The sequence below is a fragment of the Plecotus auritus genome (assembly GCF_963455305.1).
Source record: "Plecotus auritus genome assembly, chromosome: 6".
Taxonomy (NCBI): domain Eukaryota; kingdom Metazoa; phylum Chordata; class Mammalia; order Chiroptera; family Vespertilionidae; genus Plecotus; species Plecotus auritus.
The window spans coordinates 84,783,898-84,923,679 of record NC_137773.1 but is presented as its reverse complement, the minus strand read 5'-3'; the positions used below and the strand labels follow the sequence as shown (position 1 = coordinate 84,923,679).

At 51.2% G+C, this 139,782-nt stretch overlaps 5 protein-coding genes and 1 pseudogene across 8 annotated transcripts in view; 4 read left to right on the top strand and 2 right to left on the bottom strand.

Moving 5' to 3' along the window:
• SIRT6 (sirtuin 6) overlaps nt 1–1,796 on the top strand; it is a 12,194-nt gene extending 10,398 nt beyond the window's left edge. Inside the window, exons 6-8 of the mRNA XM_080677037.1 lie at nt 40–120; nt 678–801; nt 890–1,796. Of these exons, the coding sequence (XP_080533163.1) occupies nt 40–120; nt 678–801; nt 890–1,231 (547 nt within the window). The 3' untranslated portion in view covers nt 1,232–1,796. The remainder of the gene's footprint in view (nt 1–39; nt 121–677; nt 802–889) is intronic.
• A 652-nt stretch (nt 1,797–2,448) lies between these two features.
• Nucleotides 2,449–24,605, bottom strand: CREB3L3 (cAMP responsive element binding protein 3 like 3). Of its 2 annotated transcripts, XM_080675831.1 has the most exons (14): nt 24,473–24,605; nt 22,117–23,365; nt 15,914–16,056; nt 15,244–15,312; nt 12,656–13,079; nt 11,783–11,911; nt 11,085–11,385; nt 10,099–10,211; nt 7,899–8,036; nt 7,238–7,344; nt 5,356–5,424; nt 3,755–3,839; nt 3,440–3,536; nt 2,796–3,236 (listed from the first exon to the last, which is right to left on the bottom strand). In XM_080675831.1, exons 5-14 carry the CDS (start codon nt 12,680–12,682, stop codon nt 2,923–2,925), a joined length of 1,380 nt encoding a protein of 459 aa, XP_080531957.1. In that variant the 5' UTR covers nt 12,683–13,079; nt 15,244–15,312; nt 15,914–16,056; nt 22,117–23,365; nt 24,473–24,605; the 3' UTR covers nt 2,796–2,922. The 2 variants fall into 2 exon arrangements, with proteins under 2 accessions (XP_080531958.1, XP_080531957.1); XM_080675832.1 differs by lacking the exons at nt 15,244–15,312; nt 15,914–16,056; nt 22,117–23,365; nt 24,473–24,605 and adding an exon at nt 2,449–2,578 and having other exon boundaries at nt 2,961–3,236; nt 3,440–3,492; nt 11,085–11,382; nt 11,812–11,911; nt 12,656–13,189.
• Nucleotides 24,606–27,401: 2,796 nt separating this feature from the next.
• LOC308251301 (ferritin light chain-like) lies at nt 27,402–27,920 on the top strand (annotated as a pseudogene). Its single transcript has one exon. The product of its transcript is annotated as a ferritin light chain-like (transcript).
• Nucleotides 27,921–48,259: 20,339 nt separating this feature from the next.
• Nucleotides 48,260–74,949, top strand: MAP2K2 (mitogen-activated protein kinase kinase 2). Its single transcript, XM_080671725.1, has 11 exons — nt 48,260–48,655; nt 52,100–52,310; nt 57,941–58,087; nt 63,803–63,880; nt 64,905–64,956; nt 65,039–65,163; nt 65,772–65,985; nt 68,894–68,958; nt 70,343–70,404; nt 71,393–71,438; nt 73,464–74,949. Exons 1-11 carry the CDS (start codon nt 48,564–48,566, stop codon nt 73,572–73,574), a joined length of 1,203 nt encoding a protein of 400 aa, XP_080527851.1. The 5' UTR covers nt 48,260–48,563; the 3' UTR covers nt 73,575–74,949.
• Nucleotides 74,950–90,380: 15,431 nt separating this feature from the next.
• Nucleotides 90,381–108,611, top strand: ZBTB7A (zinc finger and BTB domain containing 7A). 2 transcript variants are annotated; one of them, XM_080674881.1, is made up of 3 exons: nt 90,381–90,622; nt 100,334–101,619; nt 103,701–108,611. In XM_080674881.1, exons 2-3 carry the CDS (start codon nt 100,349–100,351, stop codon nt 104,197–104,199), a joined length of 1,770 nt encoding a protein of 589 aa, XP_080531007.1. In that variant the 5' UTR covers nt 90,381–90,622; nt 100,334–100,348; the 3' UTR covers nt 104,200–108,611. The 2 variants fall into 2 exon arrangements, with proteins under 2 accessions (XP_080531007.1, XP_080531008.1); XM_080674882.1 differs by lacking the exon at nt 90,381–90,622 and adding an exon at nt 91,437–91,887.
• A 3,885-nt stretch (nt 108,612–112,496) lies between these two features.
• On the bottom strand, nt 112,497–136,955 carry PIAS4 (protein inhibitor of activated STAT 4). Its single transcript, XM_080674868.1, has 11 exons — nt 136,780–136,955; nt 129,928–130,354; nt 122,303–122,387; nt 121,497–121,538; nt 121,047–121,137; nt 120,808–120,936; nt 120,587–120,692; nt 117,654–117,727; nt 117,403–117,563; nt 113,800–113,930; nt 112,497–112,953 (listed from the first exon to the last, which is right to left on the bottom strand). Exons 1-11 carry the CDS (start codon nt 136,804–136,806, stop codon nt 112,685–112,687), a joined length of 1,542 nt encoding a protein of 513 aa, XP_080530994.1. The 5' UTR covers nt 136,807–136,955; the 3' UTR covers nt 112,497–112,684.
• Nucleotides 136,956–139,782: the final 2,827 nt, after the last annotated feature.

Sequence of the window (139,782 nt, the reverse complement as noted above, 5' to 3'; positions counted from 1 at the left end):
GGTCTCCATACTGACTCCCCCTAACCCTCACCATTGCAGAGGGGAGCTGAGAGACACCATCCTGGACTGGGAGGATGCTCTGCCCGAACGGGACCTCACTCTTGCTGATGAAGCCAGCAGGTCAGACCCCCAGATGAGCCCAAGGTGGGGCAGGCAGGGAGAGGGGCAAAAGCACAACCAGCTTCAGCAGAGGGCAAGGAACTCCAGCTCAGAGGTGGAGTCAGGAGAGGCTTCCTGGAGGAGGAGGCTTGAACCCTATTTGGGCATTGATTTCCCCTAATAATGGCAGCAACTAGGTACTAGCCCTCTTACCTACCTGACCCTGGGCCAGGAGCTTCACAGACAAGGTACTCACCACAGCCCAGGGGTTATACTGGGCCCATTTTACAGGCAAGAAAACTGAGACTTTAGCAAGGTGACTCCTCTGTCCAGTGCTACCCAGCCAGGATTCAACTCTGGAGTTCCAAGTGTGGAAGGTCCCGCCCACATCAACAACTCCCCTCTGCCAACAGTGGAAGGGAAGCCACTGGGGCAGGATTCAGGGAAGCTTGGCCTCCCAGGGTGCACCTGGGCATGTTGCAGTAGAGTTTGAGACCCCACCCCCAAGGGTGCGGCAGGAGGAGGGCTGCAGAAACCCTTGTAGAGAGGCTCAGCCTAACCCCGCCTCCCGGCCCCAGGATCGCGGACCTGTCTGTCACACTAGGCACCTCCCTCCAAATCCGGCCCAGTGGGAACCTGCCGCTTGCCACCAAGCGACGTGGAGGCAGGCTGGTCATCGTCAACCTTCAGCCCACCAAGCACGTATGTATTGAGCCCACCCCTGACCTTTCCCCCACCCCAGGACCCGATGAGCCCTCTGCCTCCACCTCACACGTCCTTGCCCCAGCAGGACCGGCAGGCTGACCTACGCATCCATGGCTACGTAGACGAGGTCATGACCCGGCTCATGAAACACCTGGGCCTGGAGATCCCCACCTGGGACGGCCCCCGCGTGGTGGAGAGGGCGCTGACGCCCCTGCCCCGCCCGCCCGCCCCTAAGTTGGAGCCCAAGGAGGAGTCCCTCACCCAGTTCAGTGGTCCAGCGCCAGCCAGCCCCAAGCAGGAGCCCACAACCGAACCCCCCGCTCAGCACAATGGTTCCGGGCCCGTCAGCCCCAAGAGGGAGCAGCTGGACAGTCCTGCCCCCCGCAGGACCCCTAAAAGGGTGAAGACCGAGATGATTCCCAGCTGACCAGAGGGCATGGGAGGGTGGGGCTTTTTGTAGAAACCGTGGGTTTGTTTTTTTCTTACCGGTCTCACTTTGTTACTTGCCTCTGTCCTGGGGCAGGAGATCTCAGGGCAGTGAGAGCTGTGCTGCAGGCCCGGGGGCAAACTTGCCCTCCTTTGGGGCTTCCTTTAGCTCCAGGGGCCTCTGGTAGGGGTCTGGGGAGGAGCAACCCTGCTCTGGACCCTGACCTTCGAGCTGACACCACAGGTACCTTCTCTGCTCCAGCCCACGACTCAGGATGTTTTTGGGGGGAGATGTGGCCATGCCCTCCCTCAGTTTCCAGCCTAAGCAGAAATTAAATCCCTCTGCTCCCTGGGCCTTCACACCCCCAACCCCTGCCTCCCCCAAATGGCCTTCACAGTTCCTCCAGAAGGGAGGGGCATCCTCCATTTAAGAGCCAAACTTCCTGGTGGGACACACAATTGAGTGTTGCACTGCCTTTGGACTGAAGGGAGAAAGGTGGGCCCACTGGCTCTTCCACGCTTCCAGAAAAGTCTTTAGTGCAATAAAAGCAGAATTTCTTGCATCTGAGTCTGTGTGTAACACCCACAACCTTGCACCAGGTCCTAGGCCCTGGGGAAGAAACGTGTGGTTCCCTCCTCCCCCCACGGGACGTCAGCCTGGGCTTCCATGCAATCCAGACGAAGGGCAATACCAGCTGCTGGCATTCCTTAAACTTTCAGTTTGTAATTGTGTACCTATTTGCATGGTTTTTAAGTATGTGCTCTCACTACTAGGCTGTGAGCCACGCAAGGAATGATCCTTTGGTCGCGATTGCATCCCTCAGACACCTATGCAAAGGGGCAGGGCTGGGGTGACCCCTTAAGAGCTCAGGTGAAACTGGGTTCCACCCCAACCCAGCTGTTACCTTAGAATGGTCCCTTCACTTGCTCAGTCTCCATGGGTGAAAGCAGGGTGGGCAGCCTGTCCCTTGGAAGGCGGATGCCCTTGAAGGGCCTCTGGAGGCCGCCAAAGACACCAGGACCTCGCGCTCCGTCAGCTGCCGCTCTCCACGGTGCTGAAGACATGTTTGGCGCCTCACCGGCCGCTTCTCCAGCCTGGGTGCCTGGGGTCCCCGCACCTTATTCCCCCATCCCAGGCTTGCCCAGCCCCACCTTCTGGGGGTTGGGGAGCCCCAGACTCCAGCCTCTACCCAGTTACATTTCCACACCAGCCGTGTTCTGTCGCAATATTTTATTAAGGATCACGGCAGTCAGAGAAGGTGGAGGGTGGCCGCGGCCATCCCGAAGTTCAGAGCCCAGCCACAGCTTAGGGGCCAGGCTCCCTGCAGTCTCAGTCACTTCCTCCTCCCTGTGTGTGAAGGGACAGGGATGAGGAGGAGTCCCCAGGCAGCGCAATTGTTGAGGCATGTGTGTGTATGTCAGGGTCTGCGGATCACTCTGTATCTGCCTGTTCCGTTCTGTGCCTGGGTCTGTGTGTATTTCTCAGGCTTTGTGGCCTTAGGGTTGCCCTGGGTCTGAGCATCAGTTTCTGCTCCTGTGTCTGGGTCCCTGGGTATGTAGCTGTGAGTTTGTGCATCTCCATCCTGGCATCTCCACAGGGGTCTCTGTCTCACCTCCAATCCCCTGCCTCCGCTGCAGCACCCACCACAGTGCCCCTGAGCAGAGAGGCCTGGAGTCACATCCAGGTGGTACTCACAGCTCCTCCCCCACTGCCTCCAGCCCCACGAGACCTGGGCTGAGTGCTGGCTCAGATGAGGCCCAGTCCAGCAGGGTGGCCCGGCTCAGCTCCTCTGCCCAGTTGCCCTGGACCAGGGTCGACTTGTTCAGCTCCTCCGTCGAGTTTTCCAGAGGCAGCATGTCCTGGGATTTCCAGTGCACCCTGGGGTTGCCTGGAGACCCTCCCTGAGGTGCGCCAGCCTCGGCCTGAGGTCCTGGGGCCTCGGAACCTGGCATGGTGTCGGGGGCCACACGGGAAGCAGCGTCGTTGTGCAAAGTTCTGGAGAAGACTGAGTGAGAGTTGGGGGTTCATGAGGGATGGGGTAGGAAGACTGGTGTTCCTACTTTCCTTATCTCCCAGCTTCAGGGAGCAGTTGCATGGGGGGCTCCTTCCCCCTCCCCCAGAGGCCCAATATTGGGACGTGAGGAGCCATGGGGATGTTGCCCATGATGCAGCCCAGAGGGGACCCCAAAGTGATCCTGGCCCACCTACCTCGCACAGGTGTGAAGTCTCCGGCGCTCTCGGCTTTGTTGAGGGCAAAAGGGCTGATGGAGGGGAGGACGATGAGGGCAAAAGAGAGCAGCAGGACCTGCCAGAGATGGGGGTGCGGTCACCCCATCCCTCCACTATCCCTGTAAGCACACCCATCTTATGGGCAGGGAAACAGGCCCAGAAGGCTGGATTGTGCTTGAACTGGGGCCAGGGCCATGCTACTCACACTCACCTTTCCCCCTCCCACAGGCCAGTCTGCCAAGGCTGAGGAACCCCTTTATCCTGGGGGCCATCAGAGCAGGGGGTAGGACTCACCGCTATGCAGGTGCCTGCCTGGGCTGACTTGCTGGTGGACTGGACTACAATGGCCTGGAGTTTCTTCAGCTGCTCCAAGAGGGACCTTAGTGGAATGAGCAGCCTTGGCTGAGCCCTACAAGGCCTTAACCTGGTTCTCTGTCCATTTCTTGGGTTCCCCAGCATAGCTGATGTCTGAATTCTGTCCTCCCCTCAAGGCCCCCCTGCTCTCTTACAAGGCCCCCCTCCCTCTTTGCTTTGGTAAATCTCCAATGGCATCGCACCCACTTCTCTGCCACCCATCCAGGCCTCCAGGATCACACCTGGACGCCAACTCAAGCCTCCTCTCTGGTCCCCCTCATCTCTACCCACCTGTTCCCCCCCGCCCCCCGCTTCTCCTGCCCTCACTCAGCAACCGGGGGACGCTTTCCAAATGTAAAACAGCTTCTCCCAACCCTCTCAGGGCTCCCACCTCCCTCAAGTCCTCTCTGCAACTGAAGCCCTGAACAACTTGCCGCCCTCACTCACTCTGCTCCAGCCACACTGGCCTCCTCACCATGCCTCCAGCATGCTGGGCCCCAGGACCTTTGCACAGGTTATTTCCTCTAAGGACACTGTTCCCCCAGGTCTCTTGGCAGCTGGTTTTTGTCTCATCCCATTAGGAGGCCTCGTCTCAAATAACACTTTATCTGATCTTCCTGTCTAAAATAGCCCGACAGCCCTGGCTGGGTAACAAAAGTTGGTTAGAGCGCCATCCCAATATTCCAAGGTTGTGGGTTTGATCCCTGGTCAGAGCACATATAAGAATCAACCAAAGGCCCTAGCTAATTTGGTTCAGTGGATAGAGTACTGGCCTGTGGACTGAAGGGTCCCGGGTTCGATTCCAGTCAAGGGCATATGCCCGGTTGTGGGCTCGATCCCAAGTAGGGGGCGTGTAGGAGGCAGCTGATCATCATTGATGTTTCTATCTCTCTCTCCCTCTCCCTTCCTCTCTGAAATCAATAAAAACATATTTTTTTAAAAAAGAATCAACCAATGAATGCATAAATAAGTGGAACAACAAATCAATGTTTCTCTCAAATCAATATAAAATAGCCCTTCACCCTACTTTGTTTTTCTTCCTACAAACTATCACTATTTGTGTGATCTTTTATGTATTTTTGTTTGTCTTGAGTATGTCTCCCACTAGACTGTGAGTTATTTAAGTGGAGGGACTGTGTCTTCCTTGTTCATTTGTGGTCCCAGTGCCCAGAACTATGATGCAGAGTAGATGCTAAATAAACGGACTAAGTGGATGCACCCCTTAGATGGAATTATGTGTAGTTCTCCAATACACCATGTTCCTAGCCTCAGGCCATTCATATGCCATTTCCTCTACTGAGAGTAGCTTCCCCCCTGAACTCTTATACATCTTTTAAGACCCCAAATCCAAATCCCCTCCACTATGCAGCCTGCCTCCTTTCTAGGTGGAATCCTTACCCCCACCCACCCCCTTTTCTCCCCACCCCCGCTCTGCCCTGCTATCACAGAAGTTGCCCCCTCCCCCACATTGTTCACCTCTCCTGCAAGGGATTTGGGGGCTGGTTCCCCCTGTCCTCTGCCCTGGCTGGACCAAGACTCACTGGTTCTGCTTCTCGAGATGCAAGACTTTCCTCTGAAGCTCCTGGTTCTGGGCAGTGCAGGCCGACATCCTGCAGGGACAATGTCACAGTGACATTCAGAGTATGCCTGCCACCAACTGTCCCAGTCACCTCTTCCTGTGAGGCTCCACTTTATAGGCAGGGAACCCAAGGCCAAAGAGGAGAAGTCACTCATTCCAAGTCACCCTGGCAAGTCTCTGAGGGCCAGAATTGAACCCATGTCTGCCAGGTTTCTAGGTCCCATCCCTGCATTGGTGTGGGGGGCTTCATTCAAGTCTGAGCCCCCACGATTGGAATGGAATGCCAAAGTCAGGCAGTGATGCTTCCAGAAGATGAAATAGCAGGGAGGCTGGGCGTCCAAGGAGAACCAAGTTACACTCCTCACCATCCCTGTGACCTTGAGCCACGCAGCTCTCTGACCGGACCTCAGTCCCCTCACTTGTAAAATTGGGTTACAATTATTTAGTTCACAGAGGGGTTGGGAGAATGGCATGAAGCAAAGTTGAGTAGGGGCTTGGCAGATTGCATTTGAGGAACAAGACAATGATTATTGTTCCATCTAGGGTTCTGATGGAACACCTTTCCCATCTGCATCCATCTGTGAACATGATAGTGGCCCAGACCACTCAGATGTGGAGTTTAAATACTCAGATCACAGCATGAGGATGTGTCAGTCCTCACATCACAACCAAGAAAGAGAAAAATCCCCTCTCTGAAAGGTCCTCTCTAAATAACTCAAGAGATAAAGAAGAATTAGAGAAAACCTAGGGTCCACATGGCAATGACAGTAGTACAAATCAAAATGTGTGAGATGCAGCTAAGGTGGTGCTGAGAGGGAAATTATAGCTTTAATTCAGCTCAATGAACTAAACAACAGCATAAAATCCACCACCCCACCCCCACATACAAAAAGCCAGTCTAAGAAGGACATAACAAGCTTATAGTAGAGATGAAAGAACTCGAAAAGAAAAATACAATTGGATGGGAGGGAAAGCCAGAAATCCATTCTTTGCAAAGAATAATAAAATACACAAACTTCTGGCAAGATTGATAAAAAAGATAAAGAGAAGGCATAAATAAACAAATGAATTATTAAGAAGGGCATAATTATAGCCCAGCCAGTGTTGCTCAGTGGTTGAGCATCGACCCATGAACCAGGAGGTCACAGTTTGATTCCTGGTCAGGGCACATGCCTGGATTTCAGACTCAATCTCCAGTGGGGGGTGTGCAGGAGGCAGCCAATCGATGTTGATGTTTCTCTCTCATTTATGTTTCTCTTTCTCTCCCTCTCCCTCTAAAATCAATAAAAACATTTTAAAATAATAGGAGAGGACTATAAGCCATTTTATGTCAATAAATTTGAACTCGGCATCTTCACAGAAAAATATAACATCCCAAAACTGACCCAGGAATAAGTCGGAAACCCAAATAGACCTGTAACATTCCATAAAGTCATTTTGGCAGTCACAACAGCACTGAGGACCAGTGATCTCAACCAGGGAAGTGAGCATCCTATGTCCCATGTTCTGGCACAGAGTCAGACAAGATGGATAATACCTCCCTCTCTTTTGGTACCACCTATTCTAGGGGACAAAGGGACCCTGAAACTCTTCCCTGAGCTGACTCTATGCATATTCCGTCCTTGCAACTCACATGAAAAAAGGTCTCTCCTGGAGAGGGAAGACGACTCTAATTTTGTCAGGCCTTAAAAACTGTGACGTTGGGAGATATGGACACATAATACCTTAATCAATAAAAAAAATGAAAAAATAAAACAAACAAAAAAACTGTGACCTTAGGCCCATTACATTCCTTTCTCTGGGCCTCAGTTTCCTCCCTGAGTATGCCCAGGACCCAGCCTTACCGAGTTTCCAGGCCATCAATATATTCCTTCTTCTTTTTACGGCTTTCTTGGGCTGACTGTTTGTTCCGGATTTTCCGGCGGATTTTTTTCAGGACTCGCTCCTCATACTGCCACGTGACATGGGGAACAGGCTGAGTCAGGCTGGAGGGTCTACACTGTTGTCTGGACCCCACAATTTCACCCAATCTCTTCCCAGGGGAGCCATCCCAGACCCGGGGACGTGGGAGCAGACTCCTGATGATTTCAAGACCAGCTTTCCTACCCCTAAATTCTTGCAGAGTCTCCAGGAAAGTCCTGGGTCCTGGAATCTATCCAGCTCCTATTCCCAGTTAGTAACGTGCTACCAAACTCTGTGTACGATGCAATTGCGCCACCTTCTGGTCATATCTGAGATCGGTGCTTTTCATGGGGGCCAGCTGATACCAACACTAATGTCTTCCAATTGGAATGGCAAACTCAGGTGTTGATATTACGTGAAAGGGCTGGGTGAGAACTGTGGCGAGATAGAGAGATCTCGCTAAGTTGGCTTTTTGGATGACTTTTTTACTCTGGTTGTAGACACGTCCAACCATTTTAGTGTGGGAGGCCTAAAGGTGAGACTCATGGGCAGCTAGCTGCAGGAAGTGGGGAAGACTCGGAGCCAAGGGCCTCACCATCTCACCTTGGTGAGGGGCAGCTGGGTGGGCAGTGTGATGCCTTCTTTGGCCAACAGTTTCTTCTCGTCCTCTGTCAGCACTAGTTCCTGGCAGTGCCCAGTCCCCGGTCTCAACAGGTGGGGGGCTGCCAAGGAATGCTGTTGCTATGGAAAAAACAGGGGAATTGCATTGGGGGCAGAGAGAGCGACAGCCTTTGGGAAATGAAAGAGGCATCAGATTTGAGAAACAATCAGTCCACCTGCTGTAGAGTCCCCAATGGCCAGCACATAGCCCTTTGACCCAGCAATTCCACTTCCAAGAACTGATCTTACAGATACCCTCCCACATATGCAAAAGAAGGGGCATACAGGATTTTTATTCACTTAACAAAGTCACTAGACAGCTATTTATAGCCACCTATTACATTCCAGGCACCATTCTAGGCTGTCCACATTCATTGTAACACTGTCTGCAATGGCAAAGGATTGGAAGCAATGAAAATATCCAGTAAATAAGGCAAGGCCCATTTGTACAATGGAGTATTACACAACTCTGAAAAGGGATGGCTCTCCATGTCATGCTATGGAGCAATCCCCATAATAAACTGTCAACTTAAAAAAGGTGGGGGGGGGCAAACTATTGTTGCATGTGGCCTGCTACTTGTCATATTAAACTTTTTAAAAAAGGTATCTCTTTGGAAAAAAATTGAACCTGTGTGGGGAGCTGGGTGTCTGGGAAACTGGGGTGAGAAGGTGCTTCTCCCAATCTACTCATTTGTTCCATTGAAACTTGGACTGTGTGAATGCACTTCCCTATTCAAAGTAGTTTTAGTTAAATTTAAATTATTAAAGATAAACATTAAAAATGAAAGAATCTTGTCATCAGAATGTCCAAGTCTTAGAAATGTCACATTTCTAAGGAATGGGAGACTCAGGCATAAAGGAGATTGGGGGCAGTCTGTCATTCTTTAGATCAAACTCCACTACCTAGAACTCCAGTTCATTGATTAGTCCAACCATTTTCTCTCCAGGGTCCAAGCCTCAGTGTGCTCATCAGTAAAATGGGGATAAGGTCTCCCACATCTTAAGGTTGTTGACATGAAGAGCAATGATACTGAACTTGATGCGTTTACAAAACCCAGTTAGCATTTCCAAAGCAATCCTTCTCCTTTCCTATGCTTCAAGGCCACTAGAGTTTCACCTCCTCTATGATGCCCTCCAGGACCTGCAATGACCCTCCAGCCTCTCTCCCTTCTTGGTACACTTTCATGGGCAGTCAGTCAGTTTTCCCATCTTGACCATGAGATCCCCAGAGGCTGAGCACAGGCTGGTGCTCACCCCGCATCTTTCAAGCTGGGAGGGGCATTTCGGTCTAGCCTAGAGCTTGTCAGGATGACTTTTGGTATCAGACAAACTGGAGTTCAAATCCTACTGGGCGACTTGTTTGCTGTGTCACTTGGATCTAACCTCTCCGGGCCTTGACTTGCTCTGGGCCTTGAGGAATGAGGGCACTAATTGTGTTGTCAGATCTGGTTTAGAGGTACTTGAAGCCCTCAGTCAGCATGCAATAGGCCCAACAGGCCAGCCCAGGGATAGAGCCTGCAGCAGCTGGGTGGCTAAAGGCAAATTAACTTCTCTATGCCCGTTTCTTTATATGTAAAATTAAGATAATAGGAGTCCCTGCCTGGCCAGGGTGGGTCAGTGGTTGAGCATCAACCTATAAACCAGAAGGTCACAGTTTGATTCCTGGTCAGAGCACAGGCCTGGGTTTCAGGCTTGATCCCCAGTAGGGGGAGTGCAGGAGGCAGCTGATAGATGATTCTCATCTCTTTCTCCCTCTCCCTCTCTGAAACCAATAAAAATTATTTTTAAAAATATATAATATGATCCCCAATCTTCATGGTCATTGTGAATTAAAAGATTATACATTTAAAGCATTTAGAAGAGTGCCTGGTCTATAGTAGGTGCTTAGTAAGTTTTAGTTGTTTTTTGTTTTTGGGTTTTTTTTGGGTTTTTTTACTACTACTATAGTAGAAAATGTCCCAGCTCAGGAGATAGAGAACTCAGGCCTGGAACCCACAGACTTGCTTTGGATGTGACCCTGGATAAATCCAGCCTTTGTCTGTGACTCAGTTTTTCAGTCTCTGAAATGGGGATATTGGGGCTCCGTGCAACCCAGCGGCCCTCCCAGCTCTGATGCTTGGGAGTTGGGGTAGAGGCTGCTCACCAGGTCTCCACCACTGCCGGAGAGGAGGAGGTCTTTCACCGTGAGGTTGCAGCTTGGGGGCGAGACTGCCAGCTCAGCCTGCTCCTCAGGATAGAGGCCCGGGTTCCACATTTCTAACCAGAGCAGATGGGGACAAAGACAGGGAGAGCGTCAGGTGGGGGGCGCTGACCTCCCAGCTTCTGCCTGCCTCCTCCACCTAGGCTTCCAGGATTGACTCCAATGTGCTAAGGATTTGGGGTACAACTTGGGGCCCCAAGGCCTGGGTTGAAGGGGACAGACACAGCTGTTGCCTCAGTCTCCCCTCTCTGGAAGATTGAAACCCAGATTCATCAGGATATTGTCGAGGGACCCACTGCCAATCAGGAGAGAGCGGCTGTTATCGCCCAGGATCCTAGACCAGATTTACAGCCAGCCAGGCCTTATCTCCCTTTGGGGCAGGGACCAGGTCTGATTCACCTCTGGTGTCCTCCCACCTGTGCCCGGCCCACTGTAAGTGAGCTGCTCTCCAGAGCACAAACTTTAGAGTCTCATTCTCACTGGGTGAAACGTGTGCCCTTGGGCAAGTAAACCTCTCTGAGCCTCCGTTTCTTCAACTCTCCAGTGGGATTCAGAAGAGCTCCCACTCCATTGCAAGGCTCAAAGGCTCAAAGGACAAAGGATGCCCTACTGGGGTGTCTTCTGCAAAAGGCCTCTCCCAAGAGGAGGCCCTGACCACTGGGATCCATGACCTCTCACTTTCATGGAGCATCTACTATGACCCAGGCAGGGGAGGTACGAAGACAAGGTTGGCAGCATGACACCTGGTGTCACAGCCTCACAGCCAGCCTGTCGTGGGTGCATCCCAGCTATGTGGCTTTGACTTGTTGCTTAACCTCATGGGAACCCAGTTTCACCATCTGGAAAATGGGCCTATGAGAGCATCCATCTCAAAAGGGTGGGTATGTGTGTAATGAGGTAAGGGCAGTGAGAAAAGACACAGAACTCACCCAGGTCTATGGCCACAGAGGCCTCGAGCACTTGGGCCACTGGCCCAAGAAGCCTGTTGGGGCTGTGGGGGAGAGGAACGTAGGAGGGGCAGAGCCCCTTGCCAGACTCCGAGAAATGGCAGCCGGCCGGGGTGGTGGTGGGCACATTGTGTGGAGGGGTATCCTGGGGGTCGGAGGGCAGATCTTCAGAGATGCCGCTATCACTGTCCGCAGGAGACCAGAGAGGAGAGCTTGGTGCTGAGTCTCCAGAACCCAAGATACAGTTGAGGAAATCATCAGAGTCCGGGGCTGGCAGCACCTGCTGGGATGAGGGGGTGGGGCGGGAATGAGGAGGTCTGTGCTTTGCTCTGGATTGCTGTGTGACTGTGGGCAAGCCACTGACCCTCTCTGGGCCTCACTTGTCCTTTCTACCAGAATGAAAGCTTGTGGGGCTTGAACACAATCATGTACCATGAGAACACCATCCGGCCTGGTTAAGGCATGAGCCCTGAGTTTGAGTTTGGACCCAACTCCAAACTGCTGTGTGACCCAGACAAGTTACTAAACCTCGGGTTCATCACTTCTAAGGCACCGATGCTGCCTGCCCCTTGGGGTAGCTGAGAGGTTCGACGCAATAATGTGCTTTGCTGAAAGTACACACCATGAGCCGGAAATGCTACCAAGCTGAGTGGAGTTCTATCTGCAGTGGGGGGCCTCACCTGGTCTCCAACGTGGCCCCAGTCCTCACCCAGATCTTCATGTCTCAGAATTCCATCCTGTCGATCAAACAGGAGGTCCAGGAGCTCCAGGCTGTCGATGGGGCCCATGGGACAGGTGGCAGAAGCCATCTGGGGAAGGACGGGACAGGCATGAGGGTCACACAGCCCCTCTCCTCCCCATCTCCCACCTGCATACACCCCAGGCCTGTCCAGCTCAAGTTCAATTTCCACTCAATCCCTAGGCCTGGCTTCCACCTCCAAATCAGTGCTGAGGGGCTGACCCAGAGTTCCCAGGGGGGGATGAGAGCCAGTTTCTTTCTTTTCTTTTTTTTTTTTTTTTTTTAATTGATTTTTTACAGAGAGGAGGAGAGAGGGATAGTTAGAAACATCGATGAGAGACATCGATCAGCTGCCTCCTGCACGCCCCCTACTGGGGATGTGCCCGCAACCCAGGTACATGCCCTCGACCGAAATTGAACCTGGGACCCTTCAGTCCGCAGGCCGACGCTCTATCCACTGAGCCAAACCGGTTAGGTCAGAGAGAGAGCCAGTTTCTTTTAAAAGTGCTAGACAGATGTACACACGGGGACAATCAGCCTGCTCACTACCTGGAGGCTGATAGAATTGGCCCTCTCATTCTCAGCCTGCCCATGTCCCCCTTCCTGGGAGGGGGGGGGGCGGGGGGAGGGGGCGGGGGCTGGGAGAAGTAAGAGCAGCCCTGGAATGGAGGCATGGCTTTGGTCACTGCATTCTCTCTCTGGGCCTTTCTTCCCGTCTGTGCAATGTGGTGGGGGTTCCTCCCAACTCTGGGAGCTTGGGGAGAGTTTCCTGGCACAGACCTCCCCTCCACCTACGGACCCAGGCAGGGCTCACCTTTCCAGCGGGTGAATCTCCATTCATGAGCCCGGCCAGCTCTGCCTCCAGCTACTTTCCGTGTCTCTGATCGGTAGAGGCTCACCCCAAGTCTTGTTCCTGTCTGTGGCTCTGTCTCCCCACCCCGAAAAGATGCTGAAATAGTCCTGGGGTGCTCCCAGCCCACCCCCAGCTGCTGATTGGGGGACAGGCAAGATGGACAGGGTAAAGGGCCAGTGATACCAGGGCAGGCTAGGGGGAGGGGAGAGAAGACCCGTTATCTTGATGTTTTGTGCTTTTCCTGCAGGCAAGGGGCAAAGGCCAAAGTCTGGGGTGCCTCCGCTCTGCCATGACCTCTTCCCTACTTTGAGGGACTGTTTCTTATCAGAGTCTTAGACATCGGGATAAAGGAGAGTCCAGGGCTCCTGGCCGGTCCAGTCCACTCCTAGGACAGAACAAACAGGACCACCGAAGCCTTTCTCTCTGCAGGAGCTCCCTCCCCTCATCACAGCTGGCAACCTCCTACCACCCTCCAAGCCCTCCAGGGCTGAACCCCTGTAACCAATTCCTTCTAGAATCTTCTGTCGTTAATTTATTCAACAACTATTTACTGAGCCAAACTTGTTTCCACCTCAGGGCCTTTGCATTTGCAGTTCCCTCTATCTGGAACTCCCCTCTCCTCCACCCCTGACTCAGTCACTGTGCCCACTTATTCATGAATGTTTGATATTTGTGAATCAGCCCAGGTAGCTGAGAGCCCATCTCTGACCCCAGCAGAGAGAAGACTCCTCCCCATGTATCTTTATCAGATCCTTGTTTTCACTGAACTCATTATTTAAAATGTTCTTACTTGTGTATTAACTTGCTTGGTGTCTTCCCTCAGTTCTCCCCTCCCCACTGCACCCAGAATGGAAGGGCCTTAGGGGCTAGAATGGAGTCTCTGTGTTCTCTGCTGGGTCCTCAGTGTCCAGGAAATGCCTGGCACACAGTACGTGCTCAATCAACTCTTCCTCATTGAGCACCTCCTATGTGCCAATCACCATTTTAGGCACTAGGGGTGAGGCAGTGAATGAGCTAGACCATAAATGTATAAATAAACCAGTAAACAGATAAATGGGTTAAGTACTACTGAAAAACTAAGCGAAACCATGATAAAGGGCAACTGAGGACTAGAAAAAGCCCCTTTTAGAAGGTGACATTTAAGTACAGCCCTTAATGATGAGAGAGAGACAGCCATGGACGATCTAGGGGAAGGAGGTTTCAGGCCAAAAAAATATATATATATATATAGCACATGCAGAGGCCCTGGGAGGGCTGTGCTGGCAAGTGGGAGAAGAGTGAGGGGCTGGGGTGCCTGCAACAGAGTGAGGAAGAGGGAGGGAGGGAGCGGTAAGGACAGGAGCAGGTTGTGCAGGGCTCTTTGGGCTAAGGCAGGAGTCTGGCTTATACTAAATAGAGCAAGAAGCTGGCTGTTGATGCCCAGCCGGGTGGCTCAGTTGGCTTAGCTTTGTCCCATGCACCAAGAGGTTGCTGGTTCGATTCCCAGTCAGGGCACATGCCCAGGTTGTGGGTTGGATCCCTGGTAGGAGGCATTCAGGAGGCAGCCAATTGATGACTCTAATCAATGTTTCTCTTTCTCTCTACCTTTCTCTATAAAATCAATTTAAAAATTTTTTTAAAGACAGAGATTCTTAAAAAAAAAAAAAAAAAGGAAGCTGTTGAGAACTTAGTGAATACATGACTACATCAAGACTTCTGTATGGCCCCGGCTGGTTTTGCTCAGTGGATAGAGCGTTGGCCTGCGGACTGAAGGGTCCCAGGTTCGATTCCGGTCAAGGGCACATGCCTGGGTTGCGGGCTCGATCCCCAGTGGGGGACGTGCAGGAGGCAGCCAATCAACGATTCTCTCTCATCATTGATGTTTCTATCTCTCTCTCCCTCTCCTTTCCTCTCTGAAATCAATAAAAAAAAAAAAATTAAAAAAAAAAGACTTCTGTATGCCAGGCATGATGCTAACAGCTAGGTTTACAGAGTAACTAAAAAAACCTCCTTGCTCCCCAAAAATTTAAATCCTGGTGTATATTTCTCAATGCATCTATCATTACTTATTCATGCAATAAAAATTTAATCAGGACCTACTATGTGCCACACATGATGTGTTTCTTGTATCCAGCAATAAGTTACATTGCAGCAGTTGCCCCTCCCGCGGTAGGGGCACTGAGAAATGTCTGGGGACATCTATGGTTGTCACAACTGAGGGATATTCCTGGCATGGAGTAGGTAGGGGCCAGGGATGCTGCTTAGCACCCCAGTGTCCATGACAGCCCCACAGAGAGTGACATGGCCCCAATGTCAGCAATGCCCGGGGGGAGACCCTGTGTTACAGTAGCTGTCCCCTCTGGATGCTGGCATCATTATCTTGTCCTTGGCTCCCAGATCTCTCTCTGAGGTGGATCTTTAAGGGATTTGTTTGGTTTGGCTTGTCTTTAGTGATCCAGTCATAATATTTACTCAGCTTTCGCTGTGGAGGCACTGCGCCAAGCCTGTCCTGGCAGGTGTACCAAGTAGGTGAAATCTGATTTCTGGACTTCTTTCTGCCTCCCCCTTACCCCCATTCATGACTCTCAGGAGTCCAGGTTCCCTTGAGACAGAATTCCTCCTCCTCCTCTGGTGAAAACCTGCCAGAAAAAAAGGATGTGGCATTACTCATTTATATCTTCATGTAGATTAAGACCCCCCTACTCCCCTCCCCAGAATATTTGTATTTCTTTAAATTTTTATAATTATAGACTTCAGAAGGCTTTCATAAACCACAATGAAGAAATATCTGGCCCTAACCGGTTTGTCTCAGTGGATAGAGCATCGGCCTGCAGACTCAAGGGTCCCAGGTTCGATTCTGGTCAAGGGCATGTACCTTGGTTGCGGACACATCCCCAGTAGGGAGTGTGCAGGAGGCAGCTGATGGATGTTTCTCTCTCATCGATGTTTCTAACTCTATCTCCCTCTCCCTTCCTCTCTGTAAAAAATCAATAAAATATATATATTTTTAAAAAAGAAATATCTGAACAAGTAGGATAAGGATAAACATTTGAGGGAAAGCAGGACTTTTTGATACCCTTGACATCACATTATCCCATTGACTAAACACAACCACCTAACTTCAAATTTCCATAATAGATCCCACCAATATGTTTAAGTGTGAAACACAACCCCAAAAGGATGCTGTGGCCAAACCAGATGAGGGAGCACTGCGTCAATAAACAGCTTTGCAAAACTTACCAGAGCCTTTACACCTTTGGAGCGAAGAGTCTGTAGCACTTCCCAAACATAATTGTATAGGTGTGTTTTGTTTTCATTTTTACTTTATTTGTTCTGAACCATTTCTGACATATGAAAATGTTGGGAGATAACCACTAGAATGACTAAAATAAAAAGATAGACAACATCAGAAGTTGTCGGAAGCTATGGAGCAATTGGAACTCTCACCCCCTGTTGGTGGGAATCAAAATGGCCCAATCACTTTGGTAAACTTTGGAAAACTGGCAGTCTCTTACAAAGTTAAACATTTATTCACCATATGACTTAGCAATTTCACTCCTGGGTATTTACCCAAGAGAAATGCAAGTGTATGTTCACAAAAAGACATGAAAGTTCATGACAACTCTACTCATAACTGTCCCCAACTGGAAAGAACTCAAATATCCAACAAGAGAATGGATAAACAAACTGGTATATCCATACCACACAATACTACTCAGCCAGCACTCATCAGATTGAACACACGTAAGACCTGCATTATTATTGTAAATTAATTCTACCTCAATAAAAAGTATACAAAATATATAATAAACAACCATGCACATAAAACATTTAGAAACAACTAAAACATTATAAACAACCAAAGTATCCATTTAAAAAAATCCATCAATAGGGCATTGATTAATAGAGTCTGAATGCATTCGCATAATGGAATATTATGTAACTGTGAAAATGAATAAGGATTAGTTGTACATACTGATGGGGACAATATTATAAACATTGCACCATATATTTTCTTTATTGTGGTATGCATTCAACACATTTATTACTAGAGGCCCGGTGCACGAAATTCATGCACGGGGGGGGGGGGGGGAGGGGAGGGCGGGTCCCTCAGCCCAGCCTGCACCCTCTCCAATCTGGGACCCCTCGAGGGATGTCCGACTGCCCGTTTAGACCTGATCCCGGTGGGATCGGGCCTAAATGGGCAGTCAGACATCCCTCTCATAATCCAGGACTGCTGGCTCCCAACTGTTCGCCTGCCTGCCTTCCTGATTGCCCCTAACCGCTTCTGCCTGCCAGCCTGATCACCCCCTAACCACACCCCTGCCAGCCTGTTTGCCCCCAACTTCCCTCCTCTGCCGGCCTGGTCACCCCTAACTGCCCTCCCCTGCAGGCTTGATTGCCCCCAAATGCCCTCCCTTGCAGGCCTGGTCTCTCCCAACTGCCCTCCCCTGCTGGCCTGATTGCCCACAACTGCTCTCCCCTGCAGGTCTGATACCTCCTAACTGCCCTCCCCTGCTGACCATCTTGTGTCCACATGGGGGCAGGATCTTTGACCACATGGGAGCAGCCATCTTGTGTGTTGGAGTGATGGTCAATCTGCATATTACTCTTTTATTAGATAGGACAGAGGCCTGATGCACGGGTGGGGGCCAGCTGGTTTGCCCTGAAGGGTGTCCCGGATCAGGGTGGGGGTTCCCTTGGGGCGTGGGGTGGCCTGGGCGAGGGGCCTGTGGTGGTTTGCAGGCTGGCCACGCCTCCCGGCAGCCCAAGCAGAGGCCCTGGTATCTGGGATTTATTTATCTTCTACAATTGAAACTTTGTAGCCTTGAGCGGAGCCAAGCCTCCTGCTTGCTCCATGGCGACAGCCATTTCTGTTGGGATTTATTTATCTTCTATAATTGAAACTCTGTAGCCTTAAGCGGAGGCCTGGGCCTGCCAGGGTGTGCGGAAAGCTTGGCTTCCTCCATCGCTGGGGAAACCCATGCCTCCCTCTTGCTCTCTCCATGGCCACAGCCATCTTGGTTGGGGTTAATTTGCATACTTGCTCCTGATTGGCTAGTGGGCGTGGTTAGTGGGCATGACTTGTGAGTGTGGTGGAGTGATGGTTAATTTGCATATTACTCTTTTATTAGATAGGATCATTATTATTTTTTTAGTCCTTACCCAAGGATATTTTTTCCATTTATATTTTCTTTGAGAGAGTGGAAGGGAGAGGAGAGAGAGAGAGAGAGAGAGAGAGAGAGAGAGAGAGAGAAACATCAACTGATTACCTCCCACACACGCCCTGACCTAGGCTGGGGGATCAAACCTGCAACCGAGGTACATGCTCTTGACTAGGAATAGAACCTTGAGACCCTTCGGTCCACAGGCCAATGCCCTAACCACTGAGCTAAACTAGCCAGGGCTCAGCACACATTTATTGTCTATTCTGTGTTAGGCAACAAAAATGTCTTTTGCTCCTTCCCTTCGTCTATATTGGTTCAGGAGCTTAGCTAGTCAGAGAGAGGAAGAGGTGTGGGGTGAAGAGCTAAAAGGTCTCCAGCTATGTTCTGGCCAGTATGGCTCAGTTGGTTAGTGTTGTCCCGTGCACCTAAAAACGTTGCTGTTAGATTCCCCATCAGGGCACATGCCCAGATTGTGGGCTCGATCCCCAGTAGGGGGCATGCAGGGGGCAGCCGATTGATTTTCTCTCCCTCTCTCTCTAAAATCAATAAAGACATATTTAAAAAATAAAAATAATAAAGTCTCCAGTTGGGATTCATCTGTAAAATAGGGACAATCATCATGGCAAGACCTACTGTGTGCAGTATCCCCAGTGCCTGGCACCATGCCTGCCATACAGTAGCTGCCCACTCAATACTTACAGAAGGCACAACTGAACGTCTATAAATATAACTGTTGCAGCCTGTAAGCCAGTTCTGGCTCTCTGCTTGTTTTTGTAAATAAAACTTTATTGGCACACAACCACACCCATTTGTTTATGTAACTTCTGTGGCTGCTTTATATACAATGGCAGAGTTGAGCCGTTGCAACAGAGACCCTGTTGCCTGCAAAGCTGAAAATATTTAGTATCTGGTCCTTTTCAGAAAAAGTTGGAACTTGCCATTATTAGAAATAGCAAGGTTTAGCAGATTAGACCTGCACTGCCCAATACAGGAGCCACAGGCCACTATGGCTATTGAACACTTGAAGTATAAAGAGTGTAATCGAGTACAATGTTATTTCATTTTTGTTAATTTAAAATTTAAAACTAATACTCAAGTCACTTAATGGACAAATTTTGAGTATACATGAAACAACCTGGGTTTATGAATCTATGCTTTTTACTATAAACTTTCTGAACTCCATAAGTACACATCAAGGATTTCTGATAAAGATTTAGTGACCAAATTGATAAGCACATTGGATGTCCAAGATTAGTATGAAGAAAAGTGAAGTACCATATTCATAATTTTTATATTGACCACATGTTGAAATGAAAATAGCTTGGATTTATTAATACAATATTTAGATTAACAAAATATATTCAGATGAAAGTTTAATTTTACTTTGTGCTTTTTAAAATGTAGCTGCTAGAAAATTTAAAGTGATACGTGATATTTCTCTCAGACAGTGCTGAGTTAGAACAGGGCCTGTGTTCAAATCCTGACTCTGCCCCTTGTCACTATGTGACTGTGCTTCTCCCTGCCTCAGTTTCCTTATCTGCAAAATAAGGGATAAAGGACCTGCTTCACCGGGTTGTTGCGAGGATTCAATGGATTAAAACATGTGAAATGCTTGGAAGGGACCTCTACAGAGTCAGGTCTGAAAACCTGGCAGTCATCATGGTTGTTACTATTATTACTGTATGTGTCTCTATAAGAAATATGTTGTGCTCCAGTCCTGAGACGCTTGGCAGATGCCCACCCGCCTGTCACTTTTGGATGGCCACAGCCCTTTGGCCATAGCACAAGCCTGGTCCTAACGACAGTCCCCATTTTGCACAGGCGGGCAGAGGGGCTAATAAGGGGTTATGACTCACTGTGGCCACGCCATGAGTCAGCCACCGTTGAGACAACGCCCAGGTCCTCTGCTCCAGATGGGGGCTTGCCCCTTGTCACCATGTCACCTCCCATTTCTTTTGGCTTCTCTCTACACTTCTCTTTAAGGTCAGTTTTGCAGGGAAGAAGCGAGGGGTTCGGGAGCAGCAGCTCCTTGACCAGCTCCTCCCCCACCCTCTTCCTCCTCCTCTCCTCTGGGTCCCTCCCTTGGGACATGGCCTTGCCAGGGAGTGAGTAAAACCCTTGTGACATGGGTGTGGCAGGGGCAGGCCAGGGGCTGGGGGAGAGGGGGAACTCTGATCTGCCTCTTGGGCAATGCTAACTGATTAGCACCTAATCCTGGAGACCGCCCAGTTCTCTCTCCTCTTACATCATCCCCTGTGGTGGCATTTCCAGAAAGTTCTGGGCTCCTGGGAGTGGGTGAAGACAGGGTGTGAACCAGGGTCTCCAAACACCACGAAGGAGGAAAACTTGGTGGGGAATGGGCTCCCTCTGCCCTTCCTAAAGATTGAAGGATGTTATGTCCAATAATTCATTCATTCATTCCTGCGACCACTATTTATTGAGCACCTACTGTGTGCCAGTGCTGGGGACACAGCAGGGGACATAAATATTCCCCACTCCCGCCCTAGCCGGTTTTGCTCAGTGGATAGAGCGTCGGCCTGCGGACTGAAGGGTCCCAGGTTCGATTCCGGTCAAGGGCATGTACCTTGGTTGCGGGCACATCCCCAGTAGGGGGTGTGTAGGAGGCAGCTGATCGATGTTTCTCTCTCATCGATGTTTCTAACTCTCTATCCCTCTTCCTTCCTCTCTGTAAAATATCAATAAAATATATATTAAAAAAATCAATAAAATATATTTAAAAAAATATTCCCCACTCCCTATCTCAGTGGAGCTTATTGGGGGAGACAGATGCTAAATAATACCATTGGTGCATAAGCAAGAAAATAAGTAATATTAAGAGACCATGTATAGAAATAAAGCAGGGCCCAGCCAGTGTGGTTCAGTGGTTGAGCATTGACCCATGAACCAAGAAGTCACCAGTTTGATTCCAGTCAGGCACATACCTGGGTTGTGGGTTCAATCCCCAGCCAGGGGGCGTGCAGGAGGCAGCCGATCGATTATTCTCTCTCATCGTTGATGTTTCTCTCTCCCTCTTCCTTCCTCTCTGAAATCAATAATAAAAATATACATTTAAAAAAAAAACATATTAAAAAAAGAAAACAGCCAAAACCGGTTTGGCTCAGTGGATAGAGCGTCGGCCTGCGGACTGAGGGGTCCCAGGTTCGATTCCGGTCAAGGGCATGTAACTTGGTTGCGGGCACATCCCCAGTGGGAGGTGTGCAGGAGGCGGCTGATCGATGTTTCTCTCTCATCGATGTTTCTGGCTCTCTGTCCCTCTTCCTTCCTCTCTGTAAAAAAATCAATAAAATATATTAAAAAAAAAGAAAAAGAAAACAGGAAAGAGAGATGGAGAGTGTGGGGTGACTTGTAATTTTATATAAGGTGGTCAGGTGGGAATGTGGAAAGACTGTTGGGAGCAGAGAGCAGTGGTGTAAAGGCCCTGAGGTAGGAGGAACAGCAAGGAGGTGCACGGGGTTGGAGCAGAGTGAGCAAAGGGGAAGTAAAGAAGGGGACTGAGGGCTTTGTTCCCCTTGGGTAAAAATGCTGATGGTCAGTCCTGTGATGGCTCTAGAAGTTTCTAGAAGGGTCTGGGTGGGACATGTGTGTGGACAGGGTTAAAAGCCCTGGGTATCAGGATACTGGTGTGTGTGTGTGTGTGTGTGTGTGTGTGTGTGTGTGTGTTTTAATCCTCACCCAAGGATATTTTCCCATTGATTTTTAGAGAGAGTGGAAGAGAGAGGGAAAGACAGAGAGAAACATTGATATGAGAGAAACACATCAATTGGTTGCCTCCTGCACGCACCCTGACCAGGGCTCAGGCTGGAGAGGAGCCTGCAACTGAGGTACATGAGCTTGACAGGAATCGAACCCGGGATCCTTAGAGGAGCCTGCAACTGAGGTACATGAGCTTGACAGGAATCGAACCCGGGATCCTTAGGTCCGCAGGCCGAGGCTCAATCCACTGAGCCAGACCGGCCAGGGCAGGATACTGTTCTTTAAGCCTGCTGTTCAGGGCTCACTCTTAGCTTCACACAGCAAGGTGGTCCCCCAGCTTCAGGAGAAGGAGTGGTCCCTGGGGCAGTGCCCCAGGAAGGCCTTGAGCCTAGACCAGCAAACACAGCCGGCCCCCCATGCATCTCCCATCCCCACCCCTCCCTCCATGTCTAGCCACCACCTCCTCCTGGTGATTGCTTTATGGCTGGTGGGTCCAAGGTCGAAGCGGACCTCTCACCAGCCAAAGGAGGGCTCTGCTGGCTTCAGGTGTGGTCATCTCACCTTCCTTCCTGTTGCAGGGGGTGCGGGGGAGACAGAGAGGGTGTCTCCTCCCGTTCCAACCTGGGACTCTGGGAAGGTGCCCAGGGGGTGGGGTGATAGGCATCTCTGGGTCTCCAGGCACTGAATGCGTCCGGCTGCTGAAACAAAGTGACACAGACTGAGCGGCCGAAACAACAGAAATGTATTATCTCCCAGTTCTGGAGGTTGGAAGTCCAAGATCAAGGTGTGGGCAGGGCTGGTTCCTGCTGATATCTCTCTCCTTGGCTTGTAGATGCTGTCTTCTCCCCGTGTCTCTGTGTTCACATTTTCTCCTCTTATAAGGACACCAGTCACATGGATCAGGGCCCACCTTAATAACCTCATTTTAACTGGTATTTCCAAATACTGTCACATTCTGTGGTCCTGGGGTTAGGATTTCAACATACGAATTTGGGGTGGGGTGGAGTAGGGAGAAGACACAATTCAACCCACAACACCTTTCCCAAGCTGTTACAAAACCCAACCCTGGTGGTTTTGACTCAGTGGTCACCTCCCTAGGAAGCTGCCCTTATCACCCCAGCCAAAGTCACTCCAACCCCAGTCACTCTTGCATACACCTTCTAGGGGCCCTGTTTACCTATCTGTTTACACTAGGGAGCAGGAACCTGTCTGTTTTGGTCACTGATGTGCCCCCCTGAGAAGGATCCCCTACCAGCAAAGTGGCTTCAACAGACTTGTGGAATGAACCTCACATTCAGTGTGCACAGTAGATCCCAAGAGAAACGGGCCTGCTCGAGGCCAAGTTCAAATGTCAGCCTTGTCTCAGATCAGTTCATGAATTTCCTATCTTGTGCAGAATTACTTTGGGTGCCAAGAAACCAACATCCTGTCCCCAGCTCAGCAACACACTGGCTGTGACACCACGAAGTCACTTCTCCCCTCTGAGACTCTGTTTTCCTGTCTGTAAAATGTGACCATTGATCTAAAGGTTATAAGAAGGTCAAACATGGGATTAATGTTTAATCCCAGGGAAAATCGGATCAGGAGTGGTGTTTGACTGAGTCATGGGCCAAGTTGTGTAGATATGAGGAGAGGCCCTCCACCCCACATGCGCCAGGCTGGCCGAGCTGAGCTGAGGCAGCACCAAGCCTTGGTTCTTCTCCCTGAGATTTCTCAGCCGGAATGTCCGTCCGACACCAGCAGAAGGCCTCTGAATGCTCAGATCGCCACCAGAATCTCCAGGTTAGAGAATGCCAGAGAGGTCACCTGCCTGGAATAGGATTGGCAGAACTTATAACATTTATTTTCACATTGCATGTCTTTTTACAGTTACTTTCTATTTGGGGTATCTGATACTGGTCTCAATTTACCATTATAAAGCGGTTTTCTAAAATAAATGTGTCAAAGGAATAAAGCGAAGTTGACGATAAACTGAAGATTGGACTAACCTTTTTCTTCAACAAATTTATCTTAAAGGAAACATTGTAACACCAGGGTAAATTAAAAGAACAGCACCAGGCACTTAAAACAGAGGCAAGGGGAAAGAAACAACGTTACTAAATTCTAGGCACTACTGTTGCCTGTGGAAGGTTCTGGACTGGGTGACTCTGTTAAAACAAAATTAGTAAATAAGTGTTTAAGACACATCAGTACCCAGTTGAGTGCTTTTTTATTTAATCAGAAGGTTTAAAAGAGGATTGACAGGAAGCAATTTCTTATCTTTCATTAGTTTCTTTTTATATGCAATTTTTTACATGCAAGTATGCATGGAGAACTCACTTTGTGCAGTGAATCCTCTCAACACCTCACTCTTTTGGACTTTTTTCTCCAAGAAAAACAGTGCCATTCCTCCTAGGCCCAACTTCCAGGTCTAATAAAAACCAGAACTAGGCCCAGCAGGCGTGGCTCAGTGGTTGAGCATTGACCTATGAACCAGGAGGTCACGGTTCAATTCCTGGTCAGGGCTCGATCCCCAGTGGGGGGTGGGGTGGGGGGAGAGGTGCAGGAGGAGACGATCAATAATTCTCATCATTGATTCTTCTATCTTTCCTTCTTCCTTCCTCTCTGAAATCAATAAAAAATATATATTTTTTAAAATATATTTTATTGATTTTTTACAAAGAGGAAGGGAGAGGGATAGAGAGTTAGAAACATCGATGAGAGAGAAACATCGATCAGCTGCCTCCTGCACACCCCCCACTGGGGATATGCCCGCAACCAAGGTACATGCCCTTGACCGGAATCGAACCTGGGACCCTTCAGTCCGCAGGCCGACGCTCTATCCACTGAGCCAAACCGGACAGGGCTAAAAATATTTTTTAAAAAACACAAATAAACAACAACAAAAAAACACAGCTAGTATTTATTGATTACTCACTCTGCCAGGCACTGTGTTAAGTATGTGGATCCTCCTAAACCCCCAGTGAGTGGGGGTTTTGTCATAACCATTTTATAGATGAGGACACGGAGGCTCAGAGAAGAGCTGTCTCTTGCCCAAGGTTGCAAGCAGTGATGCCGAAGTTCAAAGCTGGGATATAAAGCCAGACTGGCCCCTGGGTGGCAGTGCTTATGGCAACGCCAGGCAGGAGGATCTGGGCTCTGCCATGTCATCAAGCACAGAGGGGACAGCATAGCTACAACTCTCTGGGTTCAATCCAAGCCCCACTCCTTGCAAGCTCTGTGACCTTGAGCAAGTTACTTCGCCTCTTTGTGCCTCAGCTTCCCCCTCTCCAAAATGAGGATAATAGTAAAGATCCAGTTAGCTCCTACCCATAAGCACTGGCATACCAAAGATGCGGTGAGGGACACAGCCCGCCCCAGGCGTTATCAATGAAGGGGGGCACTGTCTTTTGAAAATTCAAAAAGGAGAATAAATCCTATTTTATTAGTTGCTTTTCTGTTATCGCTGTGTATAGGCAACTCTGAACCATGTCAGTGATAAAACATTCTCCCCCTGAGAAATCTGTTATTGGTCTAAACCAGAGGTCAACAAACTTTTTCTGTCAAGAGCCAGAGAGTAAATATTCTCAGCTGTGCGTGCCAGACAGCGACCCGGCAGCTGGCAGTGGCAGTGCGAGAGCCACCGCAGACAATTCGTGAATGCGGGAGTGCGGTTGTGTGCCAGTCACCTTGAGATGTGGATGCTGAAATTCAAATCTTCTTTACGTTGCACATGTTGTGAAATATTATTCTCCTTCTGATTTTTTGCCCCAACCAGTTAAAAAAACAATCCTTAGTTCCTACAAAAATAGACATTGGGCTGGGTTTGGCCAGCAAGCCCTGGTTTGTCAACTCCTGGTCTAAATCAGCAATTTTCAATCTTTTTCATCTCATGGCACACATAAACTAATTACTAAAATTCTGCGGCATGCCAAAATATATTATGTTTTTGCTGATCTGACAAAAAAATAAGTATAATTTATAATTTTCTTCGTTCTGTTAATCCTCACTAGTGGATATTTTTTCCATTGCATTTTAGAGAGTGTGGAAAGGAGGGAGGGAAGGAGAGTAAAAGAGAGAGAGAGAGAGGGAGAGAGAGAAACATTGATGTGAGAGAGACACATCGACTGGTTGCCTCCACGCACATGCCTGACCAGGGGTGGGGAGCGAACCCACAACCCGAGTATGTGCCCTTGACCAGGAATCAAACCCAAGGCCATTTGGTATGAGGACCGATGCTCCAACTACGGAGCTATTGTTGTGCTGGCTGTTGTCATTTATTTTATTTGACAATCTAAGGGAAAAGAGATCAGCGCCCCTGACTAAATAGTCAAGCATTGCATGTTTTAAAAATTGTTGTGGCACACTGGTTGAAAATTGCTGGTCTAAACAATTGCTGTGGTTACTGTTGATGTTTAGTAAGCTGTGAATGAGCACAGTCTTATGATTTATCCTTTAATAAACATTGTATTCTACAGGAAAGTGAATTTTGAGAACTCTTTATTAGACATTTGGACACACAGTGGCTACATATGCTCATTTTGAGAATTAATTTTTAACAATTCAGAATCCTTAGAGTTCTTTTTGGGCACAGTTCATGTCACACATTCTTCTGTTTAAGCAGTAGATTCTAAATAAACAATGATGGCCCTGTGATTTCAAATGCAAAGTAATTGAGTTTGAGCAATTTCCCATCCTTTATTCTGTCTGATCACTTGAAGAATCCATCTGTATTTAAAATTTTAAACAATGAGCCAAACTGTAAATTACATCATTTTTATTTTGTAAGCTCAAATCTTAATTCAAACACAAAATTTCTTTCCTGGATTTGAGCAACATCTTTTATTTTAAAATATGTTTTATTAATTTTACAAAAAGGGGGAGGGCAGAGAGAGAGAGAGAGAGAGAGAGAGAGAAACATCAGTGTGAGAGAGAAACACCTACTGACTGTCTCTTGCTGGCACCCTGACCAGGAACTGAACCCAAAACCTGGGCGTGTGCCCTGACCAGGCATCAGACCGGTGACCTTTCAGTGCGCGGGATGACGTTCAAGCAACGGAGCCGCAGAGGCCAGGGCTGAGCCATGTCTTTTTCTTTTTTTTAATATTTTTTATTGATTTTTCACAGAGAGGAAGGGAGAGGGTTGGTTAGAAACACCGATGAGAGAGAAACATCAATCAGCTGCCTCCTGCACACCCCCTACTGAGGATGTGCCCACAACCAAGGTACATGCCCTTGACCGGAATCGAACCTGGGACCCTTGAGTCCGCAGGCCGACGCTCTATCCACTGAGCCAAACCGGTCAGGGCTGAGCCATATTTTTTAAATGGAAATGTCTTCTTTAAACTGTTATTTATTTATTTACTAAATTGTCATGTTATTATTCATTACTGTAACAGACTAGTATGTGAAGACAAGTTTTGCTCCAAAAACATTAATTAATGGAGCCCTGGTTGGTGTGGCTCAGTTGGTTGGAGCATCATCCCATATACTGAAAGGTCAAGGGTTGGATTCCTGGTCAGGGCACGATTCCTGGTCAGGGCACACACCCAGGTTGTGTGTTCAATCCCCAGTTGGGGCATGTGCGGAAGGCAACCAATCATCTTTCTTTCTTGTATCAATGTTTCTCTTCCTTCCTCTCTCTAAAATTAATTTAAAATGTTTTAAAAATTAATTCAGAGACAGTGCCCTCTGCAGTCCTGGATCTGTCTCTTGCTTCAACAATGTTTGGATGGAACAGACCCAGGGATGCCTGTTCTTCCAGCCTCCGACCACCTCCATCATCTTTTCCATCACCAGCTTCAGAACCACCTCCGAGATCAGCCAACACACCCTTTTTTTCTACCTTAACTCATTGCCGAACAACCATGAGCTCCCAAATTGGTCGGAATTATTCCACTGAGGTGGAGGCTGCCGTTAACGGCCTGGCCACCCTGCATCCCTGCGCCTGCTACACCTACCTCTCTCTGGGCTTCTATTCTGACCACAAGGATGTGGCTCTGGAGGGCGTGGGCCACTTCTTCCTCGAGTTGGTGGAGAAGCAGCACCAGGGCTCTGAGCATCTCTTAAAGATACAAAACCAGCGGGGTGGCCGCATTCTCTTCCAGGACATGCTGAAGCCTTCCCGGGATGAGTAGGCAAAACTAAGGATGCCCTAGAACTCAGGATGCCCTGAACCAGGCCCTTTTGGAGCTGCAGGCCCTGGGTTCTGCCACGCAGACTCTCTCTCACCCCTGTGACTTCCTGGAGAAACACTTCCTGGATGAGGAGGTGAAACTCATCAAGAAGATGGGCGACCACTTGACAAACCGCAGACTGGCCAGCCCCCAGGCTGGGCTGGGCTGGGTGAGTATCTCTTCCAAAGGCTCACCCTCAAGCATGACTAGGAGCCTTTGGAGCCCAAAGGCCTTTGAGGGGCCCATGTGCATCCTCTGGAGTCTGGCTTTTGTCTGAGCCTCTCCCCAAAACCACTAGCCATTCTTTTAACCACCCTGAAGCCCTCTCCCTTACTTTGGAAACACCAAAAGGAAACAATAAAGCTTTCTGCAGCAAAAAATATTTTTTAAAATTAATTAGTAGAATTAAACAGTATTCATTCATTACTTTTTCCCTTGGTCAGTGAAATCTATTTATGTATGTTACTGGCATGATTATATATGTGATGTCCAATAAAGAAAATTTTAATTCACTCTATTTCTTTTTCTTTTTCTTTTTTTTAAAATATATTTTATTGATATTTTACAGAGAGGAAGGTAGAGGGATAGAGAGCTAGAAACATCGATGAGAGAGAAACATCGATCAGCTGCCTCCTGCACACCTCCCACTGGGGATGTGCCCGCAACCAAGGTACATGCCCTTGACCGGAATCGAACCCGGGACCCTTCAGTCCGAAGGCCGACGCTCTATCCACTGAGCCAAACCGGTTTCGGCTAATTCACTCTATTTCTTTTCTGGCAATAATTATGTATTGCTTTTCATAATCATCACTGAAACTTCCTGTCTTATAGAGGAGTGGATGTTAAAAAAGATCTACTCTGGGTGTTAAATGAGCTATATAGACCACTGAACTTAAGCATTTAATACCTGATACCTAGTAAGTGTCAAACAAACATTTATTATCATTGATGCTCCATTGATAAGCTATACCTGAGAGCAAAGAGCAGTTTTTTGCATTTCTAATGGTTAAAAATATAGAAAAAATTATTTTGTGACACAGGTAAATTACATGAAATTCAAATTTCAGTCTCCTAAAATAAAATTTCACTGGCATGTAGCCAGGCCCATTTGTGGACTTGTAGTCTATGGCTGTTTTGGAACTAGAAGCACAAAGCTGACTAATTGTGACAGAAAGTATTTGCTATATGGCCCTTTAAAAAAAAGTTTGCAACCCAAATGGTGTGGCTCAGTGGTTGAGTGTCCACCTATGAACTAGGAGGTCATTGTTTGATAACTGGTCAGGGCACTTGCCTGGGGTTGTGGGCTCCATCCCCAGTGGGGGGCATGCAAGAAGCAGCCAATCAATGATTCTCTCTTATCATTGATGTTTCTATCTCTCTCTCCCTCTCCCTTCCTCTCTAAAATAAAAAAATACATATTTTTAAAAAATCTTTTAAAATAAGTTTGCAGACACCTGCCCCAATTTGTTAACTCCTCTCTTCCAAACCTCCAACTCTGAAAGCATAATAGGGGGCTTCTAGGTTCAAAGACAGAGACATCACCCCCCCTTTCTACCCAACAAGCCTCATGGCAGAACCCTCCCCTTCCTACACAGGGCCTGGGGATGGGGGAGACTGGAGTTCGGTATTGGCGCCCTCTCTTGGACACCACAAGCAACTGCCTCTTCAACCTCCTTCCTGGAGGACCTCCCTCCATGGTCTCCTGAAAAGTGGGAGGTTAATTTGATGTCTCCTTCTTGCCCTAATTCTGCCACCTGTCACCTGCCAAGGCCTCCAGGGCTTCCCCCTTCTGGGATCACAATCCCACTATCCCACCATGCTTTACACACTTGAAGGGTTTTCAATGAATTAAATCAAAGATGTCAACACTCTTGAACAGTGTTGTTACTTTCCAAAGCCTCTTTATATATATACCTACAACCTCTTATTCTTTTTAACTGTATCTTGCATTTGGATAGCATGCCATTCTTTGTTCCCCCAAAATGTTTCAACCTGCATCATTTCATTTGACACCTGCAAGGACTTGCATTTCACAGTAACGAAATAGGACAGAGCAAGTAAGTGATATGCATGCTTAGACTAACAGAATATTGGGACCAAAACAGAAGACTCAAGTATAGGGTGTGCTGGCTCTGGCTGGCGAGATTCAATGATGCACAGCTCTGTCTAATGCCGTGTTCAATGACATTACATGGGTAGCTTGAAATTGGCCACAGTGGGAGTATTTACACCACAGGAGATGGCAAATGCTAAAAATTAGGCATTTTCTTCCTCAGGAGAGCCTCTTTTTTTTTTTTTTTTAAATATATTTTATTGATATTTTACAGAGAGGAAGGGAGAGGGATAGAGAGCTAGAAACATCGATGAGAGAGAAACATCGATCAGCTGCCTCCTGCACACCTCCTACTGGGGATGTGCCCACAACCAATGTACGTGCCCTTGACCAGAATCGAACCCGGGACCCTTTAGTCCGCAGGCCGACGCTCTATCCACTGAGCCAAACCAGTTTCATTAGGAGAGCCTCTTGTTACACATTAACCAGCCCACCCAGCAGACTCAAGCTTCCTTGATCTGATCTGATCCGATCCGACCCGACTCTGCTGCAAACACCCATCTTGCTTTTGCATAGCACTTTTTGTTGTTGCTGTTAGTCCTCACCTGAGGATATTCTTCCACTGATTTTTAGAGAGAGTGGAAGGGAGGGGAAAGACACAGAGAAACACTGATGTGAGAGAGAGACACATCAATTGGTTGCCTCCAGGGTTGAGCTTGCAACCAAGGTATGTGCCCTTGACCAGAATAGAACCCAGGACCCTTCAGTCCGCGGGCTGATGCTCTATCCACTGAGCCAAACCGGCTAGAGTGGATTTATTTTATAACTGGAAATTTGTATCTCTTAATCCCCTTCACTAATTTTACCCATCCGCCCCACTGTCCTTCCCTGTGGCAACCAACAGTTTATTTTCTGTATCTGAGTCTATTTCTGTTTTGTTTGTTCATTTGTTTTGTTTTTTAGATTTCACATATAAGTGAAATCATACAGTATTTGCCTTTCTCTGTCTGGCTTATTTCACTTAGCATAATACCCTCCAAGTCCATCCATGTTGTTGCAAATGGCAAGTTCCACTTTTTTTTATTGCTGTGGAATATTCTATTGTATGTATGGAGCACATTTTTTTAAATATATTTTATTGATTTTTTACAGAGAGGAAGGGAGAGGGATAGCGAGTTAGAAACATTGATGGGAGAGAAACATCAATCAGCTGCCTCCTGCACACCTCCTACTGGGGATGTGTCCGCAACCAAGGTACATGCCCTTGACCAGAATCGAACCTGGGACCCCTCAGTCCGCAGGCCGACGCTCTATCCACTGAGCCAAACCAGTTAGGGCAGCACATCTTCTTTATCCACTCGTCTATTGATGGTTGCTTCCATATCTTGGCTATTATAAATAATGCTGCAATGAATATAGGGGTGCGTATACCATTTGGAATTAGGATTTTCGTGCCTTTGGATAAATACCCAGACGTAGAATTGTTGGCTCGTATGATATACCTAATTTTAATTTTTTGAGAACCTTCATACTATTTTCCATAATGCCTGCACCAATTTACAATCCCACTAACAGTGCACGAGGTTCCCTTTCCTCTATATCCTCACCAACACTTGTGGGTGTTTTTTTTATTTATTTAATTTATTTACTGATAGCAGCCATTCTAACAGGTGAGGTGATTTTTCATGGTGGTTTTGATTTGCATTTTTCCATGGACATGTGTTATACCCCAAATACCTTCCAATATAAATGATACCCTGTATCAGAAGTTGGCAACATACGGCCGATGGGCCAAATCCAGCTCATGCCTGCAAGTTAAGAGCAAATTTTACATTTTTCAACTGGTTGAAAAAAAAAACGTTAAGAATATTTTCTGAGCCCAGCTGGTGTGGGTCAGTGGTTGAGCATCAATCTATGAACCAGGAGGTCACAAGCTGAATTCCCAGTTAGGGCACATGCCTGGGTTGTGGGCTCAATACCCAGTGTGGGGCATGCTGGAGGCAGCCGACCAATGATTCTCTCTCATCATTGATATTTCTATCTCTCTCTCCCTCTCCCTTCCTCTCTGAAATCAATAAAAATATATATTTTTTAAAAAGGATATTTTCTGATACTGAAAATGATAGGAAATTCAAATTTCAGTGTCTACAAATAGTTTTATTGGCACACAGCCACACCCATATTTCTATACAGCATCTGTGGCTGTTTCTGCTACAAAGGCAGAGTCAAGTAGTTGCGAAAGAGACCATCGGACCATCAAAGCTGGAAATATTTACTATCTGGTCTTTTTTTAAAATATTTTTATTGATTTCAGAGAGGAAGGGAAAGGGAGAGGTAGATAGAAACGTCAATGATGAGAATCATTGATCGGCTGCCTCCTGCATGCCCCCTACTGGGGATTGAGCCTGCAACCGGCATGGGCCCTTGGCTGGAATCGAACCTGGGACCCTTTAGTCCTCAGGCCGACACTCTATCCACTGAGCCAAACCAGCTAGGGCACTATCTGGTCTTTTACGGAGAAAATATGCCACATCCTGCTTTAATGTCAAAGGAGAGAATCACGTTGCCAAAGGGAAAACTGAGGCCCAGGAGGTTGAAATAAATTCTTCAAGGCTCCACATTTTTGAGGGGTTCCTCATTTGCCAAATTATTCAAACAGTAACTCCTGTGCTTCAGAGGAAACACAGCAAAGGCATTGACAAAGACCTCCATAAATTGAAGGTCACCTGAGCTATCAGCCTTGAGAGAGAAATCTGCACACACCTATCTTGCCAAGCCCAGGAGATTTTCAATTGCCCCTGTTAAAAAAAAAAAAAAAAAAAAAAAGTCATGTTCTTTCTAGATACCTTGAGTTTGGACTTTGATCGGAGTAATTAAGACATCACATTTGACTTCATCCCTTTGGGAGGCATTTTATTGGCACAGTCACAAGTTGGTGGCAAAAGCCAATGCACATCCATGGAGACAAAAAGCAGACTCATGGTTGCCAGGGATTGGGGGAGAGGCTGGGTTGTGACTGCTAATGAGGATGGAGTTTCTTTCGAGAATGATGAAAACATTCTAGAATTAGAAAGTGGTGATGGTTGCACAACCCAGTGAATATACTAAAAACCACTGAAGTGTGTACTTTTAAATGGCAGATTTTACATTTACATTATGTCTCAATAAAAAAATTAACAAGACAACAAACATCTGTTTATTACCAAATAATAGTACTATGACATAAATGGGAAAGCAAAAAATAATTTCCATCTACTACCCTCCCCTCCCCTAGTCAAATTCCTTTCATTTTCCACTTTTCCTCCTGGTTCTTGTTCTTTTGCACAAACTGTAAAATAGGTATCAACTTGACCATCCATTGGTCAAGGCATGGTACAAAATAATTTTTTAAAACTTCTAGGGGTGGGGAGTGGGAATAATGCATGAAGGAGGTAAAAAAAAATACCAAATTCCAGTTATAAAATTAATAAGTCCTGGGGTGACTATAGGTTATAATACTGTATTGTGTATTGGAAAGTTGCTAATAGAGTAGATCTTAAAAGTTCTCATCACAAGAAAAAAATTTTTATAACTATGTGGGTGATGGATGTTAACTAGACTTATTGTGGTGGTCATTTCACAATCCTATCTAATAAAAGAGTAATATGCAAATTGACCGTCACTCCAACACACAAGATGGCTACCCCATGTGATCAAAGATCCTGCCCCCATGTGGACACAAGATGACCACCACAAACTGGCCAGCAGAGGAGGGCAGTTGGGAGGGACCAGGCCTGCAGGGGAGGGCAGTTGTGGGTGATCAGGCCAGCAGGGGAGGGCAGTCGGGGGTGATCAAGCCTGCAGGGGAGGGCAGTTAGGGGTGACCAGGCTGGCAGAGGAGGGAAGTTGGGGGCAACCGGGCCTGCAGGGAAGGGCAGTTGGGGGGGACCCAGGCCTGCAGAGGAGAGCAGTTGGGGTGGGGACCAGGCCTGCAGGGGAGGGCACTTTGGGGGGGACCAGGCCTGCAGGGGAGGGCAGTTAGGGGTGACCAGGCCTGCAGGGGAGGGCAGTTAGGGGTGACCAGGCCGGCAGGGGAGGACACTTAGGGGCAATCAGGCTGTCAGGGGAGCAGTTAGGCATCAATCAGGCTGTCAGGGGAGTGGTTAGGGGGTGATCAGGCTGGCAGGCAGAAGTGGTTAGGGGCAATCAGGAAGGCAGGCAGGTGAGCAGTTGGGAGCCAGCAGTCCTGGATTGTGAGAGGGATATTCAACTGCCTGTTTAGGCCTGATCCAGGTAGGGTCGGGCAAAAATGGGCAGTCAAACATCCCTCGAGGGATCCCAGATTGGAGAGGGTGCAGGCTGGGCTGAGGGACACACGCCCCCGCCCCCCATGCACAAATTTCGTGCACCGGGCCTCTAGTCTTATATAATAAAAGGCTAATATGCAAAGAGACCAAATGACCAGTCACTATGACACACACTGACCACCAGGGGCAGACGCTCAACATAGGAGCTGCCACTGGTGGTCAGTGTGCTCCCACAGGGGGAGCGCTGCTCAGCCAGAAGCCGGCCTCATAGCTGGCGAGCGCGGCGGCGGTGGCAGGAGCCTCTCCCACCTCCGCAGCAGCGCTAAGGATGTCTGACTGCCCGTGGGGAGTGGGCCTAAGCTGTCAGTCGGACATCCCCCAAGAGGGTGCAGGCCGTGCTGAGGGACCTTCCCCCCCGCCCCGACCCAGTGCATGAATTTCATGCACCGGGCCTCTAGTATATACATAAAATGAATCATTATGTTATACACCTAAACCTGATACATTATATGTCAATTATGTCTCAATTTTTGTTATTTATTGTTGAGAGTATTAATTATATCTCAAGTTTAAAAAAGATTTTAAAAGAAGGAATTCTAGATGGCACCCCAGAGATGGACCTCTGTGCTCCTGCACATTCTGTTCCCTCACTGTGCATTCTCTCCCCACTTCCCCTCTCTGACTAGCTCAGCACCTGGACCTATGTTAAGACAGGGAAGGAGTGCAAAATTTTTTTTGTTGTTGAATTAAGTAATTAGTAAATGTCCATATTACCTAGCATATGTCTCTGCCTGGCAGAGTAGATACTCAATAAAAGTTAGCTGCATGAATGCATGCCACGTTGGTGAAGGAATAGCTCAACTCTTCAGTGTATAAAGACAATGGTGTACTTCAGTGTTTAAGAACCAACTCTCAAAAAAAAAAAATAACCAACTCTCTGGGGAAGGGAATTTATATATCTCTATATACCAATATATCTAATACACTGTATATATTGCATGATATATATGCATTATATAATGTATATATAAATTACATATGTTACTGACATGAAAATGTAGCATGCAATTTACAAGTAATAAGAAAATATCCAACACTCTATTGTAAATTCCATATAGCCACTTGAATCTCAAAGTATGTTTTTGTTGTTGTTAATCCTCACCTAAGGATATTTTTTCCATTGATTTTTTTTTTTTTTTTTTTTTTTTTAGAGAGAGAGAGTGGGAGGGAGGGAAGGAGGGGTAGGGGGAAGAGGAGGGAAGGAGAGAGAGGAGAGAAACACTGATGTGAGAGAGACACACCCATTGGTTGCCTCCCACACGCACCCCAACCAGGCCAGGGATCGAACCTGCAATCCAAGTACATGTCCTTGACCAGGCATTGAACCTTTGAACCCTGCAGTGCACACACCAATGCTCCAACCACTAAGCCACACCAGCTAAGCTGTTTTTGTTAATTTTTGCTAAACTCTTGTTACCATGGCCTACCTTTGGTTGCAAATAAGGTAACAAATGTCTGACATGAATGTGAGCAATATTTTCATTTGCATTAATAAGTGACATGACAGTGAAGACGTATGTTGGGATTTCACTTGTTCATCAATAATATATCTTCTTTGATGTATCAGATAAAAGTTTTTGAGTACTGGAAATAATATTTCCCCATTTTTCTGTGCTATTCACAATCTAACAACTGTAGACACTGACACATTTTAGAATTTAATCAGCATTGTTAACTTTTTAAAAATATTTTTATTGATTTCAGAGAGGAAGGAAGAGGGAGAGATAGAAACATCAATGAGAGAGAATCATTGATTGGCTGCCTCCTGCACACCCCCCAAATGGGGATCGAGCCTGCAACCCAGGCATGTGCCCTTGACCGGAATCGAACCTGGGACCCTTCAGTCCGCAGGCTGACACTCTATCCACTGAGCCAAACTGGCTAGGGCAACATTATTAACTTTTATCCATCATTTTTTAAAGCCTAAACCAGAGGTTGATATGCTATAGCCTTCCACCTGTTTGTACAAATAAAGTTTTATTGGCCCAGAGCCACGCCCATTTGTTAGTATTTTCTGGGGCTGTTGAGTAGTTGCAATAGAGGGCCTACAAAGCAGAAAAAATTTACTATCTGATCCTTTACCAAAAAAGATTTTTGACCCTACCCTGGCTGGGCAGCTCTGTTGGCTAGAGCATCGTCCCCATATGCCAATCTCCGGGCAGGGTACATACAAGAAGCAACCAATGAATGCATGGGTAAATACAACAAGTTGATGTTTCTCTCTCTTCTCTCTTCTCTCTTCTCTCTTCTTCTCTCTTCTCTCTTCTCTCTCTCTCTCTCTCTCCTCCCTGCCCCCTCACTTCATCTCTCTCTAAAATCATTCAATAAATAAAAAATAAAGAGCTTCTCTCATTAAAAAAAAAAAAAGTTTTTGACCCTTGATCTAGACAATCAAAAACACAGTTAAGTCAAGCCCCCATTTGTAACATTTGCCAATTTCCATGGTGTAAATGCCTCCAACATGGCCCATTTTAAGTTGCCAGTATGATGTCAATGATGCAAAGTTGAAAAGATATGCAGTAAATAGCTCATCATCACACACTGTTTCCACCAAACAGATACAATAACAAAAATAGCAAAAATAGATGAAAATTAAATTAAAAGCTTGCATAATGAAGGATTCAGTTGTATTTAGTACATTCACAATATTTTGTGACTATCAGCTCTATCAAACATTGTCATTGCCCCAAAAGGAAACCCAGTACCTATTAATTAATTGTTCCCCTTCCCTCTCCCCCAACCCCTGCACCCACCATTCTACTTTCAGTCTCTATGGATTTGACTCCTCTAGGGACCACCTATAAAGGGAATCATACTAATTGTCCTTTTGTGACTGGTTTATTTCACTGGGCATGTCCTCCAGGTTCATCCACATGGTAGCAGGTGACAGAATATCCTTCCTTTTTAAGGCTGAATAATACTCTGGATGGACCACATCTTGTTCATCCACTCATCTGTTGATGGGTGCTTGGTTTGTTTCCACCTTTTGGTTACTGTGAACTATGCTGCTACAAATATGAGTGTTTAAGTATCAGTTTGAGTCTCTGCTTTCAGTTCTCTTAGGTATATACTCAGAAGTGGAATTACTGGGTAGAATGGTAGTTCTGTGTAATTTTTTGAGGAACTGCCATATTGTCCTTGTTCGTTTGTTTGTTTAAATAATTTTTTATAAAAGTTGTAAAAAATAATACAGAATTCACCTGTACCCTTCATGCAGCTTTTCCAAAGATAATACCCTATATAGCTAGAGAAAATACCAAAACCAGAGAATTCACATTGCTACAATAGACATTGATTCCACCAGCTTTTACATGCACTCATTCTTTTGTAATGTGTATAAGAGTATGGAAATGCCAAAACCGGTTTGGCTCAGTGGATAGAGCGTCGGCCTGTGGACTGAAGGGTCCCGGGTTCGATTCCGGTCAAGGGCATGTGCCTTGGTTGCGGGCACATCCCCAGTGGGGGGTGTGCAGGAGGCAGCTGGTCGATGTTTCTCTCTCATCGATGTTTCTAGCTCTCTATCCCTCTCCCTTCCTCTCTGTAAAAAAATCAATAAAATATATTTAAAAAAAAAATTAAGAGTATGGAAATGTGTCACATGTTGAGATTCAGTCACCACCACCGTAATCAGAATACAGAATATTTCCATCACCTCAAAGAAAATTCCTTGCCCTAGGTTTGGCTCAGTGGATAGAGTGTCGGCCTGTGGACTGAAGGATCCCAGGTTCGAATCCTATCAAGGGCACATGCCTGGGTTTCGGGCTTGATCCTCAGTAGAGAGTATGTAGGAGGCAGCTGATCAATGATTCTTTCTCATTGATGTTTCTCTCTCTCTCCCTTCCTCTCTGAAATCAATAAAAATATATTTAAAAATTAAAAAAAAAGAAAATTCCTCATAGCCATAACCTTCCCCAAGTCCTGACACCTGGCAATCTCTGTTCTTCATCACTACAATTTTGTCATTCACAGAATGTCAGGCATGCTCTCTCTTTAGGGAGCACAACTGTGCCATTCCCCAACAGGCACATTAAAAAAAAAAAAAAGGATGTCATATAAAAGGAACCAAGTTACTATGTAGTTCTTTGAGACTGTCTTCTTTCACACAGCCTTTGAGCTTCACCTAAGTTGGTGCATGTATCTATAGTTTGTTCCTTTTTATTACTGAACTAGAGGCCCGGTACATGAAAATTCATGCACTGGAGGGGGACGTCCCTCAGCCCGGCCTGCCCCCTCTTACAGCCCAGGAGCCCTCAGGAGCAGGAGGCGACCCGGCGATCAGGGGAAGGCGATGCCCCCATCACACCTCTGCTGCTGCTACTGCCAGCAGCGCAAGCCTCGGCCGGCCCTGGTTACAGGGGCCTTGGGTGGCCCTGGGTGGCTGGGGGACTGAGAGGACTGGGGGACTCCGGAGGCAGGCACGTGGAGCGGCCAGGCGCACCTGATGCCCCTGGTGGGGCTGGGCGTCACCATCTTTGTGAGGGCATGACAGTCAATTAGCATATTCCCTCTTTATTAGATAGGATAGTATCCCATTATATGAAATTAACCCACAATTTGTTTATTATTTAACCCATTGAAGGACATTTGGGTTGTTTCCAGTTTGGGGCCAATTATAAACAAAGCTTTATAAACTTTCATGTTCAGGTGTTTGTGTGAACCTACAAGTTCATTTCTCTTGGGTAAACACCCAGGAGTGGGATTGCTGGGTCATATGGTAAGCGTGTGCTTAACTTTCTAAGAAACTGCCAAGTCATTTTTGGGGGTGGGGGTTGGGGGGGCGGTACCATTTTTGTATTCCCACCAGCAACTTAAGAGTCCCAGTTGCACCCTAACCAGTTTGGCTTCGTGGATAGAGCATCGGCCTGCGGACTAAAAGGTCCCAGGTTCGATTCCGGTCAAGGGCATGTACCTTGCTTGTGGGCACATCCCCAGTAGGAGGTGTGCAGGAGGCAACTGATCGATGTTTCTCTCTCATCGATGTTTCTAACTCTCTATCCCTCTCCCTTCCTCTCTGTAAAAAATCAATAAAATATATTTAAAAAAAATATATATATATATTATATATATTTAAAAAAAAAAAAAAAAGAGTCCCAGCTGCTTAGCATCATTGCCAGTACTTGGTATTGTCAGCATTTAAAAAAATTTTTTAAATATATTTTATTGATTTTTTATAGAGAGGAAGGGAGAGGGATAGAGAGAAACATCGATGAGAGAGGAGCATTGATCAGCTGCCTCCTGCACACTCCCTACTGGGTATGCACCCACAACCAAGGTACATGCCCTTGACCGGAACTGAACCTGGGACCCTTGAGTCCGCAGGCCCACGCTCTATCCACTGAGCCAAACCGGTTAGGGCAGCATTTTAAATTTTATTTCAAACTTTGCATTTCCCCAATGACTAATGGTGCTGAGCCATTTTCATTGTATACAAATGGTGTCAGTCTTCCATCACTTTAAGTTCCTAAGGCTTTTTTATGATATTGTCATTTGTGAGTCTTCTGCTGCTTAATATTTCTTTGTGAGACTATACTAAGAAATCGTTTTCCATGGATGGATATTTGTGTCCTTTCCGGATGTGTGTCATCAAGAACATTTATGTGTGTGTCTCCTGGTCATACAAAGGCAAGAGTTTCCTAGGTTATATGCCTAAGAGAATCCCTGGGCCGTAGGGTATTCCTGAGAATGTGAAACTGCTTCCCAAAAGGGTGGGGTCAGCCGTTCTTTCAGTCCGTTGCACAGGTGAGAGAATGAAGTTCAGGTGCATATGGAGAAAGTGTGTACACATGTGATAGTAATGCTAGATTGTGCCCAAACAAGATAAATATCACCTTGGATTGAATCTATCAACAAAGCTATTAGAAATTTATTTCCTGGGGGTGGTGAGAGTGATTTAGGAGCCACCCAAGTCTCTGGGACCATGGAACAGATGTACTAAGAATGTGACTGGAAGCAATGATAAGAAGAGAGATATGTAACAGGGAGAAGTTACAGAGCGATATGTGCTCACTAATAAAGATAGAGTAAGAGGCAGAGGGCGTGCATCTGTACTGTAACCTCAATAATAAAACCTCATATTCTATAACAAGTGCTGAGAAACAGGTAATTAGCAGGAAATGTATCTCCCCAAGGACAGGAACACCCATATTTATTCAAGTAGCATTTATGTCTGATGCTTCAACTCTAACAAGCTGGACAGGAAGACAGATCCAACATCTTCATGCCCTCAAAATATTCATAACTAGTAAAAAAGGCAAAATGAGCCCTAGCTGGTTTGGTTCAATGGATAGAGAGTTGGCCTGCAGACTAAAGGGTCCTGGGTTCGATTCTGGTCAAGGGCACATGCCTGGGTTGCGAGCTCGGTCCCCAATGGGGGGCGTGCAGGAGGCAGCCAGTCAATGATTCTCTGTCATCATTGATGTTTCTCTCTCTCTCTTCCTCTCTGAAATCAACAAATATATATATTTTTTAAAAAGGCAAAATGAAAAAGCAGGGATGTAAATCAGAATGCAGCAAGAGCCCCCCCTAGCTGGTTTGGCTCAGTGGATAGAGTATCATCTGCGGACTAAAAGGTTTTGGGTTGGATTCTGGTCTAGGGCACATACATTGGTTGCAGGCTCAATCCCCAGCCTGATCGGGGCATGTGCAGGAGGCAACCAAGTGATGTGTCTCTCTCACATCGATGTTTCTCTCTCTGTGTTTCTCCCTCTCCCTCCCTAAAAATCAATGAGAGCCCTGGCTGGTTTGGCTCAGTGGATAGAGCGTCAGCCTGCAAACTGAAGGGTCCAGGTTTGATTTCAGTCAAGGGCACATGCCCAGGTTGCAGGCTCGATCCCTGGTGTGGGGTGTGCAGGAGGCAGCCAATCGATGATACTCTCTCATCATTAATGTTTTTTATCTCTCTCTCCCTCTCCCTTCCTCTCTGAAATCAATAAAAATATAAAGATAAATAAATAAGTATCAATGGGAAAATAACCAAAAAACAAAAAAAAGAATGCAGCAAGAGCCACCAACCAGAAACAAACAGATGCATTGGGAATGCCAAGTAGGAAAGTAGCAGGAAGCAGGGGAATCAGACTTTAGAGAAAAGGGGGCATGCAAGCTGAGATCCCAAGTAGGAGCCAAGGAAAACTGAAAATTCTGCACTTGATCTTAGCCAAAGGCTGAGAAGCGATGAGAACTGAAAATTCTGATTATGAGAAAACACTTGATCTCTTTAACCTCCTCAAGAAGGTTCTCTAGGGAGGGCAATCACCAACTACACACTGTGGAATATTATATAGCAAAGAAAAAGAACAAATTATTGTTAGATGCAATCACTTGGATGAATCTCAAAAATATTGTTTGGAGCAAAAGAAGTTGGGACATAAAAGAGTTCATACTGGCCCTGGCCGGTGTAGATTAGTGGGTTTAATTACTAACCCATACTGGCCGAAGGGTTGAGGGTTTGATTCCCAGTCAAGGGCACATATCTGGGTTGTGGGTTCAATCTCTGGCCTCGGTCCAGGCACATGTGAAAGGCGACCAATCGATGTGTCTCTCTCACATTGATGTTTCCTCTCTCTCTCTCCACTCTCTCTAAAAGTCAATGGAAAACATCTAACCTAAGGCCAGAAGGATTAACAACAACAAAAGAGTTCATACTGTACAATTCCATTTCTGAGAAGCTCTACAACATGCAAAACAAATCTTTGGGGACAAAAATCAAAATCAAGGTGTCTCTGGACAGCGGTGGGCTACAATCAGCTTGTCCTAGCTCACAGATGTCTGTTGTTAACATTCTTTCTAATTCTATGATAATCGGCTGTGGTGAAAATATTTACACCACAATAATAGTGTAATGTGGCTCTGGCTGGGTAGCTCAGTTTGTTAGAGTGTCGTCCCAATAAGCCAAGGTTTTGGGTTCGATCCCAGTCAGGGCACATACAAGAAGCAACCAATGAATGCATATATGGGTGGAACAACAAGTCAATGTCTCCCCTCACCCTCATTTCTAAAGCCCGCTGTTAAACATTTACCAGCACACTATTGCTAGGTGGGGCGAGGGAATTATTAACTGAATAGGGCACTGAAGAAACTCTGGAGTGATGTAAATGTTCTCCGTATTGTTTACGGGAATGGTCACATGGGTACATACCATGGTAAAACCTCAAGAAATTGAACACTCAATTTCATTATATGTAAGCTATATACCATTTTTAAAAAGGACTATAGGCATATATAGCCTAAAATAAAATATGCTAGCGAGATCAATTTGCAGAACAGGAAGAAGGTGAAAATGCCCTGAGCTGGGAAAGGTCATGGCATTATCTGAGGCCAGGTGAGCATTCTCCTGAATTTTGGGTGAGTGGAAGCAGTGTGATGCAAAACTAAAAAGGCCCAGATTGTAGAAGACAGGCATGTCTGGGAGTAGTTTTAATCAGGAAAGAGCTATGGTTACATTTTTGCATTTTTACATTTTGCAGTTATGTATATATTTTTTAAAATATATTTTTAGCCGAAACCGGTTTGGCTCAGTGGATAGAGCGTCGGCCTGCGGACTGAAGGGTCCCAGGTTCGATTCCGGTCAAGGGCGCGTACCTTGGTTGCGGGCACATCCCCAGTGGGAGGTGTGCAGGAGGCAGCTGATCGATGTTTCTAACTCTCTATCCCTCTCCCTTCCTCTCTGTAAAATATCAATAAAATATATTTAAAAAAATATATATATATTTTTATTGATTTCAGACAGTAAGGGAGAGAGAGACACACACATATTAATGATAAGAGAGAATCATCGACCAGCTGCCTCCTGCACGACCCCCAGTGGGATCAAGCCTGCAACCTGGGCAAGTGCCCCAACCAGGAATCGAACTGTGAACTCATGGTTCATAGGTCGATGCTCAATCACTGAGTCACTGCTGGCTGGGCTGCAATTATGTATATTGTGTATCTTTTAAACATTGTATCTCTGATGCCCAGCACTGTATCTAGCACATAAAGGGCATTGCAAATTAACTGTTAAAGGAAGAACTGAGGGGCAGCCGGACATGAAGTGGGCAGGACTGAGCCAGAGAGACCAGGGGACCTGGGCTGGACCCTGGAAGACAATGTTGACTGAGCCTTTCCCTTCGTTTCTTCCCATGTAATTCCCAAAGGTACACCCCACCATAAAATGTACACCAGTGCTCAAAGACATGACAAAGAGAAAAGCAATGTGGTGAATTTTACATAAAGTCAACGTTCCCCCCTTTAAATGACTGTCCTTTATTCAGTGCCACGTACTTACATCTTTAGAAGAGTTAGTGTTAAAATAACATTTCTCATAAAATGGTGCGGCCACTGTGGAAAACAGTATAGTGGTTCCTTAAAAAAAATCAAATATAGAATTACCATTCAATCCAGCTATTCCATTTCGAGGAAGACGCCCAAAAAAACTGAAAGCAGCCGAAACCGGTTTGGCTCAGTGGATAGAGCGTCGGCCTGCGGACTGAAGGGTCCCGGGTTCGATTCCGGTCAAGGGCATGTACCTTGGTTGCGGGCACATCCCCAGTGGGAGGTGTGCAGGAGGCAGCTGATCAATGTTTCTCTCTCATCGATGTTTCTAGCTCTCTATCCCTCTCCCTTCCTCTCTCTGTAAAATATCAATAAAATATATTAAAAAACAAAAAAAAAAACAAAAAAAAAAACTGAAAGCAAAGATATTTTACACCCATCATTTTTATACCCATTATCAAAGCATTATTCACAATAGCCAAAAGGTGGGAATATTCAAATGTCTACCAACGGATGAATGAACCAACAAAATGGGATCCATCCATGCAATAAAATATTATTCAGCCTTAAAAAGAAAGGCTAGAGAAACCAAGATGGTGGCATAGGTAAACACCTAAACTGCTGCCTCACACAACAATTTCAAAACTACAACTAAAAGACAAAATGGACATCACCCAGAACCACAGGAAGGCTGGCTGAGTGGAAATCCTACAACTAGAAGGAAAGAGAAAAGCACACTGAGACTCAGAGGAGCTGCAGGAGGCAGAGGTACTGAGACGTGCATGCAGAGAGGACTGGCAACTGAGTGCGTGGCTGGCTTTCTCAAGTGGGAGGGAGACAAAAGCTTCTGACTACGCTGAACTCCAGTTCCAGGCAAGACTCTGGGGACCCAGACTCATACGGGGTGAAACTGGACTGTCAGGAAAGAGAAAAGCACACTGAGACTCAGAGGAACTCCGGAAGGCAGAGGTACTGAAGCACACGCAGAAAGGGCAGGCAACTGAGTACACGGCTGGCTTTCTCAAGCAGGAGGGAGACAAAAGCTCCTGACTGCACTGAACTCCAGTTCCGGGCAAGACTCTGGGGACCCAGACTCATTCGGGGAGAAACTGGACTGTCTGGCAGCGGGCAGAACTCGAGGGCGGCTTTCTCTCAGAGGTGCTTGCAGCGATTACCACGGGACACTAAGACACAGGGGCCTATTAGGGCAGGGCTGACAGGAAACCAATGCTGTCTGCTCCGCCCTGAGACTCCATCCCATCCAAGCTGAGCACAGAGGCTTTTGCGAGTCTTGTCTCATAAGGGTGTCTCCAGCACAGAAGTTCTCCCAGCGCAGACACAGATGATCCTCACAGCCAATTGGCCTGGAGGTCAATTCCTCCCAGTGATACCAACAACAATCAAGGCTTAACTACAACAAGACTGTGCACACAGTCCACAAAGGGGTGCACCAAGAGTGTCCACCTCAGGTAACTGGGGAGGCTGAGCCACTGGGCCCTGGAGGACACCTACCACACAAAGCCACTCTATCAACTCAGGGAAGCAGCCAAAATCCGGAGACAAAGAAACAGATGACAAATGAAAGAAATGGAGGAAAGCAAACGACTGGATATAGAGTTCAAAACCACGGTTATAAGGTTTTTTCAAGAATATCCTAGAAAAGGCCGATAAATTTAGCGAGACCCTCGAGGATATGAAAAAGGACCAACTAGAAATTCAGCATACACTGACTGAAATAAAAATATTATACAGAGATCTAACAGCAGACTAGAGGATCGCAAGAATCAAGTCAAAGATTTGAAATGCAAAGAAGCATAAAACACTCAACTGGAAAAGCAAAAAGAAAAAATAATCCAAAAATATGAAGATAGTGTAAGGAGCCTTTGGGACAACTTCAAGCGTACCAACATCAGAATTATGGGGGTGCCAGAAGAAGAGAGAGAGCAAGATACTGAAAACCTATTTGAAGAAATAATGACTGAAAACTTCCCCCACCTGGTGAAAGAAATAGACTTACAAGTCCAGGAAGCGCAGAGAACCCCAAACAAAAGGAATCCAAAGAGGACCACACCAAGACACATCATAATTAAAATGCCAAGAGCAAAAGACAAAGAGAGAATATTAAAAGCAGCAAGAGAAAAACAGTTAGTTACCTACAAGGGAGCACCCATACGATTGTCAGCTGATTTCTCAACAGAAACTATGCAGGCCAGACGGGAGTGGCAAGAAATATTCAAAGTGATGAATAGTAAGAACCTACAACCAAGATTACTCTATGCAGCAAAGCTATCATTTAGAATTGAAGGGCAGATAAAGAGCTTCACAGATAAGAAAAAGCTAAAGGAGTTCATCACCGCCAAACCAGTATTATATGAAATGCTGAAAGGTATTCTTTAAGAAGAGAAAGAAGAAGAAAAAGGTAAAGATAAAAATTATGAACAACAAATACATATCTATCAACAAGTGAATCTAAAAATCAAGTGAATAAAAAAATCTGATGAACAGAATAAACTGATGAATATAATAGAATCAGGGGCATAGAAAGGGAGTGGACTGACAATTTTTTTGGGGGAAAGGGCTGTGAGGGTTGCGGGAAGAGACTGGACAAAAATCATTCACCTATGGATGAGGACAGTGGGTTGGGGGGCGGTAAGGGCAGAGGGTGGGGTGGGAACGGGGTGGAGGGGAGCTATGGGGGGAAAAAGAGGAACAACTGTAATAATCTGAACAATAAAGATTTATTAAATTTAAAAAAAAGAAAAAGAATGTGGTAAAAGGTAAAATAAATAAAAAGAAAGGCTATTCTGACACCTGCTACAACTATGGATGAACCTTAAAGACATTATGCTGAGTGAAATTAGCCAGACACAACAGGACAAATACTGTGTGATTCCAGTTATATGATGTCCCTAGAGGAGTCAGATTTGTAGAGACAAAAAGTAGATGGTGGGAACCAGGGGCTGGAGGAGGAGGAGTTAGTGTTTAATGGGGAGAGTTTCACTGTGGGAAGATGGAAAAGTTCTGGAGGTGGATGATGGTAATGTTGCACAACAATGTGAATGCACTTAATGTCACTGAACTGTACACTTAAAAATGGTTTTTAAAAAGGTACACTTGGCACTAACCGGTTTGTCTCAGTGGATAGAGCGTCGGCCTGCGGACTGAGGGGTCCCGGGTTCGATTCCGGTCAAGGGCATGTGCCTTGGTTGCGGGCACATCCCCAGTGGGGGGTGTGCAGGAGGCAGCTGAATTGGTGTTTCTCTCTCATCGAAGTTTCTGACTCTCTATCCCTCTCCCTTCCTCTCTGTAAAATATCAATAAAATATATATATATATTTTAAATATATTTTATTGATTTCTTACAGAGAGGAAGGGAGAGGGATAGAGAGTCAGAAACATCGATGAGAGAGAAACATCAATCAGCTGCCTCCTGCACACCCCCCACTGGGGATATGCCCGCAACCAAGGCACATGCCCCCGACCGGAATCGAACCCGGGACCCCTCAGTCCGCAGGCCGACGCTCTATCCACTGAGCCAAACCGGTTTCGGCTAAAATATATTTTTTTAAAAAAGATACATTTGTGCTACCATCAACAAACGACAAGTGCTGGAGAGGATGTGGAGAAAAAAGAACGCTCGTGCACTGCTGGTGGGAATGCAGACTGGTGCAGCCACTGTGGAAGACAGCATGAAGTTTCCTCAAAAAGTTAAAAATGGAACTCCCATTTACCCAGTGATCCCACTTCTAGGACTACATCCCAAGAAACCAGAAACACCAATCAGAAAGGATATATGCACCCCTATGTTCATAACAGCACAATTTACAATCGCTAAGATTTGGAAACAGCCTAAGTGCCCATCAGCAGATGACTGGATCAGAAAACTATGGTACATCTACACAATGGAATACTATGCCGCTATAAAAAAGCAGGAACTTTTACCATTTGCAACAGCATGGATGGTCCTGGAGAGCATTATGCTAAGCGAAATAAGTCAGTCGGAGAAAGATGAATATCACATGATCACTTGTGGGATATAATGATCAACATAATTTGATGAACAAGAATAGATCCAGCCCTAGCCGGTTTGGCTCAGTGGATAAGAGTGTCAATTCTGTTCAAGGGCACATGCCCGGGTTGGGGGCTCCATCCCCAGTAGGGGGCTAGCACGGGGCAGCTGGTCATTGATTCTCTCTCATCATTGATGTTTCTATCTCTCTCTCTCTCCCTCTTCCTTCTTCTCTGAAATCAATAAAAATATATTAAAAGAAAAAAAAGAATAGATCCAGAGAAAAATGGCAGGGGAAGGGGGGGTAGAGAACCAAAGGACTTGTATGCATGCATATTAGCATAACCAATGGACACAGACACGGGGCGGGGCGGGGGGGGCCTTGTCCAGGGTGGGAACGGCTGGAAGGGGGTGTCAATTGGGGAAAAAGGAGACACATGTCTCCTTTAGACAATAAATAAATTAATTAATTTTAAAAAGGTACATTTGTTATGTATATTTAACACAATAAAAATATTTTTAAAACACCTTTCTTCCGCAAACGAATGGGGTTAATTATGAGTTGGTGGGGGCCTGTGTGTCCATAATTGGCAAAAAGATTTCAGTTGACTCTCGGTCTGTCTCCCACAACTTCGGGAGATTTTAGGGGCTCCCGTCGTCCCAATCCGGCACCCACGGCTCTGAAGTACGGGCCTCTCCCCCACTCACCCTCCAGCTCCTCACCTGGCCTCACCTGAGCCCCGGCGCAGGCGCACACGCGCGGGGGGTGGGGCGAGAGAGTGCTCACCCCCCGGGCACTGCCTCGGTGGGTCTCCGCCCCTTTTCCCTCTGCGAGGCGGCCTCCGGCTGGGGCTCCGAAGCCGGGCGAGGAGCGGGGCGGGGCCTGCGCGGTTCCCGGTGTGGCTCTCGCGAGAAGCTGGTCTGCGATCTCGTCGCTCCCCCTCCCCGCCTGTGCCTCCGGGGCTCCGGCTGCAGCGTCAGCCTCGGTCCGGCCTTGGCGGCGGCGGCGGCGCATCGGCCTCCTCCCCGCGCCCCGCGGCGCTCCTCTGCCCCGGTCCGCAGCGCCCCCGCCCTCGCCGCCCGTGTGCCGGCCTAGGCCGCGGCCTCAGCTCCGGGATCGTGTCGGCGCCGCCCGCTCCCGGCCCGCCCCCTATGGGCCCCGGCTAGAGGCGCCGCCGCCGGCCCGCGGAGCCCCGATGCTGGCCCGGAGGAAGCCGGTGCTGCCGGCGCTCACCATCAACCCCGCCATCGCCGAGGGCCCATCCCCCACCAGCGAGGGCGCCTCCGAGTGAGTGGGCCGGGCCGGGCGAGGATGGGGATCCCTGAGTAGGGAGGTCAGGAGTAGGGTCCTTGAGAGGAGGGGATGGAATGTGGTGAGGTTAGGGGAGGGGTCCTGAGAGGAGCGGATGGGATGGGAGGGGTGGAGCCCCTAAGTGGTGAAGGTGGGAGGGGTCCTGAGAGGAGATGATGGGGTGGGAGGGGTGGAGCCCCTGAGTGGTGAAGGTGGGAGGGGTTCTAGTAGTAAGGTTGGAGTGAGGGGAGGTTCCTGTGGGGAAATAAGGAGTTGTGGGGCCCTAAATAGTGAAATTTTGGTGAGGGGGGGTCCCTGAGTAGTGAACCGGGGTGAAATGAGGTCCCTGCAGGAAAATGATGGGGTGTGGGGCCGCTGAAATTGGAGTTAGTGGGGAGTCCCTGAGTAGCGAATCCTGGGTGATGGTTGGGGGGAGGGTTCCTGAGAGGAGAGGATGGGTCAGGTGTCCCTAGTAGTGAAGTCAAAGGTTGGGCCGGGGTTCCCTGAATAGTGAGGTGGTGGGAGGGGGTCCTTGCATTTCTTGAACAGGTGAACGAGGTCCCTGGGAGTGAGGATGGGTGAGGAAGTCCATTGAAGACCAGGAAAAGGGAAAGATGCCTGAGAGATGAGGGTGTGGGAGGGATTCCCTGAGCGGTGGAGTATTAGGGGGAAGGCTCTCTGAGGGAATTTGGGGGGAGGAAGCCTGAGAAAATCCTGCTAATTGGGGGTGAAGCCCCTGAAGCTGGGGAGAGTGGTGAGGAGGTCCAGAGGAGACTGGGGAAGCAGGGAGTGAGGAGAATTTGGAGGGGCAGGGTGTGTGGGGGGCAATAGGAGACATCTAGGAAAGAAGTGAGGACCCTGCTGGGACCTCTGACAGCAGATAAGCAGATTCTGAATCTAATGGATTAGCAAAGCCTTGAGGGGCTGGAGAAGTGCAAGAGGTTTGAGGGTTTGAGGCAATTGAGGGAAGCAGGAGGATTTGTGGAGAAGAGGACAGAAAAAGGAACATTCCTGGGTGGAGGGATTACGCGATGGCAGTATCTTATTGTGTGAGGGAAAACATGCTTGTGAAGTCACACGAGGGAGACTACTTGACCCCAGAAGTCCTGTGGCCTCCCACTCATATTCTGCATGGTGGAGCAGAGCAGGACAGCCCCAGAGGCCCCTGGCCAGGGGCACTTTACTGTGCTTGTGGTGTGACTCCCATGAAAACCAGGTGTGGTCTGTTTCTGGTGTGCATAGGGTGAATGGCATGTTTGGTGCCTCTCAGGGGACTAGGCCTTCTGCAACCTGGGTGAGGGGTAAGGTGAGGATGAAGGTAAGGACGTGAGTCTTGATGTATATGTGTGTAAGTTGACATCTTTCTCTGTCTCCAAGTGCATAGCTCAATGTGGGGACGTGTTCCTTATAGTAAAAAATTCACTTATCTTCTTACAAGACAGCTCTTTCTTCATAATCTCTCTCTCTCTTTTTTTTTTTTTTTTTTTTTTTTTTTTTGTGGTGTCTGATTTCCATCCCTTCAAAAATTCCCCCAGTAGAGGAAGCCAGCCATTGGGATTCCAGGGTTTTTTATAACCACAGTTGAGTTGCTATTAAATTTAAAATGGATTAATCAGCTGACTCCAGAATGCATTTTAGATGTCATAGGGCAGTGCTGGAGACCTTCCAGAGTCTGGCCTCAAAAGTTGTCTCTTGACCCTCCAGTGAAGGAACTGTGTCACATTCATTCATTCCTTTGCCTTCTCTCTTCCATCCATCAGAGTCTTTCTTATTCCTTCTTCATTGAGGTCTTGGTTCACCAGGCATCCAGTGAACACTTGCTGGGCCCCTGGTCTTGGTTCAGAGGCACACTATGATGAGCAAGGGCCATCAAGAACACAGACTGGCCCTGGCTGGTTTGGCTCAGTGGATAGAGCGTCGGCCTGCGGACTGAGGGGTCCCAGGTTCGATTCCGGTCAAGGGCATGTACCTTGGTTGTGGGCACATCCCAGTAGGAGGTGTGCAGGAAGCCGCTGATCGATGTTTCTCTCCATCGATGTTTCTGTGTCTCCCTCTCTCTCCCTTCCTCTCTGCAATCAATAAAAATATTTTTTTAATTAAAAAAAAAAAAAAGAACACAGACTGTATAATCAGGAAGGATACAGGTTTGATTCCAGACACTGCCACTTGCTAGAGTTGTGACCTTCAGGCTAGTTACTTAACCTCCCTGGGCCTGTTCCCTTAGCGTGGGCTTCATTCTACAAGAGATCCCGCCTCCCAGGAGGATTGAGAGAATTAAACAAGATAGTGTGATGGTGTTTATACTAGTGAAGCTCTGGTTTACTTGCTCAGGAAATGACACCTACCTTCCAGCCACCTCTTTGCAGTACCAGCTCAGGTGGCATTGCCCAGTGGCAGGTTATCTCGTTCCTGGCCTGTGTGCCCCTTTGCTCAAACCTCTTTTAAGTTGTAGGCGAATCATAGTCACTTGGGAATTGATATTCATAAGTTTGTTTATATTTATTGCACATTGCAAAATATATTTTGATGGGTTAGATCAAATGTATTAAAATTAATTTCACTTGACATATATTTTTAATGTGCTTATAAATTTTAAATTGCACATGTTGTTTACATTGTATGTTTGGACAGCACTGGGTTGGTCCTTGTGTGCATCGTGCTAAAGTCTACCTGCCTGTTATAAGGAACTGTTTTTTACCCCAAGGTATTAGTGAAAATAGCTAATGGTCAAATTTTTCTTTGAAAATTCCTTGAATCACCCAATAAAGTGCAATGTACATGTGGGTTTTTTAATAACTGGTCCAGGAATGTGTGTGGGTATAAATGCCTAATGTTTACAGTAGTGCTCGGGGTATAATAAGAGTGTGCTGGTTAAGTGGAATGCCCTGGGATTATCTGCACTATTTAAATCAGTCCGCTCTTCATGTAAATTACAACTTCTATCTTCTGCCCATTGGTTCTTGCTCTTTGCTCTGAGGCCACTAAAAAGGAGTTTGCTCTTCCATCCTCATGAAGACAGACATCCTGGCCTGGGCCTTCACTCCCCTGATGCCCAGTCGTGTCTCCCCAATTCCATGTCTCCTTCCAGAGAGATAGGGAACCCTTGCGTCAGGAAGGAGGGCTCCTGAATCTGATTACAAGGCCATTGAACCAGAGCTGGTCCTCCAGGTCCTGAGGTCTCCTAACCTTTGTGAGCAGAGAGAGGCAATGGCCTTAGTTCTTGAGGAGCCAGCTTTCTCTTCTGGTCTGCTGTGTGTATACAGGTCTTCTTTCTCTCCTGCTAGATCATCGGCCCCTCAAGCCCAAGAATCAAATCTGATTCATCTCTGCATACTTTTGGTTACAAACCCAGGATCTGGCCACATGGTACCCTCAGCTCAGGTTGAGTCATTTGGGCAGCTTGCACACTCTTCACTAATCCTTGCCGTTGGGTCTCTACAGAGCAAACTTGGTGGACCTCCAGAAGAAGCTAGAGGAACTAGAGCTTGATGAGCAGCAGAAGAAGCGATTAGAAGCCTTCCTCACCCAAAAGGCCAAGGTTGGGGAGCTCAAGGATGATGACTTCGAAAGGATCTCAGAGCTGGGAGCAGGGAACGGCGGAGTGGTCACCAAGGTCCAGCACAGACCTTCAGGCCTCATCATGGCAAGAAAGGTGAGAGGTGGCCAGTGGCAAGGCAGGTGTTCTGTCCCTATACTCTGTGGGTGACATGTGGTGGGAGCAGGTCCCTGGAAACAGGAGAGCAGTTTGAAAGGTGCCGGCCTGTCTTCTGCTGGCTCCTGTGCTCAGAAGCCCTCCCATCAGCAGTGGGTTCTCATTCCTGAAAAAGAGTTCGGCTTCCAGTTAGAATGCGGCAATGCTGGCTTGCCTCAAGCATCTCTTCCTCGCTATTACTGACCTTTGCTTTCGGGGCGGCTTAAATTCAGATTCCCAGAAAGCTGAGGGAGTTTTCAGGAAGAAAGGATGAGATTTAAATCCCCTTAGAGCTGGCATCACCCTGACTTCACAATCAGGAGAAAACACTGCAGACCCAAGACAGGGCCTCTGCTGCCATGGTCCCTGGGAAATGGGGTAACTAAACCACCTGTATTAGTCCGAGTTCTCCAGAGAATCCGAAGCACTAGGATGGGAGGGCGGGGTATAGGTATTTTAAGGAATTGGCTTATGCAATCATGCAAGTCTGAAATTTGCAGGGCATGCCAGCAGGCTGGGAACCCGGGGAAGAGTTGATGTCACAGCTTAAGTCTGGAGGCAGAATCCCCTCTTCTTTGGGGGACCTCAGTTTTTTCTCTTGGGGCCTGATTGGATGAGGCTGCCCACTTATGGGGGGGTTGTCTACTTTTCTCAAAGTCAGGTGATTTCCATGTTAAATCACATCTGAAAAATATCTTCACAGTGACATCTAGACTGGTGTTTGACCAGACAGCTGGATACTGTGGACACATTAAATCAACTATCACCCCACCCTTTAGTACAAACCTTGCTCTGAGAAGTCCTGAGCCTCCCTCATCGGGGCTTCTGTACCACAGTGCAGCCTCCCATTAAACATTCGGGAATAACCCTGGGAGAATAAGGAGTGGACAAGAGGGATGTGACTATCTGGGAACAGTGGCTTCCAAACACATAACTGCAGGGGCTTTATGCTGACCAACTGTTTCATTCATACAGTCATGTTCTTTCAGACATCAAAAGCCACCTATTTCTGGAAGCCCATGGTCTTGTCATTTCCAAATTGTATTCTCCGAAACCTGACCACCCCGTGCCTGGTGGGCCGGAGCAGGTCCCACCTTTCCTGGGAATGATGAGCTTGGTTTCCATGGGTTTTAGCTCTGTAGCTATTTCTCCTGCCTCTAGAGCACTGCCCTCCTCCTGCAGCCTATTTCTGTCCTGTTAGCGCAGGCAGCCTTTTCAAAACCAGAGCAGCCCCAGAAATCTCTGGTCTGCCATTGCCCGAAGCACCAGGAATAAAAGGCAGGTATGAGGTTCAGGGAGGGGAAGGGGGAGGGAGACTTGAGAACAGTGCTGGTCAGAGTTTGTATCAGGGACCCGGGGGTTCTCTCAGGCCAGCTGAGGAATCTTCCAGGTGTTCCCAACAAGCCTTGTATAAACGTGAATCTGGGAGTTTGTCTACAGCTTTATGAAAGCCTGTGAAGCAGACGTCAGACTTTAAAATGGGGTCAGATAAGTTCGCAGTCAAGTTGGTGGTGGTGCTGTCCCAATGTCAGTTTCCTGGTATGGTCCTTCATCATAGAAGATGTCACTGTTGGGGGAAGGGTGTGGGACTCTGCTGTTTTTGCAACTTCCCTCTGCTTCTTTAATTCTTTCAAAATAAAAAGTTGGGTTTTTTTTAAAGGTCCAATAAATGAGGGTCAGGTCCTCAGATTTTGTTTCCTATAGATCTTAACCTCCTCCTCCCAGCAGTTGTCAGAACAGTGCAGGCAGTTGGCAAATACATTGAACGAGAAGGCTGCCTACCTGGGCATTGTATGGTCTGGGGCTGTAACTCCTTATGGCCCAGGAGCCCTGGACCGCTCTGCGGGGATCAGGGTCTCCTTTTAATCCATCCAGAATGCCAGTCCACCTGGGAGGTCTGTTGCCTTTATTCAGTTGAGGCCACAGATGGGAAAATTGGCAAGACAGAATAGTTCTTAAGAAACAGTGGCCTCATTCCTTCCTCCACTACCCTGGTTGGAATTCTGAATTTTCCAGGAAGCCTGGTATGAATTCCACACATTCCAAGTGTGAGGCTTATCAGATCTCCAAAGGCAGCCTGCCCGCAGGTGTGAGGGTGAAGGTTGGGTGGAACTCCAGGACGCCCATACAGCTCCTGCTCTGTGGGCCAGCATCCCTCTGGTCCCTGTGATTGGCAGAGGATCATCCTAACCAGTAGGACGGGCTGGGGAAGCAACAAGACCAGTTCGGTAAGGCCCAAGAAAACCAGTCTCTCAATTTCTACAGTCAGGCTTGTTCATAAATTTTTTCTTAACTTAGCATGGCTCACTAACTCCTGCGTTCTTCTGAGGGTCTAGGAACAAAACCTCTGCGAGACTTGGGCCAGGGGAGCTCTTCAGAGCATTTAGCACATTTGTTACGCAGCAGGGCTCCCTTGATCTCCCTCTACTTGGAGCAAAGGAATGTGTACTTGCTTCTACAATGAAGGTCATGTGACCCACCCACGGCCACATAAGAATGTTTCAAGTGATTGCCCTGTGTCAAAGCCAGTGTTAAAACCTTGAGTGACCTCTCCATTTTACAGGTGAGAAAACTGAGGCTAGTTTGAGTCTTATCTGAATTGGATTTGAAACTTTGTGGCTGAACCTGACCCTGTGGAAGCTGTCAGGGTTTTACCTCCAGAATCCATGTCCCTCTTTCCTAGTTTGTACCCTCCACCCCCGTTCCTAGCTCAGATCCCCTGTCCTGCAGTAGGAACTGCCTAAACTCCTAGACAGGCTTTGTGTTTGGTTTGAACTTCTAGCACTATTCTGACTTAATCAGCAAGTGGGGCTGTGTTGGCCCCAGAAGGATGCTGTGAAAGAGGATGGGTTCTGGCAGTTTGTGAGCTCAGCCCCAATCCTGACCTGACTGCTCACCAGCTGTGTGTGTGTCCGTGGGAATGAAATTTAATGTCTCAGAACCTGAACTTGCTCATCAGTACAGTGGGGCAGTTACCCTGTCCCACCAGGGTTGTCATCAGGGCGAATTGTGTGCCCCACCCAGGGTTGTCACCAAGGTGAACTGTGAGCACATGTGCCTTCCCATTCCTGCTCTTTCTCTGCACACCCTCAGTGCTGACTCCTGTTCAATCCAGAAGGTTTGCTTTACAAGACCCATTAAAACAGATCACGTAGCAGCACCCCTATGTTCCCTCCTTTTTATTTTATTTATTTATTTATTTTTTTACTACCTTCCCTCTTTACAACTTTCCCCAAAGCCTCTCACTTCCCGGGGCCTTGTTTCACATTCACCCCACTCCAGGCTTCCGGGACCTCTGGGGTCCTGTGCAGTTCTCAGTTTTGTCCACCCTTCCTCTTCTCTAAAGCCTGGTGGACTCTCGCTCCCCTGCCACTCATTCATCTGCGGCTCCTTTCAAGTTCTTAGTCAAGAGCCACCCTGGGTCAGATATAGCTACTGAGCCCTTAAAATGTGGTCAGTTTCAGTCAAGATGTGCTACATGTGCAAAAAACACACACCAGATTTCAAGGGCTCTGTATGAAAAAAAAAGTCATTAATATTTTTACATCAATCACATGTCAATAATTTTTTGATACATTAAGTTAAACAAAAGACATGAAAAATTCATTTCACCTGCTTCTTTTTACTTCATTAATATGGCAGCTAAAGGATTTTTAAATTACGTATGTGGCTCATGGTATATTTCTGTTGGACGGCCCGGGTCTCCATCACCCTGCACTGCCTATGCATCAGCCTCCCATCTTCCACGCAAACATCAGAGTTTCATTTTCAGACCCAGCATCTCAGCCTTTCAAAGCACGTATGTGTGCATATGTTGGGCATCTCGAGGATGCAGTCCCACCAAAGGAGAGAGCATACTGGAGTCCTGGTGTGGTTGCGGTCCTGGTGTGGTTGCGGTCCTGGAGGTGGCTGTGGGGGTGTGCAGTGTCCTGGGGAGGGTAGTTAGGCTGGGCTCTGTGGGCTAAGTTGGATGGAGAACCAAATGCCTGAGGTGCTGGAGGGTCCCAGTCAAGGATGTACTGCCTGGGCATGATGGGGGCACAGGCACCATGCTTCTAGGACCTGCCAGAGTACTCAAGGTTGCAAGGGTCATTGGCATGGGCCTGTGAGCAGGTGACACTTCCCACACATACCCTGTGACTCCCCCTCCCTCCCCTCCAACTTGATACACACCCCTTCATGCCTTGGTGTCCTCAAACAGGCAATTCTTTGTCTTTCTTTCTGGAACGCTGGCCCCAGTGTCACCTGAGCTCCAGATCACCTCTCCATGGTTCCTCCATTGGGGCACCCCCACCTTTTGGGGTTGTTTCACCTGCTTCTCTTCCTTCCCGATGGCATATTTCCGAGCAGGGTCATCTTTGCTGTCTTTCTCCTCATCACTGACCTCTGTTGTAACCGACTTTATGTAAATATCTGAGTTGATGGCTATCACTTTCAGATGTCTGTGATCTGTCTCTGCCTCTCTGGGGAAGGGGTATAAATTGCACCTTTTTCTTAACTTACCACGATGGTCAGAGCATCTAGGATTCTAAGTAGCCAGGACCTGGACCCACAACCTTCACTCTGTATCGCTGGGCAGGGGATCTTGGCTTGCTTAGGGTTTGTAGTTAAGCATTGCTCTTGGTGTTTTGGCTGCTATCTTTTCTACGTGTCTCCAGATGGTCCTGGGGCTTCTCACCTTTTGAAATGTAATGAATTTGGTGACACTCCTGGCTGCAGGATTGAACTCAAGTGGAAGGGCCGCTAGGATCCTCAGGAGGTGACCAGAGGCTCTCTCTGCCTTTGCTCTACCTGGAGGTGGAAGGGCTCCAGAGAAACCCACCCCTGAATGAGGGGCTGAGCAGTGGTGAAGTAATCCCCTGCCCAGCCATTTCCTGGCTTCATACGATTTGATGGGAAGAAAGCTCCTCTTAACAGAGCTTCCCCTATAACCAATTGAAAAATGCTTGCTCTGTTGATGAGTTTTTTAAACAACTTTATTTGAGATGTAGCTCATTTACTAGACAGCTTACCCTTTTAGAGTGTATAATTTCAGTGTTTTTTAGTATATTCACAACATTGCCACCACTGATTTTGGAACATTTCCATCACCCCCAAAAGAAGCCCTAGCCCCAGGCCCTGGCAACCACTAATCCACTTCCTGTCTCTGGATTTGCCTATTTCGGGACATTTCACATAAATGGAATCACACACTGTGTGGCCTTTAGTGTCTGGCTTCTCTCACTGAGCATAGTGTTCTCAAGGTTGGTCCATGTTGTAGTGAGCTTCAGTGCTTCACTCCTTTTCATGGTTCAGTAATATTCCGGTGTGAGGATGGACCACATTTTGTTTGTCCATTCACCAGTTGTGAATACTTGGGTTGCTTCCATGTATTAGCAATTGTGAATCGCACTGCTGTGAACACATGTACAAGTGTGTACGTGGATCTGTGTTTTCAGTTTTCCTGGGTAGATAGATACCTAGGGGTGGGTAGCTGACGTCTTAAATGCTGTCATGAGTACCTCAAGGGCAGAGGACTAAAGCCACCCCCCCCCCCGTTCCCGGTGCCCCTCAGAAGCCTGCTTCTGAACTCGATTCCCATTCCCTTGCAGCTGATTCACCTGGAGATCAAGCCAGCCATCCGGAACCAGATCATCCGTGAGCTGCAGGTGCTGCATGAGTGCAACTCCCCGTACATTGTAGGCTTCTACGGGGCCTTCTACAGCGACGGGGAGATCAGCATCTGCATGGAGCACATGGTGAGCGCGGCGGGGCACCCGGGCCTGAGGGGCCCAGCCAGTGTCCCAGAGCCGCCTGGGCTTGCAACCAGGGAGACATGGCAGGACAAAGGGTTCATGTAGAATGAGAGGGTGGCTGGTGAAGAGGAGGTCCCCTGCCTGTGTCCCTCAGGGTCCTGTCCCCAGAGGCTGCGGTGCACCTCTTTCCCAGGCGGTCCTCCTGGAGATAGTCAATGCCATGTGGGCCCATATGTTTAGGTTCCTTCGTCTTTAAACGCCAGACACCCTCCTCCCAACTTTTCTCTTTCACTGGGTACAAGGCGGAAGTTATTTCCTGTCGGCACATAGAGCCGGATCTTTTCCCCAGTCTAGTGTTCTGGCACCCACATTTACCTGTAAGGTAATTTATTAAACTCTTGTTGGTGGACACTGAGATTGTTTCTGATCTCTGCCCATTTTGAATGATGCTGCCTTGAATGTTCTTGCACGGAAGCAACCATCCCTGAGTGGTAAAGTCCTCCCAGTGGAATTGTGGGGCCCCAGGGTACATGAGATTGGAAATGTGATCAGTGTCTCCAAAGTGCCTTCTAGAGAAAGTACGAGTTGGGGGCTGTTTTAAAGATAGACCTGGGTCTGCACCTAGCTCAGATCTGTGGAATTAGAAACTCTGGGGTGGAGCTTGGGCACCAGTAGTTTTTTTTTTTTAAATCACCACGGTAGCGTTGACTGTACCCCTAATTAAGAAACTTTGGTCTTGAAGTTCAGAAGTGGGTGGGATTGGGTGTAATGAAAGCAGAAGTGGTCAGAGCTGAAGGCATTGGGGGGAAATGCCTCCGACCCTCTGGCAGCCCCGTTGAGCAGATACCAGACTGCCTGCTGCCCGGCTGGATGGGCTCAGGCCTGGCAGGGCCCTTGCAAAACCAGGGCGCAGTGTGGCTTTAGGCACATAGCTTGAGCAGCTTCAGTTATGCCTTGCAAATGTGCTGTCCCCTGACAGTTTTGTAATGAAGGCAGGAAACGAAATTGAGCAAGTGACTGCAAGGAATGCATTGTGAGCAGCCTTCCTGGGTAACCGCTTGGAGGGAGTGCCCGCCAGAAGATGCTCCCCACCCCCCTGCATCAAGATCCCCACCATTCCTGACCTAGGAGAGGGAGATCATATCTGCCCGCCTGCAGGGCAAAGTCACTATGTAGACAAGAATCAAGGGGAAAGGATGGAAGTCACTTTATGATCTGAGGAGAGCCTCTATACTTAGCTCCTCCTCCTTCTTTCTCCTTCCTCCCCCTCCCTGCCCTCCCTTCTCCCTCTCCTCCTCTTCTCTCCTCCCTCTCCAGTGCTCTTGACCACCCCTACCTGTACTCCCTGAATATCGTTAGAATTTGAAACCACCTCATTCCCTTTCAGCAAAGGGGGAGCGGCACAGCCTAGCACCCCTCCGCTCCCCCATCTGTTCTTGGTGAATGTAAGACACTGGTTCCAGCACTAGGCGTCTGCACCCTAGCAGCACACAGTCCGAGCTACCAGGAGGCAGGGGGCGAGTGCTAGCCATTCTATTTATTTATTGTGCTCATCCTTTAAAAGTTTCTAGTTGGGTTTTTTGGTTTGCTTTTATAACGAGCAGACGAGGACAGTAGAAGAAATATATAATGCCCAAATGAAAAGACATGCCAAGGTGGGGCCTGCGCTTCCCGCTTTCTCCTTATAGGAGTTATGTTCCACTAATCTTGGAGGCCAGTGATTTTCAAGACTAAGATGAGCCCTAACCGGTTTGGCTCAGTGGATAGAGCGTCGGCTTGCAGACTGAAAGATCCCAGGTTCAATTCGGTCAAGGGCATGTACCTTGGTTGTGGGCACATCCCCAGTAAGAGGTGTGCAGGAGGCAGCTGATCGATGTTTCTCTCTCATCGATGTTTCTAACTATCCCTCTCCCTTCCTCTCTGTAAAAAGTCAATAAAATATATTTTTTTAAAAAAAGACTAAGCCAAAACCGGTTTGGCTCAGTGGATAGAGCGTCGGCCTGCGGACTGAAGGGTCCCAGGTTCGATTCCGGTCAAGGGCATGTGCCTTGGTTGCGGGCACATCCCCAGTGGGGGGTGTGCAGGAGGCGGCTGATCGATGTTTCTCTCTCATCGATGTTTCTAGCTCTCTGTCCCTCTCCCCTCCTCTCTGTAAAATATCAATAAAATATATTTAAAAAAAAAAAAAAAAAAGACTAAGATGAACCTTAAAGAGGGGGACTTGGTGCCCTGGCTGGTGTGGCTCAATTGGTTGAGTGTCACCCATGCATGGAAAGGTCACCAGTTCAATTCCTGGTCAGGGCACATACCCAGGTTGCAGGCTGGATCCCTGGTAGGGGTGCAACCGATCAATGTTTCTCTCTCACATCATTGTTTCTCTCTCTCCCTCTCCCTCAAAAAAAAAAATCAATAAAAACGTATTTTAAAAAGGGAGAGGGGGACTTGGTGAGGAAGGCATGGAGGGAGAGAGAGAAAAAAAATTGATGTAAGAGGTAAACATCAACCAGTTGCCTCCAATACATGCCCTGATTGGAGATCGAACCTGCAACCTGGATATGTGCTCTGACCAGGAATTGAACCCATGACCCTTCGGTGCATGGAACAATGCTCCAACCAACTGAGCCACACCAGCCAGGGCCCTTAAGAGTATATTTATGTTGAATAAACCCCTCCAGAATCATTCGCATGTTCATAGGTTTTCCCTGTGTGGAGGACATTCGCATGTTCATAGGTTTTCCCTGTGTGGCGGACATTGCTGTTTTGTGCATCCATGTACCTTATTGTGGGATGCCCCACATAAGGGGGTAGATGGCTCCCTGGAGTCAGGCCTCAGCCCCACTGCCCACCTCTCAGCACATGACTCTGGATGAGATTCTCACCCCTACTTACCTGTCAAGCCAAGGGCGGTGGTATTGCCTTTCGCCTGGCCCTTGTCACATAGGACATTGAATAAATATCACCGTTGTCACTGGGGCTATTTCTCCATATTTCTCTGTTGCCTTCATTTCTCTCTCTCTCTCTCTCTCTCTCTCTCTCTCTCTCTCTCTCTCTCTCTTTAACTTATTGATTTGAAAGGGGGGGATGACAAACATCAATTTGTTGTTACACTTATTTATGCATTCATTGGTTGCTTCTTATATGTGCCCTGACTGGGAATTGAATCTGCAACCTTGGCGTATCTGGACAACACGCTAACCAAATGAGCTACCAGACCAGAGTCTTCATGTCTCTTTTTTCACCATCGTGACAGCCCGCCTAGTCTATATCCCACATTGTGGAACTGTTTCCTGGTGGAGGGCAAGGTTTCATCTTCACTCAGGGTAGTGTGGGATTGGCTCTAATTTCCCCTCAGGGAGGTTCCAGCTGCAGCTTTTGAGAAGAGAGTCCTAATGATAATAAAGCCCAGGTCCAGCACAGACGGTTATGCCTCGCCTGGCCAGAGTGTGTTGGCCTTCGGGGCTGGGGGACAGTGGGGCTGGCAGTTTCCGAGTGGCCAAAGGTCTCTTCTGGGGGAGATTCAGGCATGGACCCAGGGGACAGTGGGTATCTCAGGGTGGAGTAGCTGGGGAACTGCTTACCACTCTGAGGCTCTAGTCGAACCCACTGAAGAATATACCCCCTCGTTCTGTAATAATGAAAAATCAGACACATCGTTGTCAGTAAGGGACAGAGAAGGGATGCCACCTGGCCGCTCTGCAGTGAGAAACAAAGTCAGCCTGTGTGAATCGAATCAGAAAATCCCCAAGGAGGAAAAGATGTACGCTGTGAACCCACTTATATTTGTTTAAAACTCTGTATTTCCTTGTGCATATGGATGTGTATGCACATGTGCAGAAGGATCTGGAAGACTGTAAGTCACACTTCTGGAGTGGCAAGTGGAATTGCTGGGGGATCAGTGTTACTTATCTACATTTAAATTTTTATAAAAATATGTATTCTTCTACCACCACTTAATAAAAGTAAAAATTTAAAACACACACACAAAATGAAACTGTATGCTCATGCATAAAGACAGGTTTGGGGGTCAAAAAGACCTAGTTGTGACATCTCCTGCACCACATCCTGTGCGTGTGACTTGAGCGAATGACTTACCCTCTTAGCTGTAGACCAGGGCATCTCACCCAGGGGACATTCTCACAATGAGGGAGATGCTGGCGAAGGTCAGGGGTGCTGCTCAACACCCCACAGTGCTCAGGACAGCCCCCAGAGAGAATGGCCTGGCCACAGTGTTGCCAATGCTGAGCGGAGACCATGAAAGAGAGCAGTGTCCTTCACACATATGTTTTGAGTTAACTCCTGAGCCCCCAGCACAGTGTCTCACCATAGCCTCTCTGGAGATTCCTCCCTGAATGTTCTTATTCAGTGAACATAGCAACACAATGAAAGTGCAGAATGGAGAAGGACCTGTGTTAGGGAACTGGGATTACAGTTTAAAAATTTTTTTAATTCTTTTAAGGTTGATTGATAAAACAAGAAATGAGAAGAATAGAAGGAATTTCCACCTCGCCCTGCAGGTAGAGCGGGGCGGACTGGGCACCCTGGTCAGACCAGGCTCACCTCCTGCCTTCCTCAGCCACACCCACCCTCTACAAGTTTGGGTCCCTTACTTATTGACAGAGTCACATATTCTTGAAGTTTCAAACTATTTGGGTTTTCTAAAACTCTCCACGAACACAGCTGGGGTACCAGAGGGGAGACCTGGGCATCTCCAAGGCTCCTCCCTGCCCCAGGTGAAGCAGAAGGTGTCCCAAGGAAGTGACACCTGTGGAACTCCTAGACCTAGAGCAGCGTAGTAGAGGAAATGCAGGCCCTGGGGCCACGCAGCCACCAGTTCAAATGCTGGCCTCTCTGAGCCTCAGTTCTACTCTGCAGTGTGGAGGGAACCAAGGCAAGCTCCGGCCTGTGGTTGGAATTTAGCCATGTCACCTAAAGTCCTAGGGGGCCGCCAGGCATATGCTCAAAGCCCCACCTCTGAAGAGGCACCAGGCCAGAGCCAGCAACACCCTGAGTTTTGATTTCCAAATTTATTACCAGGCAGCCTTGCACAAGACACTTGTTTCCTCATTGTCAGGTAGATTTGGGGCCACGCCCAGGGTGGGGTGGGGGATCAACTGGGAGGACCTGTGTCAGGTCCTTTACAGGATAATCCCATGCGTAACACAGTGAGCACAGGACCAGACCTAAGGGAAGCGACAGAGATGTCATCCCCAGGTGTCCTCTGTGCCCCTGGGGCAGCAGGTCTTTTCCTAACTAGGCGGGGGAGGGGGCAGCAAGGGAGAGGCCAGTTGGGTTGGCCGCCTTTCTCCTGTGCTGGACATTTACAGGGCATCGCCTTTGCTCTCAGTCTCTGTCCTGCCTGGGCTCTGACAAGAACCCAGGCCAAGAAGGGGATGGGTCTAGCTGGTGCACCCTCCAGGTGGCTCCAGTTGCAAGCCTGGTGGCTGGGCCTGCTGCTGTGGCAACCTCAGGAAGGCTGAGTCACAGGTACTCTTTCCCCTTCTGCACTAGATGTGCCATCCTGAAGCCGTGGGTTGCCTTTAGCTGTGGTCTGGCCTCTGTTTCCCGTGGAGCAAAGCAGGTCTCAGCTCTGCAGGAACCAGGGAAATGTTGCGTTTTTATACCTGCCATTTCAGCATCCCTCTGGGATCTGTCTCTGCAGCGGCCCCACCCGGCTGCCTGCTCAGCTCGCTTGCTTTCTCTCTCCTGTACTGCCCCCAGGATGGTGGCTCTCTGGACCAGGTGTTGAAAGAAGCCAAGAGAATTCCAGAAGAGATCCTGGGGAAGGTCAGCATTGCGGTGAGTTTGCACGTGCCAGGCCCCCCACCATTGCAGCACTGGGTGTGTGCACACACTCATAGCCCCATGCTCTGCCACTTGATTCTTACTCATGCCCTCTCCACATGGCAAGTGGTGTGTGTCGCTACAGCCCCTGCGGAGAAGGAGACTGCCAACACCAGTCTTCACTGGCGGGGTACTGAGCAGGGGCGTCCCTTTGCCCATAAAATAGGGATAATGCTCTCCTGCACCATATACCAGGTGCCAGGTTGCATGGGACCCTGATGATGTGGTCCCAGGCACACAGAGTCCCCCAGTGCAATATCACGAGTCTTTCTTCTCTGACTTGGTGACAAAGTCACCATACCCTTCACCCCATCAGTTTGGGGAGCGGGGGTTCCTTAGCACAGCCCCGGAACCAAAGCATTCAACAGATGCGCCTATTGGGCAGGTACAACTTCTGTTCAGAGACAGGGTGGCCAGCCACATACTCACAGCCCTAACAGTGCCTTGGGCCTTGTCTCAGCTTCCATGGGCCTCGACTGCTCCTCTGAGACCGAGGGGATGGCAGTGTCTGCCTCATGGGTGGGTCGTCATGTGAGAATCAGTGAGGGAGGCATCTGTACCCACCAGTGCGGGTGTGCCATCACTTTGCCTCTCCTCTTTTTTTTTTTTTTAATATATTTTATTGATTTTTTACAGAGAGGAAGGGAGAGGGATAGAGAGTTAGAAACATCGATGAGAGAGAAACATCGATCAGCTGCCTCCTGCACACCCCCTACTGGGGATGTGCCCGCAACCAAGGTACATGCCCTTGACCGGAATTGAACCTGGGACCCTTCAGTCCGCAGGCCCATGCTCTATCCACTGAGCACACCGGTTAGGGCATTTGCCTCTCCTCTTGCTCATCCCCCCGCTGAAAATGGGTTCCCTGAGCTAGTCCCACATGCTGTGGCCACTGAGGTCTGGCCTGCAGGCCTGTCCAGGGCAGACGCCCCCATGTGGCATGGCCCTGCTGACCTCCCACCCTGTGGCTCCCTCACAGGTTCTGCGGGGCCTGGCGTATCTCCGGGAAAAGCACCAGATCATGCACCGAGGTAAGATGCGCAGGAGCCCCTCCCGGGCCACGGGCCAGTGGGTGGGCCTGAGCCACGCCTCACCCAGTGGCTCTGCTCTCAGATGTGAAACCATCTAACATCCTCGTCAACTCCAGAGGGGAGATCAAGCTGTGCGATTTTGGGGTGAGCGGGCAGCTCATCGACTCCATGGCCAACTCCTTCGTGGGAACTCGATCCTACATGTCTGTAAGTCCTTTGAGAGGCGTTTTAACATCACGTACCATACCTTCCCCCTTCCCATTTGCTCTTCCCCATTTTCCAGAAGCTTTTCCAAAAGCCTGCATATTCTCATAATATACTTTCTCTTTTCTTTGCTGGATTTCTCCTCTGAAATTCTAGTTTCCATCATGTTCTCGCTCAGGTTTGTCTCTGGGAATGCCTGCCTGGTTCTTCCCACTGGTAATAAAAATCCAGTCAAGAAGAGTAGTAGTTAATTTTTGAGCCAAGAAACTAGACCTCAGGCATTTTAGGAAACAACCGGGTGATGGTTGAGGCAGATTCTAAGAAGTTAGTCTAGGGATTACTGTGAAAAGGGAGGCATTCCACTATCGTTCTTTCCCAAAAATGCTAAGGATCTTGGTTTTTAAAGCAATGCTGTCAGCCCTGGCTGGAAGCGTCTCCCAAAGCGGGTGGAGAGAGTATACAGAATCACTCTGGTAGCTAAAGGGTTAGCAGGGGTCTAAGGGAACAGCAGAGAGACACTCAGCTGCAACCCTGACCTGGTGAGCTTCCTCAGCTTCCAGGGTTCATCTGTCTTCCTCTGGCCTTTCTTTCCTCTCTTTCTCACCAAACAGCCAGAGCGGCTGCAAGGCACTCACTACTCGGTGCAGTCGGACATCTGGAGCATGGGCTTGTCCCTGGTGGAGCTGTCCATCGGAAGGTACCCCATCCCCCCGCCGGATGCCAAGGAGCTGGAGGCCATATTCGGCCGGCCCATGGTCGATGGGGCAGAAGGAGAGCCTCACAGTATCTCACCACGGCCGAGACCCCCCGGACGCCCCATCAGTGGTATGGCCTGAGTCTAACACTTCCGGTTTGAATGGGCAGTGACCAACATGGGGAATGCCATGCTTGGGGATGGCAGCTGCCTCCCCTCTGGCCCTTCTTGGCACCACCTGTCCCCTGGGTTGTGCTAACTGCGGTCAGCAGTCCTCAGATGGTCCTGAGGCTTCTAGGGACGTGCTGGAAGCAGCACCCCCAACCTGTCCCATTCGGGACAGCTGCACCTGTTGTCACCAGCTGGTGGGATCTAGAAGCCAGCCCCTCAGCCAAGCCACTGGTTGGGTTGGATTTTCCAACATTTTATCACGAAAATGTCCAAGCATACAAAAAGTCCAGAGGCTTGCCCAGGGAATGCCCTATGTGCATCGCCTAGCCACTGCCCCGAGCGTTCTGCTGTGTTTGGGCCAGGCCTTCCAGGGAGACCCAAAATTGAAAGGAACTTGATTCAGAATTTCCTTTGGTGGTTTGTTGGACACACCAGCAACACAGCATGGGAGGACACAGGAGGCTGGAGGGCACTGGGCTCCCAGACAATTCTTGATACCAAGAGCTGCCGCCTGTGAGGTGGAAGGCTGAGAGGTTCAGGCTGCTGCTTCCACACCTGGAGGGTGGCAAGGGGGAGGGTCGCATCTGAGGTGGCAGAGCCTGGGAACAGTGCTTGATAGGAAGGCAACTGAGTTAAATAAGAGTGCAAGGGAACATACAGTGGACTGTGGTCGGCTGGTTTCATAACAGTTTTATTGAGATAGAATTCAAGTACCATATGATTCACTCTTTTGAAGCCTGTAATTCAATGGATTTGGTATCCTCACAATATTGTCCAACTATCACATCTATCTAATTCCAAAACATTCTGTCACCCCAAAAGGAATCCCCAACCTGGCACCCACGAATCCATTTTCTGTCTCTGAATTTGCCTCTTATGGTCATTCCACATAAATGGAATCACACACTGTGGCCTTTGTGTCTGGCTTCTCTCACTGAGCATCATGTTTCCAAGGTCCATCCACGTTGTACTAGTGTCAGTGCCTCACTCCGTTTCATGGCCGAATAGGATTCCCCTGGACCATATGTTGTGTGTCTGTTCACCATTGATGGGCACTTGGGCTGTCAGATGGTGATTTTCACAGTGTTTTCAAGTCCAGACCTTCTCCTTTCCAGGGGCTGCACCCAGACTGCTGGGTGTCTTGATTTCCTCTAAGGAGAGAATCTTGCCCCCATTTGTGTCCTCAGGACCTGCCCCCGAGCCTCCCAGTCCAATTCACAGTGGCATCCCTGGTGTTCCCCTTCAGCCCCTTCCCAGCTGGGAGGAATGATGGGTCATGCCAGGCCACCTTGGCCTGCCACCATCTCCTCCAGCCCCTGCCCCAGCTCTGTGCCCATCCTATCTAATAAAAGAGTAATATACAAATTAACCATCACTCCTCTACACCCACAAGCCACGCCCACTAGCCAATCAGGAGCGTGTGTGCAAATTAACCACACCCAAGATGGCTGCGGCCATGGAGAGAGCAAGAGGGAGGCATGGGTTTCCCCAGCGATGGAGGAAGCCAAGCTTTCCGCACACCCTGGCAGGCCCAGGCCTCCGCTTAAGGCTACAAAGTTTCAATTATAGAAGATAAATAAATCCCAACAGAAATGGCTGCCGCCATGGAGCAAGCAGGAGGCTTGGCTCCGCTCAAGGCTACAAAGTTTCAATTGTAGAAGATAAATAAATCCCAGATACCAGGGCCTCTGCTTGGGCTGCCGGGAGGCGTGGCCAGCCTGCAAACCACCACAGGCCCCTCGCCCAGGCCACCCCATGCCCCAAGGGAACCCCCACCCTGATCCGGGACACCCTTCAGGGCAAACCAGCTGGCCCACACCCGTGCACCAGGCCTCTGTCCTATCTAATAAAAGAGTAATATGCAGATTGACCATCACTCCAACACACAAGATGGCTGCTCCCATGTGGTCAAAGATCCTGCCCCCATGTGGACACAAGATGGCCAGCAGGGGAGGGCAGTTAGGAGGGATCAGACCTGCAGGGGAGAGCAGTTGTGGGCAATCAGGCCAGCAGGGGAGGGCAGTTGGGAGGGACCAGGCCTGCAGGGGAGGGCAGTTAGGGGTGACCAGGCCGGCAGAGGAGGGAAGTTGGGGGCAAACAGGCTGGCAGGGGTGTGGTTAGGGGGTGATCAGGCTGGCAGGCAGAAGCGGTTATGGGCAATCAGGAAGGCAGGCAGGCGAACAGTTGGGAGCCAGCAGTCCTGGATTATGAGAGGGATGTCTGACTGCCCATTTAGGCCCGATCCCACCGGGATCAGGTCTAAACGGGCAGTCTGACATCCCTCAAGGGGTCCCAGATTGGAGAGGGTGCATGCAGGCTGGGCTGAGGGACAGCCCCCCCACCCCCACCCCCGCCTGCCCCGTGCACGAATTTCGTGCACCAGGCCTCTAGTTTCAGGATAAGACAGAAGGGGAAGTCCAACTGGCAAACCCAGACCTGGCCAGCTGGGTCTAGGACAGGGTCAGCCACCCCAGCAGCCTACTGCTGTCTCCACCCGAAGCTCCATTCAAGGTCACGCTGCTGTCCTTGCCTGCAGCCAGCAAACCACCACCACCACCCCTGCTGCACCTGTGTGCCACTAAGCAGGGGCTGTGACGTGGCACCACCTGGGCGCAGCACCGCACCAAATGTGTAACTTCTCAAAAATGCTCCTGTTCATTTTGGTGTTTTATTTTGTTTTATTAATTCATTTGGAGTAAAGTTACTCTCCTAGGAAGTGAACTTAGTAGCCAGGCCAGGGGAGCCTCCCCTGGTTCAGGCACTGTGGGGAGAAGAGAGCTGGCTTATTCATGCTCAGATTTAATGCCCAGCAGGAACACATCAGCCACTCGCCCATTTCACCCCCATTTTTGTTTCTTCCCTGGGCAGGTCACGGGGTGGACAGCCGACCAGCTATGGCTATCTTTGAACTGCTGGACTATATTGTGAACGAGGTGGGTACCTGAAGGCCCTTTGGCACGTCTTCATGCCAACGAATCAAGTTATTCCTGTAGGGATACATTAGCAAAAAGGGAGAATTCAACACATAGACTAAGGATTTTGTTGGGGAGGGTGCCGGGGGAGAGATGGAGACCATTCTTTTCAATAGGGGATTATCAAGTGTAAAAACATGGTCTTACTTCCAGCCATACTGCAGAAATCCACCCCTCCCCAAGGGACATTTTTTTTGTGTTTATAAAGATGATCCCAGAATTCCCACTGCAGCCCTCTCCCTCCAAGGCCAATAGCCAAGTATTAGGGCCAAGGAGCCAGGCCACTCCCAGAGCTCTCACACCCAGCATCTCTCTGAACATCTTGGAGTCCATGTCCATGAAGTCATAAATAGTCCCACTCGCTTTGGGAAAGTCCAGGTGCCCCCTCCTCTCTGGGAAGGAGGCACAGAGCACCTGGAAGGGTGGTGTGAATATTCCCATTGTACAGACAGGTAAACCGAGGCCTAAGGATGGAAGCAGCCTCCTTAGAGGCCTGCAGCTGGGAAGGGGTGGAGCAGGACCTGACCCTGAAGCCTCCCTCTCAACAAGGGCTGGGCACCTTCCCTGGGACTCTGCGCTGACGTGTATTTTCGGTGGCCCTTTGGAGGCGGGCAAAGAAACAGGGTGGCTTGGCTGCCTGTGGTGTGGGGTTGGCCCAGGGTTGAGAGGTCGGTGGTGACAGACCAGGGTGGGGTGACTGGTGACACAGCTCTGCCTGTACCTGACAGTGCCACCCAGCGAGCACCTCCCTCCCTGAGCAGGAAGGCTGTGTCCCAGGACTGGAAGGTGGAAGGAGCTGAAGAGGAGGCCTGTGGGTTTCACCAGGACAGTCTGGCCACTGCCTCTGACGGGTCCTGCACATGACTGTCCCCGTCCTGGGACGTGTGTGTCAGGCCAGGCTCCTCGGGCTCCCCTAGCTTTCAGGCCCTAACCCCTGGAACTAGCTGCCCCTGTAGTCTAGATCTTCAACTCATTCAAGACACCCACAGGTGGGTGGCTCAGGCAGTGTAACACCACCCTTGTCCATAAATGAGGTGAGCCTTGCTCTCCTTCCTTGTAGAACCAGTGTGATCCCCAAATGAGACCTTTAGAAAGAAAACCCTGGAAGAGGCCAACCCAGTTAGCACAGCTGGAGGCCGGGCCAACCAAGAAGCTGCTGGACCAGAGAGGGGATAGGTGCTCCCTCCGCCTCTATCAGGGTGAAGGGAGTGGGCTAGGAGAGGTGTGCCCTGAGGGTCCCCAAGTGCCATGCTGTCCTCACCTGGGCAAGGCTGGGAAGCATCTTCTCCGTAATTCCAGAACCATCGTGAGCATCTGACTCCCACCTTTCTATTCTCTCCCACAGCCTCCTCCTAAGCTGCCCAGTGGTGTCTTCACCCAGGACTTCCAGGAGTTTGTGAATAAATGGTAAGGTGCCACAGCCTCCAGTGCGGTCTCGGGTGGATGGGGCTGGGTACATAAGGGCCCACCTGCCTCCTGGAATGGGCCGCCCACACTTCCAGCCATCAACCTAGAAGTCTTCTCTGGCCCTGGCCCCTCTGCCGAGCCTACCACTCAGGAATGCCGGGTGGACAGCAGCATCCGGTGGGACACCTGTGGTCACCTGAGAACCCAGATTCCCTTCCCAAGGCTGCTAAGTCACAGTGTCCAGCTGCTGTCCCCAAAACCCGAGTGAACCAGAGTTACAGGCACTTTGGAAATAAAGCTGTTCCCACCTTGCTTTCTGCTAGAATGCTCCTCGAATCCCTTGAGCCCTGCAAGCCACCAGCTTCTAAAGAAGCCTTCCTCACCAGATTCTGGGAGGTGGTCAGCTGTTCCCTCTGAAGAAGAGGGATGAGCAGACACAGCCCACCCACTGCCACCTGGAGCCTGTGTGGCTCACAGCAGCAAACCTGCTCTGGGCAGAGAAGGTGCACTGGCCTTCCGCATGACTTCTGGCCAACACTGTGTGGCACAAATCCAATTATCCATTGTCCGTGTGAGCATTTTTGTCTCCATACAAGGTTTTCTCTTGTGTTTGAAGAATTACCATTTGGCCCCAAGCTGCTTTGAGCAGCTGCATTTAGGCAGTTCTGCTTTTTTTAAGGAAAAAGTTCTATTTTGACAATTGGACTCCCAAACTTGTGGGTTTTACTGGAAATGGGGCTGCAGTTGCTGCCAGGCCTCTGAGCAGCAGCAGGGGGTTTCCCACCTTCTCTCCCTTTCCCTCTTGTCATGGTCTCAGACCCTTGCCTTCCCCTCCCCTAGGCGTCCTGCCCTTACACCACAGCCAGTGCTAGAGCCCTCACCCAGGGGACCAGGCAGCAGAGTGATGGCGGTCCCCATGGCCACCAACTAACTACCCTGTCTTGTCTCCCCATGCTCTGTCTTGCTGCTCCACCTCATGGAACCCCAGCCTCATTAAGAACCCAGCTGAGCGAGCAGATCTGAAGATGCTCATGGTGAGTGATGCTGCAGATTCTGGGGTCCCCAGGGCACAGCTGCCGCCCAGGGCCCCACCCTCCTCAGGAGAGGGAAGCCCTGGCCAGGCCTCCTGAGCCAGCTCTTGTCATGGGGTGTGTGTTCAGCTGGAGACCCTGTGGGTCTCCTGGCCCATAGTGGGAATGACCCAGAGCCGTCTCTGCCCTCTCAGCTCCTCAGGGAACAGAAAGGCCCAGCCATGCGTGGTTGGGGCTGTTTCTGCAGAATGATGGGCTCTAAGGCTTCTGGACGCTCCCATCATGGGCTTGTCAAGCCACCCGTGGGTCAGGGAGGCCATGAGGCTAGGGCAGCCGTGGGCAAACTACGGCCTGCGGGCCGGATCTGGCCCGTTCGGCTGTTCTATCCGGCCTGCGGAGCCGAAAGAGCTTGCTCTCCCCTCCGCTCCTTTACTTTGAATTTATATTAGTTCACACAAACACTCCATCCATGCTTTTGTTCTGGCCCTCCGGTCCAGTTTAAGAACCCATTGTGGCCCTCGAGTCAAAAACTTTGCCCACCCCTGGGCTAGTGCCTTCCTTTAATGTCCCACACCATTCAATGTCCCTGAAAACCAAGGTGGCCACAGAAACTTGCCTTCCCCTCAGGACCTTTGCACAGGATGGTTCTGCTCCCCAGGGATGCACCCTGTTCCTCTCAGGGCTCGCGGCTCCCTGTCTGTGAGTCTTGCCTTCAGGGCCTCCTCTGAGAAGGCCCTGCACCTGCTCCAATCCTGCCCCACTATTAGTTGTGGCAATAGGCTGTGTCCTGGTTGTCATCACCGTTTGCTGTGGTCAAAATAGGAAGCCTCGCCTGGAGCACCATGTGGGAAGGGGTCTGCCTCTGCCTGATTATTTCTAGAAACTTCTTACTGTGTCTGACATAGATTTTCCAGTAATGTGTGCTAAAAGAATGCCTGATACAGTATAAGAGACATGTGTTCATTGTAAAAGATACAAGCATGAAATGGAGAAATGCATTTGTGTTGACATCCCCTATAGTGCTCCCTGCTCCCCAGCTCTCCCGTGCACACTGTGAAAAACCTTCCAGGTCTCTCTGCCTGAGTAAAACCATCTGCTGTTTGGGGCTACCTTTACACCCACTCCTCCTGTTGCCCTAAACCACAGGAGTTCCGTTCCCTGCTTTGGTGTTTCACCCAAGCCTGCACCAGCCTTCAGGAAAATGAGGTGGTCTTGCCTGCCCCAGCTTGCAGAAGAGGCAGCAGTCAGGACCTTAATGTCACATGGGAAGACTAGACCCCTCCGTGGACTCTGAGGCCCCACCCTCCTGTCCTGGGCCACCCCTGCCAGGCACACCCTGATCAGAAAGCGTTAGTTCACCCCACCCAGCCCAGAACCAGGAAGTTCGAGTGCTCTGTTGTTCCTGCTGGAAACGCCAGCCTTGGGTGGCTATCGAATTCCTTACAACAAAGTGGAATGCACAGATCGGTTCCTCAGCCTCACAAGCCATATTTAGGGGCCAAGGAGCCTCTTGTGGCTGGTGGCTGCCATACTGGATGGGACTTGTAGGGAACTTGCTATCCACACAGGCAGTTCTTTTCCAGATTAGATGGTCTCATCCAGGGGGACTCTGCCTGCAGGGGATACTAGGCCACGTCTGTTGACACCTGTGATCATCACAACTGGGGGTGCTCCTGGCATTGAGTGGGTGGGGGCCAGACATGCTGCTCACCACTCCACAGTGCCAGGATGGCCCACAGGAACTGACTTGGCCTCAGGGTCAGCAGTGTGAGGCGGAGCCTGAGGCCTGGGCTCCGGGGAGCTCAAAGCAGCCTCCCCCTCCCCTGACGCCCTGTCCCATGTCTTTGTGGCTTCGGGCATGGAACCTCCCCGCTCCCTGTCCCAACTGTGTCCTCCTGCTTTGGGGGGCTTTTCTCTCAGTTTTGGGGTTTTCATCCCAGCTGGCCTGCCAGATCTGAGCAGAAGCTTGGTCCCTTACTCCTCCCTGCAGGCACCAGGCTGTTCATGGTGCCTCTCCTTCCTTTTCAGAACCATGGCTTCATCAAACGGTCCGAGGTGGAAGAAGTGGATTTTGCCGGCTGGCTGTGTAAAACACTGCGTCTGAACCAGCCCAGCACGCCCACACGTACCGCCGTGTGATTCTGCTGGTGACCTGTCTGAATCCCGTCCACCCGCCCTTCCCGCCCAGGACAGACCAGCTGCTCCCCGCCCGTCCCACTGAGCCCGGAGGAGAGTGTACACAGCGGAACATTCACTTCCTCTTCCACCTGTCGCAGCCTCGGCCCTCTGGTCTCTGGGGAAGGGTGACACTGCCCATGTTGTCTCAGAACCTGCTTACTTAGGTTTAAAAAAAAAAAAAAAAAACAGGGAAAGAAAAAGCAAACCGAGCCCATTGTACTTGTTCCATTTGTTCTTTGAGTGTCAGCCTCTGGTCCAACCCCAAGGGGAACAATATCCCTCAAGGATGGCTCCAGCCCCCGGCAGCTGGGCCACAGAGAAACTGGGAGGGGTGTGGCATCAGGAACTGGCTTTGCTCTTTTTTCAAAGGACCAAGCTTCAGAGGGAACCCCTAGACGTTGACATCTTTCACAAAACAGAGGAAGTACCGCCTTGCATTTCTGTGTGTTGTCCCCTCGCCTGACACCTGTCCCCTTAAAGGTGGCCCTTGGCAGGCCCAGAGAGCAGTGAGGTGGATGGTTGTCATGAGGTCCACTTCCCGCGGCCACTGCCGCGTCTTGTCATGGAGCTGGTCCAGCCGACCCTGCCTGTCCTCCGCAGAGTGTGACCTGCCCCAAGAGGGTCCGGGGCCTCTCCTGTGCCTTAGCAGCAGACACTTCCGACTCTTCATAGTGGCAGCTGAGCTGACACTCGACTCTGCAGAAAGGAAGTGTTGGGTTTCCAAGCCCTCGGTGTGGTTGAAACCCCCAGCAGGTTCGGTAGATAAGGCCTGTACTCCCCCTTGCCGGCATGCGTGGGCGGGTTGCACCTCAGTCACCTCTGCTCGCCCAGTGAATCCAAAGTGACCACCCAGGGCACCACTCTTCTGGCCCTTGAACCGTTCATCCACAGCTGGTTGTAGGGAGGTCTTCCCAGACCCCCTGCACCTTGGGGTGGCCAGCCTTCTCCCTTCTGGGCTCAGCGGTAGGAAGTGGAGGCCAGGGCTGCTTCTGAGGCTCCCCTCTTCTGAACGCTGAAGATGTTAAAGCTGTCAGCCGCCCCCCTCAAAACTTCCTGATGGCTGAAACAAGCTGATATTTATCTGTGGCAAATTGCAGGGGAAGGGTTTTCTGAGGGATGTGGCCTGGTGCAATCCAAGCTGGCCCTGGGTTTCCGGAGATGCAGCCGAAGGCGGGCTTGTGGCCCGGAGGGAGCTGCTAGATCCTTTTCTTACGGAGACCCTCTAGTCTCCCATGTTTTTCTGTGGACACAGAAGAGAAGAGTTGGTGGCTTTTTCAACCAGCTTTCCAGGTTTTCGCCACTTCATAGTTTCCCCCCAAAGTCTCACTTGATTTAGAAAAGAATAAAAAGATAACTAAAAGTTATAAAGGTGTTGCTCTGTGAGTACCCAGCTCCCTCAGGACCTTCCTCAGAGGGGAAGGGGCCCTAACGTGAACTGTGAATTGGCTTCTTGGCCCCGGGGTGCCTGGCACTGGTGGTCACAGATGGTCCACATCTCTGGGCCTGTCCTGTACATCTCAGGTTCCCCTTAATTTGAAACCAGCTGCTGTTCACAAGGAGCAAAAGACCACATTGGTGGGGGTTGGAAGGAGCGGGAGGGTGGGATTTAGGGTAGAGGGGGATGATTTGAAAGTGGGTGCCTCCACAAGCATTGAGAGGTGTAGGTGCCACCCCCAAGGCCCTTAATTCTACGTGACTGCGTTCTATACTGTACTGTTGCTTTCGCCAAGATCCCTTGGCACATCTGGAAAGGTCTAGAACCTGGCTCTTTCTCTTCCCACTCCACACCAGAACCAGGCTTCTAGAAAGTGGGGCTCACTCCTGAGTGTGTCTGAACCGCTGACAGCCAAGTTTCCAGGTGTCTCCCTCAGCCCCCATTCCCTGAGAACATCCCCAAATTTGGCACCCTCTAATTCAGTCACTGCAGTTCTCAGGATCCAGGCCTAGCTGCTCCCAACTCCCTGGCCTAGGAAACTGCTCCCCGCCCAGCAACATGGTTATAGGTTCTCGATTGCAAGGGGGCGGGCTCTTCAGTGAAACTTGTGGCTGCCCTTGATTTTGGGGTCTCCTGACGTGGGGATCCAGGCAGAAGTTGTCATCAGGCCTCAGCCCTGGTTCTTACGAGAGACCAAGTGTTTTGTGCATGTGTCAGGGTTTCTTGTGGTTCTTTCAAAAGCCTGGGAAGACCAAGTATATGAGAAGACACAGCCACTGTGTTGGGGTGGGGAGGGACCCAGCAACCTCTGTGACCCCAGCAGCCCTCTGACTTCTGTCCCTCACAAAAGAATCAGAGCTTTAGAATCTTGCACAATGCATGTTCTTTCATTTATTTATTTGTTTTGTGAGTTTTCTTCACTTTTTTTGGTGCTTGGTTTGCAGGAAGAAAATCTCAAGTGTGTTGTTGGTACGAGTCAGTGCAGCTCAACAGCACTTTACGTGACCACGTGCTGTCCCGTGTCCCCACCTGGTCTTTCCATGGCATGTGTGCCTCGGAGCCAGTAGCTCACCCCAACAACCCAGTGGTGACCCACTGAATAAGTGATCACTCAGCTCCATCAGATGTCATGGGGTCAGATCTATCTAAATACTTGTATTAAGCGACTGCCCACGCCCTTCATCGTGTAAAAATCTCAGGCCAGATCAGCCTGGGCCCTGGACAGGTCGAATTCCCTTCTGTGAGCATAACAAACGTTGAAGGGGGGTGGGGGGGGGGCGCGTGATCATGGAAAAAAAGGCTGCAGAACCAGCAGGCCAGGCAAACTCCAGGCGAGGTGTCTGCAATTTCCATTTTCTAGCAGCTGCAGTTACAACAGGAAAAAGAGACAGGTGAAGGCAATTTGATGGTATGTTTTATTTAACACAATAGAGGGGGACCCTTGTAATCAACATGAAAAACTGCTATGGTATTTTACATTTTTCTTTTTTTTCTTTTTGACGAAGTCTTTGTAAGAGGGGATTTTGCCCTCACAGCACATCTCAGGTGACACGCATGGCCATGTGTAACTCCTTTCTACTCTCCCAGCTGTCATTAGCCCACAGGGTCTTCAATGGGGCAATGCCTCCTCAACCCAGGGACAGTAGGTGATGTCTGGGGACATCTGTGCCTGTCACGACTTGGGGTGCTCCTGGCATCGAGTGGGTGAGGCCAGGGATGCTACTCAGCACCCCACCACAATGTTCAAGGTGCTCAGGAGAAAACGCCTGATTTAGCCCAAACTCCTCCCCAAATTTGACATAGTCGGAGGCTGCAGTCACCCAGCAGCAGAGGTCAGACCCTGGCTTGTGTGTGTCTGGGGCAGCCTGCTTGAAGCCACCAGGCTTGCTGTGTCTAGAGCCTGGGACATCGTACGGCAAGGGGGTGTGAGCCGGGGCAGCCCAGAATCTTCTGGAAGGTGGGCAGGTGGAAGTAGTGTGCTCAGCCGGCCGCAGTGGGAGGAGCTGTGTGCTGAGCAAGGCAGGAAGCCTCAGGTCCGGAAGGTGGAACTGGCCTCCCTCTCCCGCAGAGGACTCCCAGGTTAACAGAGTTCAGAGGAAGCCGTGACAGTGTTTCCCAGAAAGCTGGGCTTGAGGCGGAGTAGGGGGAGGAAGGGGAAGGGACTCTGAAACCAGAAACCAGTGGGGCCTCCTGTCCCCACCTCCTCCTCTGACCAGGTGTTCCAGCCCCAGGCAGGCCACCACGGGGCTGGAGGCTGAACTTTGAACTACAGGCCAGGTAAGTAGAGGACCTCTTGTTCTGCAGTCCCCATGGCAACGACAGGACGGGACCTGGTGGCTCTAGAGGAGGAAGGAGGGCGGGAGGGAGAGGCCTGGGCCTCATGGCAGCCTGAACGGAGGCCTGAGTCTCGAGTTTCTGCCCAGGCTTCCCAGGGGACAGAGAAGGCCCACAGAGAAGCACCTGGAGAAACAAGAGAGAGGCCTCAGGTGAGAGAGGGACTCAAGCCATGCGCCCTGCCTCCTCCCCGACCGGACCCACCCCATGGCAGCAGGAGCTAGCCTGGCTGGACTAGCATCACAGTTGCCCCTGACTCTGCAGCTTCAAGGAAGGTCATGCCCCTGTGGGCCTCAGTTCCCTCCTCTGCAAAGGGGGTGATCACAGACTAAAGGAGATGGCAACTGCCATTCCCCCAGTAATGGCCTCCCCGCTTACTCAGGTCCCCTCCCCCCTTCTGTGGGGACCCAAATTGGGGTAGGAGTTCTTGCCCAGGGTTTCTTGGGGTAAAGAAGGAGAGGGAGGGGGAGATACAAGTCTTTCACTTACTCTTGCCTTTCTGTCTTTGCATCTGCTGTTCCCTGTTCTGGGAAGTTCTCTTTTCATCCCCATCTCCAACTCTTGCTCAAGCTTCAGGCGCAGGACAAACATCCTCCCGGCTTCGGACTGCCAAGAGCTGCCAGACCTCCACAGTAAACTCTCAGCACAGCTGTGCTTTAGCTTTCCCTGATGGTCCTAGTCTCATGGCCGTGGGCTTGGCAGTGAATCTTCAACACAACACATAGGCATAAGCAGCAAAAGGAAAAATAGGTGAACTTAGTCAGAATTTAAGACTTCGGTGCAACAAGAGACACCCCACAGAGTGGGAGAAAATACTTGCAAATCCTGTTTGGGAGACAAGTCTGGTGCCAGAATGAATACAAGAAAAATCATTAGGACCCGGCAACCAAGAGGAAATCGCCCAATTAAAAAGTGGGCAGACTCAGTGGTTAGAGCGTGAGCCAGCGCACCGAAGGGTCGAAGGGTCGCAGATTCGATTTCCGATTGTCAAGGGCATGTACCTGGGTCGATCCCCAGCCCCGGGTACTGGCAGAAGGCAACCCATTGATGTGTCCCTCTCACATCTGTGTTTCTCTCTCCCCTGCTTCCTTCCCTTCCACTCTCTCTGAATATCAATGGGGAAAATATCCTTGGGTGAGGATTAGCAAACAAAAGCGGGCAGTAGATTTGAATGGACATCTCCCTAAAGACCCATACAAGGGTCCAATGCGCACCTGAGGAGACTCGGCACCTGTCCCCACGGGCAGCACAGCACCTGGAACTGAGCTGGAGGAGGGGGCCGGGCGATGGGGATCAAAATTCCTGGGGTCTGGATGGCCCACAAAGGGGAAGGGACTGTGCTGCGATGCTGGGCGCCCCAGGGCTGGGAGATGAGTTAGCAAGGATGTGGCCTGAGGTCCCAAGATGAGGGCGGGGTGGGGTGAAGCTGGGTGGAGGGGCTAGGGTGGCCCCACCTCCCAAGGGCGGGAGGGATGCCTAAACTCCGAGGTGAGGTGCGAGGTGTGCTGTCTTCTGTCTTCCCCCCCATATTAAAGAGCAGAAAGTGACTCTGAGGTCACAGCATCGGATCCTGTGTGACTCCCCTCCTCCGCCCCTGCCCAGGGGGCTCCCTGCCCAAGGGAAGGCTCAGGCAAGGCACAGGTGTGGGGAGGCCTCCCGCCCACTTGTGATATGGAGGAAGCCCCAGTCCTGCCCTCCTTGCCCTGCCAGTCTCTCCTCTCCCCTCTCCTATTTTCTTTTTTTTTTTTTTAATATATTTTATTGATATTTCACAGAGAGGAAGGGAGAGAGATAGAGAGCTAGAAACATCGATGAGAGAGAAACATCGATCAGCTGCCTCCTGCACACCTCCCACTGGGGATGTGCCCGCAACCAAGGTACATGCCCTTGACCGGAATCGAACCCGGGACCTTTCAGTCCGCAGGCCGACGCTCTATCCACTGAGCCAAACCGCTCTCGGCTCCCCTCTCCTATTTTCGCATTTGTCCCTCCCCTGCCTTCCCCTCCCCTCTTCTCCCTTTGGCCTGCCCACCCCCAGCCCAGCGATCCTCCTCTTTAAAGGGGAGGAGCCATTTTCCAGAGCTGAGTTCCCAGCCCTACTGGCCCTTCCACCCAGCTTCTGGAAGCCTCTCAGAGTCTTGTGTTTGGAATTCACAATCAGGCCAACCTGGATGGAGGTGGGGCTAGGGTTTTCCCAGAGCCCAGCCAAGACCTGGAGAGCCTGGTGCCAGGCTGCCTCTGCTGGGGGCTCCTCTGGCCCCCAGAAAATACCACACACATCACAACATGCACTGATCACACCTGTTTGGGTTACCTTAAAGCCTGCCCTCACTCACAGCAGCATGAATCACTGGAAACAACCCAAATGTCTGACAATGGATGAATGAATAAACACAACATCCACACACTGGACTATTACTCAGCTGTGAAAAGAAGTGAAGCTCTGACGCTTGCTACAACATGGATGGACCTTGAAAACACTATGCTCAGCCTGGTCGGTGTGGCTCAGTGGTTGAACATCGACCCATGAACCAGGAGGTCACGGTTCCATTCCTGGTCAAGGCACATGCCCTGGTTGCAGGCTCCCCCCCCAGTAGGGGGCATGCAGGAGGCAGCCGATCAATGATTATCTCTCATCATTGATGTTTCTCTCTCTCCTCCCTTCATCTCTCTGAAATCAATAATAATAAAAAAAAATTAAAACAACAACAACAACACTATGTTCAGTGAGAGAAGCCAGGCACCAAAGGCCACATAGTGTATGGTTCCATTTATGTGAAATGTTCAGAACAGGTAAATCCACAGGGACAGAGAGTGGGTTCATGAGTGCCAGGGGCTTGTGGGAGTGACTGCTGATGGGACAGGACTTCTTTTGGGGTGATGAAAATGTTCTGGAATTAGACAGTGGTGATGGTTTCCCATGTTGTGAATGTACTAAAAACCACTGATTTTCCTACTTTACCTGGGTGAACAGTATGGTAGGGGAATTATATCTCAATAAAGTTAATTTAAAAAACTGCCCTGTCATGTATATGCACACACTCACTATCTCCCAGGATGTTACTGACATCCCCAGGTGACTCCCCTGTCCTGTCTGGCTAGTCCTTAATCAGGCCCTGAATGGGGTGCTGGGGAGAGAGAGGTGAATGGGCCCAGTCCCTGCCCTTAAGTGGCTCTCAGGCAGGCTTAGATGGGAGTGGATCTGTCTGCCAGGCTGTGCGCCCCCATCCTGTAGGGCCAGGGTGGGAGTAGGGCATGGGAGAAAACACTTGAGTTCCAGAGATGAGCAGGTGTGCTGGAAAGCAGGCAGAGCAGCTGGGCTTCCAGCTGGGGTCTGCCAGACCACAGAGCCCCAAGCCTTGGCAGGAAGCCTCAGGGGGCCCTGTCACCCGAACCCAGGCCCTAGACTCGGGCCCCAAGAAGCTCCTTCCTGGTGGTTTCTGGGCCAAGGGCCTCTTGCTGGGTAAGGCAACCAGTATCCTATTCTGCCTTGGACCTTGCCCCACCACCTTCCACTGGGGACATTGTGGGACTGTTCTTGACATTTGCTGGCCCTGGTCAGTAAGACTTTGCTCTTCCCAGCACCCTGTGGGGTGGACATGATTCAGCCCACTTTTATGAGGGGCAGGGAGCACAGGAAGAGGAACCCAGAGCCAAGAGGTTATTCGCCCGGCCCAAGGGCATACAGAGAGAACTTGACCTTGATTCCAAGAATGCCCAGGCCAGAGGAAGGTCAAGAAAAGAAGTGAGTGGCCCTGAGGGGGCTGGGGTGGAGGCTGCACCTGACACAGCCCCCCCCCCTTCTTCTTTCTCTCCTAGGCCTGAAAGTGAAACCGGTGACACCAAAGTGAAACTGAAGCTACTGCCTGGCAGCCAAGCCTGCCTGCAGAGGGGGAAAGAGAAGGAGAGAGGGCGACTCCTCCAGCCAGCCCACGTGGCAGGCAACAGGATGGAGGGAGGGAAGGAGGAGTTGCTTTTTAAATTTCAGTGATTTAAGAAAAAAAGAACTGAGGGGAAAGGTCTGGCTGACCAGAATGCTGCTACATTCCCCCTCCACCCCCACCCCTAACCCCATGACGCCCCTGGTTGTAGGTCCCCACCGTTCTGAGTGTCTCTAGGAGAAGCCATCTTATGGCTGGCAATGGGGGTGGGCAGCAGGGACGGGACTGGCCTTGTTCACTTACTGGGGGACTCTCTGGGAGAAGACAACCAGGGGCCAGCTCTGCTGATTACCCAGCTCCAGCCTGTGAGGGCCCATTGCACAGATGGAAAGCCAAGGCTCCTCCAGAGTGGAGACAGGCTGCTGGGAGGGGGTGGAGGGCAGCCAAATGGGCTAAGTGCTGGGTTGTCTCGAGGCCCCAAGCAGCAGTTTTGCTTGTCTGCAGAACACAGAGAGGGAGGAAGCAAGCAGGCAGAATTGAAGTTAGGCCCAGTCCAGAGTTTCTCTCCTGTGGACATTTGGGACCAGGTCATTCTCTGGGATGGGGCCCTCCTGGGCACTGTGGGTACTGAGCAGCATCCCTGGCCTCCACCCACTTGATGCCAGAGCATGTCCAGTCTTGACAACCCACTTTCCTAAGCAAATTCCCATAGTGTGGGGCCAGGCCATGGAGACTGTGGTGGAGACAGAGCTCTGAGCCAGGCCCCAAAGGTAGGCAAGCTCCTCCGACCCCCCACCCCCAGCTTTGGAGCACTCCACCGTGGTTCTGAGAGATTCCTGGGAGCTGTTGTCCAGCCTGGAATTGAGGGCGTGTCCCAGATAACAGCACAAGAATGGAGAGAGGGGCCAGAGCTAGATGGGAACTGAGCTTCAGGCTGGAAGAGACCCTTACAGGAATTTTGAGCTGTTGGTAGAGTCAGGGGCAGCAACTGCACCCGAATAACTCTGCCTTCTTCCATCTTCTGGACCGAGTCTAAGTAGCCTCTGAAGGGAGGTGCACCAAGCCCCCAGGTGCAAGTAGACCAGGCATCTGCCCAATTGCTATGAGGTCAGAGACTGCAGAAAGTGTTTGCTGCTCAGAGAATATTTCTCCTGGGATGCTCAGGGGGTGTCCCAGGACAGGGCTCAGGCATTTGGGTGTCACACAGCAGTGATTTGCCAGGGAGTACTGAAGTGTTTCAATACTTGCACACCTGGTTTGGCCACCCTGGGGTGTGCTGGCTCTGCCTGAGAGCACATTTTGGAAGGGGCCCCAGGACCTGGGAGGGGCCTGAATGGGAGGAGATTTCTACCAAAAGGAAAATCAGAGGGGCTTCTGGCAACTCACCTGGCCTCTTTTGTACCTGTGCACGAATTCCAGGTTTATTGGATACCTGCCACCTGCAGAGTTCCTGCCCACAAAGTCAGCGATTCACCTACAAGGGGTCACAATAGGATTGAAAGGTCTGATGCCAGAAGCCGAGAGGGTAGCCACTTGCTTCTGTAGCTGTGGGTGGTAGTTTGTGTGTTCCTTTCTTCCTAATGTCTTCACTTGCCGAGTAAAAAAGGCCAACCTTTGTTAAGTGAGACCCCAATGTCGTTTCTTTGCTCTTTTTTGTCTTTATTTTTTCAAACAATCAGAACCCTGATTTTTTTATTGTGGTAAAATATATAATAAAAATTCACCATTTTAATCATTCTTTTTTAAAAATATATTTCATTGATTTTTTACAGAGAGGAAGGGAGAGGGATAGAGAGTCAGAAACATAGATGAGAGAGAAACATTGATCAGCTGCCTCCTGCACACCCCCTACTGGGAATGTGCCCACAACCAAGGTACATGCCCTTGACCGGAATCGAACCTGGGACCCTTCAGTCTGCAGGCCAACGCTCTATCCACTGAGCCAAACCAGTTAGGGCCATCCTTTTTTTAAAAAAAAAAAATAAATTTTTTATTGATTTCAGAGAGGAAGGGAGAGGGAGAGAGAGAGAAACATCAATGATGAGAGAATCATTGATTGGCTGCCTCCTGCACACCCCCCACTGGGGATCAAGCCCACAACCCTGGCATATGCCCTGACTGGGAATCGAACCCATGACCTCTTGGTTCCTGGGTCGACGCTCAACCTCTGAGCCACACCCAGCTGGGCTGTCCATCCTTTTTAAAGCTGATTCCATGAACTTCAAATAAAATCCAAAGCACTTACCTGGCCTATCGATGCCCATTCACTGCCCTCTGAATATGCTGCTCCAGCCACACTGGGTTCCTGGCTGATTTTCCATCACTAAGCTCAGTCCTACCTCTCAGCCTTTCCCCTCACACCTAGGAACCTGTCCACAGATCTCTACTCAAATACTACCTTGAAGAACTTGTCCCTGATGACTACTTTAAAAAAAGAACTAGCCCCTAGACCAGGGGTGGGCAAACTTTTTGACTCGAGGGCCACAATGGGTTCTTAAACTGGACCGGAGGGCCGGAACAAAAGCATGGATGGAGTGTTTGTGTGAACTAATATAAATTCAAAGTAAAGGAGCAGAGGGGAGAGCAAGAGAACCGGATAGAACAGTCGGATCTGGCCCGCGGGCCGTAGTTTGCCCACAGCTGCTCTAGACAATACTAGATGTCTGATTCTATAGGGTCCTGAGCCTTTTGCTGTCTTTTATTTGTTGATTTTAGAGAGGGGAAGGGAGAGAGAGATTGATTTGTTGTTCCACTTATTTATGCATTCATTGGTTGATATTTGTATGTGCCCTGACAGGGATCAAACCTTAGCCTTGGTATATGGTGATGACACTCTCACCAACTGAGCTACCGGGCCAGGGCCTGCCTTTTCCTGTCTTTGAGCTATTTTTCAACTCTGCAACTTGTAGAAAACTGGTAATAATGGCTATGATTCTTGCTCACAGAAATACAAATTAACAGCATAGTTATGTTTTACTCCTGTTTGTGAATTCATTCCAGCATTTCTTATTTGCCTACATATGGATGTTCTTAGAATTTTCCTTTGAACCTGTTGTAACATCTTACTGGTCCCTCATTAATTAATGGGTGAAATAACATCTTTTGACACATGTTCATTTTTATTTATTTTTATTTTATTTTATTTTTTGACACATGTTCATTTTTAAAAAACAGCTTCCAGGTCCTGTTCACTGTCTTTTCAATTACTCTGGTTAACTGCCTTCATTGCACTCACTGATAATTATCTGAAATTCTTTTAGTAGTCTATTTCTTTATTATTTTTATCCTCCACTAGACTGTAAGCTGGAGATCAGGGACCTGGCCCATAGGAGGCGCCCAGGGTTGGCTATGTGGTCTTCCAGGCAGACCAACTGCTGAACAGAATGTTCCAGAATGGTCATGGGGTCCACATCAAGTTCAGTGATCCCTGGGTTCTAGAACCTGTCTGTGTCCTTTTCTGCATCCCTCCCTTTTGCAAAATTGGAACACACCCCAGCTCCCTTTCCCAGAATTCCTCCAGGAACACCAATTAACCAGGATTCCCCAGGCCCATGTGCAAACACTTTGAACACCTTGAGCTGTGAGTCCCCTGGACCTGCGCCCCAAATTCATCCACAGCAGCCAAAAGAGGACCCTTATCCCCTCCCCTCTCAGTCACAGTTGAGAAAACAGTCAATACCCACTGAAAAACCTAAAGACATTGGATCCAACTGCTCAAGGACATGTTACCCTTGTTCTGTGGCTGCTTCCTAAGCACGAAAAAAGGCTATGGCCCTCGCCACTGAGGGCCAGAGCCAGAGGGTAACCTGGGCAGCAGCAGGATTAGAATAAAACGATTTAAGAAACACCAGCTTCATGCAATGGAGCATTAGGGGCTCAGAAAGCCACCCTATAGACTGTGGGGGAGCTGGAGTCTGGGGTGGAGAATGGCAGGGTTCCCCTTGCAAATTCATCTGGGAGTCCCAGGTCTGGAGAAATTTGAACTCCCTCCTGCCCAGAACTTCCTGAGAAGCTCCTCCCAGGTTATCCTCCAAAAGGGCGGGAACTCTCAAGAAGTCAAGCTGGATCATCCAAGGAGCTTGAAACCTTTAAAACTGCCCCCATCCTCTGCGTTTTGATGGTGGTCTGGATAACAGAGGCAGGACTCTGTGGTGTGTGTGTGTGTGTGTGTGTGTGTGTGTGTGTGTGTGTGTGTGTGTTAAACACATCAAACTCAGAAGACTTGGGTTTCAGCAGTACCTTCCATGGTCAGCATCTGTATGATCTTCTGTAGTAACTGAGACACATTCTCTTAAAATAGCTTAGGCATTTTGATAATTAAATGAGACAATGAGGATATAAGTTTTGTAAGCTGAAAAATATTCCTGAATCAAAAGTAATATTTATATATGTATAATTTTTAATTGAGGTATACTTCACATGCTACACAATTTACCCTTTTAAAGTGTCTAATTCAGTGGTTTGTAGTGTATTCACAAGATTGTGCAACTATCACCACTATCTAATTTCAGAACATGTTTATCACCCCAAAAAGAAACTTCAAGACCAATAACAGTCACTCTATTTCCCTCCCAGCACCTCCCAGCTTCCAAGCAACCAGTAATCCACTTTCTGTCTCTGTGAACTTGCCTGTTCTAGACTCTTCACATAAATGGAAACACACTATGTGTTTTTGTGTCTGGCCTCTCACTGAGCATAATGTTTTCAAGGTTCATCTATGTTGTAGCGTGTGTCAGTGCTTCACTCCTTATGGTCGAGTAATATTCCATTGTGTGGATGGACCACAGTATGTTTATCCATTCATTCATTGATGAACAGACAATTGGACTGTTTCTAATTTTTGGCTATTATGAATAGTGCTGTTATGGATAGTCACGTAGAAGGTTTTGTGCAGACAGATGTTTTCATTTCTCTTGGGTGGATACCCTAGGAATGGAATTGCTGGGTCAGCCCAGCTGGTGTGGCTCAGTGATTATGCATTGACCCATAAATCAGGAGGTCATAGGTTTGATTCCTGGTCAGGGTACATGCCTGGGTTGTGGGATTTCCCAGGTAGGGGGCATGCAGGAGGCAGCTAATTAATTATTCTCTCTCATCATTGATATTTCTATCTCTCTCTCCCTTTCCCTTCCTCTCTCTGAAATCAATGAAAAAATATTTTTTTAAAAAGGAATTGCTGCCCTAATCGGTTTGGCTTGGTGGATAGAGCGTCCGCCTGCAGACTGAAGGGTCCCAGGTTCGATTCCAGCTAAGAGCATATACCTGGGTTGTGGGCACGATCCCCAGTAGGGGTCCTGCAGGAGGCAGCTGATCTATGCTTCTCTTTCACCAGTGTTTCTAACTCTCTATCCCTCTCCCTTCCTCTCTGTAAAAATCAATTTAAAAAAATATATATATATATATATATTTTAAAAAAGGAATTGCTGGGTCAGATGGTTACTCCATGTTCACCTTTTGAGGAACTACCAGACTTGTTTTCCACAGCATTTGCACCATTTTCCATTCCCACCAGCTGTATATGGGGACTCCAGTTCTCCCTGCCCTTACCAACACTTGTTAGTGTCTATCCTTTTCATTCTAGCCCTCTTATAAGAGGTGAAGTGGTGTCTCCTGGTGGTTTGATTTGCATTTCCCTAATGACTAAGGATGTTGGGCAACTTTTCATGAGCTTTATTGGTCATTTGCATATCCTTTTTTTTTTTTTGAGAAATGTCTATTCAAATCCTTTGCCCATTTAAAAATGTTGGTTGTGTTCTCATTGTTGAGTTCAAGGTTTCTTTTTTGTTTTTGTTGTTATCCTCTCTTGAGGACACTTTTTTCCATTGATTTTTAGAGAAAGTGGAAGGGAGGGGAGGAATTGGGGACAGAGAGAGAGAGAAAAAAAACAGTGATGTGAGAGAGACACATTGATTGGTTGCTTCCCACGAACCCTGGACCCTTCAGTGCTCAGATGACGCTCTAACCATTTTGCCACACTGGCTAGGGCAAGGTTTCTTTTTTTAAAATTTTATTTTTCAGTTACACTTTACAGTCAATATTATTTTGTATTAGTTTTAGGTGTGTAGCATAGTGGTTACACAACAAGGTTTCTTTATATATTCTAAGTAGTAGACCCTTACCAGATCTATGACTTGCGAATATTTTCTCCCATTCTTTGGGTTTTCTTTCACTTTCTTTTTTTAAAAAAAAAAATATTTGTATTGATTTCAGAGAGGAAGGGGGAGAGAGAGAGAGATCAATAATGACAGAGAATCACTAATTAGTTGCCTCCTGCACTCCCCCCACTGGGGATCAAGCCTGCAACCAGGCATGTGCCTGGAACCAGGAATCCAACGGTGACCTCCTGGTTCATAGGTCTATGCTCAACCACTGAGCCACGCAGGCTGGGCATGACTTTTTCACCTTTGGAAATGTTTCATCTCTGCCCAGATAATAATAATAGCAACAACAATAATAATAACACCAACATAATCACATCTATCATGTATTGAGGATTTTCCTCCTATAGGCACCATCTTGTTTCTCCCTCGTCACAACCTTAGGAAGTCTCTACCTTTATTCTCTCCAAAAGACTGAGAATCAGAGAGGTTAAATAACCTGGCATAAGTCACACAGTGAATCAATCTTTTCTACTTTTTAAAAAAATATATATATATATTTCTTTATTGATTTCAGAGAGGGAGAGAGAGATAGAAACATCAATGATGAGAGGGAATCATTGATCGGCTGCCTCCTGCACGCCCCTTACTGGGGATAGAGCCTGCAACCCAGGCATGTGCCCTTGGCCGGAATCGAACCTGGGACCCTTCAGTCTGCAGGCCGACGCTCTATCCCCTGAGCCAAAGTGGCTAGGGCAATCTTTTCTACTTTACTAGGTTTCGAAATAGTATCTACTTGAGTATTTTTTTGGGGGGGGAGTAGAGACAGGTGTCAGGACAAATCTTTGCCTCCCTCCCTCCTTCTGTTTTCACTACCCAGATAGGAATGGGCATGGAGTAGGGGTATGCCACCCTGGCATTTCCTGAAGGACTCCACCCCCAGCCACTCTGGCAAGGTCCAGAGCCAGGTGAATGCGGGTTTCAACAACCTTGCTTATGGTCCCTCTCTGGGCCTCAGTTTCCTCAAATGTAAGGTGGAATCATAGAACCCCTGCTTTTTCCCAGGGAGTAATCAGGATTGGATTAAATACCAATTCCACACAGGAGTTCCTTCCCCTTCTGAGTCAGGTTATCAACTGTGGAGAACCAATGCAGGATATCTGAGGCTGGGTGGTGGTGGTGGTGGTGCTAGGGAAACTGACTCACCACTAGGAGCTTATGAGGGGGTGGGGAGACTAAAACCATTTGGGACTAAGGCCTGAACTTGGGTTATCTGCAGGAGTCCAAGCACAATCCTGAGACCTGCCCCATGGTGTTTCCACTTGGCCCTTTTAGTCCCAAGGCTGATAGCAGGGTGGTTACAGAAGGAAGCAGGACTTCTTTGCCAGGCAGGGTCGTTAGAGCAAAGTCCCTGGTTCCACCCTCTCCCTGTATCCACTGGTTCCTCCCTCAGTTCCTTCCCACCTAATTGGGGCTAGTTTAAGGCTTCTAGTCCTGGGGCTGTCACTTACCCTCTAGTGGTCTCCTGGGGTTCCCTTGAAACCAAATTATTATTACAAAAGCGGATTGCCAATTCAATGTTTGGGAGTTTAAAGGCGCTTTTAACACCTTGTGTGAAAAGGCAATCAAGTGAGGAGGGGAGGGGAGGAAAGCTTTGAAGTCAAGAGAACAGACTGGGTCCATTTCACCTATGGTGGCTGACGTTTCCTGCCTGTAAGGTAATGGTGGTAATAATTCTAATAACTAATGATAATGACAATGCGATTAGATGTTAGAATGGAGATAAACAGAACCCCGGACAGAGCCAGCAACTTGAGAAATGCTCAGTAAAGGGCAGCTATAGCAGGTGTCAACCCTCTCCGTCCATGGGAATAAGGAAGAGGAAACTGAGGCCCGAAGCCCCTCAAGCGGCTGATGGCACCAGCCAGCCCTTCCCCGGGCGCCTACTGTGTGCAGTGGGCAGCGGCCGGCTGGGGTCAGGCTGTTCTCCCCGCTGTCCCCTGCTTCCCCTCCCCCGTTCCTCACCAGACCTCTCCCACGACCGGGGAGGAAGTGGGAGAAATGGACAGGGGAAAAAAAGTTGGCTGAGCCAACGCCTCCCCACTCCCCACCTCCGCCCCTCCCGAGCCACGCAGACCCTTTCGGGAGCGGCCCGCAGGACCCAGGCGTCCGGGGCCGGGTCCCTGTCCCGCCCAGCTGCCCGCTGTTGGGTGGGGGAACTCGGAAAGCCTGGAAAACAACCGTCCAGCCCGCCCCTCGCCAACCCCTACCCCTCTACGCCTCTGGCGCAGCGGGCGGAGGCGACTCCTTTATATAATCGCGGGCGGGCAGGTTGGCTGTTTCTTTTAGGGACCCAGGAGCCCAGCGGACCCGAGTAGTCACCCAAAAGCCCGCCCCCACGTTCCTTCTGCGGTTGGGCAAACTGAGGCCCCGGGAAGGCCAGCGGCCGGCCCAGGATTCCCACCCCATCGCCCCCCCTCCACTACCCTCAGCTGCCGGGGCAGCCGCGACCCACGCCCGCGTCGGTCCTAGCAGTGCGCACAGCCCTCCCCGCCCCCGCTGCCATCCTGCCACGCCCCAGGCATCGGGGGCAAAGCCCGCGCCCCCCCTCGCACCCGCCCCTGCGCAGAGGCTGGGGGCCTGTTTATCTGGCGTCCCCCACCCCCTCCACCCCGGGGGGCCCACTCCCCCCGCGCCCCGGGGAGCTCTGTGGCCAGATAAGCTGGCAAGCTGGCACGGCGCCGCGCAGCGGGGCGGAGAGGTCAGAGGAAGGGGGGCACACTGGGGGCGGGCTGGACCCCCCCCCCCAACTTGACAAAACCTAATAACAGCTCGGTCTCCCTGGCGCAGCGGGCGAAGCCCCACGGGAGGGCAGAGACGTGGCAAGAGGGGACCTGCCGAGCCTGTTCTGGCCTCCGAGCCCGGGGGGGGGGCGGCGGGCTGGGCGCGGGGGGGGGGGGGCCGGCGGCTGCGGCACCTTTAAGACAAGGGAGGACCCCTCTTGCCCTCGGAGAAACCAGGAAGGGAGTCGCGAGCATCATACGGGGCTTTGGCTGTACTGTACAGTTACTGTAGGGGCAGTGACGCCGCCGCCGCCGCCGCCGGAGCGAGGGAGAGACGAGGGGAGGGCGAGCGAGGGGAAGAGCGAGACGCAGACCCCGGAGGCGAGCGGCTGAGGAGCCCAGTCCCAACTCCGGGCCCCGGCCCCGCGCGCCCCGGCCCAGCCCGGCCCCGGCCCCGGCCCCGGCCCGGCCCCGCGAGGTAAGTCAGCGCCCGGCGCGTTCCCCAGCACAGAGTGCAGGGCGAGGACGAACCGGGGCTCTGCGCCCACCCGTGCTCTCTCGGGAAGGGGAGACCCGGGGAGCCAGGGACGTCCCTCAAGTTTCAGAGGAGGGGGTGGTTTGCAGCTGCCGGGAGGCTGGAGGCGCTCTGGATCCCGAGCCCGGGGAGGGGGCGCCTCCTGGGAGGTGAATTGGGGGCGAAGTGCATGGGCTTGTGCGCCAACTGCCTGCTCCCCACCCCCCGGGTGCATGGCTTTTCGGGGCTCCCAGGCGCGCGGAAAGCGGGGGAGGGGAAGCGGGGCTGCACTGAGGGTGGGGGGAGCCGGCGTGGGAAGAAGGGGGCCGCGTCGCGTGCTAAGTTTGCTGTTGAGTACTGGGGGCGCTCTCCCCACTTCCCGGGGCCAATTCGGTGCTGCGTGTATACGTTGGAATTGGCCGGGATTGAGCTCCATGGGGTATAGGGGGGAGGGGGCTGAAAAACAGGGAGGGGGGCTTTGCAAAGGAGGGGGAAGGGGTAGGGTGTCCGGGTGGGCGGGCGCGCCCGCGGGCTCCTCTGGGCCTCGTAGTCTTCTTGCCGTTTGCGACAGGCAGGTGGTAGGCAGCTTGGACTACAAGTCCCAGGGTGCGCCGCGTCGGTGGCCCGCCGCGGCACGCGGGTAGGGGCGGTGCGGAGGAGGGGCGGTGAGCGGCGGGCTGGCGAGCCAATGGGCGCGGGCCGATCGCGCGGTGCGACGCAGGGGCGGGCCCAGCAGGCTCGGGGGCGGGGCCTGAAGCTAGGCTCCCCTCGCCGGGGGCCGGTGGCGGTCCCCGGCTTCCGGCTGCGCGGCTCGCGGGCCGGCCCCCTTCCCGCCCCGGGGCCCCTCCCTGCCTGGTTGTGTAACCGTCCCCAGCCCCCCTCTTCTCGGCCCCCTGCCCCGGTCGGGGGGGGGGTGTCACCCACCCGGTGCTCCCCGGGGAGGGCGGCGGCCGGAACGGCCGCGCCTCTCCTGCGAGCCCGGGGATGCGCGGCCTAGTGCAGGCCGGGCCCGGGCGTGGGGAAGGCGGGCGGGCGGACCCAGATCCGGGGTAATTTGCATCGCCCTCCCCCCCAGTCCGGGTGGGGATTGGCCGCCGGCGGCGGGGGGTGGCGCGGAGCCAGGCTCACTGCCGTCTCCCGGCCCCTCGGAGGAAGCCTGCCCTGCCGCCACCGCCGCCGCCGCCGCCGCCGCCGGGGCCGGGCCCCCTCGCCGCTGACCCGGGAAGGAGGTAGGAGCCCCCTGGTCGGGCGGTGCGGCGGGGGCCCGCAGGCCGGGGCGGGGGCCGTGAGCTGCGGCCGTCGCGGGGGAGGGGGCCGCTTCCTGCCCCTGCCCGGGCCTGACTCATCCCTGGGTGGGGGGACCGGCCTGGCCCCTCGCCCTGCCCGCGCCGCCGCCTGGCCCTGGCCCCGGCCAGGGCCCCGGGAGAGGGGGCAGAGAGCACGCCTCTCCACCGCCCGCGCCCCCAAAGCGCGTGACCCTGTCTCCTCTGGCCCGGACCCCCCCTCCTTTCCTTTGACGCCACCACCACGTGCGAACCCTGAGCCCGGGCAGAGGACTTGGTGGGATCTGGCTCCCTCCCTCACTCTATCTCCCTCCCTAGGCTAGGAACCGGCCCTCTCCTCCAGCGCGGGGCCTGGGAACCAGGCAGGGGCCTGAGCCAAGCGCTGAAGCTGAGTGCCTCCCCCCCTCAGGATCAGGCCTTTGCGGGTTATGGGAGACACTGCCCGCGCTGGCTGGGGAACCTGGTGGACCGCAACAAGAGATTACTGTCCAACCCGGCCGGGGCACCTAGTGGGCACTCACTAAATATTTGGGGAATGCAGCCAGCAGTTGGCAGATGGGCAGGGGGGGAGGCAGGCAACTCCTCTCTTCCCCCAGCCAGGTGGCGGAAGTAAGAGGTGTTGGTGCCCCTTCCCCGGGTGTGCCCACCTGGCTCACCCATGGGTGGCAGGCCTGGTTTGCTTCCTCTCTCCCTGCCAGCTGCCTTCAGGAGCAGGGTTGGCCTGAGAGGGAAAGGGCGGCTAGAATTCCATGTCACCCCCCCACACACACCCAACACGGCCAGGGCGTAACCCTGAGTGTGCCGCTCCCACACTGGGGGGGCCCGGACCAGCCAATCACTTCCTATTGGCAGAGCTGGTCTTGGGAGAGGTCTGGGGAGTCCAGGCTTGGCCCTGCTGCTCCAGGCCGGGGCATTTTCCCCCAGGACCACCCCCCAGTGGGGCCCCTAGAGCATGCCAGGCACTTATCAGCTGGGCTCGGGTCTCTGTTTACCGCCAGCCATCGCTGTGGAGACAAGAGCCTGGAGGAGAAGGGGGGGCAGGAGCCAGTGGCTGGAAGAGCGAAGCCCTGGGATCCGCATGCCTAATGAAGAAAGAGGAGCCATCGGGGACACTAAAATTTTAATTCGTGGGTCACTTTGGGGGGGTATTTATTATTCAGTTCTGATTGGCTGCCGGGTGGCCAGTCAGCACTCTGGCGTGCTGGGAGCCATACAACTCTCAGCAGAGGCCCTCTGAGAAGCTGCTGGGGTGGCTGCAGGGAGTGGATGCGTCCCTTTCTCTGTGTGGGAGACTGAGACCCAGCAGACAGCACAGCCTTCGTCCAGTGGGGAAGGTTCCAGGGCAGTAGCAAGTCCTGTGTTTGTTTTTTTTACTTCCTTTCTTTTTCTTGGGGCCTTCTGACCAACAGCTGGGTCAAGCTGCTGGCAGTCCCCATTGATATTTGAGGAAACCAAGGCTCAGAGGGGGTGCTAAACATGAGTGTGGGAACTCAGGGGCTTACAGCAAACCTTAGAGCGGGTTCCTTGTTGGGCAGGGGAGACTGAGGCCCAGGGGAAGCAGAGAGCAGCCCAAGGTCACCCAGCCAAAGCTGGGTCTGACCCCTGTTGTCTACCTTCCGGCTCAGGACTTGTCCGAAGTCCTCCCTGCGTCCCAGCTGAGGGGCATCTGCCCACCTGTCTTCCAGAGGGCCAGGAGGTTGACAGCAGGCACCTGTTGGCCAAATGGAGTCTTCCCGGGGCTTATTAAACCCTTTGCCCAAAGAGAATAATGAGGCTCAGAGAGAACCTGAGTTGCCCAAGGTCACACAGCATGAGTCCCAGTTCCCTGTCTCCCAGCTTTCCCTGGCAGGCACCTTTAAGGCCTGCAAGGCCCTTTCTTGCTCCCTCCAAGCCATAGTCCTGCACCTTGGCCATCAGAGACGGGGAGGGCTCTTTGTTTTATGACCCATTACACCTGAGGTCACCTCACAAGAGCCAGGACTCAGGGCCAGCCCCTCTGAAGCAGAGCCAGCCCTAGGAGGGGAGCTGCTGGGGTTTCCAGTGCCAGTGCACTTGATCTGTGACCTTGGACATACCCCTTGGCCTCTTGTAGCTTGTGTCTCCCCCTGTAACATAGGCTTGCTGTAGGGTCCCTCAAGTGGTGCCTGTAGACTACCTGTTTTCTCTCATGGAGGAGCCACTTGGGTCAGCTCAGGGTACAACAGGGATTCTGCTGGAGTGTGTGCCTGCTGGGTGTCTGAGACACTTGGCACCCCTCACCTGTCACCTTGGTTCCAGGCACCTGAGAGACCATAAACCACCCTGCAACCACCCGGCAACAGCCCTGGTCAGTGGGGACCAGAGGAACAGGCTTGGGTGGGGGCCAGTGTGGTCCAATACCAGCCTGGCCTTTGGCTCCTTCTGAGGTCCACTGAGGGAGGGCACTTCCCCTCTGCCACCTTCAGTTTTCCCATCAGTACAATGAGGAGGTTACCTTCAGCCCAACAGTGTCATTGTGAGGATATACTCAGTGATTCCTCAGGAATGTTTGTTGAGCGACTGCTGTGCAGTGTCAGGACCTAGGGGGAGCCCTTCCTGCATGCCTGTGTTGATGCCCCTTGGGTCAGGGCCCTTCCCTGAGTTCACAGATGTTGGCTGGACTCCAGCCCTGCCCCAAGTGCCCTGTGTGACCTCTGGCAAGCCTTTTCCTTTTCTGGGCCATCATAAGGCAGCTCTGAGGGGGCGTGAGAATAAGCTGTCCCTCAGCCCCAAGGCCCCCAGGGTGGGGGATTTAGTCATCTGCTGGTACCTAGGGGCAGTCTGGTGGGGGAGGGGAAGGCGCCCTGGGAAGACTAGTTAGGCCAGACGGAGCCAGGTGGCCGGTGATCAAATCCACCTCTGCTGTGTACCTGGACAAGTAGCTTTTCTCTCTCAGAGCCTCAGTTTCCTGCTGTAAAGTGGGGTAGTGACCCTGCCTCCCAGAGCTGTAAGAATGGATGTTGAGATAATTGAGATCAGACCTCAACTGCCCTTAGGGCCTGAGGCCCGAGCTTGGAGCACCAAAGCGCTGGTGCCACCTGGAGAATCTGGCTCTTCTGAGGAGCGTGGCCAAAGGACCAGCCCCTCCATCTGTCCTCCCAGCAGGCTGTGGACAGCCACTTGGTAGAAGCTTCCCCACCCACACCTTTCTGGTTTAACTGGAAAACAAGGCCTAGTCCCACCTCACATCAGGATGTGTTTTTTGGGAGGGAACTGGCTGGATTTATGGGCACAGGACACTAGGGCCTCAACAGACTGAGCACCCTTGTGGGGCTTCCATGCAGAGCCCTCCACCTGCTGGAACTGGGGGTGGGGTGGGGGTTGTGCCAGTGCTCCAGGTGACAAGCAGGCCGGAGGGAGGAGAGGTCTGGAAGCGGACAGGAGCAGAGCTCCTAGAGGTCACCCAGACCTCTCACGGGCATCTCGGATAAGCAGGTGCAGCCTGAGCAAGGCAGGGTAGTCAGTGATGGGATTCTTCGAAGCCCGGCTTTGCTTACTGCAGTGACGGGAAGCCGCTTCCTTCTACCTCACCCTGAATGGCTGTCTTCCCCGGGCTTCCTCTTGGAACCCAGTCTTGGTGTTGGGGCTGTACTTCCTGGTCCATGACAGCACTCAAAGCGTGGGAACAGGGTGAGCCTGAACCCCACCCATGAGTTGGGGGTCAGATGGGATCCCCATGACCTCATCCTCCCACCCTCACCCCCACACAAACACACTTCCCACTGGGCCTGCAGCCTTCCTGCCTCTGGCCCTTTAAGGCTGGGGCAGGAAGCCCCTCCCCATTTAGGGCAATAAATGGACACATAAAATGGCCGAAGGCCTGTTTGCTGGTGTCTGGCCAGAGGGAGGCCTGTGAGGGCAAGGGGGTAGGGGGCAGCCAGCAGCCACTCTGGGCCTTTGGTGCCCCCCCTCCCCCCCGCAATGGAGATGCTGAATTCCTGTCCCATTAAACCCCCAGCGCCAGGGACTGGGCCAGGCGGGGATTGGCACCAAGTCAGGGCAGGGTAACCCGGCGGGACCAACCTTGCAACACAGGCTGTGTGCCTGGGAGGGGGAGGGGGCGGCCGGGCGTGGGCCTGGCAGCTGAACCTGGGCACTAGGCTTGCTTTGTGACCTTGGACGAGCCGCCCACCCTCTCTGGGCCTGGTTTTGCTCCCGTGGTTTCTTCCTTGGGCACCATAACCCACTTCCTTGGCACAGAGTGGGTGGTGAGGTGGCTGGAATAACATTCAGAAATGAAGTTCAAAAAGCCCCTCATCCCCAACGGGGAGGCGAACAGCCTTGTTGGGGTTACACTGGCACATAGTAGGTCCCCAGGCAATATTTGCTGAATGGATGAGAGTGGGACTCTGGACCTAGAGCACCCCCAGCCCTCTTGCCACTGTCATGATCCCTGAGGAAACTGAGGCACAGAGGGTTGCTGCCTCTTGCCCAAGGTCACCCAGCTTAGAAGTGGAGGAGTTGGGGTTTGGATCTGGGCTGCCATGCCTGGCACATAATAGGTGTTTAATATTTCTTTGGTTTCTTTTTGTATTCTCTGGGTGGGGGAATGCAGGGGTCTTGACCCCCTAATGAAGCTGCCCCTGTCCCAAACACTCCTCCAGGAAGGCCTTGGGTGGTGATTACCTGCCTACCCCCCTCCTGGTCACCCCCTCTTTTTCCTGAGGAGTGTGGGTGGGAGGAGGAGGCCCAGCCCCAATTCTCACCTTTTGCCTGACCTTGGAAAGCTTCCTGTTAATGCAGCCTCTCCTTCCCCAAGTCCCCTCTCCTAAGCACCCACCTCCAGTCTTTTTCCTCTGCTGTCCCCCATGCTTAGGACACCCTTCCTATGATGTTGGGGTCCTTCCTGGGTGACACTTGCTGCTCCTGGGACCAGGTCAAGGCATTCTTGACCTCACCCCTGTGTCCCTGCTGTTGAGGGGCAGCAGTTCAGGCCAGTTCAGATCAGAGTCTTATTCCCCACCTGGCTGCTTGTCTTGTCATCTCTCCAAGCCTCTCCTCCTCTGTAAAACCCAGGGCTTTATAGTGGAGAGGATGAAATGAAGGTGCTGGTTAGTTCCTGAAAGTTCCCAGGTACAGATGAAGCTCTCCAGAGGAGGTCCTGCCTCCTAAGTGATCCTAAGTTAGATGGGAGGTAGAAGCAGCACTGTCCCCTGGTCCTGGGTGTGTCAGTTAGCTGGGTGGGTGGGGCTGGGTGTGGGTTCTCTCCAACCCATAGCTGTCTTTGGTTCTTGTTGTATGCTGTGCTCCTACTGTGCGCCACCCAAGGGAAGGCCCAGCATAAGGGGCCTAGGAGTGGCCCAGAGGGAGGAGGGCACCCCGCTTGCAGCCCAGGAGGAGCCTGCTGAGGCCTGCCCCTTAGCTTGAGGAGTCAACAGAGGCCCTGGAAATCCCAGGAGGGCAGGCTCTCTGGGGGGTGGAGTTGTGATGAAAGACAACTCAGGTGGGTGTGATCCTGAGCTCTGGGGACCCTAGCACTCGCTGTCATGGGGGTGGTACTTTCCTGGAGGAGAGAAGTTTTGTTGGATTGTCACTACCAAGGAAACCCCCACTTCCGGAGTACCTACTAGGTGAAGCTCTCCTGTTGAGACAATCCCAGGGCACACAGTGGGTGTTTTCCTTCCAGGCCCCACCTGACCCACCAAGAGGGCTCAGCTGTCCTCCTTTTCCCATCTAACAGGCTCTTCCACCTCTTTCTTAGAGGGAGAACCCTGAGAGACCCAGATGGGGCAGTGGCTCTGGGCATGGTAGGTAGGTGAGATGTTTTCCTGGAGAGAGGATGTGGGTCAGGTGTCTGCAGAGCCAGTTTAGTTTCCAGGGCGAGGAAAGAGATAATGGCTTGTTGGGTAGGTCGGGGGCCAGTCTCTGACTTCTATCAGCTCCTGGACCCCAGAACCTATGGATCAGCCTTGCTGGGCACCCTTGGCAGGATTTTATAAGTCTCTGGGCCTTGGTTTTTTCATCTGTAAAATGGGGGATCATGTTACTCTTATGGGGACTTTCCTTGGTTGACACTTCCCCAGGCCCTGCCCTTTGAGGGAGGGTCTCTGATGATTTAGCTGGGGAAATAGAGGCTCCACCTGGGAGAGGACAGGGATATGGATACTCTAGGCCAGTGGTCGGCAAACTCATTAGTCAACAGAGCCAGATATCAACAGTACAACGATTGAAATTTCTTTTGAGAGCCGAAAACTGACTTCTGTGCATGGGCCACGAAGTTTCAATTGCACTCTACGTGCGCGCCCACACGTGGTATTTTGTGGAAGAGCCACACTCAAGGGGCCAAAGAGCCACATGTGGCTCGCGAGCCGCAGTTTGCCGACCGCTGCTCTAGGCCCTTTGCACGTGGCCCGCTTCATCCCACTAGTGGAGATCAGTGTTCCCGGTCAGGTTTGAGGCCCAAGCTTGCACCTTTCCAGCTGGGTGGCTTCTGGCAAAGCAGGAGCCTGGGTATCTTAACATTTAAAGTAGGGCTGTGCTAGCCCCCTGGCCTGGTGTGCTCAGTGCTTGAGGGAGGGTGGGGTGAGTCACCTGAACTATTTCAGGTCGTGACCTTGAGGCCCCTGGAGATACCTCAAGGTCCAAGGGGACCTTAGGGGCACCTGGGGGACAGTGGCAAGCAGGGCTAGATTAGCCATCTTGGGTCATTGGTCGCCTGGATGGGGAGGAAAATAAGGAGGGGCTGAGGCTAGTCTGATTCCATTTACTCTCTGGAGCCCGGAGGCCAGACAGCAGATGGTGGAAGGGGGTGGAAGCCACCACAGGGGGCTCCTCTGATGGCCGATCGATCCTTAGATGGGGTTGACCTCCATCCTCCTGCTCTCAGCAGCCACATCTGAGCCGATCCCCCTTCCCCCCAGGGCTGGCAGAACAGAGGGGCCAGCGGAGCAGCTGGTACAGTCTGCAAGAAAGAGGGCGGGCCTTGGAGAGAGACGTCCTGGGAAGTGTAGTGCCTGCCTGAGCATTGCACAAAGGCCTCTGTCAGCTCTGAGGCCTGGACCCCACTCCCCGAGCAGCCCTGGGTCGGGACAGTTCCATCCTGGCCTTGTACCCTGCCGGACCAACCCTGGGCTCCCTTGCTGGGCCAGCTACCTGAATCCCACTCACAGCACTGCCGGAGGGATCTGGGTTAGAGTTGGGCTGGGCCACTTGGCTGAGAGGCTGGGGTCCTTAGGAGGCTGAGGAAGGCCCAGCTCAGCCCACTCCCTGCTGTCCAGGAGCAGTGGCCCAAGAGCTGGCTGGCTGGGCCTGGAGGAATGTGGGTTGTATTGGGTGGCTTGGGACAGCCGGGGGCTCCCCGGAGAGGGTGGAGGAGTGGGGACAGGAGCCAGAGGGTTGCACAAGCGCCCGAGTGGGTGGATGAGTCACAGCCCAAGGGAAGGCGGAAAAAAGGAGGGTGGGGAGAGGGGTGGGACAGAGTTCTCTCAATGGCCTGCTCTTCCAAAGGCTTCTGCCCATTTGACAGGTGGGGAGATTGAGGCCCAGAAAGTGGCAGGGCCTTGTCCTGGCTTTACAGTGCAGACAGGGGGGCTGAAAGCTGGAGAGAGCTGGGCAGGCAGGAGGCCCTAGCCCCCTGCTCCTCCTTGAAGGGGTTGGCTGGGGTGGGAAGGAAAAGGAGCGTCAGGTGGCCTGGTTTCCCCATTACTCACTGCCAGGGCCAAGCTGTCCTGGGGGCTCCAATGGGGCAGAAAGGGGTTTGTCCTTCAGAGTCACTGCCACCCCACACTAGGGCAAACCCATGGCCTCAATGACCCCAGCTAGGTCTTGGCCTCACCCATTTCTACTGGCCACCAAGAGAACTGGGTCTCACTATGAGGCAGTGAGGGTCAGAGAGGCTGAGGGGACTGGTGGGGATGCACAGCCAAGCCAGTAGGATATTGGTTGGGGCACAGCTATGGGGCCTTAGGCACAGGGGCTCCTCTCCCTGAGCCCTGTCTTCTCACTTCTGCAGTAGAGATGGTGCTGCCCTATGGGACTGCAGGGGGCTCAAGCATGACAGCGTACAGTAGGAGCCTTGTGAATATCACCACCGTGGCCTCCTAGAGAGGGTATGGGTAGAAGCCTGCACTCAGATTCATTAGGAAATAACTTGTATTGAGGCATTTATTGATCACCTACTGTATGCTCCTGCATCACCTCATATTGCCCTTTGGCATGCCTGTGAGCCCTCTAGTGAAGGGGCGGATGCCAGTCTTCATCTTTCAAGCACCCAGTGTGAGTTTTGCTAGCATAATCTCACATTTCTGCAGAACCAGACATGAACTGACCTGGTGCACATCTGGGGAAACTGAGGGTGGGGCACTACTCTGAGGGTCTTAAGCCTTGGTGGGTACTTCTCATGTTCATGACCACCCCTTCCTCTCTGGTGCTGTAGGTCTCGGCGCGGAAGATGGCCGGCGGCGTGGACGGCCCCATTGGGATTCCGTTCCCCGACCACAGCAGTGACATTCTGAGTGGGCTCAACGAGCAGCGGACACAAGGCCTGCTGTGTGACGTGGTGATCCTGGTGGAGGGCCGAGAGTTTCCCACGCACCGCTCAGTGCTGGCGGCCTGCAGCCAGTACTTCAAGAAGCTGTTCACATCAGGCGCTGTGGTAGATCAGCAGAACGTGTACGAGATTGACTTCGTCAGTGCCGAGGCGCTCACAGCTCTCATGGACTTTGCCTATACGGCCACGCTGACTGTTAGCACAGCCAATGTGAGTGACATCCTCAGTGCTGCCCGCCTGTTGGAGATACCCGCCGTGAGCCACGTCTGTGCCGACCTCCTTGACAGGCAGATCCTGTCAGCCGATGCGGGCACTGATGCTGGGCAGCTGGACCTGGTAGATCAAATTGATCAGCGAAACCTCCTCCGTGCCAAGGAGTACCTCGAGTTCTTCCAGAGTAACCCCATGAACAGCCTGCCACCCGCAGCCGCTGCTGCAGCTGCTGCCGCTGCCAGCTTTCCATGGTCAGCCTTTGGCGCATCTGACGATGATCTGGATGCCACCAAGGAGGCTGTGGCTGCCGCTGTGGCTGCCGTGGCTGCAGGTGACTGCAATGGCTTGGACTTCTACGGGCCTGGCCCCCCGGCTGAGCGGCCCCCAGCCGGGGATGGGGACGAGGGCGACAGCAACCCGGGTCTGTGGCCAGAGCGGGACGAGGATACCCCTGCTGGGGGCCTCTTCCCACCCCCTGTGGCCCCTCCAGCTGCCACACAGAACGGCCACTATGGCCGGGGTGGGGAGGAGGAGGTCTCACTGTCAGAGGTAGCCCCAGAGCCAGGGGACTCTCCTGGCTTCCTGTCGGGAACAGCTGAGGGTGAGGACGGCGATGGGACCGATGCGGATGGGCTTGCGGCTAGCACACTGCTACAACAGATGATGTCGTCGGTGGGCCGGGCAGGGTCAGCAGCAGTGGGGGACAGCGACGACGAGTCGAGGGCAGACGACAAGGGTGTCGTGGACTACTATCTGAAGTATTTCAGCAGTGCCCATGACAGCGACGTCTACCCGGCTTGGTCGCAGAAGGTGGAGAAGAAGATCCGGGCCAAGGCCTTCCAGAAGTGCCCCATCTGTGAGAAGGTCATCCAGGGCGCTGGTAAGCTCCCGCGGCACATCCGGACCCACACCGGTGAGAAGCCCTATGAATGCAACATCTGCAAGGTCCGATTCACCAGGTGAGCCAGCGCCACTGGCAGGGGCGGAGGGTGTTGGGTGGCTTCCTGGGTCCTTTGCTCAAACTGCAGCTACGTGCACACACACACGCACACACACGCACACAGCCTCTAGGGACATAAGCAGCAGCATCTTATTCATTTTGGGGTGCCCTCCCCCCAGTGTGTCCCTTCAGAGCAGCCTTTGGGTGCAGGCACTAAACCATATGACCACATAGAATATAAAATATGCCAGGTAGTGTTTCGGGAGGCTGGAAGAAAGAGCATCAAGATTGGCTCTTTTTCCCAGAGGTGGTTCTTAGGACTAGAGGAGAATTTTTGCTTTGGGAGAGGCCAACAGCCTAGTAGGGAGCAGGGAGCTCAGTTGTTTTGAGTCACTTCAAGTCTCCTGTGCGTCTGGAAACTTACTTCATTCGGCCAATGTTTATGGGGCACCTGGGTGCCAGGCCCTGTTCTAGGCGCTGGGGATGCAGAAGTGGAGAAATAGGCCAAAATCCCCATGGACAAAGCATGCGTGAGATAAAATCAAAGAACTGATAACACTAGTTGGGGGAACGTGAAGAGAGCAGAGAACAAAGGGAGGGGAAAAGCTGTGGGTGCTGCTTTAAACAGAGCTGAGACTTGAAGGAGGTGAGGGAAGGAGTCTTGGGGGAAGGGACAGGCAGAGGGAACAGCCAGTGCTAAGACTCTGAGACCAGTTCAGCTTGGAGGATCACTGCCATCAGGGGAGGGAAATTGGCACAGGAGCTACTGGGCTTGGTCCTTGGGCAGGAGTTTGAGGTCCGGCTGGGGAAATTTGTGATTTGGTCTTAAAAGTCCAGAGGTAGCTGACTGGGCCTTGTGGGCCAGTCTAGTGGGGGTGGAGGGGTTGACGTGCAGGGGCCTGGCCAGGCTGGGTGACTCAGCACCACCCCCTACCCCCACCCACCCTGGGGTTCCCCCAGCCACACCCACCCAGACTGAAGAAAGAAGGCATTGTCCCAGCTTCCCAGCTCTGCCCCTTGGGGATAGGACCTGGGGGCTGACCCCTGGCCCCCTCTCCTGCAGGCCAGGAGAGGAGGGTGTGGCCTGGAGTGCAGGGCCCAGGAATATCAGGCAGGGGGCAAAGGACAACTACCAGAAGGCAAGCAGTATAATTGGTGGCCTGGCTCACCCCTTTGGTGAGATTGTGGTTCTTTTAATTTTGGGGGCTCCATCCTCCTCCAGATGGGGCATGGAGATGGCTATGGGCCTTGCCCTTCAGGGTCTCTGTGCCTGAGAGGAACTGCTTTGTGAGGGCTCAGCAAGCCAGGGTCTGCAGAGGTGACCAGGCTGACCTATGACCCCAACCACAGGCCTCAGCCTATTTCATTCTGACCTGGAGTTCTCTTGGCCATCCTATTCCCAACCCAGGGCTGATCCCATTTGCCAGTCAAGGAAACTGAAGCATACAGGTACCAGGTCAAACCTGTTTCCCCCATGGGCCCACCTGGCTGCACTCTGTCCCTGACCCGGGGCCCCAGCCCCCACCCCTTCCTCCAGGCCCAGGAGCCCAGAGCCCCTTCTGAGTCACATTAGAGAGTTGAGTAAGCAGGGCTTGTGGCAGCGGGGCTATAATTACGCTGGCCAGGGTTTGGGGTGATGAAACTGGAGCTGACTCCACCTCGCAGCCCCTGACCCGCTGTGCAACTCGGTGCAAGTCACTTCCCCTCTCTGAGCCTCAGTTGGGGGAATCTCTGTATTCTACTAGCACGATCTGAGTCCCTGCTGTCCCCTCTGTGACCCGGCCCCATGCAGTGGTCTGGGCAGGGCACCTGGGAGACTTGGTAGAGCCCCAGGCAGGAGGCCGGTTGTTGTCCTCCTATGGATAAGAAGTGGGATTCAGAGAGGTTCAGCTTTTGCCCAAGACCATACAGCAAGCAGGGTCCAAGGCCCTTTTCAGACCTTTGAGAGGCCTCTGGCCCCTTGTCCCATTTTACCCAGGACTATCCCTAGCCACAGCCTGCCTTTCGATCATAGTTTCAGCCTCACGGCCAGCATGAGTTGGGTGGTTGTCCGGGAAGGGGACCTAGCACAGCATCCGCTGACCCTTGCCCCCTCCACAGGCAGGACAAGCTCAAAGTGCACATGAGGAAGCACACAGGTGAGAAGCCGTACCTGTGCCAGCAGTGCGGGGCGGCCTTCGCCCACAACTACGACCTAAAAAACCACATGCGTGTGCACACCGGCCTACGGCCCTACCAGTGTGACAGCTGCTGCAAGACCTTCGTTCGCTCCGACCACCTGCACAGACACCTCAAGAAAGACGGCTGTAATGGCGTTCCCTCGCGCCGTGGCCGCAAGCCCCGAGTCCGGGGCGGGGGGCTCGGGGGACCCGACCCTGGCCCTGGGGCCACTGCACCGCCCAGCGCCTCCGCCCCACCTGGCTCCCCTGAGGCCCGGCGCAATGGCCAGGAGAAGCACTTTAAGGACGAGGACGAGGACGAGGAGGAGGCCAGCCCTGATGGCTTGGGCAGGTTGAATGTAGCAGGTGCTGGTGGAGGGGGTGGTGATGGGGCCACTGGGAACCCTGCCGACGGCAGCTTTGCGGCTGGACTTGCCTGAAAACCAAAAAGAGAAAACAAACCCGAGAGAGACAGAGAGAGAGAGAGAGAGAGAGAGAGAGAGAGAGAGAAAATCACCCACCACCCCCCAAAAAACACAAAAAAAATCTATCTATATACAGATATCTATATCGATATATATATATATATATATATACAGATATATATATATAAAGCATCACAGAATCTAGGATAGTGCTTTTCTCCGATTTTTCTCTTTCATGAAGTTCTCTCCCTCCATGGGGACTCTTGCCCTCTACCCCCAACTCCCCTTTCTCTCCACCCCGTTGATGAGTTTCGGGGCTTGGTTTGGGGTTTGTGGGACACGGGTTCTGAGTCCCCCCCCCACCACCACCACCACTGGGCGCCCCCAGCATGGGGTCTGGGATCCCATTCGAGACCTGGGCAGGGTCCCAGGTCCCAGGGATGAGGGCTGTTGTGGAGGGAGTGGTTGAGGCAGGACTGGGGTGGGCTTTAGTTTTTCTTCCCTTGCTGGTTTCTATGAGTCTTTCAGACAAGACCTTAAATGATTTCTGTCTGCTGTGAGCGGACGTTAAAATGGTCCCTGAACCTACCCCCACCCTCCTTCCTCAGGGCACTTATTAAGTGGGGGTCTTCCCCCTAGATCTCCCCCATAGCCTCCTTGCCTCCTATCTTTGTCTGTGGTCCCCTGTATCTCCTGGCCACTGCGACACAAACCTATTTATTTCCAGGTGTGGAGAAAGGGGAGAAGACGGGAAGAGGGGGCACCAGGATGGCTCCCAGGGGCTTCTGTTGCCTTCCTTCATGGCACTTAAAACCCAGTGGGGCACCCAGGGGCCACCTCTCAGAGCGCCCCCATCACCCCTGTCTGTGTCCCCTGTCCCAGGTTATTCAGACCCCCATTTAAAGTTTGGAGATTCAAAACTTGTCTTCACCTCTCCCCTTAGCCCTCTCCCAATTTTTTAAAGCACTTTTTAGATTGTTTTCCCCTCTTTTCCTCCTTAAAAACAAAATTTATATATATATATATAGAGAGAAATATATATAAGATATAACTTTTCCTCAGAGGAGCAGACAACAGTGTGGGGTGAGACAGCCAAGGGCAGAGGGAACCCAGGGTCTTACGGTGGCAGGGAAGAGGGGAGAGGAGAGAAGAGTCCAGAAGTTCCAATGTCACAAAAGCAATAAAAAGATTTTACAAAATGAAAGGAAACAAAAAAAAATGACAACCAACCACAAATAGAAGTCTTGGCACTTTGTAACAGAACGGGTACTATACTTTATCTTAATTTAAAAACATGTTTACAAGTTGCAACCAACTTCTATGAAAAGTTGAAAAGACAAAAAAAATAAAAGAGAGAGAGAGAGCGAGAGTGTAAACAGAAATTCCTAAAAGCTGATTTATTTTTGTACAAAATAATTAAAAAAACCCACCACAGATGTAGAATCCAATTCTGTGCCCCAGGTGAGAAGGGAGTCAGGAAGGCCATGGGTGACATGGGTGAGGTCAAGGTCTTCTGAGTGAATCTGCTTCACCATGGGGGCTTGCCTGGCAGGCAGGACTGGGGTTTTTGTATTTCTGCCATGTCCCCCACTCCCTCCCATTCTGTCCCTTTTTTGGTTCTGATTTAGAGATGTCTCGTTACCCACTAGCCATACAATGGCCACCCATGTCTGTGGGGACCCTCCTTACTGACTCCCTAGCTCAGGGATGGGCCCAAGAGAGGGCTGGCCTTTCAACCAGCCAGAGCAATCCAGTTACCCCCAACTTACCCCCTATCCTCACTGTTCCCCCATCCTCACCACTTCCTGGCTTCCCGCCTTTCCTTGTGGCCACTGAGGAGCTGCCATCTTGAATATGCCATCCCCTTTGAGGTGGGTGACAGGGGGCCCCACCTCCAGGGCCTTACACCCCCCAAAGCACCCCTGTTTTTACTCAAAGGCACTGACTGTCATCTGGGGGCTGGCACCTGGCTCCCCAAAGGCTCGGTGTTGACTGAGCCACAGGCCACGGACGGGGGGCCAGGGCAGGGAAACCAAGTTGCCAGAGGCCAGGGCACCTTTACCCCCTCTTGCATATGCAACGCCTAGTGTGGGACCCTGTATATAGACATCCTGCTGAGCTGAGATCCTTCCTTGTCAATGCCCAAAGTCGGGGGGTGCCCCTGCTTCCCCCTCCAGTCGCTGGCCTGTCTCCTGGTACCCTTTTGCTCTGTGACAAACCCCATCTTATCTCCTTTTTCATTTTTTTTTTTTAAAGGGAAGCTTTTTAAGAAGGCAACTTTCACCATTGTTTCTACAGGATATGTTTCGTCTCCTCCCGGCCTCCGCCAGCCCCCCAAATGTCTCAGGAACCCCCCTCCTGAGGGGGGTGGCAGGGGAGCCCAGGGCCAGGTGGCCTTGTTCATACCCCAGCATCACAGGGCGAGATTCAGAACCATCTGTGGAGGCCAAGCAGAGCGCTTGAGCACCCAGGCCAGGGACTACCCCCGCCCCAGCTTTCAGAGAGGCTCCCTGAGGGGATCGCGCTCTCCCCCTACCCACACACCTCCTTGCAATAAAACCAACTGAAAAATTATAGCCGTCGTCCTGGCCAGTGGGGGTGACGACTTGGGGAATTGAGGCCTCTGGGACTATGGTGGGGGCATGGGCTGAACCCCGCCAAGCACACTTTAACACAAAGCTCCTTGGGAATTGCACTAAACCCCTACCCCTAGCTCTGCACCCAGCTTTCACCAGCCCTGCCCTGCCCACCCACTCCGCCTTAACCCCTATTCTGCTGCCCGCCAGTCTGTCCCGGGGGCCACAGCCTCTGCATGGGCCCAGAGCCGGGACCCCCAGCCACCCGGCCCAGCCCCCTAACTCCGCGCAATCACATACTGTATATAGATGTGGATCGATTTTATTTTTATTCTTTAAATTAAGGTTGTGATAAAGTGTTGCCAAAGATACTGCTGAATTCTCGCGTTTCAGGAAACAAATATTTGAGGGGGAACGTGCTGACTGGTCGGAAAGGACACAGCAAAAAAGTGTTTTTGTTTGGTTGTTTGGGGTTTTCTTTGGTGTTTTCTTTCTTTGGGGTGTTTTTTTTTAACTGCCTGGTACAAAAAAAAAAAAAAGACAAAGTGAAATTGTTATTTCCATCATCTTGGTGAAATTGTGTGGATGTGTGTGTGCGCATGTGTGCGAGAGTGAGGTCTAGGCTGGGGACTTCTAATGGAGGCTCTTGCGGGGAGCTCGGGGGCAGGAGTAGTGGGCCTGGCAGGATGGGGGGCCCTGAGCCCCCACCTGGATCAGTCTCCAGCCTGCCAGACTGGGAGAGAGAGATAAATGTTCTTGCTGCTGCTCCCTGCCTAGTCCCCCACCCTGACCCCGACCCTGCCTTTTGAGATTAAAAGAAAAAAAAAAGGCAAAAAAAAAAAAATTAAAAACCAGTGAATGTAAAGTGCCGGACCAGGCCCAGCCTGGCATGGGTGTGGGCCTTGCCCAGCCGGGCTCCAGTGGGCCATACCAAAGTCTGCCCCCTTGGGCAGCCCACCCAGGAGACCCCATGTGGCCATCTCTTCTTGTCACCCTGTTTATACAGGGCTGTCCCTCTGCTTCCTTCTGAGGGGGGTTCTCAGGTTGGAAGGGAGGGGCCCCCAGCTCCCACCTGGGTCTTCTGGGGAGTCTGCACTACTGAGACCCATCAGCTGTGTCGCACATGGTGGGACCGAGGCATGGGCCAGGGCCCCCAGAACCGAGGCCATCCAGGCAGCCAGGATTGTAGGAGGCGAGACAGAGACTGAAAGGAAAAAAAAATTTAAAAACCAACAAAAAAAGCAAAAATCCTATTTTTTGAGAAAGAAAGATATTTATATTTGCAGTTTTATTTTAAAAAGTTATTTAAGCTGAGGAAGCAGCCTTCCTGGAATGGTGGTATTGGCCGGTGCACGACGGGTCAGGGCCTGGGTCTTAGGCGCCCAGGAGTCATAACCTCAGAGTTAAGACTATCTCGCACTAAATATATAAATTTACATAGAGGTGGGTTGGGGGCAGGACCAGGAGATGAGGGGGCTTGGGGAGACCCCCATTCTACGGCCAGGGCTGCCTGGAGGCCAACGGCCAGGGGTCCTGTGCCAGGTACCCTCAATCCCACCCAGGCCCAGACATGAGGTGCCTTGGACTTTGGGGGACCAGGCCTGGTGAATGGGGGGTTGGCGGTGGTGCCCCTGGGGGCACAGAGCACAGACATTCCATAGACTGTATTTGAGAGTCTTTATAAAATGTGGGAGATTTAAAAAAAAAATGGTAAAAATGCACTTTTGGGGGGTGGGGGGAGAAGCTTTAAAAGTAATAAAAACAAAAACAAAAAGACAAAAGATGAAAACACGGACATAAAAATCATTTTTCTTGTACATAAAAAAAAACCACTAAACGCAGCCTGTTACGACCGCTGCTGCCTCATTTGCCTGATTTTGATGTTCTTTTGTGTTTTGTTTTGGGGGGAGTGGGGGTGGAGGGTTTAGGGGCTCCTTCCCCATGGGTTGGGTCCCTTGTTTATAGCACTTGGGGGTCCCAGCTTGGGTTCCAGAGAGAGAACCCCATGCTAGCCTCACCCTTCCTGCCAGGCCTGGGAGGTGAAGTGGGGAAGGGAGGGGTCTGGACAGTGACTCTTGCCTCTGGGCTCCAGGGTGGGGTAAGTGTCTGGCAGTGCTAGGGCCTGGCACCACTAGGTGAGGGCAGGTGGCTCTAAGAAGGGGCCTGAGGGACAGTGGGGGCAGGCAGGAAGAACCTGCTAAGCAGGCTTCTTGGCCACCTCCTACTACAAGGTTTCTGGAGGCCCTGGGTAGGGTGGCCTACACACGGAACCCCAAGTTGCCAGGGGCCTCCAAAGTGCAGCCCCTGTTGGGCCCCAGTGCCCTGATCAAAGAGCTGAGCTGGCTACTTCCTCCATATCCCCAGGGAGAAGGTTGTGCTAGGGCCCATTCACTGGGGAGGATAATTGCGGGCTGCAGCCCCCATCTCTGGGTTGGGGTCACCAAACATGGCCACTTACAGGGCCCTGGGGAGAACTCTCCTCCTTGCCATCCCCCAGTCGGACTCAGGCCAGCAGTGCCTGGAGTTGGGGTGGGTGACAGTGGCACCAGGGGGCACAGATGGCCATGGTCACAGCCTGAAAGAGGACAAGCAGGACTGTGAAGTGGATTGTCATAGCAACCACAGGAAATCTGTAGGGCCTGGCCTGGCCCTGGGTGGGAAGACCACCAAGTGCAGGGGTTGGGGAGGGATTCCAGGTGTCCTTCAGTGGCAAGGTCTGCACTCATGTGATCACATGGCAGACACAGGTCTCCAACATGGACTGAGCGGGATGGGGGGGGGGGGGTTGTCAGTGGTTCAACAGCCAGACACTGAGGGAACCTGAGCCAGCCACTGGGGGAACTGATCAGGACAGGGATGAAAGCAGGTTCAACAGCCACTCAGTCCATGTGGCCTCTGCACTCACATTCCTGAATCCCCTCCCAAGGGAGAGGGGCTTTGGGTTTTGAAATCTCATTCGAGTATAGTTCCTCGTTATAAAATCACTGGTGGTAGCATATTGGAAATTTTGCAGCCATCATTACCATCTCGTTTCAGAACATTCCATCCCCCCAAAAAGAAGACCCCTCTCCATCAGCAGTCACTCCCCTCTCCCTCCCCCAGCCCCTGACACACTAACCCACTTCCTGTCTCTGTGGATTTGCCTGTTCACATTTCACATCAGTGGAATCATACTGTGTGGTCTTTTGTCTGGCTTCTCTGAGCATCCTGTGCTCAAGGTTCATCCACGTTGTAGCGAGTGTCAGTGCTTCACTCCTTTTCATGGCTGAATATTCCAGTGCATGGATGGGCCACATTTTATCCATTCTTCAGTTGATGCTTGTTCCCACCTTTGGCTATTGTAAAGCTGCTAGGAAGATTCATGTACAACTTTTCATGAGAAGGTAGGTTTTCATTTCCCTTGGGGGGGGGGGTACCTATAGTGGAATTAGTGGGTCAGATGGTAACTCCATGTTTGTTTGTTTTTTTTTAAATATAATTGATATTTTACAGAGAGGAAGGGAGAGGGATAGAGAGCTAGAAACATCGATGAGAGAGGGACATCGATCACCTGCCTCCTGCACACCTCCCACTGGGGATGTGCCCGCAACCAAGGTACATGCCCTTGACCGGAATCGAACCCGGACCCTTCAGTCCGCAGGCCGACGCTCTATCCACTGAGCCAAACCGGTTTCGGCTCCATGTTTTTTTTTTTTAAGTTTTTTTATTTTAGAGAGAGAGGAAGGGAGGATAGATAGAAACATTGAGATGCCCAGCCAGTGTGATGCCGTGGTTGAGCCTTAGCCCATGAACCAGGTCACAATTCGATTCCTGGTCAGGGTACATGCTGGGGTTGCAGGCTTGATCCCCAGTAGGGGGCATGCAGGAGGCAGCCCATCGATGATTCTCTCTCATCATTGATGTTCCTAACTCTCTTCTCTCTCTAAAGTCATTTAAAAAAAAAAACATTGATGAAAAACATCCTTGGGCTGACTCCTGCACGCCTCCTACTGGGGACTGAGCACACAATCCAGACCTGTGCGCTGACCGGAATAGAACAGGTGACTCATGGGTTGACGCTCAACCACTGAGCCACATTGACTGGGCTTTTTGGAACTGCCAGACTTAACCACAGCAGCTGCACCATCTTATGTTCCCACCTGTAGTGCAGGAGTGTCCCAGTTCCTTCTCATCCTCACCAGCACCTATCGCTCTGTCTGAGATTCTAGCCCTCCTAGTGGTTGTGATTTGCATTTCTCTGGTGACAGGATGCTGAGCATCTTTTTGGGAGCCTAATGCCTGCCTCACCAGGCCCAGCAGATGGACTCTGGGCCAGGCAGTTCAAAGTGAAATCTTCCTCATTTAATCAAATGTGGTGCCTTTTGAATCCTGAACATCATGCAGCAGAGAGAAAAAACTGGATGCCGAGGTGTTTTGTCATTTGGTCCCTGCCCCCCGACACCTCAGACACACAGAAAAGCAGATGCCATGGTGGCTTCACCTTGACCTTTTTATTTGCGTTTTTAAAAAAACAATTAAATTAGAATACAAATATTAGAAAACAGCGGCCTTCAGCTGCCAGTGCAGACTGAGGGAGGCTGGACTGCGCAACTGAGTTTATACAGTAAAACTGAATTTGCCCTCGACCAGATTTATGTCTTTTTTTGTCTTTAGACCTGAAATGATATTGCTTCCTGACTAGTAGAGTTGTTTATACAAAGGAAAATTATTCTGGGGTTGGTGGGGAAGGGACAGGGAAGAGAAAAAGCAAAACAGGAGGGCAGGCAGAAGTGGTCTGGGAAAGTGTGGCTTCTGAGGGGGCAAGGATGCTGGGTGGTGGGCCAAGCACCCAGCTGCAGGTCCCTGGAGGCATCTGGGGTTGCTATGGAAGCCCCATGGTTGCTGGACCACCCCCAAGGCTAATTGGGTTGCTAAAGGGTGGCCCCCAGCCCAGTCCTGTTGGAAGACGAGTATGAGGCTCCAGGGGGAGGGGCTGCAGGGCAGGCCTCGTACCCGTCGGAAAACCCAAGAGCAAGAGGGGAAGGAACCACCCCAAATTAAGAGGACGGGGCAGGAGTCCCTGCTGCCCCTCAGAGGTGGCCACCTTCCCGGCGGTGGCACCTGTGGACATCTGCACTGTTCCGTAGGGAAGTTAACCTGAATTGGAGTTACCGAGGTAGCTGGCTAAAAAACTGAGACCCCCCCCACGCCACACGGTGCCACACCCTGAAGCCCCCACCTCAAAGGGGGTCTGGCCACATGCTGGGTCTTCAAAATACCAAGTTATTGCACTTTCAAAAAATACAACACATCTGTGGCTAAACCCTCCCTAGCCCACCCCCTCCCATCTGCTCACGGCTCCCATCGCCCGCTCCCAACCCCAACCCACTCCATGGCTTCTTGGCTAAAACTCTCACTGCTCAGAGGCCCATTCCAGGGTCTCTGGGCAAGAGGACAGTTCACAGAGAGAAGAAAAGCAAAGGAACATGAATGTCGAAGTCGTGGCTGCTGCCAGGGAGCCCCTCAATCCTCCCTGTTGCCCCCACCCGCAAGCCCCAGGTCCCTCTGTACCAGCTGGAATGGTCATCGGAAGAGGTGGGGCATCTGGGAGGATGTAGTGTCCTGCCCACCCCTCTTCTGGGTTCTGACTCCTGCTGGGGAAACAGCTGTGTGGGTGGCTCGTCTTGTTTTTAAGAGTTTGTTTTTTGTTTCATTTTTCTCTTTTGTACTTTTTTTTGTAATTTTACTTTTTTTTTTAATCCTCCAATAGGAGAGTCCAGAGGTACAGGTGCCAGGATCCAGGGAAAGGGGTGGAAAACCATATGAACAACAATAAAAAGAAAAAAAATCACTCCTCCCTCTGCACCCCAAGGCCCGCCTGCACCCCTCTGCGTGGTGAGCACCAGTAAAATTTGAGTGTCCGACCAGTTGGTGGTGACGATCGGTCAGCAGGCCGACACCAGGCCCTTCTGGAAGGGGCAGCGGCGCTTGGGCCGGGGGCCATCCTCATCCTCGTCCTCCTCATCTTCCTCTTCCTCCTCCTCTTCCTCTGAGGACGAGGAACTGTCCAGCGTGAGGTCCACCACGTCAGCTCCCAGCTTCCCATTCTCAATGCTGCCCATTGTGCCGCCCCCGCCTCCAGAGCCCCCAAGCATGCTGCTACCGCCACCGTTGACGTTGGGGCTGGAAAGGAGCCCATTGGTGTCTGAGGTGCCTGAGGGTGACAGGGACAGATGCTCAGGACTGCTGACCCACTGAATGAGGAAACGAGGTGGCAAGGGGCAGGGGCAATCCTGGGATGCCATTTCTGCCTCGCGTAGAGGCCTCCTGACGTTGGGGAGCACCCTGTACAGGACCCGGCACATGGCAGGTGCTAAATAACTGTGTGCTCCCTGCAGTGCAGAGTTCTGAGCCCTGGTCTGTTCCACTCTGAGGGGATGGGATCCACTCCACAGGGGTGGCTGTTTTATTTTTCCTTTTCATTTTTTAAAAGTATTTTATGTATTGATTTGAGAGAAAGGGAGAGAGAGAAAGAAACATCAATTTGTTGTTTCACTTATTTTTATGCATTCATTGGTTGATTCTTTTTTAATATATTTTTATTGATTTCAGAGAGGAAGAGAGAGGGAGAGATAGATAGAAACATCAATGATGAGAGAAATCAATTGGCTGCCTCCTGCACGCCCCCTACTGGGGATGGAGCCCGCAACCCAGGCATGTGCCCTTGACCGAAATCGAACCCGGGACCCTTCAGTCCGCAGGCCGACGCTATATCCACTGAGCCAAACTAGCTAGGGCCATTGGTTGATTCTTGTATGTATCCTAACTGGAGATCGAACCCACAACCACGGCATATCGGGATGACACTCTAACCAACTGAACTATCTAACCAGGGCTCCTGTTTTGTTTTGTTTTTCCTTTTTGGTTTTGTCTTTTTTCATTTGGGGTGTCTATTAGATGTCACACAGCAGGACACAAGTCAAACTCAGAAACCGCCAAACCCCCAGAATAGGTATTGGGGCAAACGAAGGGGCAGTTGGGGGCCGGGCCAGGGACTCACCGAGTACGAGGATGGGGCACTGGGGGCTGCAGCTGCGCTCCTTCTCGGCACGGATCGGACACCATGAGCCATCTACCAGGTATTCAATTTCATCGGCATCCTCACACTCACTCAGGATCTTGGAGAGGAGCCTGGGCACGGAGGGGAGGTACAGGAGAGCTGATTCTTAGGCCAGCTGAGCCACACCCTGCTCCCCTGGACTCTGGTGGGATGCTTGCTAAGCCACTTTCTTCTTTGCAAAAGAAGTTTCATGAAAGCACCAGCCAGGCCCCAGTGATCTGAGGTCCTGGAGGGAGAGGGGGCCAGTCTCTCCCCTGCATGGGGTCTGCACAAGCTAGGCCCTCTTGGAGGGTCTGCCACGTTGCTTTGAAGGCTTGCAGTCACCCACTCATGGCACAGTGCAGGCACTCCCTCCAACGCCTTAAGAGCATGGGGCCCGGGAGGCTGGCCAAAGGAGGGTCCTGCCTACCCAGTCCCCTAACTGAGTGGCCCTCGCCCTGGCATCCCAATTTTGTGCTGCCCCCATTTTTACAGATAAGGAAAACTGAGGCTCGGAGGGCAGCTATGTGCTGCTCAAAGGCCCCTGGAGAGTCTGTCAGTCCCATACAGACAAGTGTCTCCCAGAGCACACCCGTGGCAAACCAGAACCAGTGAGGTGTGCTCTGACCCTGGGGACTGGCTGCTAAGGTACTGCCAGCCAGGCCCATTTTAAAATGGAGGACCTAAGACCTGGGGAGAAGGAGTAAGCTCCCTGAGGCCACAAGACCAGGTGGCAGCAGGCTTGGGTTCTAGTCCAGTCCCTGTTCTCTGATACTTCCTGGCCTGTCTCCCCCACCACTTCCAGCAGCTGGGGGGACCTGAGGAACAGCTAATGCCCAGGCCAGGCCTGGTGCATAGAAAACACATGCTGCTGTGGCAATGGGTCACCATGGCCCCCAGCATTTGTTCAGTGTCAAAGTCGCACCTGCCTCCAAGTGAATTTGACCACCTAGGTCACAGTCACACAGGAGGGAGGCTGTCCTGCTCCAGGACACACTCTGGAGCTAATGGGGTCCTTCCCACCCTTACCCTCTGGCCTCCCCTCCATCGCCACACTCATAGGCCCACCCCCAGGGTCACCCTTGTGTGAACAAAGCTCTTCCAGCAATGCACTTCTCTACCTGGAAAAATCCTACTCACCCTCCAAAGCCCCACTCTACAGTTCCTCTTCCTCCTCTAGGCAGAGCATAAGCAACAGTATCTGGATCTGGCTCAGTTCTCCCTGTCCCCACAGCTCAGGTGGGAGTTCCCTGAAGATAGGGTCTGGGACAGAGTACTTTTGGGGACACCTGGATCACCCAGCTTAGGGCTAGAGAGGAACAGATGGCAGAACCTCAAAGAATCCTATATAATAAAAGCCTAATATGCTAAGTGTCTGGTCATCCGGTGACTGGTCGACTGTTCAACCAACCAAAGCGTAATATGCTATTGATATGCTAAGGCCGTTCAAACCGCTTGCTATGACGTGCATTGACCACCAGGGGGTAGACCAGTGGTTCTCAACCTTTCTAATGCCGCGACCCTTTAATACGGTTCCTCATGTGGTGACCCCCAACCATAAAATTATTTTCGTTGCTACTTCATAACTGTAATTTTGCTACTGTTATGAATCGTAATGTAAATATCTGTGTTTTCCGGTGGTCTTAGGCGACCTGAACCAGTAGCAGGGTCACCTAAGACCACCGGAAAACACAGATATTTACATTACGATTCATAACAGTAGCAAAATTACAGTTATGAAGTAGCAACGAAAATAATTTTATGGTTGGGGGTCACCACAACATGAGGAACCGTATTAAAGGGTCACGGCATTAGAAAGGTTGAGAACCACTGGGGTAGATGCTCCAACCAGTAGGTTAGTTTGCTGCTGGGGTCCGGCTGATCGGGACTGAGTGAGATGGGCTGGACATGCCCTGGAGCCCTCCCACGGTCCCTCCCGGGCCCCGATTGTGTACTGGGGGGTCCCTTGGCCTGGCCTGTGTCCTCTCACAATCTGGGACCCCTCGGAGGATGTCAGCTGGTTTCGGCCCGATCCCACAGGCCACTCCTCTCAGGAGGGTACCTCACACAGGGCTCATGGCTGGTAAGCACTGCGGTGGCAGCAGCACAAGCCCCTCTGGATCGGAACTGATTGGGCGCGAGGCAGGCACAATGGGGCCAGGATGAGTGGGAGCGGCAGGTAGGAGCTGCAGGTGGCGTTGGACTGTGGGTTTCGGCTCGATCCCCGCAGGCCACCCCGAGGGACCCCACCTGTGCACAAATTCGTGCACCGGGCCTCTAGTACATACATAAACCAAAAACCCTTCCTCCAGCAAGCTTCCTGGGCTACGTGAGGCCCCATGGGCTTGCTGGGATCGTGGTCTGTGTGGGGCAGAGCCACTGTCCCCAGCCCTGCCAGAGCTGCCACCACCCGAGCCTGAGTGACCCACTCTAGGCCTGTTAGGGGGAGGGAAGGCGGGTGCTGGGCTGCACAGCTGCCAGGCTGGGAACAGAGCTGCCATTCAGACCCAGACCTCATGTCCAGCCCCAGGGGCCTCCTCATTCCACCATGAGGTTGGATAGCACAGAGGGCTGTAGTTCAGCCCCTCTGGGGAGGGGATCCAGGCTCAGAGTTGGCTGAACCTGGCCTGGCTACCTAAGAGCTGGAGGGTCCCAGGGCAGGTGACTATCCTCCTGAGTATCAGTCTCCCCATCTGAAAGGTGGGGACAATTAAGGTCCACCTCCTGGGACAGTTGGAAGGGAGGGCTTGGCAAGACCCTGAACATGGTACCCGAGATTAGAGCTTGAATGGGGGGACAAATTCGGACCCAGCCCCTATAGGTCATTCCCAACCCTACTGTGTACACACCCCAAGCTTCGAGTCTCAGCTTTCAATGGCTGGCAGGTCCAGAGCTGAGTACCAACTTCTATTTAGGCTGCCACCTCTCCTTGCCCCCATCAGACTTCGGGGACAGAGGTGGGTGTGGCCAGTGCCTGGCAGGAGCTGCTCAGTCAGGTGCTGGGCTCGGTTTCTGGAAACCCAAGACCTAAGCAAAGTTTCCCTTTTGGGGAGAACAGCCTTTTGCCCCTTGTCCCCAAGCGGTGTGGGGACGGCCTGCTTAAGCTGAGTGACAGTCTGGCCATGCACCAGCATCATGTAGGAAGGGGACAAGGAGAATGTGACCAGAATTTGGTGGCGATGTGTGTCCTTTTCACCTTTCTATGGAGGGCATGACTAAGGTTGTACTGAACAAACTTCAGGAAGCAACTTTGTGCATCAGACTGGAGGTAAGGGTTTCTCAGGTCCCCGTGTTATGTGCAGAAAAACAGCTTCCAAGAACACAAGGTCATCCAGGGAATAGTGGACTTCCTGGGTCCAAAGCCACACCTCTGAACCCTAAGCTACACTACTGTTGCCTGCACAGATAAATCCTGCCTCTGTTTGTAACCTGGGACTTCCAAAGGTGCCAAAAGGCACAGAGGCCTTCAAGTTGCATGGCTCTGCTGCTCACTTCCCAGAGACCCTTGAGAGGTGAGGTGCAGCCCAGCAGGCAGTGCAGTCCCCCTGTGCCTTAGCGACTCACCCATCTATGATAAGCTGGTCGTAGGGGGCTGGTTTGTCGCACACCGGACACATCCAGGTAGGCTTCTTCTCGTTCATCTGGAGGTAGAAGACAGCGTCGAAGCACTGCAGGTGAGCACAGGTCTCTGCCCGGCAGGGCACGGACAGCCGCATCTTCACCAGCTGCGGGGAGAGAAAGGGAGTGTGAGCAGGCCACCAGGCAGCCTCCACATAATGCACAGGTGAGGGAGGGGGACCACCATATTGACTCACTGGGCAGATGAGGGAGACCCGCACGCCGGTTGTGGCGATCTCACTGTCAGGGTCCAGGCGAAGCTTCTCTTTGACTGTGGAGAAGGGGGCAGCCAGTGTTAGTGGGGAAGGGGCAGAGGTGCCCGCAGGGCCAGGCCAGGAGGCAAGTTGGGCAGCAGCCACAGTTATTTCTGACAACTTGGGTGCACCATGAGGCAAACCAACAGGACTTTTCTAGAAAGATCCAGGCAACACACAGCTATCAAAAGAGCTACCTGCTGTGCCTTGTTAATTCTGATGAAAACCATCCCTGAGCCCTAACCGGTTTGGCTCAGTGGATAGAGTGTCGGTCTGCGGACTGAAAAGTCCCAGGTTCGATTCCGGTCAAGGGCATGTACCTTGGTTGCGGGCACACCCCCAGTGGGAGGTGTGCAGGAGGCAGCTGATGGATGTTTCTCTCTCATCGTTGTTTCTAACTCTCTACCCGTCTCCCTTCCTCTCTGTAAAAAATCAATAAAAATATTTAAAAATAAATAAATAAAAAAGAAAACCATCCCTGAAGCCTTGGTGGGGAGGCAGGGCCCCTGCTTCAAGACAGTGCCCACTAGGGAGCACTGAAGTCCCAGTCCAGGAGTTCTCACCATGGGCCCTGCAAGGGTAGGAGCAAACCTACCAGCACAGCTTCCCTTGCACAATCAAATGTTACTTCTCTAATACAGGAAAAGATGGCGACGGCACCAAAAAGTCAGACACAACGTGGAAACATGCTCATAGCAGCACCCAAAGCCCTCCTTCTCGACTGTGTGCTGGAAAAAAGACTGGAAGGAAAAGCACCTAGTGCAGCCCTGGGACCAGTCTCCCTCCTTCCCTTTTCCTGCACGTTCTGCTTTCTTTCCTTTTTTTTTTTTTAATATATTTTTATTGATTTCAGAGAGGAAGGGAGATGGAGAGAGAGAAACATCAATGATGAGAGAGAATCATTAATTGGCTGCCTCCTGCACGCCCCAACTGGGGATCGAGCCCACAACCCGGGCATGTGCCCCTGACTGGAATTGAACCTGGGACCCTTCAGTCCGTAGTCCGATGCTCTATCCACTGAGCCAAACCAGCCAGGGCTGCATGTTCTGCTTTCAAAGCCAGAAAGTTAAACTTCATGCCCAGATGTCTCAGGGCAAACGAACTCTGGGTCTTGCAGAGTGGATGCCACCCTACTTGAAGCCAGAACTGCGCCCAGCAGGCTGCAGTCTCCAGGAAGCCTCCTTTTCCCTCTCACAGCCAATCACACCTCAGTATAAATTTCCATCCCATGGTTCCCGTCTCTGCCTAACAAGTACTAATGGTGGCCCCAGAGGCCTTGGCTCATCGAAATGACCCTGGGAAGCTAAGAATCGATGCAGTATCACTGATTAAAAAAAAAAAAGAAAATATTTTATTATTTTTCCATCACCATGACCACCCCCCCCCCTTTTTTAATTGATTTTAGAGAGGTGGGGAAGAGAGAGAAGTAGAGGAAAAGAAGGAAGAGGGGAGAGGGAGAGAGAGACAGAAAGAAAGAAAAAAACAGATTTGTTGTCCCATTTTTTTATGCATTCATCGATAGCTTTTTGTATGTGCCCTGACCAGAGATTGAACTTAAACCTTGGCATATTGGGACACTCTAACTTTAGTTAAACTGAGCTACCCAGCAGGGCTGCACTGGGTTTTGAAGCAAGGCCTCACTTTTCCCGACAGAGAGAAGGCATGTGCATCAGGAAGGGTTCAAGTGAGACAAAAAACAGGACTTCCCAGTTGTCACGAGAAGTTCCACTGGTGATGATGCCTACCTTGGGGCTGGCTGTGGAAATGAAGTCGGGGCTTCCTTCAGCAAAAACCTAACAGTCCATCCTACCAGGGGTCCAGACTGTCACATATACTCCTCCAGCCCACAATTCTACAAGGCCCTGACTCCTCACTGAGGAGTCAAGCCAGGCCTCTATTTGCCCCACCCTCAATCCTGTGGGCTGCTGGTGCCTGGATGAGCCCTGGCCAGTCCCCATGGTGAACCCTACCCCTGACCAACAGGCACTCTGGTCAAATTGGCCACTGTCTCCACAGGGAGAGAGGCAGGTGGGACTGGGGGTTGAAGAAAGGGCCCTCTGAGGGAAGGGGGAGGTAGCAGGGTGGGGTACATAGATTGAAGCCCCGGGGTCATAGGGCCTTAACTCCGCCACTCTGCACCTCAGTGACCCCACTGGTCAGATGGCATCAGAAGTCATCTCAGAGATCAAAAAGAGCCAGTGATTTGACCACACAGCTTCCAAGTGGAGGAATTCCTGAGCACAGCTGTGGGCAGGGCAGCCCTAGGTGCAGGGACACAGGAAGAGACAGAACCAGTTCTAGGTTTTGTCTATGACTTTTGATGGCATGTTTTGTTTGTTTTTTAAATGCTGTGACCCAAACACACATACATTTTTTGATTGTTAAAAGTACAAAGAAAAAAACCAAAAACAGTCTTACCATTTCTAATCTGACATGGGTCATCCCCTATGCACCTTCAACCATGAATCCAGCCTCTACTTCCCCTCTCCGTGCTCCTGGCCCCACCCACCTCATTCCCTGCACTGCAGCCATCAGGCCAGACCCCATCACCTGAGGTCTTCCTCTCCTCCACGCCCCTGCAAGGCTCCATACAAGCCCCACATGCTCAGCGCACCCAGACGCCCTGGCTTACTCGAGTCTGTGAGTACACCTCGCCTGTCCTTGCCTCGGGCCTCTGCACTGACAGTCCAGCATCCTCTAGAGACCTCACGAGTTCCCTGACCCCCAGGGTGTTGAATGGACCCTGGAAGGTCCAGGTTCCTGATGGGGGCACCCCCTGTAGACAACAAGCTCCTCACGTCCAGCAAAGGGAGGGTAAGCAGTAATAGAGCCAAAACCACACTCAGTCACCTAGGGGAAGGCACTGCAGTGCTCACCCAGTGCCTTGCACAGCTCCGGATGCTTGACCCCGATGGTTTTCAACCTCTGCAGCAGCTCTGAGGAGGTCAGTTGCCGCACCAAATATAAGGCCACCGAGTAACTCTGAGGATAGAGAGGGGAAGGGTGTTAGGGCTGGGTGGAGCCAGGCAGGATGAGCAGAGGTGGGACAGGGGTGGCAGGGCTGATGGGGCAAGTGGGCAGCACCCACCCCACTCACCTTGCCATAGTTTCCCCAGGTGACGGTGATGCGGTTGGTGGCCGAGGACAGGTACATGAGGTGAGTGAGGTTGATGGGGCGGCAGGGCCTTTTGGGCTCCACTCCAGGCTTATTCGAGGGGTAGTAGCCCTGGGAACAGATGGAGGCTCAGCCACTGTAGATGGTCTGTGTCCCTGCCCTTCCCCTCCATGCTCGCCATCCCAACAACAGATCGGGGGCTGCCCATGGACCCTGCTCACCGGGACTGAGCAGTAGCTGTGGTTGACCTTCACAGCAATGTTGGGTGGGTACTGGTCCTCCTGAGGGCTGCTGGTGTCTGAGTAACAGATTCTGCAATGACAGTGGGTACCATGGGGCTGAGGGCAGGGGAAGGGCCCTTGGGAGAGGCAAGGATGACAGACCGGGCTGCGTCTGGCCTGATGGGTAGATCACAATGCTGGGCTACACAAGGGGATCTCAGGGCCCGTCTGGCCTGAGTAGGGGATGGACAGTGGTTTGTCCACAGCCAAGGGCAGCCATTAGGAAGACGGGAGGAACAGGCCCCACCTCTAGCTGGAAGCCTCAGAAGGGCTGTCGTGAGGAAGGGGGACCTAGCTTCAATGCACTTGGGGTGGGACAAGGCAGGGCTGTAGCCACCAAGGCGGAAATAGCCAAGGGTTCCCTTGGGGAGCTGGCACACCTGGGCTTACCTTAGGACGACCTGCACGGCCTTGACCCCAGGCTGTAGTTCTCTGTGCCCCAAGGAAACCACAGGGAAGGAGAGGAAAGGAGGGGTCAGTGAGGTGGGAGTGCACCTAGTACACCATGCCAACCCTTTAGCCGGGTGACCACTGGCCTCTCCTGGGCAAGCCAGGCAGCCTAACCCACTACCTCCCTTGGAATCGAAAACCAATAGATACCACCTAGAATGTTCTCTCCTGCCATTTACTCACTGGTGACTTGGGGTAATGACTTCCTCTCTCTGGACAATGGGGGGCTGGTGTGGATATTAAGTAGGTTGGTGGGTGCGGGCCTAGCATGTGCTGAGTGCCCCAACAAGCGGCTGCTCCAGTGGTGATTGCTGTCTCAGCTGGAGATGGAGTTTCAGAGAGCAGGGTCGGAGACCTGAGGACAGCCCAGTATCCTTACCTGGGCAACTCTGCCCCAGGGGACACTGGCTATGTCTGGGACTGTGGTCACGATGACTGGGGGTGCTCCTGGCACCGAGAGGGTGGAGGCCAGGGATACTGCTCTACACCCTACAGTGCCCAGGATGGCCTCCCTCAGAGAATGACCTGACCCTGATGTCAACAATGCTAAGGGGGACAGACCTTATTAAAGGGAGACACTGGCCCACCCCTCAGGGCTGCTGATTGTGCACACAGACCCTGATTGGAATGGGGGTGAAAATGCAGGTTCTGCATAAGATCTGGCTGAAGGCTCTCCTAGGCCACCTGAGACCACACCCACCCACCATCTAGCCATGGAGGTCAGCAGAGGGTGGGGCCCAGAGCACCTGGAGTTCCTTATCAGCTCCACCTGTCTGGGCGTCAATGCAAAGATGCATGGGCTCTCTTGAAGCTTCTCGTTATTCTGTGGAACTAAACACAAACATGGGATCAGGGTCATGTGTGGTCCCCGGCAAGGGTGCCAACCATGATCACGGTCATTTCTATTGCTTGGCCTTCTTCAGGCTGGGAAGCAGGAAATGGGAGACAATCCTACTAGGCAGGGATGAGGGTGAGAGGGAACCTTCTCTTTCTTGGGGCCAAATCTCAGCCTATGGTCCAGGGAATATTTACCACTCACCCACCCCATGCCCCCCACCAAGGGTCACTCTCAGAGCAGTAGCCTTATCATCCCTGTGGAGTTCAGGTGTCTATTCAGGAAAACTGTTAACTGCTACTCCAGGGGAGAGTAGCAGAGATCTGCTAGTGGGAGGATGCAGCACAGACAGGCCACGTACCCTTGAGCCAGGCTGCTCTCTTCAGGTCTGTAAGACACCAACAACGCTGTCCCCACCTCAAACAGCTGTTCTGGCACATTCGGTGAGCACATGCCCATCAGCACAGACACACTCACACATACAGGAGAAACGCTCACAGTCATACATTACTCAGAATGGTTTCTATCAGCAGAAAACTGTTAACCACCTGATTGCCAGCCAACGGGGTCTGGTTAAGACATGCTACAGGAGGTCTCATACAAAGGAATACTATACAACTGGGAAAACAGGTAACAATGATCAAGATGCTCTTTGTGTTCTAATAAGGAGTAACCTCCGCCGAAACCGGTTTGGCTCAGTGGATGGAGCGTCGGCCTGCGGACTGAGGGGTCCCGGGTTCGATTCCGGTCAAGGGCATGTACCTTGGTTGCGGGCACATCCCCAGTGGGAGGTGTGCAGGAGGCAGCTGATCGATGTTTCTCTCTCATCGATGTTTCTAACTCTCTATCCCTCTCCCTTCCTCTCTGTGAAATATCAATAAAATATATTTAAAAAAAAAAAAAAAAAAGGAGTAACCTCCAAGGTGTTTTGGTCACCTGAAAGTAGCAGATGCAGAGCCCTGTGTTTATCATGCTGCTACTTATGCAATCAAATGGAGGAAGGGGGTCTGTGCAAGTGCACATTGGCTTATTTGTGCAAGAGATGTCTCTGGGGGGAGGGGGTGTGAGAACTGGCCACAATCACAGCCTCAGAGGACTGGGGGAGGTAGGAGGGAGCTTTTAAAATTTATACTGCAAATCCTTTAGAACAGGAGTGGGCAGACTGTTCTATAAAGAGCTGGAGTATAAATATTTTTGGCTTTTTTGAGCCACAAGGTCTCTGCCTTGATGTCCTCACTCTGCCTTGTACCATGGAAGCTGCCAGAGACAGTAAGTGTTCACATGGGTGTGGCTGTGAACCAATAGAACTGGTTTAGGGAAACAGGCAGCCAGTGGGGTTGGCCCCCACCCTAATTGGCCAACCCTTGTCTTAGAACCTTCCGAATTCCAAACCACAACAGGTAATCTATTTAAGCAAATGTGATTCAAACTTAAAACCAACTCCAGCTTAGAAGCCAGACTGCCTGAGTTTGTACTCCAGATCTGTGAGGGGCCACGTACCCCTATCCGGGTCCAAGTCTAGGCGCCCTCCATGCATAGGATCCACCTCTCAGAGTGCACAGCCAAGTCTATAGCTGGTGTGGTGGATAGAGGTGGCTGTTGCAATTGCTACACTACTGCCCATTCATGCTTGTTTATTGAGGGCCCTGCTGGTCCCTTCAGAGTCCTTGTTGGGGTCCTGAGAAGGGTCACCTAATTGGTTATGGGGACACTGGCAGGCCACCTGCAGACACCTCAGTCAGGCCTGCCCAAAGAGCCCAGGGGCATTTGTGGAGGCTTCACATTATCTGGGCTGTCAAGACTGGGTGGAGGTCAAAGATACCACCCCACTTCACAGTGACCCCCAGGGAGAAGATACCACCCCACCTCACAGTGACCCCTCCCCCCTCCCCCCCCCCGCAGGGAGAAAGGGAAAGGGACCCCAGCAGGCTTCTTGGGAGCCACACACTCACTGGCTAGGGAGCTCTGCCAGCAGCAACAGTGTAAGAAAGGTGGGCAAGCCCGGCCAGTGTGGCTCAGAGGTTTAACGTCAACCCAGGAACCAAGAGCCAAGAGGTCTCTAGTTTGATTCCTGTCCAGGCACATGCCCAGGTTTCGGGCTCGATCCCCAGTAGGGGTCGTGTGGGAGGCAGCCAATCAATGTTTCTATCTCTCTATCCCTCTCCCTTCCTCTCTCTCTAAAACATTATTTAAGAAAGGTGGGCAAGTTGGTGATGGAAGGACCAGAACCGAGGGTCCCTTTCCTGGAATGGCTCCTATTTCTAGGTGAGGCTGCTGTGAGGACTCTGAATCTAATTTTCTGCTGTGTCATTGGCCTGGGGTGGCTGACTGCTCCCCTAGGAAGCCAGGTGGCTGGCGGGAGGTGAGCTGCCACCTCAGCTGGGACAAGGCATACTTTACACCACCATCAGGAGGGGGCTGGGGATTCCCCAAAACCAGGCCTTCACCAGCTCCACCTTTAGCTGTTCAGGGCTGAGATGTGGACATCATCCATGACTCTTGTCACATCCCCTCCCTCATCAATTCCTCAGCCAGTCCTGTTGGCACTCAGTGCTCTCCTCTCCCCACCACCACTGCCTGTTCTGATCAGTACAAATACCACTTGCTGGTATCCAGGCTCCCAGGGCTCACCGTCTGCTGCATAGGGGCCTCGGGGATGATCTGTCCAGCTCTGTAGCCATAATTCCACAGCAGCTACCCTGGCTTTCTCCTATGCTCCCTACCTGTCAAATACATCCTCCCTTGAGGTCTTTGCATGTACCACCCCCTCTTATAGCTAGATCACTCCTCCCTCAATGATCTCCACCTCCCTGGTATCTTTTAAATTTGTGAAAATGCTATATATTAAAAAAAAAAAAAAAAAAAAAAAAAGCCAAAACTGGTTTGGCTCAGTGGATAGAGCGTCAGCCTGCGGACTGAGGGGTCCCGGGTTCGATTCCGGTCAAGGGCATGTGCCTTGGTTGCGGGCACATCCCCAATAGGAGGTGTGCAGGAGGCAGCTGATCGATGTTTCTCTCTCATCGATGTTTCTAGCTCTCTATCCCTCTCCCTTCCTCTCTGTAAAATATCAATAAAATATATATTTAAAAAAAAAATTGTGAAAATGCACTGGGAAGAAAGCCTTCCCCAAGCACCTTTATTTAAAAACTGTACCAAGCCCTAACTGGTTTGGCTCGGTGGATAGAGTGTCGGCCTGCAGACTGAAAGGTCCCAGGTTCGATTCCAGTCAAGAGCATGCACCTTGGCTGTAGGCACATCCCCAGTAGGAGGTGTGCAGGAAGCAGCTCTATCCCTCTCTCCTCCTCTCTGTAAAAAATCAATAAAATATTAAAAAAACAAACCTGTACTAAAAAATATAAATACTGTACCACCCGTCCTGGCTGGTGTTCTCAGTGGTTAGAGCATCAGCCCATGCACCAAAGGGTTGCAGGTTTAATTTCTGATCAAGTGCACATATCTGGGTTGCAGGTTCGATCCCCAGGTCTGATGGGGTGTGTGCCTGAGGCAACCAATCATTGTGTCTCTCTCACATCAAAGTCTTTCTTTCTCTCTCTCTCCTCACCTCCCTCCCTTTCACTGTCTCTAAAAATCAATGGAAAAAATATCCTCAGCTGAGGATTAATAAAAAAAAACAAACCTACACCACCACCCTTGCAATTCTGGCACTCCCACCTCCTTCCCTGCTCCATTTTTCTCCAAAATCTTTACCTCTTAAGAATCAACACAATGTCCAGGTGTCTTTGGATCATCATGGGCACCAACTGAACCAAAAAGTACTTCAGTTGTCATCCACACTGCTAGAAACTGGGTAGCTGTGGATATATGCCCTTCCCAGCCCCTGCTTACAACCAGATGCCTCTGCACCTTCCAGGGACTAGAGGGAGGGAACCCCTTGCTCTGAGTCTTCCAGGGAATGGGAATTCTGGGAACCAGTCCCTGGGCTAGATCCGAGATACCGACCAACCAAGAGGGCCCACACATCCATCTCCACCCCAGGCTGCCAGGCAGCCTCGAAAACGGCACCAGCAAAGAATATTTAAGGATCTGATGCTCACAATATACTGGGGGAGGGTGGGAGGAGGATGACAAAACAACAGTCAGGGTACAGCCACATCTTCATAGGATTGCACCATGAGAAAAGAAGGCGGCAAGCCCACACGGCCAGTAGGGATGCTCCAGGGAGCACAGCCACAGCTTGTTTCTCTACTACTACCCCATGTTTTCTATCATAAACACGTAATTTTACCAAGTTTAAATGAAAAGAAAAGGAGATTTGAAGAAGTCCATTGATGGGACTGATCTTCCATCTCACAAGCCTGTCTGCTGGCAGCCTGGGACCTGGGATGCCATAGGACTGTCTAGGCTCCCACATCACGGAATGGGGCTAAGTATGTACCACACTGGCTATGGGACGGCAGGCAGGCCACTGCACCTCAGAGATCATACCTGCCTCAGAAAGAACTCAAGAAAACAAGACCTGGAAAAGCTCATGGGAACTTCAGCAACTCCAAAGCCATTGGGACAATCCCCACGCTTCCCCTTGGCCCACCCATCTCATGTTTTTTTGGCCTCTGTTCTCCCTTCTTCCTCCTATGCCACACCATGCTCTGATCACAATGGCCTTCATTGACAAGCTCTCTCTCACCACTGGGCCTCTGGCTGGAACACACTTTCCCACTCCCTCTTTTGTCCAGTTTATGCTACACACCCCTCAGGTCTGGATAGGAATGTCACCTCCCCACAAATGCATAGTAAGGGGCTCCTGGTACTGATAGACCATGTATTCCACAATCAGGCCATTCCTAACCCGGCACTGTTTATAATCACCTCTAGTGCAACTTCCTGGCAAAATGTGCCAGGCCAGGGACCCCATCACCTTCTTATTGCTTAGGCAATGCCAGCCAAAGGGCTCAGGCTGAATGAACGATGGGGCAGGCACCAGACCAACAGCTCTCAACCACCTGGGTGCTGACCACCTCTAGGGGGCATGTGGAGAAGTGGGGGCATCTGGAGTTATCAGGACACGGGGTGGCAGTGGGGGCAGGCTGAATGTCCCACACTGTGAGGAGCTGGCCACAGGATGCTGGGAGCCTCTCAGAGCAGCACTGTGCCAGGTTTTGTTTCCTTCCTTCCGCCCGCAAGTCTCATAATGGCCTCCCTCCCCCCAACCAATCCTGATAGGGAGATCTGGGCCTTCCTTGTCAGATTCTGGCTGAAACCCTAAGTGGCTGGGCTAGGGGAACCCTCAGGCTGTAAGGTACCCAGTGAGCCCCAAGCTAAAGTAGCATGACCCAGGATCATATTCCTGACCCCTTTGAACTCTGTCGCAATTTAGAAGCAAGTGCCCCTGCCCTGGGAGCGCCTTACTACTGGCCTATCCCGGCTGGGAAGGGAAAGACAGATGGGCCCTTAGTGCAAAGAGGAGGCCTGGGATCCAGAACCTTTATGTGGTTCAGAACAGTTGCTTCCCTGCAGGGGTGCAAGCACTGATGGTGTGGAGAAGGATGAGAATTCACATGAGGGCTGAGAACACAGTCCTGGAGCCCCTTCCTAGCAATGCTGTGTGACCTTGGGCCAGGTCCTGCCCAACCAGAGGATATCATCTGTGTCCTAAGGTCCTTCAGTTCTGAGTCTGTGGCTCTATTCTTCCCCTCTCCCAACCCCGAACACACCCTGTGTGATTTATGTCTACTGTTCCAGTATGGGTTCCATCTAGAAGCCAGCCTTGTTATGGTTGACAGGTCATGCAAGGGGTAAAGGGAAGCTGGCCGAGCACAGCCTCCTAAAGTAGCTCTTGGGCAAGGCCAATGTGCCAGAATTCACATGGGGAGGTACCCAGGGTGTAAGGTGGGCGGACAACTGCTGGTCTGGGAATAGAGGGGACCAGACTGCTACAGGGTTAGGGCCTGTGCTCAGTGAGGCCTCTCCCTAGGAACCCAGGCAGCCCTCAAGTGTTTTATTTTTATTTTTTTTTAAAAAAGGGGGGGACTCCCAGTGAAGGGGTACACCCTGGGACAGGGGCAGGCGAGTGGGTGGGAGCAGAGGCAGGGCGGGGTCAGCCTCTTTGTTCTGAGCCACCAGCAGAATAATTCCTGGTGTAGTCAGGGGAGCAGACTCTCCCGGAGATCAGGTGACCAGGGTCCCTGGGGGCACAGAGTAAAGCAATGCACTATGGGGTGGGAGCGGCTGCAGGCTTGCAGTACAGGAAGGAAGCCCATGGTCCAGGCAGGGGATGAGAGCCTGCCAGCCGCCCCAAGTTCAAAGTCACCTCCAACTTCATTCCTCACCCAGCGCCAGGCTTGCCCTGAGCTTCCCGGTAAAAACCCAGCCTCCCCATTTCGAAAATGATTCTGGAATCTGAAAATGTCAGCTCAACCTTCAGGATTAGCTAGCCAGCCAGTCCTGAGGACCCCAAAACCTCGCAGAGAAACCAGTGGCGTGGTAGGGATGGGTTCCAGTATCTAGAGAGGTTGAGGGAGCAGAGAAAGGGGAAGTCTTCCTGGAGGACTCCAGCACTGCCACATCAACCCTGTGACAGGTGCTGTCGGGCCAACCTGCTCCCCACCTGGGGGCTGGTGAGAAACATCTCATGTCAGAGAGAAAGCAGAGGACGGCCTCAGACTCCAAGGCCGAAACCACCAGAACCCCTTCCTCTACCTCCTGCAGCCTCACCTAGAACCACAGCCCCTCCGGCTCAAATTCACAAAGCCCAAGGTCTGTAAGTAAGAAGAGAAAGGCAGCTGCACCCCCACACCTAAGGCAGGACAGAGGGGGCAGGCTGACACAGGACTGAAGCTGAAGTCTGCATGCAAAGAGGGGCCCCTGGCTGAGCAAGAGAGGATGCTGGGTCAGCAGGATGAAAGGGAGTGAGCCAAGTAGCCAATGAAGGGACTGTGACCTCTGCCACAGCACCCAGGGACCAACTCAGGACCAGGGCCTATGCCTGGCATGTAGCAGGGGCCGAGCTAAGATGTGGGGGTTCAACGGGGGATGTGTGTGTGCGCGCGCGCACATGTAGGGGCTCCCACTCAGCTAGTATACACTGTGTGAGTGAGTGAATGAATAAATGGAGGGGGGGGGCGGTTTGATATGTAAGAGATAATAGGCGGGGTCTCTGAGAACACTCAGAAAATCTGAGTGTTAACAAGAGGCCCAGGACATTCCACTTGGAGCCCTGCAGGCACAGGAAGCTGAGGCTGGTCAGCCTTCCCCAGCCTGATCTCAGAGAGCAGCTGAGGCTGACACCAGGCTGACAACCACCCCTAGCTCTGGCCAACACCTTGACTTCGATCTTATGAGGGACTCTGAGTCAGAACCACCCAGATAGACCGTTCCAGAGTTCTAACCCTTGGAAACTGGGACTCTCAATTGTTTTAAGCTGCTGGTATTTGGGAAATATTGTTAGATGGCACTAGGTTACTAATCTAAAGACCCACAAGACTTCTGCCGCCCCGACTTTGCTGCTTCTCAGAAAATATTCCATGGCCACAGGCACCAGAACTTGGAAGGCAGGACCCCCAGAGGACATGGACTCACCCAGTTCAGTGGGCTTCAGCAATTCATCTAGCATGTTGAAGAAGGGCAGTTTCACCAGGCGCACTTCCGGCTTGAGAGTCTTGGCAGGCAACCGTCCGAGTCCATTTAAGTACTTCCCATAGAGCACAGGGTAGTCAATGTTGGGGCCTGTGAGTGGAGTCCTGGGCACAGTGCTGGCCCGTTCATAGGTCGAGTGCATGGTCAAGGGATCCAGGGGCCGGTGGGGTTGGGAGATGGGTTCTGAGCTCTTCTTGGCGTAGCGCGTCTCGTAGAGCTCCTTGATCTTCTTGAACAGCTCAGGGCTACAGTCAAACTGGACCAGCTGGAGGGCCCGGGTGACAAGTTCGTGCTTAAGTCCACTCTTACTCCGGCCGACGAAACCCAGGAGCATTTGAAGATCGGAGACTCGAAAACTCATCACCATGTTCTGGGAAGAGCAACCACAGACACATATGCTCAGAGGGAAAGGCTGCCAGAGTCAGGGGCCACCAATGGGGCATAGGGGCTTCCCTGAACTGCCTGAGCCGAGTGGGGGGGATAACATAATGAAGCCCTTGTCAGCTACCACCTGATCCCATGCTCCCTCCCCTTTCATTCTGGCTGGTGCGAGTGGGAGCCCAGGAGGAGGCTTTGGTATCAATCCCACTTGGCCTGGGCTTGCTTCCACTTCCACTGAAGCTCACCTTGCACATGATGCCCCCTCCCAGCTCAGCCCTGCTGCCCTCCTCCTCCTCCTCCTTCATTCCTCAGCATTGCCAACAGAGCAAAAGCTCTTCTGATTGCCCCCACCCCCGCCTTCTATTTTAGGTTCTCTTTTCACATCTTCAGGCCTAAAAGCATCCCCAGGGCAGGAACTGGGAATCCTGTTTTTCCCATAAACAGCCTCAGCCACTCCCAAAACAGAGCACACTGATGGCCTTTCTGACCCTGTCTCTTCATTGGGGAGGATGGCAGGATCCACTTCATTGGGATGTGGGAAGGACCTGATGAGGTAACTCATGCAAAGCAGAATGAATGTGCAACCAATGTCAGCCACAGACATGTTTTCCCTTTGGTCTAGAGCCATGGTCAGCAAACTGCGGCTCTTTGGCCCCTTGAGTGTGGCTCTTCCACAAAATACCATGGCCTGGGCGAGTCTATTTTGAAGAAGTGGCGTTAGAAGAAGTTGAAGTTTAAAAAATTTGGCTCTCAAAAGAAATTTCAATCGTTGTACTGTTGATATTTGGCTCTGTTGACTAATGAGTTTGCCGACCACTGGTCTAGAGCAGTGGTTCTCAACCTTTCTAATGCCGTGACCCTTTAATACAGTTCCTCATGTTGTGGTGACCCCCAACCATAAAATTATTTTCGTTGCTACTTCATAACTGTAATTTTGCTACTGTTATGAATCGTAATGTAAATATCTGTGTTTTCCGGTGGTTTTAGGCGACCCTGCTAGCGGGCTAAGACCACCGGAAAACACAGATATTTACATTACGATTCATAACAGTAGCAAAATTACAGTTATGAAGTAGCAACGAAAATAATTTTATGGTTGGGGGTCACCACAACATGAGGAACTGTATTAAAGGGTCACGGCATTAGAAAGGTTGAGAACCACTGGAGAGGATGATAGCCACAACTTAATACTAATCACTTGCCAGGAACTGAGCTGGACATGTCTTATATACTTAACTTTGACTCTTAAAACACCCCCCAGGTTGGTGTGAGCTCCATGTTACAGCCAACATTCAAACCGAGGCCCAACTCTGATGCCAGGAGTTGTTCATCTCTACTACACTGTCCCCAGCATTGACCTACAGCTGAGCACTTTAGCTGATCATTCCAGTAGGCTTTCTCCATCTGGGCAATGTAGACAAGTGAGCTGGATTGTCCTCTGTAGGGGCTGTCCTGGACATTGTGGGGTGTTAAGCAGCATCCCTGCCCCCACCCACTTGATGCTAGGAGCACCTCCAAATCCCAGTCATGATAATCACAAACGTCCCTCAGACATCTTCCAATATCCCCTGGGGGCAGGATCAGCCCTGATTAAGAACCAAGCCCTAGCCGGTTTGGCTCAGTGGATAGAATGTCAGCCTGTGGACCAAAGGGTCCCAGGTTCAATTCTGGTCAAGGGCACATAACTCGGTTGCAGGCTCCTCCCTCGCCCGTGCCCTGGTCAGGGTGTATGCAGGAGGCAACCAATCACCGTGTTTCTCTCACATTTATGTTTCTCTGTCTTTCCCTCTCTCTTCCACTCTCTCTAAAAATGAATGGAGCCGAAACCGGTTTGGCTCAGTGGATAGAGCGTCGGCCTGCGGACTGAAGGGTCCCGGGTTCGATTCCGGTCAAGGGCATGTACCTTGGTTGCGGGCACATCCCCAGTGGGAGGTGTGCAGGAGGCAGCTGATTGATGTTTCTCTCTCATCGATGTTTCTAGCTCTCTATCCCTCTCCCTTCCTCTCTGTAAAATATCAATAAAATATATTAAAAAAAAAAAATGAATGGAAAAATATCCTGGGGTAAGGATTTAAAAAAAGAACCATGGGTCTGAGAAGAAGGCTCTGGGAATCCAGGCTGTTAACTGAACTGTGGCAAAGTGATGAGGTCTAGTAGGGTCCCTCCAACTAAATCAAGCCAAACACAAGAGCTCAGTTGATCTCAATGTTTTCTTTGGGGTTAGCTGGAGGTACATTCCCTCTGTGAGACTGGGACACCAAGGGGAATGAGAGTTCCCCAATAGCTTCATAAGCAAAGTGTACCAAAAAGATGGGCCAGCAGAGTTTCAGATCACCCATGCTGAGCCCTGAAGCTGGCCTGAATGAAATGTGGTGGGAAAAAGACACTTCCAGGGGGAACGGGAAAAAAACAACACAGTACAAGTGACAAGAGTGGATATGGAAAGCTGGCGAGCATGGGGCAGGATAGCACCCAAAGAAACCAATAAATCGCCCTAACTGGTTTGGCTCAGTGGCTAGAGCGTCGGCCTGTGGACTCAAGGGTCCCGGGTTTGAGTCCAATCAAGGGCATGTACCTTGGTTGCGGGCACATACCCGGTAGGGAGTGTGCAGGAGGCAGCTGATCAATGTTTCTCTCTCATCAATGTTTCTAACTCTCTGTCCCTCTCCCTTCCTCTCTGTAAAAAATCAATAAAATATATTAAAAAAAAAAAAAAAAGAAACCAATAAATCACTTAAACTAAACCTGAGAAAGTGTTGTTGGAGGTGGGTGGGAACCCTGCCAGGGTTTACGTAGCAGCTTCAATGCCAGGAGACACTGATGTTTCCCGTTTCTTGGCTATTTAAGGGTGAGACATGGAGTCTGACTCAGGAGCCCTGGGTTCAAAATCAGATTCTGCGCTAGGTTCCCAGACAACCTTAGGTCTGCCATCAGGCTTCTCTGCACTTTGGGCTCTTCATTTGTTAGCACAAGAGCTAAGATTCCTTCAATTGGTACAACACCAGGCTCACGCTGATAGCAGAGGGGGCTGTCCAGTCCTGCCTGCAAAACCTCAAGGGGGAACCTTTTTCTGCGGCAGGGTCTTCTTCCTACTCCTGCACTATAGCCGTGGAGTATCTATTATGTGCCAACTACCACAGGGGAGTTCTCAGTCACTCATCTCACAAGGGCTTTGAACACTATATAGGTGAGAAAACTGAGGCTCCCAGAGGGAAGGGGTTGGCCCAATGCCTCCCTGTGTGGCAATGACAGGACTGGCATTTGGACCTTCCACTCACACCCAGCTGCCTGGGGGCCTGGAAGTACCTTCACTCAACAGCACACCCCCTACCTAAATACCTAAGCAGTCTGCTGGTCCTCAGAGAGTCCAGAATGCTTTGAAACAGAGGCTTCACCTCTCTCAGCCTGACTTCCTACCTTGATCAGGGAAAAAAGGCTCACAGATTTGTTTCTTCTGGAAGAGGTCCAAGGCCAGTGAGGGGAGAGGCGCTGCCATGTGCAAGCTGATGGCCTCCCATGGAGCCACAGGCAGGTGGGCTTGGCCTTTGAATCCAACCACAACACATCTCCTGATGCCATCCTACCCCTGGGAGACCCCCTCCCCGCCCCAAGGCATACCCTCTACCACCAGGTTAAGACATCTGGAGCTCCTGCACCAGCATCCGGGGACACACCCCTCAAGCTGTCACTCTGATTTCTAAGCAGCTGCCACCAGGGAGGAGCCTGCCCTTGACACTAGGGTGGTGGGGGTGGGAGGGAGGGTTGGGAGAGGGGCACAAGCATTCAGAAGGAAGCCCCAAGGGCTTGCCAGATCACCTCCTGCTGAGGCTTCATCCTGCCCCTCAGATCTGTGTTTATAAACAGCACCAGGCCACAAGGGCTTCCAGAGTTGCAGCTAACTGTGTAGAGAAACATCAGCCTAGATCAGTGGTCGGCAAACCGGCTCGCGAGCCACATGTGGCTCTTTAGCCCCTTGAGTGTGGCTCTTCCACAAAATACCATGTGCAGGCGCGCACGTAGAGTGCGAATGAAACTTTGTGGCCCATGCGCAGAAGTCTGTTTTCGGCTCTCAAAAGAAATTTCAATCGTTGTACTGTTGATATTTGGCTCTGTTGACTAATGAGTTTGCCGACCACTGGCCTAGATAGAGTAACTGAGCTTAACTTAACCCCTTTCCAGCTTATTGAGCATGGGAAGAAAGTTAAAGCCCCTTTCACCAGGAAATAGGAGATGGGTACAAACTGCTACAAGGTATCCCAGAGAGTTCACAGGCCGACTCCTCCTCCCCAGTACCTATCAGGGGCCTTGGGTAAAGTCTCAGATGTCCAGTATTCCCTTGAACCAGCCTACTTTGCACCCCAAAAGACAAAATCTCCAGCTCTTGAGTGGTTAGGAAAGCGCCTAAAAGGGAGGACATTTCAATTACATGGAAGGCACTTCACAATGACCACAAGAGACTGAAGGGGAAAGAAAGCTCCCTAGGATAGAGTAAGTGGTACTACAGTCTCAAGCCCCCCTGAACAGAGGCTAGTGTTTTAGAGAATTTGAAAAAAGGGTCCACTTAATTTAACTGGGTTGGGGGGGCCCCAGCCACCGGAGGGTCAAATAGAGTTCATTGGATCATATTTCAAGGCTCTGGATAGAATAAAAAAGACTTCAGACCCTACCCTCTGTCTGGGAGGGTGGGGGTCCAGAGTCACACTAATGGCCCCTTGAGGAGATTAAATTTCAGGGCTCCAGGGACATCAGGCCTGCAGGCTGCCACCTTGGGCTTGCAGAGTTCAGACCTCTCTACTTCTCTAGAACAAGTTTCAATTTCTCCAAACCCTAGAGAAGTGCAGAAGTGTGTGTGGTGTAGGTATGAGGGAAGGGAGTAGGGTGCTCTGGTGGGGTGAAGGGAGGGTAATACCCTATAATCACAGAACCTAGAGGGCTGCATTTCAGATCCCAGGGGGAAGTGAAGGGAGATGTACGGAGAGGGATGAGTGAGAGAAAACATTTACAGTTAAGGTGTCGGGGAGGGGAGACCAGAAGGGGGCAAGAGGCAGTGCTTCTGTCCAGTGAAGAACTTCCCTGGTATCATGTTCCTTAACTTCTCAGGGAAGAAGGGGAGAATCATAATCTAGTTGAGGCAAGGGTTCTGGAGCCTGTCCTCGGAGAGGCACCTGGGAAAGGTATATCCCAGTTTAGTCCTAAGAGGATTCAAAGGGGTCCCAAGCTGGGAAAGGGGATGGTATCTATGGGATGTGGAATCTGGACCCCAAACTCGAGTATGGGGAGAGGCACCTGGGAGCTAGCCTACAGAAAGAGGCCTATCCTGAAACCAACAAGGACCTCCAAGGACAACAGACCAGCAGAAATAAGAGGGGAGTTCAGAAACCAGAGCTGGGTGCATAAAGGGATCTAAAGCAGTGGTTCTGGGGACTGTGTGGGGAGAGTGGTATGATCTGAGTAGACTCATTGGGGAGTAGAATATAGGGAAGCATCCAAGATTAGGGTATGATACTTCGTGTGTGAGGTTTAGAGACCCCAGGCGCAGAGTCCAAAGCCTCACAGATGCTGTCCTAAGGGGAAAGATGGAGGAAGAAGAGAGTGCCCGGTACCCAAAACGGAGAGAGAGTAGTTAGGAAGGCTCTGAACCAAGTTCAGGGATCAGTACTCCATCCCAGGGGGCAGAACAAGCTCAATGAACACCGCGTCCACTTGGGGGTGAGAGGGAGGGCATCAAGAGGGGGCGGGGCTCTGGGATCCACTGGAGAGCCCAATAGGGGCCCCAAACTCCACCCTGGGGCACAGACCCCAAGAAGACAGCCTGTGTTTGAGGGCAGTTGAGGTTCCTGAGTCCTCACCCCGGAGGGTGGGAGCGGTGGTAGAAGGGTCAGGGACCCTTCTGGGCAGACAGTCACCAACCGCAGCCTGCCCGGTTGGACTGGGAAGCTGAGACTCAGATGCCGGCCCTCCGTGCCCTGAGGGGCGGGAGGGCGAAGACACTCCCCCAGGCCAAAGAGCACGGACCCCGGCTCGGGGCGAGGAGCGGACGAGCAGCCCAGCCCCTTATGCAGTACGCGGGGACTGTGCCTCAAGCTGGGAGGCGCGACCAGGTACCCGAGTTTAAAGAGACGTGGACCCTAAGCGATCAGGCTGAAGTGGGGAGAACCCTGCCTCAAGCCCAGAGCCGATTCCCCGCGCGAAGACGAGGGTGAGGTTTGGGGGCCCCGCCCCCCGCCTCCGGCCTCCCCGCCCCCCGCCCGCAACCGGAGCCCCAGGGCCAGGGGGCGAACGAGGGGGCTGGGCGCCGAGCTTCAGGCGGTCCGCACCGTGGGGCCCCATGCGGAAGTCGCAGACCTCGGACCGCCGCCTGGCCCTTGCCCCCTCGGCCGCCCGCCCGGGCCGGCGTCGCCGCCGCTCACTCACTTTGGCCTCCACCAGCTCCGCCGCCATCTTGGCCACCAGCGTCCCCCGCGCCGGGAGCCCCCAGCGTCGCGTCACGTGACCGCCCGCCACTAGCGGGCGGGGCCGCCACCGCAGCCAATTAGCACCCGCTCGCCCGTCTTTTTGCACCCCCCGCCTCTACGGCGCCCTCCGTTGCGCACTGCGCAGGCGCGGGGCCGCCGCCTGGGCCTCTGGCCAATCTGGGCGGCGGGATGTCGCCCCCTTTCGCTCCCGGCTACCACGCCCACCCTGGCCCCGTCTGGCTTCTTAAAGGGGTATGAGCCCAGCACTGGTGGGGCCGCGTGCTGGGTCTCTTCTGGGAGGAAAGGCGGGAGCGGGGCGGCTATCGCAGTGCAGCCAGGTGTAGCGCGGCCCATTGCGTTCTCCGACGCCCGGCAGGCGGCGTCGGGGAGGAGAAGGTTATCCTAGCGCAGCGGCCGCCAGTGAGTGCAGTGCAGCTTTGGCAGCCGCTAGCCCCGCACGTTGCACATCCGGGTCCTGGCCAGGCCAAGAGGGAGCGGGCTCTGCACCCCAGGTGGAGAAATGCGGGACCAATTCCCCAATTCCCCGGAGCGCCTGCATCCCTTACCCCTGAGGGCGACACCCCCGGCCCCTAGTTCCGCCTCTCCATCCACAGTAATCCTTTGGAATCTGCAGTAAGGGGAACCTAGCCCTGCTCTAGAGCTCTCTGTGGCTCCCCATTGCCCACAGGCAGCAGAGTTCAAACTTTCTACATGTTCCAGGTGATTAGTTTTTCTCTGAGAAAGAGAAACAGACTATTTAAAGGCGCCGGTGTAAAAAATGGCTGGGTTGACTGTCTTTTGGGAAAAGGATGTCAACCTTTAACCCACCAATTCCACTTTCGAAGGAAATAACAATAATGATGATGTTAATAATACTACCTAATACTAAGTGTCAAGCCCTGTTTTTTTTTTTTTTAAATATATTTTATTGATTTTTTACAGAGAGGAAGGGAGAGGGATAGAGAGTTAGAAACATAGATGAGAGAGAAACATCGATCAGCTGCCTCCTGCACACCTCCCACTGGGGATGTGCCCACAACCGAGGTAAGTGCCCTTGACCGGAATCGAACCTGGGACCTTTCAGTCCGCAGGCTGACGCTCTATCCACTGAGCCAAACCGGTTTCGGCATCAAGCCCTGTTTTAAGCACTTACGTTATTTCACCTTCACACCCGCCAATCCCAATAATAGATACTATTATTGGTTCCAATTTACATATGAGAAAACTGAGATCTTGAGTGGTTAAGTGACTTACCAAGGTCACCTTGAACAGGTGCATAAAAAGATATGCACCTGTCCAGCCAGTGCTTGAGTATCAACCTATGAATCAGGAGGTCACAGTTTGATTCCTGGTCAGGGCACATGCCCTGGTTGAGGGGCTTGATCCCCAGTAGGGGGCGTGCAGAAGGCAGCCAATCAATGATTCTCTCTCAAAATTGATGTTTCTATCTCTCCCTCTCCTGTCCTCTCTGAAATCCATGACATATATATATATATATATAGTATGCACCTGAATATGTAAACCCAGGGAACAACTGAAGTTGCAGTTCAAATCAGAAGGCCATCTGCTGGCAGAATTCCTTCTTGCTATAAGAGGTCAGTTTTTTGTTCTATTGAGCCCCTTTTTAAAAAAATATATTTTATTAATTGTTTACAGAGAGAAAGGGAGAGGAATAGAGAGTTAGAAACATCGATGAGAGAGAAACATCGATCAGCTGCCTCCTGCACACTTCCTACTGGGTATGTGTCCGCAACCAAGGTACATGCTCTTGACCAGGACCCTTCAGTCCGCAGGCCAACGCTCTATTCACTGAGCCAAAATGGTTAGGACTCTATTGAGCCCTTTAACTGATTATATGAGGCCCACCCATATTAGGTAGGACAATCTATTTTACTTAACAGTCCACCAATTTAAATATCTATATCATCCAAAAACACCTTCATAGACACATTCAGTATAATTTTTTAATGCTAACCCGAGGATATGTTTTTACTGATTTTAAAGAGAGAGAGGAGAGAAAGAGAGAGAGAGAGAAACATCCATGTGAAAGAGTAACATTGATTGGTTGCCTCCCCTACACATCCTGACCGGTGATCGAAGTCACAACCTAGGTATGTGCCCTGACCAGAATCGAATCTGAAACATTTTGGTGTACGGGATGTAGCTCCAACCAACTGAGCCACCCATCCTGGGCCAGTATAATGTTTGGCCAAATATCTGGGCACCGTGGTTCAGCCAAGTAGAAGCATAAATTTAACCATCACGTGGGGTAAGATAGATTTGTGCGACCCAGGCAAGTGATGATGGGGTCCTGGATCAGGGGGAGGGACAGAGGGCAGAGGGGATGGAAAGAAATGAATGGAGTCAAGAGGTTTGTTTTTAAGTGTACAATCAGGCAAAGAGTGTTGATATTACCACATGCTAATTTTAAAACATTTCTATCACCCCCAAAAGAAATGCCATTCCCCTTAGCAGTAACTCCCTAAACACCTCCCAGCCCTTGGCAATCATGAATCCACTCTCTGTCTCTATGGATTTGCCTTTTCTGCACATTTCATATAAATGGAATCTTGCAACATGTGTCCTACTTCCTGCAATCCTAACATGACTGAGAAATCTACCCTCAAAGCCCCCAGCCTCCTCTCAGCTCTGGACTCCATGTCCACCTACCTTTGCACTTGCATGTGGGATCTCATCGTTTCTCACACACACACCATGCCCATGCTGAGCTTTCCATCTTCCCCACTGAACCTGCTACCTGCTCTTTTCATGTTCTCAGCAAATGGAAGCTCTGTCCTTCGATTTTTTTAGGCCAAAATCTTGAAGTCAGTCTGGACTCTCATTCTTCACATTCAACACATCAGCCAAAACTATCTGTCCCATTGTCCAAATCTATTGTAAATCAGCCCACTTCTGACCCCCTCCATGAGGGCCACTTAGATCCAGCTCCCATCATCTCCAG

Bases quoted from the DNA above. Each gene is read 5' to 3' on its own strand.
- CREB3L3 (XM_080675831.1), bottom strand. From the start codon at position 12,682: ATGAATGGAGATTCACCCGCTGGAAAG. The intron at 11,386-11,782 runs GTGAGGCCCCCC...CCCTCATCCCAG, and splicing joins GGGGCCACGTTGGAGACCAG to CAGGTGCTGCCAGCCCCGGA. The intron at 3,840-5,355 runs GTGAGTCTTGGT...CATTCCACTAAG, and splicing joins CATCTCGAGAAGCAGAACCA to GTCCCTCTTGGAGCAGCTGA.
- MAP2K2 (XM_080671725.1), top strand. From the start codon at position 48,564: ATGCTGGCCCGGAGGAAGCCGGTGCTGCCGGCGCTCACCATCAACCCC. The intron at 63,881-64,904 runs GTGAGTTTGCAC...GCTCCCTCACAG, and splicing joins TGGGGAAGGTCAGCATTGCG to GTTCTGCGGGGCCTGGCGTA. The intron at 68,959-70,342 runs GTGGGTACCTGA...TCTCTCCCACAG, and splicing joins TGGACTATATTGTGAACGAG to CCTCCTCCTAAGCTGCCCAG.
- ZBTB7A (XM_080674881.1), top strand. From the start codon at position 100,349: ATGGCCGGCGGCGTGGACGGCCCCATTGGGATTCCGTTCCCCGACCAC. The intron at 101,620-103,700 runs GTGAGCCAGCGC...CCCCCTCCACAG, and splicing joins TGCAAGGTCCGATTCACCAG to GCAGGACAAGCTCAAAGTGC.
- PIAS4 (XM_080674868.1), bottom strand. From the start codon at position 136,806: ATGGCGGCGGAGCTGGTGGAGGCCAAA. The intron at 121,138-121,496 runs GTAAGCCCAGGT...CTGTCATTGCAG, and splicing joins GCCGTGCAGGTCGTCCTAAG to AATCTGTTACTCAGACACCA. The intron at 117,728-120,586 runs GTGAGCACTGCA...CCTTCTCCACAG, and splicing joins GGAGCTGTGCAAGGCACTGG to TCAAAGAGAAGCTTCGCCTG.